This window comes from Hesperophylax consimilis, chromosome 3 (assembly GCF_061612785.1).
Source record: "Hesperophylax consimilis isolate HC1 chromosome 3, BYU_Hcon_1.0, whole genome shotgun sequence".
Taxonomy (NCBI): Eukaryota; Metazoa; Arthropoda; class Insecta; order Trichoptera; family Limnephilidae; genus Hesperophylax; species Hesperophylax consimilis.
In genome coordinates this window covers 21,143,955-21,288,133 of record NC_142838.1, presented here as the reverse complement: position 1 = coordinate 21,288,133, position 144,179 = coordinate 21,143,955, and the positions used below count along the sequence as shown (strand labels likewise).

General features: G+C 33.7%; 5 protein-coding genes across 5 annotated transcripts; 4 read left to right on the top strand and 1 right to left on the bottom strand.

Moving 5' to 3' along the window:
• The first annotated feature begins 26,842 nt into the window (after window positions 1-26,842).
• Window positions 26,843-44,297, top strand: LOC149425120 (facilitated trehalose transporter Tret1-like). The gene is made up of 3 exons (XM_089649302.1): window positions 26,843-26,981; window positions 42,332-42,729; window positions 42,820-44,297. The coding sequence occupies exons 1-3, from the start codon at window positions 26,930-26,932 to the stop codon at window positions 43,771-43,773; spliced, it is 1,404 nt and encodes a 467-aa protein (XP_089505428.1). The 5' UTR covers window positions 26,843-26,929; the 3' UTR covers window positions 43,774-44,297.
• Window positions 44,298-50,217: 5,920 nt separating this feature from the next.
• On the top strand, window positions 50,218-68,594 carry LOC149425119 (uncharacterized). Its single transcript, XM_089649625.1, has 5 exons — window positions 50,218-50,292; window positions 52,395-52,494; window positions 56,806-56,967; window positions 59,306-59,477; window positions 68,501-68,594. The coding sequence occupies exons 1-5, from the start codon at window positions 50,218-50,220 to the stop codon at window positions 68,592-68,594; spliced, it is 603 nt and encodes a 200-aa protein (XP_089505751.1).
• Window positions 68,595-77,381: 8,787 nt separating this feature from the next.
• On the top strand, window positions 77,382-80,484 carry LOC149425118 (facilitated trehalose transporter Tret1-like). The gene is made up of 2 exons (XM_089649478.1): window positions 77,382-77,765; window positions 79,087-80,484. Exons 1-2 carry the CDS (start codon window positions 77,382-77,384, stop codon window positions 80,023-80,025), a joined length of 1,323 nt encoding a protein of 440 aa, XP_089505604.1. The 3' UTR covers window positions 80,026-80,484.
• A 1,097-nt stretch (window positions 80,485-81,581) lies between these two features.
• LOC149425117 (facilitated trehalose transporter Tret1-like) lies at window positions 81,582-105,021 on the top strand. Its single transcript, XM_089649289.1, has 3 exons — window positions 81,582-82,118; window positions 103,500-103,897; window positions 104,015-105,021. Exons 1-3 carry the CDS (start codon window positions 82,067-82,069, stop codon window positions 105,017-105,019), a joined length of 1,455 nt encoding a protein of 484 aa, XP_089505415.1. The 5' UTR covers window positions 81,582-82,066; the 3' UTR covers window positions 105,020-105,021.
• A 156-nt stretch (window positions 105,022-105,177) lies between these two features.
• On the bottom strand, window positions 105,178-143,240 carry LOC149425116 (myrosinase 1-like). The gene is made up of 8 exons (XM_089649318.1): window positions 143,006-143,240; window positions 136,642-136,760; window positions 122,129-122,244; window positions 117,004-117,579; window positions 116,501-116,595; window positions 114,476-114,775; window positions 111,247-111,488; window positions 105,178-105,422 (listed from the first exon to the last, which is right to left on the bottom strand). The coding sequence occupies exons 2-8, from the start codon at window positions 136,728-136,730 to the stop codon at window positions 105,179-105,181; spliced, it is 1,662 nt and encodes a 553-aa protein (XP_089505444.1). The 5' UTR covers window positions 136,731-136,760; window positions 143,006-143,240; the 3' UTR covers window position 105,178.
• Between the last annotated feature and the right edge of the window lie 939 nt (window positions 143,241-144,179).

The window sequence follows — 144,179 nt, the reverse complement described above, 5'->3', positions numbered from 1 at the left end:
TTCTGGCATCTGAAGAAATAGACTTTTCCGTATTAGGTATGTGTGTTTGATATAATTATTTGGTGAGTATTTTACGGTCAGTTCTATATTTATGAAACATTTTGTAGTCTGAGATTGCTGTCCTTGAAACTTCTGCGCGAAATTTTTTATGTTTTTTTGTTTTAAGTCATTATTAAAGCATTTGGGAAACTTTGACGGTTTGATTTGAGTTGAGTATTTATCGATAGCCATGTTGATGATGGAGTAAAAGACACTTTGCACTTTCTATAGTATTTTATTATCAGTGGATATTCCGCTTTGGCAAAATTTTATGAGTAGTTAGGAACAGCGTTAGAGTTTGTGTTAATGTAATTTTTCATAATGGTGATGTTTAAGGGAGGATGGTAGGAATCTACGGGGAAAAAGGGTATATTGATTTACATAATTTTACTGAAGGATCGCTACTAAATGCGAGATCCAAAATGTGGCGATTAGAATTAACTACATTGTTAATTTTACTTAGTCCTAGGAAATATAACAAATATATACAATTATTTGACGAGCATTAGCAGAGTTAATAAAATAGATGGTTTAATTATTAATTTGGATAATCCAGTCTATATTTGGAATATTGTAGTCACCGATTGTCAGTATTCTAGCTTCTGGATATTTCTGCTTGAGGGCTTCAACATCTTCAATGTGGTTTTCGTATATTTGTGTAACTGATTCAAGTGGAATATAAACACATCAAAGAATATTTTTTGATAAGTTAAGTAGGACGAAAAGTTGTTCAATGTTTTTTTTATATTTAATTTTAAAGTAAACGAATTTATGGATTTGGTAACAGATATTATTATACCCCTCCTCTTGATTTGGTGCTGGTATTGGTACGTCTATCGTAGCGGTATGTGTTATGAGAAGTGAAACCTAATTCCTCTGTATTGAAAGACGAATCCAACCAAATTTTGATATATATATGAAAGGGATAGATTTGAAGCGATGATCTTAGTTTGGTGCGGCAGCCTCTAATATTCTGATAGTAATCCATAATGGGTTTTATTTTTTTGGATTAGTATTAACAATTACAGGTTTATTGTTTTTGTATTTAATTGTGACTCCGGATTCACCATCTCGAGTTATTTGATCCAGGGTTAATCGTAGATTGTTGAGGAAATTTTTTTGGGCTGGAGTTTGGTCAGAATAAATTGAAAACCCGGCTACTTGGTTGTATTGTTCTTTTTTTCAATATGTGTGTAGCTTGGGTGGAATTGTCAAGCATAACTTTTAGAGGTCTGAGTTTATCCGTTTTTTAATCCCCAGAAGAAAGGTTGTAATGTTGGCTTGTGTAACGGGTGGGTTTAGAGCAGCTAGCGTTGTCAAGAATATCCTTGTGGTGAGTTTGATTGACATGAGCTCAGACTTAACCTGTCCCTCGAGGATCCCAACTTTGACACCGATATCCAACATGCTGCCAGAGAGGTTGGAAATTTTATTGAGTAATTTAGCCATCTGATCTAAAGTTAGCTTTAGTGCTAGATTCGTAACAGTACTATGTAATGCACTGATTTCTTCCTTGGCCTTGTTTCTTTATTATATTGCATTAGTGGCACACATCTTGCAAGTTGAAAATGTTGTAATTATTATTTTATATTAGAAGGCGAGGTGAAATAACTCTTATTGAGTTGTGTATGCGGAGAGATAGATGGGTACTTCACTAACACCAAAGATGATAGAAACATCTAATTTAGTAGTATGATTGGTATATCTATGGTAGTAGTAGACACCTTCTGTTTGACATGTGTATGTAAAAATATCACTGCTAACTATCACGTTATATTTTGAACGACACAAAAATTACGTGATCACTGTGACAATTGTTATTATTGTAAATTCAATGTATTTATTAGGATAATAAGTGTATATGGACATAAAAAAGCGCACCGCTCCTCTCAGGTTGAATTGTTTTCACAAACAGTCATATAATTTTACGTGGGTACTTAAAATTTACGTCTTTAAATGTCAGTATCCACGGTGACCAATGAAACTCAACCCCATGGCAATTTTCCCACTAAATGGTGCCCCATATTGAATAGCAAAGCGATCCCCTTCTTTTTACAGCCACCTGAAAATTTGATATTTTAACTAATGGCGGCCATTTTCGCCATGACAAAAGGACATTACCTTAATTTGGACCAAGTGCTTGGAAGCTTTAATGTTGCTTTTCACAGCGATCATATTTCGATAATATCCATACTTTTGGTTTCCGAATAATTATTCTCCGCAGTAACGCCGTGCGTAGGCAACTATTTCCAGATATTCAACTAGGCAGTTAGAGAGATAACGAAAAGCCATGAAAATCAAATAGCCCATTGAATATTTCGAATTAAATCGTAAGCGTTTGTGATTATCCCTTCAGTTCCTTCTATAAATCTGTAAAAGCGATATTTAGCTAAATTGAATGGCTCGTTTGACTCGCACAGTAAAATAAACCATTTATTTATTTTCTGGATACTGCTGATAAAAACTTAATGAAAAGTGACGGCTAGTGGTATCATCCAATTTCCAGAACAATAAGCATCCAAATAAATGTCAATGCATTCCGTAGTTAATAAAATAAATTAGCGAACTTGGTGAATATAAGAAGACCACTTTTATTAATGTTCAGAAATATATTTATCTATTTTCTGGGCAAATGTAAGCAATTGACTACTGAAGTAGAACATGTACGCAATTGACTACTGAAGTAGAACATGTAAACAATTGACTACTAAAGTAGAAATTGCCAACAATTCACTACCGAAGTAGAAAATGTAAGCTATTGACTACTCAATTAAAAAATATTAGCAATTGACTACTAAAGTACAAAATGTAAGAAATTGACTATTAAGGTAGAAAATGTAAGCAATTAACTTTTCTCAAAAAATCAATATTCTAACAAGTGAATTATGTATGTACTGGCAAACGTGTTTTTAATAACGTGTTTCCAGAAATGTTACATTTTAAATCAATGGTTTTCGGAAATCCTTGCAAAACCCACGAGAGGGCAGTATTAGTGATAACATATTACACCTACACACTGCATAATATGATTTTTTAAATTCTTAAATAATTGAACTTATATTATTTTGAGATGTTAGCAACAAATTTCTGCTCTTAAATCAAAATAGCAAAGTGAAGGATTCATAATATAAATACCCGTTCGCCTCTGAAGTTAGATCTGTTATTTGTGGCGAAATGAAGATACATCCTAATACTATTATTGCAATTAGTATGTTTGGCTGAAGCCGACTGATTCTGGAGTCGTATTCTGGTGGGAAACCTCGGAGTTGGCGTATTAATAACAGTAACTTCAAGGTATTATGTTTACAATGTAGTACAGTTTCTCCTATCTCCTTATTTGTGTACTACTTGCAGAATTACTAGCACCACTAACTAAACCTCTAAGAAATGTTAGTAGGCAGAGCCGGCTTGTGAACATAATATGGACTGTAAATAATTTAAATGAAATTAAATGGTGTTTGTTGGAATCAGGTGATAGTACAAGGGCAGCAAAATAGTTCAGTTTTGAAGGGCCGGTACAGCCCGTGTGGTAGTGGTAATCAAATCGCGAGTTGGGTGAGTACATTAGAACAAGGAGTTTAGGAAGACCCAAAACGGTAAGAACAAACGAAAATTTAACGCTCACTAAGGAAGATTTAGCATCAAGACTTATCATTCCACCCCTACAACATTATGATCGTCCAACCAGAGTAGAAGCCTCCTGACTAAGAAAACCGCATTAATCGCTCCTAAAAAATGTTGAACCGCATCCATGCGAGATCAACTTTTTCAGTATCTCTGTGGAGCATTGAATTAAAAAAAAATTGTGTACTGGGCTGAAAATAACACAAAGCAATTTCATAAGATACCTCTTCACTCCCCAAAAGTGACCGTATGGTATGCGGTTTCCAAATTTGGGGTGATTTTTTAGGAGAATAGACGAACCGTGACTACAACGCTCAACGTCATATTTTCATGTTGAAATTTTTTTGAAGTGAAACTTCTTTACGCGCGTCATGCAATTTCGAGGACCGGAGTAAAACCGACTCATGACCGTCACGAAAAACCGTGATCATTTCGCTATAGGAGTCTAGCTAATATTATATACCTAGTTTAGGTCACCCTCCAAACTCAGCTTCGCGGTCTAGAGGCAGAGCGCCCGACTCTCGTCGTGAAGAACCGAGGTTCGATCCCCGCTTAAACAATTTTTGTGATTTTTTTAATACGAGGAAAAGTGATAAAATGCTCTCGTGCTGCGACTTTTAGATATTTTGACTATATGATATTTTGGTCGAATACGTAATAACCGCGGTCTAGAGGCAGAGCGTTTGACACTCGTTATGCAGGACCCGGGTTCGAATCCCATATTTTTATAACTTTTAATTTTTTTTTATCAACGATTTGTAATAATGTAGTAAAAAATTAAATATATTTTTTTTAATTTACCTTTACTTTACTTTACGGTACCTATATAATATAATGGTCGAAATATAGCTTACAAATCAAGCCGGTAGAGTCGCTCGGTATTTTGATTAATTATTTTTATTTATCAACGATTTGTAATAATGTAGTAAAAAATTACATAAATTTGTTAATTTACCTTTACTTTAATTTACGGTACCTATATGATATATGATAGCTTACAAATCGAGCCGGTAGAGTCGCTCGGTATTTTGATTAATTATTTTTATTTTAAATCATTAAAATTACTAATCAAGGCCGATAACGCCGCGTCGCGCGAGATACCTCTCCTTGCGGTCTAGAGGCAGAGCGTTCGACACTCGTTATGCAGGACCCGGGTTCGAATCCCATATTTTTATAACTTTTAATTTTTTTTTATCACATGCTACTTATAAATATGTCAATAGACAGAAAAAAAGAGAGAATGAAATGAAAAGAGAGAGAGAAGAATACTAAAAGTTTCACTTCCGTCGTGCGTAGGCTTGCCACACACTGTATTTTTTTTTAACCTAGATTACAAGAAATAACGTAGGAAACAGATCTAGGGGACATTTGGTTTCAACAGGACGGTGCTACGGCCCATACTGCTCGAGTTTTAATGACGAATCAGCGACAGATGTTCCCTTCGCGCATCGTCTCTGAGGGGTGACGTGGGGTGGCCCGCGCGCTGAACCTAATTTAAGCATTTGCGACTTCTTCTTGTGGGTCTACCTGAAGTAAAATGTTTTTAAACATTGACCTCACACCTTGGAAGAACTCAAGGATCGAATTCGAGAGGAAATCGCCGCTATGTTTGTCGAGATGTGCCATAATCGCCTTCATAAATATATCGCTGCTGGGTCATATATTCTTTTTTTACAATAACCTCAAACAGGAGGCCCTAAGGAAAATAATTTCCCTCAGGGTGTCTGAGGGTTGGGTAGAAACATACGGATCAGTGTGTTCAGGAGTGACGGACGTATTAATATATCTCTCTGACTACGGCGCAAGGCGATGGGTCGAGATACTAGTTGGAGTAGGTGCATCCTGAACACACCTCACTTGATGAACCCGGGCACTCCTGCTAAATGACAAAACGTAACGAACCACTTGGAGTGACCTATGGTAGAGGTATTGGTTATCCAATCAATGGTTCCCGGGGCGGCGGTACCCAAACCCGCCTCCAAAATTGAAAATTTACATTTCTGATGTCTTCCCCAAGACACGATATACTGAATAAAATAGAATAACACATATCTGTAAGACGCTTCGCCTAGTAGCCTTCCAAAATTGCACTGTCTGGTTTATCTAAATATCTATTCAACAAGCCGTGAAGGCTGGAAATAAACACAACACTTTCTTCAGGGGTACCCCAGGGATCCGTTTTGGGTCCACTTCTCTTCATCCTTTTTACAAATTATGTCGCCAAAGTAATCGAGTCATTTGGTCTTGTCTCACTGCTACGCTGACGATCAGCAAGTTTATTTCTACTGCTGTCCAAACGCAGTCAATAGTCTCAAGATCCGTATAACTGAATATCTAGAAGCAATAACTCGTTGGATGTCTTCAAACAAGCTGAAGCTGAATCCATCTAAGACTGAGTTTCTGTAGGCTGACACAAATAAACGTCAACATTTTATAGAAGATTCGCCTATTTCTATTTCCGGCAGCGATATCATCCCAAAAACAACAGTCAAACTTCTCAGTGTCAATTTAGATTCAAACTATTCGTTTAAAAGTCAAAAAATATTACTGTAAGCACCGGTTTTTTTCATCTAAGACAACTAAAGTCTGTCCGAAAAAATCTTCTTACAGAAGCAACAAAACTACTTATCAACTCTTACGTAGTCTCACGTCTCGATTACTGCAACGGCATTTATGCCAGCCTTCTAAAATATCAAATTGACAAACTTCAATCAGTGTTTAATGTAGCAGCACGGCTCATAATCGGGGTTTCAAAATTTTTTCAAAATACCTTCGTAACCTTCGTAACTTTCACTGGCTCAAGTGCCCTGAAAGAATCCAGTACAAATTGTGCTGGATGGTGTTTAAATCCATCAATGAAATCGCCCTTCTCTACATCTCTAAACTATGCATCCCGGAAAACACTGGTCTGAGGCAGTCAACTCTTAGATCAGCAACATCAGCAGCTGTAGGCAGACTGATGGAACCTAAGCGCAAGCCAAATACTATGTTTGGTGATCGCGCATTTGGAGTATCTGGGCCGAAGGCTTGGAATAAACTCCCTCCGGAACTAAGATCCATTATTATCCATAACAAGTCTAACAGAATTCAGGTCTAAACTAACAACTTACCTTTTTAAGCTGTCATACCCTTAAATTAAATATACCATTCCTGAGAGAATGTCCAGTTACGTCCAATTTTCCAATTATGTCCTAAATCCTGTATCTAAATTTCGCTAATAAACAATTAGTTAATGTAATCACTGTAGAAATGTATTATACATTTGTACAGCGCTTTTGAGGTGATTTTGCACAAAAATGGCGCTATACAAATTATCCAAATATTATTATTATTACTGCACCCTGTAAGTGTAGGAATGAACAAGGTATGGAAAAGGGTAAAACGGGATGACCAATCGCTTACCAATATATCTCTGCGACGGAGCACACAATATAGTGAGTTCCACCGCGATACCACGAAGTAATTATCGTCACAACAAAACGAATGAGTACTTTAAACGATATTATTAAGCACTTCCAAGACAGTCAATTTACTTTTAAACGTGATTATGCACACGAAAAACATAGACAACTTGCTTAAACGGTAGTCCCATTATTTTTCTTTTTTTCAAATCAAATGCCTTCAAATTTGAACTATGTTCTTGCCATTGTTTCAAATAATTTTTTCCAGGTGATGGTTAGGAATAGGTAGAAACTGGATAAATGACATCCCAGTAGCAACAAAGCATAATAGACAAATAGAATATATGTAAAATACAAGAAACCAAAATAAATAAAAATATTAGGTAGGTTTACAGGAAAACAGCAGAAGGTACGGGAATAAGGTTGGAACACGTATTTTTTTTATGTGTCACTGAATTCGCCAATTTATCGTTTAATATACAGGTGTCAAATAAGCCAATGTTATCTTTTAGAGGTCTAGAGGTTTTAGAGGACCAGAATGTCATAATATGACAGTAATAAAAAGTAGTTAGTTAGATAATTGTACTTTTATGAAATTCGTCAAATTCTTAGATCCGGTTTTCGAGTAAAACATGTTCTAAATTCCATATTTTGAGATTCTAATTTTTACTACGCAAAACTGAATAGCCCTGCCATTGTTCACTGTCCAAATAAAAATATTTTTGACCGATTCATGTACATATTATTTTTTATTTATAGCTTTCTCTCTCTTTCTCTCATATTTTAAAAAATGTACCATACTAATCTTTCAACTTTTTTTAAATTTCTCATTTAGTTTAGTTTTTAAAATGTTATAATTTTAACAATGTTTAACTTATTTAAGATATTGCTATTTTTACTGCAAAAAGATTGTGAAATTATTTTAATAATTAGGTATTCGAATGAAAACACAATGTTCAATTAATGTTAATATGTAACAATTATTTTATAATAATCTCCTGATAAAAGATACATGACGCCAACGGGACTTGAAACTGTGGCCTTTCGGTCGAATATTTATTAAAAAACTAAACAAAACAAAAATAAAAATAAAAGTGTTTTTTAAATTGCCTCCCACCAAGTCGAATTTTAGAGCGCTTCTATTATCTTTGTAAGTGCGGTATATTAAAAAAGTTCTTTATTAGTAAATTTTAAATACAAAACGTAAGATTATTATTTATTTTAAGTGTACATTCTTAAATGAAAGAATAATATATCCACATTTTTCTTTAAACTTTATAAATCGATCTGCAATAAATCTTCGAAATAATTTTCCACTTACATTATTACACTCCTGTTATCGTTATTGTGATTATAAGATATATTTAAGACAATATTTATAATAACAGAAGTCGTGTAATTGCAAACTATTCCCACACATACCTTGATGGTGATCAATGGCAGGCAATCTATCTGTCACTGATATCAAAATGAATCAAATGGAAATGAATATTCGCAGAGCCCAGCAGTATGAACACTGGACGTCGTCCATACAGTAAAATGATTCAACATGTTTGGTTTGGGTCTGATTGTGTCGGCTCCCTGGTGAAATACTGTATTTGATTCATTAAAGGTACAAACGTACGAGGTTCAAACGAGGTACGGCTGTACATATAATTTGATTTATTTGACAATATTTGTTGTATAACCCTGTGTTTGATTTCCTAGTAACCTTTTTTTTAATATATATGTTACCAGGACCGAGAAAAAGCAATTAATAAATGACGAGAGGATTTAGGATGGGTAAGAAAATAAAACCTACGTTTATTTTTCATAGTTTTACTATTTCCGAAATAGTGATAATAGTTGATTCTATGAATTGTTATTTTGCACGTTTGCTTTTCTCATTTTTAAAAGTTTTTTGTTTTTTATACGTTTTCTTATTAGTCATAAGCTATTCCACAATATATTGCTCATTAGTACGAAGTAAATTAGAATATAATTCAACGGTATGGTCACCGTTCTACAAAGTCCATTCTCAAGCCTTAGAAAAGGTACAAAATAAATTTCTTCGGTACATCAATTAATGAATATTTCCATCGAATTTTTAAATTATAATAACTTACCAGACTTCTCAAACTATCGGATAGAAGAATTCTAACTGATATATTATTTTTATTCAAAATTATCAAATCTCTCATTGACAGTCCTGAATTATTTGAATTAATTTATATGAATGTACCTGCTAGACAAACTCGAAGCAAAGACACTTTTAAATGTAACAATAACTTCAATACTAACTACTCTATGTATTCACCAATTCCAAGAATTCATCACCTTGCAAACAAATACTGTAAACTTATTGATATATTTGGTGTTAATAACTTTGTGAGTTTCAAAAGGCAACTAATTTTAGACCTATCTGCTAGTTATTAACGTGTATTATTTATTAGCTTTAAAAATAGTTCTTGCTTTCATACTTTGATTTACTTCACCATATTATTTTCTAATTACCTTATGAGTAAATTATATTTAGCCATTTTATCTATGTACATGTTACACTTACATACATGTACTGTCAACTTATTATGTAAAAGCCCGATAGAGCGTTAATAAATAATAAATAAATAATATTATTTACAAGCATCTTTTACTCTATAGTTTCATATCAAGATCATTACATTTTCTTTGTTTTGGCCGTGCTCAACATGTGATTGCACCTTTTTGGTAAAATTTACTCAGTGTACCAAAAATTACCTTAAATACTGCAAAGCCATCACAACACCTTGAGATTATTGAGATCACAAAAACGGCACTTCACAAAAATACAAATCATCCATATTATTGATTACACGAATCACCTATCTAGGGCCTAGGCGTCTACTGGTATTAACAAGGGGCGTCAAAATTTTAGTTGCGCCAGGCTCCGCCGTTTGGCTCATGGCCGGCCCTGTTCCCTAGAAGGTTTAATGTAACAAAAATATGTCAAATGTTAACAAAAGTGTAAATTATTTGCGTCAATCATCTCGATTTGCGCAAATCATCCACATAGGGCTAGGATTTACAACCCTGGGCAAAATCGAGGACGTTAGCGCAGAATATCACTTATCTCAATAATGCGCAATTTCAGAATGGAGAAAATAATTTGATATCATAAATAAAAAAGACACCTTTGTTTGAGTATTTTTCTGCCTCGCAGGTTCTGGGATACTCTAGCCACATGATATTCACAAAACGTTTTGCTGTGAAATTCAATTTTTTGTTTACTATAGATATTCAGTTACCTAATTAATTATTTCTATTCAATTAATTATCCTTTGAAATTTCGTTGATAGGCGGTGGGTTCGTTAATTTGTAAAATATTACAGTTTTTTTCTGTTTTCAGAAATGTGAGCAAATTTTAAATTAGAAACAAAAAACCAAGTTTGATCATTTAGATATGAATGATATTTTTCTTATATTAAAAATGACGGACAGGAAAAGAATCTGTAGATTTTTTTAAACATTTACAATTCCGCCACACTCTTACGCATACAATGCATACTTACCAATAAACAATGTTTCTTTTCTTAACTAAGATCCTAAAGACCTATTTAACAAAATTACAGTTTTACATAGTATCTAATATGATTGCCCGCAGATTTTGCAAATGCAGCAATACTGTTAAAAAAATACTGTTCAACGCATTCTGTACTGGCCTGTATACGTGTGAGACATGGTGTCACTACGGAACTTGCACGATTGAACGACTCCGAATTCAATATTATGACGCCTGTAGAATAATATTTGGATACCGAAGATACAGCAGCGCATCGACAATGTTCACTGAATTAGGACTTAATGGATTTGCCGGCCTGATGAGACACCGGGTAACTGGAGCCAGGATGCGGCTAATGGCCTCCGCCAACACGTTGGTGACCGCAGCCTTCAAGCTCACTCAAGACCACGCCCTGCATAGTTGTACTCTGTTGTTAATTTATTCTTCTTCATATTTTTTTCATTTTCCACATACCTATTGTACAAAAAATATGTATATATATATATATATATATATATATATATATATAGGTCCCACAACATTTATTGCGTCCGTGCGTAAATCCGTCTTTGGGCGTCCAGCACTTCTAGTTCTTTTTTTTAGATTGTTTTTGTGAATATTGCACTATGTTTTACTCACGATAATCGCTAATATCATATTTTTTTAATATTCATAATAATGCAGGTTTTGATGTTTATTACACTCTCATACATTTCTAGCGTCACGTACATACTCACGTCCGGGTGTATATTTTTTGTATATTGAAGGTTCCTTTTAATATAGGTTTCACGTCCGTTCACTCTAATTTAATTGTTACGTCTGCCGTATATTGCTGACTATTCTAATAAAGGTTTCACGTCCATACTGAATAATATATTCTTGCGTCCGAGTGTATATTATGTGTTTGTTACATGGCGTTTTGAAGGTCGATTTAATTTTTACGTCTTCCGTATATACGGCCCTTAAGACTCTTGGATTTGTTTTGAGAGTTTCAAAAGGTAAATTTAGGCCGTTGTTATGCCCCTTATATTATTAAACCCCTTAGGATTACATGACTTATTCTGATATGGGAGATATATTTCACCTTAAAAATAATCAATATAAATATTGATTATTTTAATTCTTTTATATATCGAGACAAATAGACATCTATAATTTTTGCAATCTTTTCTTTATTTTGAATATCTACTTATGTGAGACTTCTTATCATTTTTACCAATGTATCTTATTTTATTATACGCTTTTGTTGCAACATTTTTTTTTCATTCTATTTTGTTTTCTCTATTGTTTTAATTTTGAAGAATTTATAATAACTGCGATACTCAACTATTAAACTAGAATGTAAACGTCTATTTGGTGTAATTAATAAATTAACAAATAAATAAACAACACAAAATATTTCTTACTTTTCTAGTGAAGTTTTCACGTTCATAGTGAATTAATTAATTAATTACAGCATCTGTGGTTGAGAGATAAGACTCTCGACTCGCAATCCGAAGCGCGTAATCTGACGGTCAAACCCGGCGTGCGCAAATAAATTTTTATTTGTTTGTGTTATTTCACAATTAATACATTAAACATAATATAAAGTGTATTTGCAGCACGTTCCAGAGTGAAATATACTCTCAGTATCGCCCTGGTGTGTGACCATCATTCCGAATGGAAACGTTATTTCCAAGCTTTTGCCGTGTTTGGTGACCAGATATAAATAGCCAGGTACTTTTCTACATTTCTCTTCCTCATCTTCTTCCCCTCCCCAATACCTTCACCCTAGTACTCAGATTGGGGATGCCACACTCTCGCTGTTCCAGACGGGAGCGGTTGAGACTCTTGTGCGGTATATAAAAAAATATATGTATATATATTTATGTTTTATTTTTTTGACATCCAGAAACACACCAGACCTGACAACAAACTGTCTATTGATAGTGAGAAGTTTTAATGAATATCTTGTTGCACCTTGTATACAAACGTACCTACTGGGCGCAGGCGTGCGACAATTTTTTTTACAACGATATCCTTAGTAAAAATGTATTATTTCATAACGATTTCATAACGATTCAGGCGATCTTTTTAGATGGCTTAAGTCTTACTTAGAAAATAGAACACAATTAGTACTTATTAATGGGTACGAATCACCTCCCATAATTGTAACATCAGGCGTACCCCAGGGATCCAATCTTGGCCCACTGCTTTTCTTAATCTTTATTAACGACCTTGGCCCCATGTTACGCTGTGATTTTGTTCTATTTGCCGATGATCTCAAGATTTACCGCAAAATTTCCACTGATTCTGATCATGTTAAGCTTCAAGATGACCTTTACACACTAAATAGCTGGTGCATTCAAAACGATATGTTTATAAATATTGAAAAATGTTACATTATTACTTTTACTCGTAACAGAAAACGAAAGGATTTTGCATATTCCATTAATAATGTACGATTAAATGCAGTCACCACTATAAGAGATCTAGGAATCACTCTTGATTCAAAGTTTATGTTTGATGTACACATAAATGATATTATAAGTAAATCAATGAAAATGATTGGATTCATTCATAGAATATCGAAACCATTTAAATACCCCCAATCCATTATAACATTATACAACTCGTTGGTCAGAAGCAAATTGGAATATGGGAGTGTTATCTGGAACCCACATTATATAAAATATTCTAAAAGTATTGAATCTGTGCAAAAAAAATTCCTAAGACTGTTATCATATAAACTTGGATTAAATGCCTCACTCAAATCTTATGAAGAACGTCTACTAAACTTCAAATTTACGACATTGGAAAAAAGAAGACAATTTGCAGACTTAATATGTTTATATAAAATTATTCATGATAAACTTCTTACCACTAATTGTCTGAGCAATATTCATATTAAAGTCCCTAATAGACATAATTTAAGGAGCCAAAATATATTCCATATTGATATATTTAATAATAATATTGCATATTTCAATCCACTATCTAGAATGTGTCGTCTGTACAATACAGTTGAATGCGACCTTATAGATATATTCGCAAACAGTCTCGCATATTTTAAAAAACAAATCAACCATCTTCTACCATGATATGTTATGGAGAACAGTTAAGAGATATAATTGCTTTATTATTTTCTTTACTTTTCTTCCTTATCCTTTCTCTGTACATTTACTATATTTTATATTTCATACTTAATATTCATGTTTTATATTTCTTTTTAATTATTATTATATTTGTATTTTTTTTCTTTCACCACTAGCATCTCTGCCTAATATCAACTAAACCTTGTTTACGCATGCTGTGAACATTTTTAATTGGGGTGTTAATATCTGTGCACATTCCCACCGAAATAATATAAATGTAATAATTGTTAACACTCTGTAAATGTTTCAAACAATAAAAAAAAAAAAAAAAAAAAAAAAAAAATAAAAAAAAAAAATAACGCGCCAGTTAGCTCCATTGCAGAGGGCGGTCGGACATTTTTAGGTCGGGATATCAATTTACCGTCCACTGTAAACCATCTTACAAAAATGTCCACCCGCGCAAGGCGCTTTTTAGTTCTGAGTGCTAAGTGGCAACGTTGTAAATGAACTGAATGTTGCCAAATCTAGGGTTTTGCTTCACCAAGGACTCAAACAATACATAAAAATGTACAAATTCGCCAACGGCCATGGGGACGCAATACTATCGACGAAATGCGTGGACGCAGCACGGCCGTCGTTATGTATACAAAATAATATCTACTCGTGATTGGTCACGAGGATACAATACCATCGACGCAGAACTTCTGTCGTTACGTATTCAATATAATAATATCTGTTTTTATATTTAACTTAATTAGTTCAACCTCAAATTGTAATATTTTAATTAATGAGTTAAACTTATTAATACCATTAAGTTCAATATAAAAATATTTTTTTTATTTTTATTTCTTAACATCTTTAGTGTTACAATATTTACAACATAATATTAAATAATATTTAAATCACTTTTCTGATAAGTAAGATGCTTGTGCTTAGGAGAGGACAACAATATATTTTTACATATTTATATTGCAAATATTATTACAAAAACTATTAATAGCCTTACAAGAAAATACAATAAAAGTAATAAAAACAGGTTAGTTATAAATAATACCAAGGAATGATAAGCAGAAACATAATATGTGGAGTTTATTAAGCAGAATTGATTTGAAAGTACCTACACGGCACACACGCTCATGTAATCTAGTAAAATAAAAATGCTTGTCTTAGAAGAATATGTTCAACATATGTATAATAACATTCTCTCTGATTCTATCTTCAATGTAACCAAAATAAATATAAAAACTATATTAAAAATGTATTAAACGTGTACCAAACTGCATAAAATGTTATTATATTATGTAATGACATATATTATGTAGTATTACGTTATAATAATCTTCTGTTTTAATAATCTCCTGTTATAATAATCTCCAGTTAAAATAATCTCATGTTATAATAATCTCCCTCTTGAATAACGTTATATTTTTTACAAAATGAAACAATACTATGTTTTAAACCACTTTATATTTATTTTATACAATATTTGGGTTCAATCCAAACAGGTCGACGAAATATAAATAAAAATAAAGTGTTTAAAACAAAGTATTTGTTTCATTTTGTATAATGTCAAGCCACTAAGTGTTTGCTTTCTTCGATAAATTTAATATTTTTTAGTTCTTGTAAGTATAGTTTTTAAATTTTTACATACATAATAGAATAGAATATTGCGGAAATCTGCAATTAGTTTCTCAGTTAGGTAAATTACACGTGTATAAATGAACCAGATTGTAAACTGTTGATTTCCCTGAAATAAAATAAATAAATAAATAATTTAAAACAATAAGAAAATTTATTAGGTGGTATTAGAGAATTTTAAATTGTTTTTTTTTTTTTGTAACTGTCATAATTTTCCTCAGATATATCCAGGAGTAATTTATTGAATAATTTTATACCGTTAAATAAATAATGATGTTTTGCTGTTGTAGTTCGAACTAGTGGTACGGTTAGTCCTCCAATATAAATAATTATTTAGCTTAAAATTAATTATGGAATTTTATTTTTATCAAATAAATCTTTATGTAATTGAAGTACTTAATGTACGAGTATTTTTGTCATAAATTTTTGTGAGAAGGGGAACCGGGAAACCTTGGAAAACATTTATTGTTGGATAGTTATATGGCTTTTTTAAATATGATTTTTATTAATATTTTTTGAATTTTCACAAGTGGACGTAGGTATGATTTATACGCACCCCCCCCCCGCAAACCGCGATTTCATATTTTAGTAGTGTAGAATGTGCAAGTGCAAAATAAATACCTTTAAGTATTTTTAATGATACAGTATTTCTAAGTCTAAAAAACATAAAGATGAGTTTTCTCATCCTGTCTACTGTGGAGTTTATTTGACTTTTCCATTTGATGTTATTATCGATAATTATTCCAAGATGTTCACAGCCTAAGCAACCTGATCAAGTTTCTGAAGGAATCGCTTGGGTACCTACTGGATTATAAGGGTATAACGAGCTATGTATTCGATACATGCGATTATATTAATTGGCTAATTATTTAGATTCATTAATTGACAAACAGTTATTTAACGCCCAGAGGGCTTTTACATGGTTGGTAGTATAATTTTAATTTGACAAATACTTTCAAACATAAAAAATAAGAATAAAATTACATTTGATAAAAGCTATGCAACAAGTCATACAAACACAAGAAACAAAAACAGAAAATTACAGCTATTTGTAGGTTTACATGATGTGTTTAGGAGTATTGTTGAAATAAATGTTTTAAATGATCCACAAAACTTGCCAAGTTGGTATTGAATATGTCAACATCACCCAAGTAATGATTTCCCATGGTGTGAAGTCGTTGTATCGGAGAGTGGGTTTATATTGTTTGTAGTTTGGAATACTTGGTATATTTTTATGTATTGCATGCGAGTGTGCCTCGGATAGTATTAAAAAATCTGGTTGTGGACATAATGTTAAATACATAGGTATACCAGAAGTTCGTCCATGTTTCAAATTATACTCCTTATGTTTAAGTGCAAGATTGTTAGTAGATTTATTATATTGTTCTAGATTTTAGTGCATTCGCTGTATGTTTCACATACGTATTCTTCTATATTTTGATTTTTTGTTGATTTCATTTAAGTTAAAGTTTTCATTGCATTTATGAAGGTGTGATAAAATATACAGTTATAATTCTATGAATATATTAATAATAATCCTCACAATTTGTGTTACGATATTCTTGCTAGATTTCAATTCATATCTTGAGGTTTTTATTTTATTCTATAAGATTTATTTTATATTCAGATAATATTCGGGAACTTATAAATTGTTTGTTTAATTGACAACAATATTTAATTTAAAATAAAACAATAACTTTGTAAACGACACTTTTATTTTTTATACTTTGTGCCGACCGGGTTTCGCTCCCAAAAAAAACGCTTTTTCTTTAAAAAAAAACAACAACGGACGCAATACTACCAACGTAATGCGTAAACGCATCACGATCGTCGTTATGCATTAAAAACTACGCAGGATGCTTCTTAGTTCTTAGTGTCAAGCGGCATCGTTGTAAATTAACCCAAAGTTGCCAAATCTGATGATTTACTCAACCAAACGCTCAAATAATTTATAAAAATGTACTCGTGAATGGCCACGGGGACGCAGTACTATCGAAGTAATGCGTGGACGCAGCAAAATCGTCGTTATGCATTAAAAACCACGCAAGACGATTCTTAGTTCTGAGTATCAAGCGGCATCGTTGTAAATTAACCAAATGTTGCCAAATCTGATGATTTACTCAACCAAACGCTCAAATAATATTTACCAATGTACTCCGAATGGCCACGAGGACGCAGTACTATCGACGTAATGCGTAGACGCAGCAAGACCGTCGTTATGTACTCATAATAATATTTCAACGTGATCGGCCAGGGGGACGCAATACTATCAAAGTAATGCGTGGATGCAGCATGACCGTCGTTGTTTATTCAAAATAATATCTACTCGTGATCGTTCACTGGGACGCAATACTATCGACGTGATGCATGGAAGCATCATGATTGTCATTATGAGTTAAAAATAGTATATTCTCATGAGCGGCTACGGGGACGCAGTACTATCGACGTAATGCGTGGACGCAGCACGACCGTCGTTATGTATATAAAATAATATCTACTCGTAATCGGTCTTGAGGACGCAATACTAACGATGTAATGCGTAGACGCAGCATGATCGTCGTTATGTATCGAAAATTATATTACTTCGTGGACGCGGCAAGATCGTAGAAATGAATAAAAACATACACTGCTCGATATATACATCGTGTAGCGAACCTGTCGGCAAAATGTCAAACGTTCAATATTCGTTTCCAGACATTCTGAGACATTTTTTGCTTCCACAAAAATTTTTGCCATACGATTCTACATGGGGTAAGCATCGTTCTGGCCAATTTTGAGGTCAAAACATTGCAGCGTCCGTATATCGGACGCTGTAAGTCGGTGGACGCTGCAATGCTATGGAGTTTTTAGGGGTCGGACGCAACAAATGTAGCGGGATATATATATATATATATATATATATGTGTGGGATTGCACTAACCTTATTATTATTATTATTCTTAGGTTATTAGTTTGGGTTATAAGTAAAGATTGGGTTATAAGTAGAGACCGGATTATATGCAACAAAAATAGCCCAAAATATGCATGCAAATATGCAATAAAAATAGCTAAAATATGCACGAAAATCCATAAAAAGGGTCAAAATATGCAGCATGAAATAATACAGGAAGTCGTATTTTTACATATTTTTTTTTATTTTAGTAATCTATTAGTTCTCAAGGATAACAATTATATTTTCGAAAATATCAATTATAAAATGTATTTAACAATAAAATTTAGAATTTACCTTTAAACACGTATATGACTAAGAACTGTTCTAAATGTTCTGTAGACAAATTGTGTCTACGATCGCTTAATATATTTTTGTAAGCGGAAAAGGAACGTTCTACGTCTACTGATGTGGCTGGATAGAATTTAAATTTGGGTGCGATTTTTGAACTTATTGTTCCGGGCAAAATTTCACCTTCCCCATTGATGAAGTTATCAATTTGGCACAAAGGTTCAAACCCTGGGTTATTATTCAGTATGTTTTCAAATTTTTCTTTGAGTTTACTCGGGAATAGCTTTGGCAACGAGGAATTCATAAGGCGAATTTCCTTCATAACCTGAATAGATGCATTCAACGCCAATCCATGAGTTTCAAGCGTTTTTATACTTGCAGGTATATAGGCGAAATGAGTGGTAATCATAGCTAGGTTTTTTTTAATACTGGCGTCGTCAAACGATTCTTTGCACTGTAAAACTGCCAAAGCCTCTGCACTATCGAAGTCATTGATAAAACCCTTGATGGCTTCAAAATGTTCATGGTAAAACATCGCAGCTTCGATCCATGTACCCCAACGTGTTGTTACTGGCTCAGGAGGTAAAGGGATATTTGGCAGTTTTTCTTTGTAGGCCTTAATACGAGCAGGCGCCTTAAGAAACACTTTCTTTGCTGATGAAATCAGGTTATTTACATTCGCAAACGTGGATCTCACTTCTTCGGCGAGTCTGTGAATTCCGTGAGCAAAACACGTCACATGAATCAAATTGGGATAAAATACTTGGAGGGTTTTGCCTGCTTTGATCATATAGGGGGCAGCATCTGAGAGCAACACATACACATTTTCATCCGCAGAAGATTCAGGAAATATTTTTTTATACCCTCATTCACAAATCTGGCGATCGTAGAATGATTTGCCTTTTTAAGTTCTCTGCAGGCCACCAAATAGGAAGGTGAAGGTTCAAGTTTTAATGCACCAACAATCAAATTTGCAATGTAACGGCCGCAAGTGTCGGTGGTTTCGTCAGCTGAAATCCATATGATGTTATCCTTGAGTTCATTGCGTATTTCTTCCAGCACATGTAGATAAATTGATGGTTTGTAGTTTTTACGTAAAGTAGATTCATCCGGTATATTTTGATTTATGCAATATTTTCTGAGAAAATCTTTCAAGGCAGGATTTGTCAGTTTGTATAGAGGGATATTGCTTGCAAAAAATGCTTCAAATAGATCCATGCTAAAGTGATTTTGTTGTTTACCTTTGGAGGTTACTTTACTGTTACTGCTACTTGCCACTGTAAAAACTTGTTGTCGTGGGCCCTTCTTCTGCACTCCTGCGATATGAACACTGGTTTTGACATGCTGGTCTATTTGGAACTTTTTTGTGTTAGAAATGTTTTTCTCGCAAACTCGGTATTATAAAACTTTTCCGTCGAATGTAAATATTCCAGGATATTCAGCTATCCACGTATGGGCACTTTTTTATCAGGGGGCATGGTTCACTTTCACAATGTAGAACTTCGTGCAAACAAAAAAAACACTAGACGAAACTCTAAAGAACAGCGCGTGCGACCAGTCAAAAACAAAATTCGCAATTCACTGAATTAAAAATATACAAATAAACATAAAAATAAACCAAATCACCCCTCATACGAATGAATGAATTGTTTTAGGCAATTAGCCGAATTAAGCCGAGTAGGCGTGAGCGCAGGCGAAGATGAGAGAGGTTCCCCCCCGCTCCGGCCGCCGGCCGTAGCGATCAGTAAGATCAGTTATCAGTTCTTCGCTCAGCTTCGCTGGCCGTGCGCCTTGCTATCTGACGTCTATAGTGTCGCTATGTGAGGCATCTGAACGATATCAAGCGTAAATATGCAAATATGCAAGATCTCAAATTATTTGCTAAAATATGCCACTACCGCTGAAAAGGGTCTAAATATGCATTTGCATATGCAAATATGCAAATGCATATAATCCGGTCTCTAGTTATAAGTAAACAAGGTTGGTTTGGGTTATAAGTAAAGCCTAAAAATCCATTTTTTTAGATAAAATGTTAATTGGAATATGAACGGAATGGTTATTTGAATGCATTATTTTCCAATTCCGGTACTTAAAATATTTTTTCTTAGAGTAATTAAGTTGAAACGAAGTATTGTTTCCGATAAATATGCTTTTTAAGAGTCTAGCGGTTGTAAAAATTTACCTTTTTTGTCACCACAAACGTTAGTACACAAAACGACTAAAGAATTTTCATTTCTTTTGTAAACTATTTGGCATTATATATTATGTTATTTTATATTATATATTAATATGTATAATATGTATAAAGAAATGAAAATAAAAAAAGTTTAAAAAAAATAAAAAATAAAAATTGAACGAGAAGATGAAAATCAAAACTTGTATTATAGGTAAAAATGATCGATCAATCATCCCCAGCTCACGAATAATTTCAATATATTTATACGATTTGAAAAATATGTGTTTATGTATTTTGTAGGTACAGTTAATGGTATTCCCTCCCAGGAATATTAGCAGACATCTCAGATCTGTATTCCAGAATAGATCTGTCTCTCGGTGATATGCCGTGATAAGCCACGACACGCCGTGATACGCTGCGATACAATGCGGTACGCCGCGATAGTTTTCGATACAGAACATTATTATAATTTTCCATTCCAAAGCAGATAGATTGTATCAGAAAATGTGATATGTTGTTTTATGTATGTTGAAAGTAATCTTGTGGTACGCCCACAGCCATGCGTATAAACAGGCGAACAGAAGTAAGAACTTTAGAGAAACTGTGAATAAGGCTTTAATATCAAACCATAGTTATTATTCTAATTCCAATTGTATATTGATTAGTTCTTCGATCGAGTACTTTCTCATTCCCGCATCGCTTGGTCCATTACTTATTAGGGCGAGGGATGCTATTGGTTAGTTTTTCCCTAATTGTTAGATGTAATCCCCGGAAGGGATGTCGCAGCCGTGATGACCGATAAAAGGTCATGTTTTTTTCTAAAAAACTAAGTTACCTAACTTCGGTTACCTCTGGCAGAACTGACTCCAGCGACGCTTTGTAAATCATTGGCTTCGGATATCAGCTAACCCAGTGAATGAAACGGAACTGTATTACGTTCATTTGGGAGGAATTATATAGGTGTAATCAGCTCCCAGTGAACCCACAGAGTGAATGTTAAAGTTTATTACACTGACTTACTATTGTTGAACTGCTGGATTGTACTGTGGTTTAAATTAAAGCATTATTAAGTGAGTTTAAAACTCCGCAAGTTGTCATCGAAAACTACAGTCAGATGTAGTAATAATTACCTTCCGTAGTATTTATCTTCTGGACATTTTTTTACAGCGTACGTCATATACTGATTAGGTTACTGATGGAATTAACTTTGATAGTATTTCGCTGTTTTATTTTAAATTTATTTATTGACGAGCCTATTTCCGGCTCGCAACAATTTTCCCATCACCAGCTACGGATATTTGAAAGATACGTTATAGGAAATGACAAAAATAAGGCAAGAAAATTTCTCAAACTTGAGCAAAGTTAAATAGCATTAAATAAATATTACCTGTAATTTATCATTAATGATAACTATTGATTACAATCTCAATTCTTATCTTTCAAAAAAATCTGGTCATGCCAAGAAGAATTTAATTATTTTTAATTGTAGAATAACACAAAAAAGACCCTTTGCAAAAGTCGTAAAATTTTAACTACAAATGCTTGCGTCGTATATAATTATATCGCAATAAATATTGACCAATAGTATCCAAAAAGAATGTAATCTTCCAAAGGTATCTACAAATATTAAGATACATTCGAGAACTAGATTGCTTCCTTTAAATAATTTTTATTTCATGCTTTTAATAGCGCCCAGTATACTCGAAAGCTTTAGTATCGAAGACAGATACTGGGGAGGTTTTACAACGAAAATTCACATTGTACGTTTCCATTCCGTTACTTGACAATATGACATTCATATAATAATTACGCTGTCGTTCATACGTTCTCGGAGCGCAAAATAATCATTTTTAGTATTGAAAATATTGGTTTACTTTAGGTCAAAATAAGTAACTTATTCATTAATTTACTAGTAGGCATGTAATATATTTAGGTATCCAATGGGTTGCTCCGTAGCTTAGCCTGCATGATGAAGAAAAATTATATTTTTATCTCAATACCTACTTACAAGAAAGAAAAAAGATTAGCTACAGCCAACAATATAGCCTACGAATTTTAGAAGCTACAATCTTGAATGTATTGTAACGAACCCCTGAACATATACAGCTTTACTAGAAATCACTTCACAAAAAATCGCTTCACAACCGTTAAACGGTGTTTTTGTTACACATTGTACAAAACGGTCAATTTCTATTTCCGTTTAGTACTATAAAAAATGTTTTGAAACATTGCATTTGACAGTTCTGATTTGTGGTTTGAGATGTATGATTCAAAGCATGTTTTTGTTCATAATTTGGTTTTTAATGGCCAATTAACTATTATATTGTTATCAGTATATCTATTAAACATTATTTGTGTCAAAATTTGTGAGTTTTATTGCATCAATTTTACATTTTATATGCAAGGTCACAACTCGAGTTTGCCTCAGTCATTTGGAATCGTCAATATCAAACATACATTGATCGTATTGAAAATATCCAATCCAAATTTATTAAACACCTATCGTATCGGTTTGACCCTACCGCTTTATATAAACGCAGAAAAAGTTCTGATGCCCTATTTTTATACAAAATCGTGAAGAGTCTTGTTGATTCATTATACTCGTATCTTCTAGAAAAGATTGCATTTTGTTGCCCTGAACACAACACCAGATCGAAGGACTTATTTAGAACACCACACTGTAAAGCCAAATATGCGCAAAACTCTTTAATAGGACGTATCTGTAAAACTCACAATGCCTTACGAGATGTAGACATTTTCAAGTGTAACTTGAGAACATATAAAACGCAACTTACTAAACTGATAACTTAATTTATTATTTTGTGGAATAATTCTATCATCTTAGTTTATTTTATTGTTTTTACTATAATCATGCGAAAACTGTATTACTACTAACGGTCTTTAATTGTTTTTATAACATTATGTAATTCCTTATAATGTTTATTTTTTATACCTATTGCTTTGTCATTTATAAATATATTGTAAAGTGCAAATATTGAATCAACGACTAGAATTAATGGAACATTATTGGTCTCATATTGTAAAATATTTCTGTTTACGCAAAATATATAAATGACTGTTTGTTTCCTAAATAAAATTTTAAAAAAAATTAAAATAAAATTGTTATTTGTTCTTTCGTTTTCGAACAGATCGAGTCCGACGTTGGAATTTTTTCGGTCTAATTTGAATAAAATCAGTCGCTAGGGGGTTGCTTTGTAATGTATTTTTTTTTAAATTACCGCGGTTAAATTGAAAAAAAAATATATTTAAAATCGATGTGATCAGATCGAAAAAAATATGTTTTCATAATGTAGATTCACGAGTTTCCGAACACCGCGTATACAATGAATGGAATCTTGTTGGCGACTGTATCAAAATTTAAACTGTCGTTACAGCTGTCACCGTCGTAATGCGGTAAATACAATTCTTTGGGCGACAAGGTTTCGCATTATAAATGGTAATCGTGTTTCATTTGCAGCATTATTATTGAAATATCCAATACGAATTGAATGTCCATCATTCAATGCGAAAGTTTCGTCAAAGGTTCTCAAGCTCTCCGAAAGGCAACAGTCATTTTTTTAATTGTTTAATATGTGCTCTCCATATTGTCACCAATTGTTTTTATATAATGATAATTATATAATTTAATATGCTTGTAACATATCTGATAACATTAGTACTTCAATTACAAGTATTAGATAATCGATAAAATTATATAGATAAGAATGTAATATTACGCATTCGTTTTAGTTTCTGATCAGATTTTCAGTCGATGTTTAGATTTCTATTAAATACTTCAATCAGACATGTCACGATCAAGCAAACCAAGTATTTGAGTCAGAATAACAGAAGGGTATGTTTGACCAAATTATGAAAGTGACTAAAGCTAGGAGTGTGTGCCGAGACCTTAATGTTTATAGTGGAAAATGGTTTAGTTATACTAACGTAAGACCAGTCTAAGAAAAAATGTATAAAATATCCAAGGATAGAGCCCCTCAATGGAACGTCTGAGCAAACGTATGGAATTTATGGGCTATTACGGTAAAGCACACTTGCGGAATACCACTAAATCGGGTTATATAAATGTAATGTATTTATTGCAGTGAAAATATTCCATCAAACTTTCAAACCCGATTTTATATTGAAGCTGACTCTACATGTTCTTTTATTGTATTTACTAACTCTATATATAGTACACAAACCAAATGTAAACCAATGTTAACACTGACATAGTACAGATCGAGACAATCAATCAACATCGCGTACTGAATGCTTTATCTCTCTTCCACTGCCTGACATCATACCTATCCACCATTCCATTTGATCTTAAATTTGTACTGAGAGAATTTGAAATTTTAGCAATGAATAATCAGACTTTTTGGTCACGAAACTCTTCCACATATTGTTTTCTTACTTATTCTATGTATTTACTCAGTTTTAAGCGGTTTCCTATTTAATATATGTACAAATTTATATTTTTTGTTTCATGTTTTTCATGTATCCCAGTTTCACAATTCTTTTTAATAAAGCGTTAACTGTTTTACATTAATTTCTGTCTTGTCATTCTGATTGTTTGTTTTTACTTAACATTGTTTGTTTAGTTGTGTAAATTGGTCTAGAAAAACCCACATAGAAACTCTTTTATTAAAAAAAAGTTTTTTTACGATTTTAGTATGCTTTCTTCATGTACATTAGATGCGTAGTCTTCAATCAAAATTACATTAATTGTAAGTTTATGAAAAAATATATTTTAAACTGACTAAGGGTTTACCAATAAAATGTTGAAATTATTCAAAATCATAGTTCATTCTGTAGTAATTTAAAAAAAAAAAACAAATAATAAATGTGTAATAAATTATTATAAGCAATAATTAGTCGCTTCTAATATCAATACAAATTGAAAATATTTCCCAATTAAATATAAATGCCGCCGACGTGAATTGAACCAGCGCCTCCTGATGTCCGGTCAGACGCTCTGGACCACTGAGCCACGTCGGCTTATTTCCGACACGCCAAATAATTCAATATGTACTAGTACTTCAATCAACAATTACTACTGCTTATTATATTTTTTCACTTGTAAACAACCAACTTTATTTTTGTAGGAAAAGCTTTGTTAGTGCTAAATTTCTCACTAGATGGCGTCGAGACATATTATATCTACATTTGATGGTGAAATATTTTGACTTGTCAAATATTATTATTTTTTTAATGACAAACTAATCTTCATAAGAAAAGGTTTTTATGCATAGCACAAAGGAAAATAAATTATTATAAGCAATAATAATGCCTAGGCGACTAATTATTGCTTATAATAATTTATTATCCTTTGTGCTATGCATAATACCTTGTCTTAAAACTTTTAGTTTATAATTTAAAAAAAAAAATTAAATATGTGTTTAGAAATGTGTTAGAGTAAAAATACTTGTGCAATCGATAGCAAATAATGCGACAAAAATCAATAAAGACAACATTTTTTCAAATCGATCTAATTTTATGACAATCTCTTCAAGAGTATGCAAGATTGTACGTAGGGGTTCCGAAAAACATTAATAATGAAATTTATTATCAACAAAAAAATGTCTATTATTATCTAGCTAGTGTTTAGCTTTGTTAAATTTTGGAATGTACAATGATTGGTTTAAGTCTTATCGAAATATCGAGATATCGAAAACACTGATTAATCTAACATTTTTCTTAAGAAGATTAGAAAAAATATTTGCAAAGTAAAGTACTTACCTATTTTAAAAACAGGTAAGTATAAGTACTTAATTCTTATAAAGCTGTTTATACAACGTTCTCAAATCAAATATATCTTTTTTATGTGCGCAATAGGCTCGTACATCCAATGACATAATGCTAGATTCGTAGTTTAGGATTATTACTTTTTTTTAAATAAATATTGTTTTCATAATGTGGTTTGATAAACAGTGTGTCAACTTTCCACGTGACCGATATAACGTCAATTATATCGCATGCAAAATAGAATATTTATTTTACCGTGATAATTCAATTTTTCTGTTACTGAGCATTGCCTGTGATGTTCCCGGTGGTACATATTCCGAAATGCCAATTTGGTATACCGAAAGATAAAAGGATTTCTTTTCAAGTAAATCTAACTAACATAGATAAACACGTTGGTTATAATAATGCAAAATAAGGTGAGCTGGTTCTCCAGTGTCAGTATGGCGAAGTGTCTGTGACTAGGATGTCGGTGTTCGGATTGTGTCACTCGAACAAATGTCTGCATTAAAAACATCCACATGGAGGGAGTACGGGACGGCTTTGAGTGGTACGTATCAAAATATCATCTTTCCCTTTGGTCGAAAGAGTGCGCGTTATTTTTCTTTTTGACCAACTTTTATCTTTGCGCAGAGTCTGCTGCGATTTACGAGTCATCTCATTAATGCTTTTACGTGTGTCGTCGGTACTAATTGCGCGTGTTATAATTAGACTCAATGTTATCTCGTGATAATGATAGCAATCGAATGGCAAGTGTTTCGCGAAAAATAGTTGTTAAATTTTGAATAATATTCCCAGTTTTGTATTCGTTAAAAGTATGTGATACACTTGGCACAGTTTTCCTGTCTATTTCGGGAACAACGCCGAGACGGCGCGCTTTTCGGCGGGATTTTCAATAAACACACTATCATTCAGTGCTGACATTCAATAATCTTAATCGCGGGTCATTGCACAAACCATCTCCGCAAACATTTTTTTTTCAAACGACCATTTTTTTATACTTTTGAATGCAATGCCATTAATAAAACGAAGTAGTGTTATTCTAATCCACAGTATCTAGCGTAACACTCGTGTACGAATATCGGCCCCCTGCTACTTAAACTATCGTAACCCACAAAATAGCATTTTTCATGTATCTAGTTTGGATGCTGTACAAATTTTGTGTGTATATAACAAAAAGTATGTTAACAGGTTTTTTACACTCTAATTTATTGTAACTCTTTTGTGCTGTATGTCCAAAAACTATTTTAAACTGCTCTCCTCAATAATCAGGATTTTGGGGGTACGATAGTTTACGTATCAGGGGCCGATATCTGAAATTATGAATGATTCTAAATTTCACAACCTTTTCAGCTGAAATTATAAGTTTTTAGAAACCGTCAAAACTAAAACATGTCTTACCACATATATACAGGGTTTCCGAGGGTGAAGTGCACTTACTTCGGGGGGTTTTTCTACATGATTTTGGAAGTAGAAAAGATAAATAACTTTCTTGCAAATTCCTTGATTAACGTTTTAAGGTAGATTTGGGTAAAAAAAAGGTTTAATTGTTTGTATGGTAAAATAAATATTATTCTTTAGAAAAATATTCTAGTGTGGGAAAAAAAGTTTTTTGACTTTTTTACGTCTACCATCATGTAGAATCACCTTTCGAAGTTAGTGCACTTTACCCCCGGACACCATGTATATCCTAATTTAAAAAAATGATATCTTAGCCACGTTTAAATTCCATATACATGTGATTTTGAAAAATTGAATGTCACGGAAAGGCCTGGGATATTGATAAATCATATCTTATCAAAGAGAAATCAAAACATTAAATGGACGCGATTGTTCTATAGATATCTGATATGAAAGTCTGTATCTGCACGTCATTGGTTTTCCACTGATTAAAATCTTTTTTTTATTCTTTAACATTTATGTGAACATTATTTCTATGATAGCTTTCAAATATTAGAATGCAGAAGGATCACAATTTGAAAATATCGCTTTCAGGGTGCATTTTAAAAGTTTCACGTGATTTATGCAGGCTAGCTCCCACCTATATGCAAATGTTTTATCGTTTAACACATACATTTATTCCTCTATCGCAAGGAAGAGGGATAAATGTGACATATCTCAAGTGTCTGTCACATTTTCAGATACGAAAATGGGTGTTTTCCTTGATTTCATGTGGTTTTATTTATAAATACATAAATATGTTCATATATCTCAGCTAAATTTGTAAGTAATTAAACAAAAAAGAATTTTGAATAAAGTGACTTCGATAATTGATAAAAAAGTCGTAAATTATATTTTTCTGCGTACTTATTATAATATGTATTATTTATTATGCGTGAGATTTTCTTAATTTCGGTTAAAAATTATAACCACTGTAAGTAAGATGTTTCTCGTTTCAGGATTTTTTTACATTAACATTTTTACTTCAACTTCCAAATTAAAAAGCTACGTAATGTAAATTCCTAACAATATACCTTAAAACTTTTATAATTTTATGATGTTGTACTTTTGCCCTTTTCCCATTTTTGGTGAAATCCTATTGACTTTCATACGGACTTCAAAAATAGATGCTTGCAAAATAAAACTTCATAAATAGCTTCGTCCTATATATATAAACTATGAAAGCCTTCTGAAAGATAAGACCCATACAGCGATCCGCATTAATGCGGTAATAATTTCTAAATGTAGCACCCCTAATATTTTACCATTTTGAAAATTGAAGGGGCCAAATTAAACCGGTATTCTGAATGCAAACTAATCAAAAAAGGTTTTTAAAGGTGCTTACGAGATAAATAATTTATATAGTGCTAAGTATTATATCCAAGTATTTCAAAAGAAGTGCTGGTATAAATATTTTAATTATCGACTATTCCTATGTGCCTAGATTCGCAAAGTCGAGACATACGACTAATTTCTCCAACTTAGACGAGATTGTATATTCCCTCTGACATTTCTCTTATCAAGGCATACCCGCGCGACATACCTGGCCGCTCTAAGCGCCCTTATCCCCGGAGAACCTTTTATCTTGGCTATTGTTTGTGATGTTTTGGACATCCACAAAAATAAACGATAAATAATAAAATAACGTGCTCTAAAAATTTTTTGTTTAAACAACGACGGAAGATTTATTGACAGACAGGCCTTGAGTAAACAGATTCCCACGGGAAAGGAGAGACCGGAGGACAGTCAGGTTTGGAACTTGAGTGCGTTGACAGCTCCATGAAATCTATACAAATGAGAAGTGTTGTGTGAAATTGCAGTGAATTAGTGGATTCAGTTGGTGTTAATAGTATTGTGGAATTTTGAACTAAAGTGAAATATTATTGAACCGGTTTTGTGCGAAGTGAAAGTGGTTGGACTCAGTGAGAAAACAATTAATAATAATGACAATAATAATAATTGGATAATTTGTAGAGCGCCGTTTTGTAAAAACCCACCTCAGGGGCGCCAGGTGTTGTGCAATCGCGATTGTGTTATAAAGTTGTGTTGATTTAAACGTGATTTCGTATACAGTTCGAACTAGATTGCTTGTCTTAAAAACATGAAAATAATAAAAATATTGATTGCGTTTTAAAATAGAGTGAATGTACTTAAAGGCAGGAAGTGTTTAATCGGGCTAAGTTATTGATTTGGCGAGATGGCATTCTATCCACGGAGACCGAAAACCAGAGAATCAAATAGATTATTAACTGTGGGTTCGAATCCTAACAGATTAGGGAGGTACAATTTTATTTACAGGAATATTTAATTACCCTTTTATAAGCGTAGGGAGGAGGTCGAAAATTAAAGTGATTTAGCTATATAGTGTAACCAGGTAAGTTTCACACGAGGATTTGGAGGTGACTAACAGGGTGAGTTTTTTTATATTATTTATTAAATTTCAGAGGACCTTTTTAATAATAGGATACAACCGAGGTACAGGAACCGAGTTTGCAACGCCTGCAACCCAAATAATATTCCCATAAGAAGGGATACGCTAGACGCATTGTCAATCAGCTGTGAGCGAGAGACGAGTCAACGACCTTTTCATATATAGGCCGAGAGGCGCGGAGTACAGTCAGTCCAAGGGGAAGTTTTGCTAGCGTATGCCGTCCCAAATTGAAAGCGATCGGATGCAACCAGACGGAACAAAATGAAAACTTTTCTTCTGTTATTTGACTTTCTAATTTAATACTTTTCATCTATTATTTGACTTTCTAAGTTACGAATTGGGATGCACAAAAACAAATCTAAAGTCGAAAGAGGGAGATGGTAATCTCCGAAATAAAACTACCAACCGAACAACTTTTCTCAACAGGTATCTTTCGAGAGGTAGGCAGCCTCTTTAAATTAAATGCAAAAAATCAAACTAATTATCCGTTTATACCTTACCTGAGAGGATAGGTATTCAGTAGAAGTTACCCATACCTAATACACGAGGATGCTAGTGACCTCATAAAATAAATACTGGAACCAAATATTAAAATACAGACAGTCCTCATCCCAAATTTGGCATTTCGAGTAGACCTTACATATATCTCACATGATAATTGGCTGAATGGGTAGGCACACAACCTATCGTTAATAAGCAGGCAAAATGTCGACAAGATTGTCGTGTGTTATCTATGTATTGACCTAGAAAGGGATGTAAATCCCCGACGGCGTGGGAGTTACAACGTTTTCTGGAGGTGGCACGTAACTTAGGACCTTGCGTGTCACATTTTCGCGACTAGATTCGTGATAAAGGGATGTTATGGTTTTCCCCTTCTACACTCAGTAAAGTAGTTTATCCTGGAGGTGTTTGAGATTGGGGCAATTCTGAAATTGGTGAAGAGACCTGGTTTTCTTTATTCTGGCGTGAAGGTTGCCGATTTGGAACAAGGGGAGACCCGGCCGGTTGTGATATCCAGACACGCAGATATCGATCGCCTTGCTCAAATTATCATCCATCAGTTTTGTTTGGTAAGCGGAGGAGCCAATCTTAACTTGAAAAAAATTCATTTCCTTTCCTCTCCTTCCCCTCCCAAAATATATACATGGATGGCGCCGACAACTAACACCATAAATTTATCGTATGTATATCACATATATAAAATCTAACACTTTATTATATTCACATTACCCTACGATAGGTAGAATCGAGTAGCTAGGGGGGGGTGAGCAGGCGACTTAGAAGATAAGGTTTATGAAATGGTTTTGAAAAACAGCGGTAATGGATTCAACTCACTCTATCTCAAAAGAACCAAGGGATACCACACAAAACATAAATAACTAGGTTTCTAAACCGAGAAACAAAAACCCAACACAACGTTCGGTGAAGCCTTTTTATACTGAACCGTCACGTAAAATGAGTACGTTCAAGGTCGTATGTCACGTAGACAAACTAGGATGTACACACTTGAAGGGGTGTGTAATAAAGAAAAGACGGCAGGGAGGACCTTCCTACCCCGGATATATATATAACCAAAGCCTTATGGAAAAGTTACCTACGGGACTTAAGGAAAATGTATCGTAGAAAGAAGAGAAGGAAAAGTTTGAAGTAGAAAGGTCAGAACATTACATCTGATGCCGCAAACCAGGAGAGATAGATATACAAGCTGGTTTGAATTCATTACTGTTGTTGAAAAAAAAAATGGATTTCATAAACCTTATTAATTCACATTAACAGCAAAAGAAATGGTACCTATCGTCAAAAATGATAACAGAGACATCGTACTTCAAAGGCAAAATAGAATAAACAGACAGACCCGGAAAACATTGAATTCATTGTGACGACAAAAAACATCTAAAATGTTCATAAACAACGAAGCCAAAGGATAAACAAACATCGAAATCGGATTAATTATAACACAAGAATAAGATAGCTGGGACAAATCTAAAATAAACATTGCATTCAGATATCGTGAAGTATATGGCATATTTTATACCGTTGATATTTGAATAAATGTAAACAATTATTGTTTATTCCAGATCTAAAAGGCAGAGAATGTTCAAGACATAAATAATAAAAGACAGACAAAACCATCGGATCACCGCCGAGGACACAAAATAAAAACAAATCAACATGAAAATAAATAACACTCGAACATAATACAAATAACGTATTGAGGTGAAACAACACTGTTTAAACAAATAACTCAGAGTTTAAAAATAAACAAGTGTGACATGACATATTGAATTTCTACCCATAGAGACACAAAAACACTTGAAAAAGCTGAGGGCGGAAAAAAACTCACCAGTAGAACAAGCCGATAATCACGGAACCAAAAAAATAAACAGATGCTAGGTTAGAAACGAAGAACAGGGGCGCTCAATATTTTGGAAGAATTAAAATAAAATTTAAAATAAAAATAAAAAATAAATACAGAGGTATTCGAGAAACGTAAATTACCTATAGTTATTTCTAATCCCATCGACTAACACGAGGAAGCGAGATTACCCGTTGGGCTTAGAACTAAAGGGAGGCTGTGATGTTTTGGACATCCACAAAAATAAACGATAAATAATAAAATAACGTGCTCTAAAAATTTTTTGTTTAAACAACGACGGAAGATTTATTGACAGACAGGCCTTGAGTAAACAGATTCCCACGGGAAAGGAGAGACCGGAGGACAGTCAGGTTTGGAACTTGAGTGCGTTGACAGCTCCATGAAATCTATACAAATGAGAAGTGTTGTGTGAAATTGCAGTGAATTAGTGGATTCAGTTGGTGTTAATAGTATTGTGGAATTTTGAACTAAAGTGAAATATTATTGAACCGGTTTTGTGCGAAGTGAAAGTGGTTGGACTCAGTGAGAAAACAATTAATAATAATGACAATAATAATAATTGGATAATTTGTAGAGCGCCGTTTTGTAAAAACCCACCTCAGGGGCGCCAGGTGTTGTGCAATCGCGATTGTGTTATAAAGTTGTGTTGATTTAAACGTGATTTCGTATACAGTTCGAACTAGATTGCTTGTCTTAAAAACATGAAAATAATAAAAATATTGATTGCGTTTTAAAATAGAGTGAATGTACTTAAAGGCAGGAAGTGTTTAATCGGGCTAAGTTATTGATTTGGCGAGATGGCATTCTATCCACGGAGACCGAAAACCAGAGAATCAAATAGATTATTAACTGTGGGTTCGAATCCTAACAGATTAGGGAGGTACAATTTTATTTACAGGAATATTTAATTACCCTTTTATAAGCGTAGGGAGGAGGTCGAAAATTAAAGTGATTTAGCTATATAGTGTAACCAGGTAAGTTTCACACGAGGATTTGGAGGTGACTAACAGGGTGAGTTTTTTTATATTATTTATTAAATTTCAGAGGACCTTTTTAATAATAGGATACAACCGAGGTACAGGAACCGAGTTTGCAACGCCTGCAACCCAAATAATCTTCCCATAAGAAGGGATACGCTAGACGCATTGTCAATCAGCTGTGAGCGAGAGACGAGTCAACGACCTTTTCATATATAGGCCGAGAGGCGCGGAGTACAGTCAGTCCAAGGGGAAGTTTTGCTAGCGTATGCCGTCCCAAATTGAAAGCGATCGGATGCAACCAGACGGAACAAAATGAAAACTTTTCTTCTGTTATTTGACTTTCTAATTTAATACTTTTCATCTATTATTTGACTTTCTAAGTTACGAATTGGGATGCACAAAAACAAATCTAAAGTCGAAAGAGGGAGATGGTAATCTCCGAAATAAAACTACCAACCGAACAACTTTTCTCAACAGGTATCTTTCGAGAGGTAGGCAGCCTCTTTAAATTAAATGCAAAAAATCAAACCAATTATCCGTTTATACCTTACCTGAGAGGATAGGTATTCAGTAGAAGTTACCCATACCTAATACACGAGGATGCTAGTGACCTCATAAAATAAATACTGGAACCAAATATTAAAATACAGACAGTCCTCATCCCAAATTTGGCATTTCGAGTAGACCTTACATATATCTCACATGATAATTGGCTGAATGGGTAGGCACACAACCTATCGTTAATAAGCAGGCAAAATGTCGACAAGATTGTCGTGTGTTATCTATGTATTGACCTAGAAAGGGATGTAAATCCCCGACGGCGTGGGAGTTACAACGTTTTCTGGAGGTGGCACGTAACTTAGGACCTTGCGTGTCACATTTTCGCGACTAGATTCGTGATAAAGGGATGTTATGGTTTTCCCCTTCTACACTCAGTAAAGTAGTTTATCCTGGAGGTGTTTGAGATTGGGGCAATTCTGAAATTGGTGAAGAGACCTGGTTTTCTTTATTCTGGCGTGAAGGTTGCCGATTTGGAACAAGGGGAGACCCGGCCGGTTGTGATATCCAGACACGCAGATATCGATCGCCTTGCTCAAATTATCATCCATCAGTTTTGTTTGGTAAGCGAAGGAGCCAATCTTAACTTGAAAAAAATTCATTTCCTTTCCTCTCCTTCCCCTCCCAAAATATATACATGGATGGCGCCGACAACTAACACCATAAATTTATCGTATGTATATCACATATATAAAATCTAACACTTTATTATATTCACATTACCCTACGATAGGTAGAATCGAGTAGCTAGGGGGGGGTGAGCAGGCGACTTAGAAGATAAGGTTTATGAAATGGTTTTGAAAAACAGCGGTAATGGATTCAACTCACTCTATCTCAAAAGAACCAAGGGATACCACACAAAACATAAATAACTAGGTTTCTAAACCGAGAAACAAAAACCCAACACAACGTTCGGTGAAGCCTTTTTATACTGAACCGTCACGTGAAATGAGTACGTTCAAGGTCGTATGTCACGTAGACAAACTAGGATGTACACACTTGAAGGGGTGTGTAATAAAGAAAAGACGGCAGGGAGGACCTTCCTACCCCGGATATATATATAACCAAAGCCTTATGGAAAAGTTACCTACGGGACTTAAGGAAAATGTATCGTAGAAAGAAGAGAAGGAAAAGTTTGAAGTAGAAAGGTCAGAACATTACATGTTCTACCTCCTGCCTAGGCTGTTCGCCCCGTGCCCTATTTAACCATTGATATATAATACAACAGATGTGCCCTCGTGGTAAAAAAAAGCAACCACTTACAATTTTTGACTTTGCAAATTAGTTCGATAATTGCAACCTTAATTTTATCAGACCGATTTATGAATTATAATGTTTTTTCAGATTCTAAATACCTTTTTTAAAAAATCTTCTTATCTTCGTACTACTGTTATTGAAGCCCAAATCTCTCTTCAGAAAATAGTATCCATGAAAAATGATAAAATTGACAACTTCAATCCGCTTTGGCCCATGGCACAACGTTTTAAACAAGTGCCTACGTTTGAAGGTATCTCCACACAATATAATATTTATTTTTTATTTCAATAAGGCACAAGAGTACCAACTGCTCCCAAGAGTCTGGAGTCATTGAGACTATGGCATCCCTAATAGCCTAATAGCGATATGTTGTGAGGCTAAAGGTAGTGGGAGGGGAAGGAGATGGAAAAGATTAACGTGGAAAGTACCTGGCTATTCAGTTCTGATCACCAAACACGGCCATTTCAAGCAATATTTCGATTCCGAATTGTGTTTTTTCACCGGTGCAATACTGAGAGCTTCTTGCACACTATGCCGTAAATATATATATATATATTTTTTTGTGAAATAACACAAATTACCTAAATATATTAATGTATTGCGCGCGGTGGGATTTCAATCTGCGACCTACGGATTCGTATTCCAGAGCCTTACTCCTCGACCACGGAGGCCGTCAAATATTCAAATGTTTGCACATTTCAGTTGTGACAATCTAAACTCCCTCTCTGCCTCTGTGGAGAAAATCCATGTTAAGTAGTCCATATACATATTTTTTCTAATTATTTAGTTTCGAAGATTGAACTCGATGTATCCGAATGCTAGCCGAGTGGCTTGTCTTCTATCTATCACCACACGAGCTGAAATATTTAGCAAATATGTCTTAAGATGTGGTAAAATTATTTCTAAATGATGTTGGCGGTTTTGGTGATTGCGTAATGTCCGAGTAATGATTGCATTAATGTGATCTGAAACTTAAATACATATTATTTATTCGATTGTAGATATTTCGTGACCAAATCTTGTAATTTTCTATTCGATAAAATTATATAAAACTCTCTAAGAACACGAAATGCGTATGAAAAAAAAACGCTCATTTTCAAACGGCTTCCAAACTATTAGAGAGCTTCCTAGTGAACGTATTTAACAGCATTTTATGGCTCGTACCTACCCTTTTCAAACAAAGTAAATATTGGTTAAACTTTATTTAACAGTTTCACAGTAAAAGTTTGCAAAGAACTTTGCCTACATCCATGATGACACGCGATAAATGATAGCACAATATTAAATTTCACCGATTTTCCCTTCAAAAACATACCTCCAATACCGAGTTTTATTTTTAATACTTTTTGAAGCTTTTCATTAAGAACTTGTGAAATTTTTACGGTTATGGCATTTTGTAAACCTTTTTGTTTTACCACATTTCGTAGAACATTCTTTTCATCGTGAGATATTCTTTTATATATTTTTCTTTTTGCAATGAAACATTGAATTTCAGTCAGGGATTTCGGGTTCGTTTCCCAACAAAGTCAATCAAGTTTTCAAAATCATCGAGCATTTTATATGCGTATTTGTAAAAACCTTGTATAATGTATCAATGTACAAATTTTTTCGTTGAAAATTTCATGTATATTAATATTACAGTGGGTGGCCAAAATATTAGTCACAATTGTTTTTTTTTACTACTTATTTTCGAAGTAACTGCTTTTAATACCAAATATTCTTCAAAAACCAATGCTGCAGAAGTTTTACTATGCACTAACCCATTCAAATCTTCAATGCGGAATAATAGACTGGGAGCATATAAAACTAACTTAGCCCCACTGGAAGTAGTAAAAAAATACTCATTAAATAATTCTAAAAAACCATCAGATTATTTGAATTATTATTATTATTATCAGAATTATTCCAAGAATTTAAAGTGTTTAAATTAAATAGAATCTATCGAAAAATTCACTACTTCAAATCCACAAAGATAAGCTAATAATAGAGTCACTAAGCAGCAGACAAAGAACCACGGGACAAATAATAATCCCTAAACTCAATACAACACCATTATACATACTCATTAAATGTTTTAGCAAATATCTTAAAGAAAAATATACTTAAAATCCCCTTTACCTCAAACTAATTTGGTTGGGTGGTATATTTTTGTTTACAAATCAGTGTTAAAAATATATATAACTTTTTTTTTCAAATTAATTTTCTGTAAATAATTTTTCTTTTTGCAATATTTATCGTATAGACATCCGTTATTCTGTACACATATTTTCATAATTTTAAATTTTATATACATAAAAGTACATATTCTTAAAATTATTTAACGTTAATAATTTAATACGACACTCCCTCCCTAATCACGAGTTATTCCAAATTAGGGAGGTATTAATTAACAGTTGGAACATATATTATATACTTACTCTTAATGCAGATCATTTAAAATATCATACTGTTGTACACTGTCATTGGACGGTTGGTATATATACTTTGTCATCTTCTTAATATTAACCCTCTATGAACTGTACACTTACTGATAGTTTACTTACTTTTATCAATAGTTAGTAAAAAAAATAAAATAAAACAGAAAAACAAAAAATGCACAAAACTTGGCAGAGAACTGGGAAATAAAGGGGAAAGTGATTCACTGCGACTAAAAATGATCAATAAATTCGTGAGATTTGCCTGGAAAACATAAGAAAACGTATGAAGGAGTGGGAAGGACGAAAATTATAAATGAAGCCGGAGTTACTACTCCTGCCAGAACAACCAGGCCTCCCGCGTCGGTTGTCTTGTAGGTGGGGTAGCTGTACCTGATGCCAAGTGAGGTTCTACCAAATATTAAGTTATATTTCTCAACGTCTTGAGTTGATTTTTTTCTAAAATACGTCGTATTGAAAATAAAAATAAAATTATTTTAATTGTTTAAAAGATACCTAATGTACTTAAAAAACAAATAATTTTTACTATTTTATAAAATTATATAGCACAAACTCGACGTAATCTAATTTTTGCATCTTTAACTAATGATTTTGCCACCCACCGTACTCGGTATTTTTTATTTATTAATTTGTGTTATAAACAGTCTTTATACCTATATATTTTACAGTTTTATGATTTTTTAATATAATATATCTACTTTTATTTTACAGTTTTATGATTTTTTAGTATCATATATTTACCAATAAGATAACAACATTCAACATTTTAGACCAAATTAAAAAAGAAAAATACATAAAAAATATAATTTAAGTAGTTCTGGTAAAGTGCAACTACTTATATGTTCAAATTGGGTTGTTTACATTTGAACATGAAACGGATATCAACAATAACAATGAGAAAGTGATGTTATTCAATTCAAACCGCTGATATTCAATTATGCTGTGATTCAAACATATGGCATTCGTTGAAGAAGAAGATAATACTAATAATCTAAATGAAACATGAAACAGTACAAGACACAGAAAAGTAAAAAGATAATTGGCACAGCTAAGAATTTAATCCAGGATCTCTAGTCCATATTTTATTCAATTCAAACTGAAAGCAAAACAGAAAAAACGAAGGAATAGTGGTGAAAAAAATATCAATAAATAATAATTTTTCTGACGTATTCGGTCGAATACTTTTTTTTAAGAATGTTATGAATTTAGTGAGGTTCGTGTTAAACTGTTCGATGTCTGTGCATAATCTACACGGAGATAAATTAGTATTTCTAATTCATTCAAATTATCTTAAAATTATTGGTAATTCGATTAAAAAAGGGATTACACGCCGTTTCCTGATAAACTTTTGGTAAATTCCCAATATATCGGTACACGTGTTTATAATATATAATGACATAATTTTTTTTATATTTGCTCCACACCTTTGCCATATGCTCGGATTCCCTCAATGTTTATTTCATCTTTGGGGATGTTGTGTGGAGGGTCTTTTTAGAGAAAGGAAGTTCTGGGAAGGGAAAGCGATGAGGGGTGGGTAGGAGTATTGGGTTCAGTGTGCCCAGGAGTGACAGACTTGTGAATTCATCCCTCCCACTGCTGTGCAAGGCGATGTTTCGAAAGAGTCCTACCGGAGGGGTCAAAGGGTATCCCTCAACTATTCTCTCCCGATCTAGGCTGCCACACAGTCGGTGGTCAGATGCATCTATCGCCAAGACCCGTGGATCCGGGCACCCCTGCTATGTCACCAAACGTTGCGAAACACTTGGAGCAACGTACGGCAGAGGTGTTGGTTATCCAATAAATAGTTCCCGGATGGCGGTATGCACCCAAATTTCGGAAATATTAGAATTTTAATGAGCTCGTGTTCCTACATCGTGATATTACATTCGTATTTCACTAAACGCTTATTAGGAAACCTATCACTTCATGCGTTAAGGGCCTGCAATCCCGTTTTTAACCGGATTACTTATAATTTGATGAGATTAATAAATTATAAATATTTAATATTAATAATTTTTCTCCGCGTATTAAACGTAATTCAGGTTCTCCTTATAAATTCATTTTCGAGATAATTAGTATTGCTCTTGGGAATATAAAATGTCTCCCGAGATCAAGTAACTCTTAATGGTCATCTGAAATTAATATTTTGAAACAGGTACGGGCCAAATTTGTGATTTATCTTATAAATCATCACTAGGTATCTAAGAGTGCTTATGCTGAGGACTAAATTACCGCGATCCGAGCCACGAATTACGGGAAAGGAACAAAGGAACAACGCAAAATTGGCGGTTGTTTCGTTCCTTTCCCATAATTCACGGCTCGGCTCGCGGAAATTTATACGCGGCATAATAACTCTGCGTTGATCAAGAGTTTTAAGGTCCATGGAGACATTTTCATCATTTTGCGTTCGATAAGAAACATATTTCAAAAACTTTTTCTGAACTCCTTCTAAGCTTGATTTATATGTAGATCAATTGGGGTTCCACGCTATGTAAGCGTACTCTATGTGGCTTCTGACGGAGGATATATAGAAAATCTTTGAGAAATTTTGAGGATTTTTGAAAACTGACTTTACTCTAAATTCTAGCATTATCAAAACTTTCGACCTGATATGCTCGATCTGAGATTAAAAGAGAAGCTTACTGTCTCATTGAACATCAAGATATCTAATTATATTTACCCTAATTAAACGATTGTTCTTAATTATGTAGGGATAGAATATCGTGTTTTTATTTTTAGTATAAGTTATGACGCTATGTTTTTCTTTATTCAAAGGAAGAAGATTTTTTAAACAATATATTGGTATATCATTGTGGAACTGGAATCCGCATCACATTTAGAGTCGATTTTGTGGTATAACTTTTAGCTGTGTATATGCTTTCGTTTTAGAATAAATCGAGTCCAAAGTTGAAATCTTTTTGTCTAAGTTGAAAGTAAAAGTCGCTGCAAGGTATCAGTTGTTTAATGTTTTCAAAATGCGTCAATGCGTAAACCAGGCTCCAATAGTTTACTAAGCCTAAAAAAATTTTCTGCGGTGTCGGTTCCCAAGTTTCCTGCTTTTTCCACTTGTTTCCAGACTCGGACCGTATATTTTATATGTTTAGACTAATGCGCCATTAAGGTTATCATTATTTTTTTAATTTTTTTTTTATTATTTATTGAGTTAGTTTATACATTTGAATATAAACAAGATCATATTTCATTTTGTAATTTTACATATTTTTACAATAAATATAACATTTCTTTTTAAATACATTCATTCTTCCTTCATTCTTCAGACTTTCAGGCATTTCATCATACATTTTTAGTCCTTTGTACATTAGGCAGTTCTGTGATTTTGTTTTTTTCATATGTGGCAATCTAATCCTATTTACATTTCTGGTTTCGTAATTATGAACATCTCTATTAAAAACAATTTCATCCTTAAAATATTTTGGCATTTGGTTGTTCATGATTTTATGTACAAAAATTAACACATTAAATAATAGTCTCTTTTTTATAGAAATCCAATTTAGCTGTTCTCTCATTTGATCTATGCTTGCGTATTTTCCTTTTCCTAGTATACATCTCATAGCTCTATTCTGTATAACATCTAGCTTGTTCAAGTTTCCTTCATTGGCCAAATACAACATAGTAGAGCAATAATCTAAATGTGGAGCAACTATAGTTTTATAAATCAGCTCTGTAGTGTTTCCATTTAGTTTATTTCTTAATCTTCTAAGAAAATTGACTTTTTTAGATACCTTCTTTAGCACATATTCAAAATTTGCTGCGAAAGTTAGTTTTGAATCTAGTATCACACCTAGGTACTTAATTTCATTTACTTTTTCAATTTTTTCGTCATTAATTGTCAATTTTAACATATTGTACATAAGTGATATTATTTTCGGAAAGTTTAATACAATTGTCTCAATTGTATGGTTCTAAACTATTTGTAAAGTGTAAATTTCTCGTTCGTGCTAAAATAATTTAAACTACAATTGAAAACATAATTTGCTCAGAATCGGAGATATTATTCCGTACGCTGTCTGTAGTCAGTTAAATTGATTTCCAAAACAATTTATTGTAAATGCCAACCAAATGTACCTTCCTGGCCTCATGCAAATACCATTCAATTAGGTACTCTTCTAATTGAGAAATGAGGAAACTCAACTTTACGGTAAAACCACTGCTTAGCTTTACAACTTTGAATAGAAACATTTTACTCAACATTCGTTCAACCAAAACAGCCCCAGCTATATTCTTGTATTGGTTAACAAATTAATTAGGCTACCATTCGCAGGGAAAGTAAAGTTTTCCAACTGAGCTTGGTTTACCAGCCAATCTATCAAAAGGCCCCGTGAAATTGTTTTGAAAAGTAAACTAAACGTTCATTATGTATACATTTACTAACGGTGTTAATATATTTATCTTTCTTTCTAGCAACACTGATAGCAGCTGCCGCTGGTACTACCGTAGGATGGACATCGCCGACTTTGCCCATCCTATTGGATCCTTCATCTCCTATTCCCACTACGCCAGACCAATCATCGTGGATAGCATCCCTTATGATCCTCACTTCAGCAGCCAGCCCCTTGGCAGCCGCCTTCCTGGCTGAACGTCTCGGTAGAAAACCAACTCTCCTGTTAGCGGCTGTTCCCTATATCCTCGGATGGGTGCTAATCATGGAAGCCAAATCCGTACTTCTCATATATATCTCAAGAATGGTTTCGGGGATTGGATATGGATTGGTTTATACAACTGCCCCCATGTATCTAGGAGAGATAGCTTCAGACAAAGTTCGTGGCTCGATGGCAACTCTCATAACTGTCATGTCTAAGGTAAATACTGATAAATAAAACTTTTTTTTCTAAACTTTATCCAAAGAAATATTTGTCTTATCAATAACTGTTCTTTTTTATTTTTTTCAGGCGGGAATTCTTTCACAGTACAGTATAGGACCCTACGTATCCATGAGAACCCTAGCAGGCTTAAACTTAATAGTTCCTATAGCATTTTTTTTAATCTTCATGTGGGTACCCGAATCCCCATACTATTATCTCAAGTCACAAGAACCCGAGAAGGCAGAAACTTCACTTCAAAACTTGCGTGGGAGAACTAACGTCAAATCTGAACTGGAAACCATGGAGAAACTAGTAACGGCAGAAATGAAGCATAAAGGAAAATGGAAAGATCTAATTCTTGTGGAAGGAAACAGGCGTGCTTTGATTATAATCTTGGGGATTTATACAACGCAACAGTTGTGTGGAAGCACTGCGGTTATTTCGTATGCACAGCAGATATTCAGTCAAACGGATGGGGGTATGGGAGCCAGAGAGGCCTGTATCTTATTTGGTACGGTTCAATTATTCACTTCAGCAATATCTTCACTACTTGTGGATCGTCTTGGCAGAAAGCCGCTTCTACTGATTTCCTCGGCTGGAGTTGGATTAACCACCGCAGTCGTAGGCTCTTACTTTTACGCGAAACATATGGAACTGAACACGGCATTGATTGGTTGGATTCCTTTGACCGCAATCATAATATTTATTTGTTCATACACTATAGGTTTAGCTACTGTTCCTTTTGCGATCACATCAGAAATGTTCCCTACCAACATCAAATCTCTAGCTACTTGTGTCATTCAGACTTATACGGCTCTTTCCACCTTTGCGGTTACTAAGCTGTATCAAGTTGTCGCTGATAACCTCGGGACCTATGTTGCCTTTTGGGGTTTCGCTTTTTTCTCCTTTGCTGGACTGCTATTCATATATATCTTACTCCCTGAAACCAAAGGAAAATCTTTCGCAGTCATTCAAGATCAACTCAAGATGAAACCAATTAAAATTAATAAATCCAAACACCAAATGGATAATATATCATAAAAATCAACCCGTCTATTTTGAAATGTCTTTTACACGGAGAAATTCCAACTGATATAAAATACTCTTAATTTATTAGAAATCTAGTTTAGTTATTCGTTTTCCTGTTAAAAACGGGAGAACTCTGTCTGGCCGGCCCTTTTACAAATGAATTGACAGAGTTCATAACAAAGTATCAGATAAAAGCGAATGTTTTATGAGGACGGCGAAACACGTGTTCGCACAAATATTGATATTGATACTGACATACAGATATTGTCGCATTCCTTAATGTTATTTACTGGGAAAAGAAAACGTGTTCTCGATATATTCTGAATGCCTATTATTTTATCAGGACATTTTGTCGTGCTTTTAGCGTGATCATTATTCTCCGTATAAAACTTTAAAAAAAAAATGGTTTGACTAAGGATTGAACCTTCATCTCTTGGGATTGACTAAAATAAGTGAACACCGCTAACCTAAGCCAAATCCCAATTGGATGGGGCCGAGATTTATTTCGTATGTTAACAGCAGTAATTTTTATAATATAATGCCATCCAATTTCAGAGAATTGCGTGCGTATGTGTGATTGCCACCAAAAGTTGTCATCAGCAACGATCCTATCTGCCGAGTGTCAGCTCGATCGGATGTCACATCGTGTGTTAATTTGCGAAGATTTGCATTAATTCATTCACGAAAACAAAATCTAAATTCAAATATATATATTTAAAAAACATTCTAAAATATATATTTGTATGAAAAAGTTTTTTTATTCCCTAAATTTGTTCAACTCTACCTTTAATTGTGTGTAAATGATAAAAATGGATTTATATTGGCATCGAATATTTAATGATAGTATAATAATAATAATACTTCATAGGTCAATAGTGTTCTCAAACAACCCCAAGTTTTTCTAGTTTGTTACTAATAATCGATTTACACAATCAGTATTAATGAGTTTTAAAAATAGAGACGTAATAGAGAAATAATCACGGATTGGACAAGAGGTGATACATACAATGTAAATGCTGTATTCCGGGTTCAAATCCCTGTGGCACATACACCTTTTATTTCGATGTTTTTCCATGTCTATCATTTTGGAGTGTTGTTAATATTATATAAACGATTTAGATTAATATTTACCTGAATGCATGTACCTATAAAAATAATGTTTTCAGTTATCACAGATTTTTTAATCGCTGCTAGAACATAATCATTACAAATAAATAATTTTTTGATGACATCTTGTTGACCACATGTTTTTATTTGTAGCATGCTTATGATGATGGATCGAACTATTTACATTAATCTCCTGCTTATAAGTATTTTTAACAGCATAATAAACTGGTATTAAAGAAAACATTCGACTCAAAATATAAGGATCTCTTTTATATATGAAAGATAACTATAATAACATTTTTCTGTTTACTATGTACATAATTTCAATTCGTTACCTAAATCATATCGGAAAATCTGTAAGGCGATGAAAGTGGAAGAGTGTACTTAATCGAATGTGAGTTGTAATTTTATCAATACGGCTTTAATTAGAGAATAGGAGCTAATATGTGAATAAATTTATTTTTAAATTAAATAAATGACTTTGTGTACACCAATGTATTAACACCTCAACCTGACACAAATACTTCCTCAGAATTTTCTAAATTCTTTGTATATATTAAAAAAATTTATTTGTTAATTTTATTTATATAATTTGTAGATCAACGTTTAAATTTTACCGATTCATTGTAACTTAAATACTATATTTTCTCTCGCCTAATGTGAATCGTACAATGTTGTGGGGCTGAAGGTATTGGGGAAGGGAGGGAGATAGGGAAGAGGAAGATGGGGAAAAGGATGGTGGGAATGTGCATGGCTATTCAGATCTGGTTACCAAACATGGCCAAAGCCATTTCAAGCAACGTTTCGATTCTGAATGATGGTCATACACCAGGGCGATACATCTTTCACTCTGGAACGTGCCGCAAATATACTGTATATTATTTTTAAAGTGACTTTGGGTTCTTGTTCAAGTAACCCCAGGGGGTGTGGTTTTCATTTTATATAAATATGTAATGAGAACAGGTTTGTATTTACAATATACAAACTGTGTGTTGTAAACGTTTGTATATTGTACACTCCCACAAGAAGTGCCTTGTGGGCGTGTTACGTGATATAAATATTACCCATATCAAGGCTTAAATTTCCAATATAAAACTGTGCTAATTAAATTAAAATGGGTTATAGATTTATGATGTCAGTGAGACTAAATATCAGTTAGACTCTTAGGCTAAATAGAACATTTTTGTTTCCAATCATATTTGTATGGGAGGCACTTTCTTTATTCGATTGTTGTAACTGAAAAATTCACCCATCTTATTTAATCATAATTATATAATTTATCATTTATCAGCAGTAAAAAGTTTATAGTTGGCGGAATTTAATAGGAATATTAATATTAAGAATTTGCGATTTGTATGGGTGAAGGATGTTGGAGGCTTGATACTAATAATGGTTCACGGCCATCTCCTATTTATCTATTATCTGTACTACAAAATATTTAAAAGAACTCTTCAAAACGATTCAGTTATTTTTTATTTCATAAAATTCGAAAACCCAATTTTGTGCAGTGACCGACCACTAACTTCATATTATAGTATTTTTTTAGAAAATCCAGGTGAAATGTTAAGAATTTTTTCGGGAATATGTAATCTTACCTGTATCCTTTAAGATTCTGAACGTGGGTTAACTTAATATGTTAAGACAAATAATTATTTAGTTTTTTTGTTTGTTAATTCTGTCCACACGACGCCCGCACAATGTACTGAGCCGCTCACAACTAGCGAAAGTGCAAAATGAAGTTTCCCCCCCCCCTCCACCAATTTTCATGTATTTATTAACTTACTAGTTAGTTGGAAGAGGCTCAGTGAGTTGTACGGCCGTCGTGAGAATGGCCCTATTGATTTTGGGTTTCAAAATTAAATGCGGGTGCAAATGTATTGAAAGAAAATAAGTTAAAAAATGTGTATATAATTAGAAGTATTTAAATAAACATTTACACGGTCGATCTACAAAACCCTTTCAATACGATCATGCGGTCAGTTGGCGATATTTGCAAGCACGGTCAGCATATGATTCCTACAGTCGGTAAACTGCCGCTTTTAGTGCAGCCTCCAGAGTGCAGACAAGCTTCGGTTAGATTTCAATATTTAATAATGTCGTTCGTCGTGCGAAATTGTTGGCTTATATTAATAAGTTCATTAGAACTGAGGTGAACTAACGAACCTCTTAGAAATGAAGTCGTATACGCGATCAATTTTATCCATTTGTGCTCGGAGAATCAAAAGTTATTCAAATATCACAAGTTATAGCTAAATACCTCATTAACTGCCCTTTTAGTGTCAAAAAGTACATGCCTACCGTATATATATATATTTTAATTTGGCATTGATTTTTACGTAGCCATTTAACATTTGCAGTCCTACTAAAAAACATGGTGAAAATTTTATTCAATTGATAAACGACCGTGTATCTGAAACCTTACAAATTGAAAATTAAAATAGAAACTGACTAATTTGTTAATAGAGAAATACAAAAGATGAATACATTGCTTATCTAGTCAAATAGCGTTGTTTGTCTGTTGTATTAACTTGAAACAATAATAATGTCGTAAAACCAATACCAAATTGGAAACTAGACAAAATTACATTTTAGATTTTTGGATTTGAAATATACTTGATACATACATTAGATTTAAATAAAAATTGCGTAATTTTAATTTTAATCGTGAAAACGTTTTGAATCAAAACGCCAAAAATTTACAGAAAATTAAAAATCAAAAGGTCAGTCCCTTAATTTAAAAAACTTGCAAAATAATTGTCACTTAACTTTTTGTCTCGTTCATATCATTAAAAATTATTTTAATAATTTTCAGGGAATAGGCAAAAAAATCAGACATTTTTGATTCATTTTATCCCAATATAAACGTTGATTTTCAAAAGTTTGTATTTACTTACATACGCATAAGGCATTTATATTATTAAATAACATCACATTCATGATTGCATTAAATTCACGCAGTAAAATTTTACTAAAAAATAATTAGTCCGAAATAATATCGCTTTTCCGATAACATAAAACTATATTCACAATAATACATTAATAATAGATTAAAACTGACAAAAAATAACACCTATAAAAGTAAATATATAAAATTATACTAATATAATAGTGAATTGGTCATTAGAATAGAAATTATCAACAAAAACATCAATGTAATCACTAATATTAAATCATAACTCATTCGCCGGGAAACTGACGTGCACGGCGCATGGGTGAAGTCTTCCTTCGGATCTTTGCAAGTTCTTCGCATTAAAATTACGGATATTTATTATTGGTAACGAAAAATAAATTTTGCGGTCTTTGTACAATGTGTAAAAAATACACCATTTAACGGTTGTGAAGTGATTTTTTTATTAGTAGGGCTGTTGATGTTTAGGAACGTCAATCCGTAGTCAGATCCGCCAGTATTGCCATCGTAAAACTATTCCTTATTTCTTTCGTGTCAATATAGGTTTGGCTTTCGACAGCGCAACCGTGCTCGGGATATCAATTTAAAACTATGAAATTTAAACCTGTCGAACAATCGATCCAATAATGCTGTTATCGATTCGACCTCCCGAAAGAAAGCTGATGTGAGTAATTTACATAAAACCTTCAGATTCCTCCACCTCAGACAAAACAAAGAAATTTATAATCTGTTCAAGAAAGAATTTGGATATTTCAGTCAAAAATTTAATTGCTTCCTTCACACCGCAATACTATTTCTTCAGTTGTTCCACTACAAAATTTTTTTTTTTAATAATACATTATGCTAAATTCCCTTATATCTTACGATATAAGAAATATTAATACCACACAAGAGTCCCATCTGCAAGCAACCGTCTAAAGCCAATGGGGCCAAGGGACCTTCAATTATGATATGTTTTGAAGCTGAAGCTATCAGAAAGGGGAAGAAGGTGATGAAGAGGACGTTGGGTAAGTATCTGACTATTCAGATTTGGTCACCGCGCACGGCTATAGCCATTTCCAGAAACGCATCGATGACTGAACTCTAATCCATCTAGAAACTTTCTCTGCGACTATAGACGTAAAATAAGACTTGAATCTATTTTCGTTAAAGAGTGCGTTGATTAAATTTACCTCCATAAATGAAACCTTCTGAAAATAGTCGCTATCAACAAGTGGATTTATTAAAGGTACTAGAATATTTTAAATAACTTTTAAAACATAAAATATGATAGTGTTTTTAATCTACATTAATTAATGATTTGTGTAATTTAGATATTCCGGGTAACATTGTTAGTTTCGCAGACGAAACTGCTTTAATATTTAAGGGTAAAACCTGGAGAGAAGCTTTACACAAATGTGATTTAGGATTAAGAGTAGACTGAGCTGAATAATAAAATCTTAACTTTGAATAGAACAAAAACTAAATATGTGACATTTAGTGTTAAGTTACTGTGCCACTGTTACATGGCTGTTGAGTATATTCTGTGTAGCTCCAACGATACGGACAATTATATATTCATTAGACTGAATACAAGGATTGCGGATTCTTCACTAACTAATAGTTGGGATGTGAGAAAAGTCGAAATTCCTACTCTAATACAATATAAACTATGTAAATAAACCACTCAGTTTTGCCAGAGTCAACCTTTTTTTTATCCTACATTTAGTACATCACCAAAAAGTCAGCCTTCCGACAATCATAATCTAATTATACACAATTGTCTCCAAGAATGTAATTGCTACCCCTTGGAAAGTGTAGACTGTATCAGTTATCTAGTTGGAAAGATTGATAAATTTTTGAGACAGAACGACCATATCGATACGTTAACAGGAGACACACTTAGTCAGGATACTTAACTATTTTTTTAAACTTGGACAAAGAGAAAATAATATTGGACAAAGTAATGGACAAAATATTTGACAAAGATCAAATAAAAACAATTTTACCTTAGTCCAATCTCGACTTTATTGGGAATAATGTCTAAAGAGACACTAAATATTGATAACAAATTGATTCTTAAAGTTATATACAAAATAGAATTCCACAACTTATTTATCTAATAATAATAACAATATTGGCCTAATCCTAGTGAGGTTAATTTTTATGTGAAAAATTATGATTTTTGTACAAAAAGTGTAAGTAAGATAAGACTTCAACTTTGAACATTAATGCAATTATAATTATGTGCAAATGCATTAATTTCAACGAGCTAGATAACGTAAAATAAATTAAATCTCTCTTAGATAATATTAACAAGTCTTGTTGGATTCAAGGTTGGGTAAGATGAATATTATTTACCCTTGGTCTAATTGATGTCACATGATTTCCATGTAGAAATCCCAAAATACATAACAATAGAAAAGACGATAAGAGATGGTTTCAGCTCACAGCTTGTTAAAATGGTAAAGATATTATCTCAACTGCAGGAGATACACGTTACGGAAATGTTCATTACCGGGCTCTTTTTTTTAGTGGTAACATTAAATATGTATTTATTCTATTAAATTTTAAAGTAATTTATTACATGTCTGATATAAAATTAATGTCATTTTTCCTGGAAATGTAAAAAATATGTATTTTCGGTGGTAAAACATCATTCGTGTGGTGATAAAAGTGGTTTTAAAAATTATAATGTATTGGTTTCATCCTTTAAAATTTAGGCTTCACAATATTGTCTTAAAATTTATGCTTCATAATATTTATTTCATAACATCGTCTTAAAATGTTGAATTCATAATATCGCCTTAAAATTTGTGCTTCATAATATTGAATTTATAACATCGTCTTAAAATTTGTGCTTCATAGCTTCATGATATTGAATTCATATTATTGTCTTAAAATTTATGCATCAGGATATTAAATTCATATTATTGTCGTTAAATTTATGCTTCATAAAATTGAAGTGTAAACTATATAAATTCTAAATTAGGCAGGAACGACGCATTAGATCAACGTATGACAACTTTTGTTTTCAATTACTGTTCTCTAATATTGTTGTGAATATTCTATAAAATATTGATATTTATTATTGTAATTTAATTCTTTCTTATAAATCTCTAGTACCTAAAAAAAAGGTATCTATTTATTGAAACCTAGAAGAACGTTATTCGCACTGGTTTGCACTTAACCCATTCAGTACCAGAGTACTTCCTCTGGATCATGAATAAAAAAAATTAATATCATCTGATTTTGTGAAACGAATAGCTGCGTATTTTGCATATTGCTTGAGAAGGATATTGATATTCCTCATTTTGTCTATTTTTTCTGCTAGTTTGCAATGCTTATTTCATCGACAAATGCCGTAAATATAGTGACAGATCCCGCTTTACCTGGTTTTCTTGGTCTTGGATCCATTATTATTTTGATGTAATCTTTATTTGTTTCACTGTAAATTATATTTTGAAAAAATTAAACAGTTGTTTGTGTGGTAGGTTATTTATATTTTACCTTTCTGATAAAAAATAAAAATAACCCTTGTAGGCCTTGAAATAATAGTTGGGTGCTATCAATACGTGGAAACAAAAGAGCTGTACTTAACGGGTTGAAAGTTCTCTGTTTTTGTACTTATTTAGTTACATTTATTTAAATGAGACCGTTTTTATATCCGTTTGTTTTGTTTTGCGCAAAAACATTATCGAGCGTTTTGTAATTCAATGGACACAAAGCAATATAACCGAGAGAGGTGTGTTGTGTGCGTATCTAATGTGCCCGAAGTAAGCTCTATTTTCCCTTACTTTAGGGTAAAACTGATAAAATATTTTCATAATCTAAATTATTCCGGAACAGAAAACATTAAATTTCTTTGAATACTCTAGGGCTTAAGCATCCAAAGATCCTTTGTAATTTGGCGATCAGTTGTCTTTCAACAAGATCACAGGTCTATCGATTCTCTGATCAGTAGCTCAATATGATTCGCACGACACAAAATACTTATCTACGTTAAATTAGGTCAAACAGTGGTTGAAGTAGGCGACACATTTCTCTGTACGCATCATGCTTGTCCTATTTCAACAGATAGCTAGCCATGCACCACCAATGGGAATGTATGGCGGACGATATGCTGAAATAGGCTAAGCCACGAAAATATAGCGTGGTCTATCACAGGATTTAATCAGTATTTTTCATATCTGTATAACTCTTTTTCAGATTTAAACCAATAATGTTATCGAAAAGTGTCAGGCTTTAGAAAATTATTTTAATCCATTTCAAACAGACTGACAGATTATTATATTCGTTACACCGATAGTTAAATTTTACTTCGAAAAGTTTTCACTAAGACGCATCAAGTAATAGTACAATTAATAGTGGATGGTCAGGTAATATATATTATGTATACGATTGACATTTGTCACACGAGAACGGGTCGCTTCTTCATCTCGTTCTTGAGTTTAATAGCTCGGCTGTGGACCGATTTGCCGGCCTCTATGTTTCCTCCCTCCTTGTTCACTCCTTCCTCTCCTCAGAAAAACCCTTCACATGAAATGCACAAAGATGAGGGAAATTGCCCTATGGGAAATTATTTTCTTCAGGGCCTCCTTTGTGGAGTTATTAATTATTTGTTTTTTTTTTCTATTAGTTAACCGCAAGCGGAGTTTTATCACAATGTAACGTATGCTCTCCATACAATACGAAATGCATATCGTCGACACAATTCCAGTACTGTGATTCTGCTACAGGTAAGCTTTTTTATTTGTGGATTTTTTTAAATTGGTTCCAGTCATTGGAATAGCGAGCGACACTAGCAGCTCATGACTTTTGTGTGTGATAGAGTGCTAATATTGAAAAATATTACATTATTTGTGTCGTTATAGCCGAAAAAATAAATTTATTACATTAACATTACACGCATATAATAAATGTAAGTTTCGAAAGCGTAGTATTAACGAAATTTTTCAAACAAACTACCATTACTCCAATATTTAAACATCATCACCCGGAAGCAGTAAACAATTGCTGACCATATCAGAGTTATCTTAAATACAGTAAAAAAAATTGAAAAAGTGTTTTAAAAAGAATGAACCAATTTATAAAATTTAATAGTGTAATTAATTAACATCAATTCGGTAGGTAGAAGCACAAGGCGATGCACTACGTCGTGTAATATTTTGAATCGAGCCGCCATCAATAACATTCCTTACGTAGATGGCGATAAGGCTTAAATTCCCGCTTAACACCATCCAGCTGATTTGATTTAGGCAAGAAAAAAACATGGCCAAAAAGTGCCTTTTATTTTATTTTGTGGATGTTCAGACATAAATAATCAAATGTTTTCCGATCATTTTTTAAATAACTTAATATTATACAATAAAACCATAACCGAAAATGGGTTCGTAAGTAGGAAATTTTGAACTTTAAAGCAGTTTTCATGGGCCTTATAAATTATTTTTTTCTGGACTTCAAGACATATGTAAAAATTACTCGATTATTTCAATTTTTATGTATTATACTCGCGGTATTTATTTAAAGCATCTGAAACATTTCTAGGCGACCAATTTCACAGGTCTGCAACGTTTTTTTTTGAAGTGAAACTTCTTTACGCGCGTCATGCAATTTCGAGGACCGGAGTAAAACCGACTCATGACCGAAACGAAAATGCGGGTACCCCCACCACCGATTAAAGTTCATTTGATCTAGTCAAAGTTTTGAAGTAACATATAAATGCTTCTTAGCTCATCCCGACAACTGGCGTTGGTGGTGTAATGGTCAGCATAGTTGCCTTCCAAGCAGTTGATCCGAGTTCGATTCTCGGCCATCGCACATTATTTTTTTGTTTTTAACGCCTTTTTCATTCAATATCTTATTTTTTAGTAGGTCAGAACATTTTTTAAAAGAAAATAATATTGCAAAATAATAAAAACACTTATCTCACTGTGATAAAACATTACTCCGCTAGAGCGCGCTTTGCGTTATTGTGTTGGATTAAAATTATTATCTAATCCGTATATTATGATAATTGTATTACATTTATTTAATTAATTTATTTATTTTGATAATATGTAATAATTTACAGAAAAAAAAATTAAAACTATCTCCCTCTGATAAAATATCCGTTCGCTAGAGCGCACTACGCGATCTTGTGTGGGATTCTATTTCTGTACATTGTACATTATTTTTAAAAATATATTATATTTTGGGTGTGATGTAGGTAACATTATAAAACATAACAAGCTCTCATATTTTCAGAACCTACATAATATAATCAATTTATGCGGCTTTGCTTACAGTTGGTGCTCAGCGTGGTTGGCTTTCAATCAGTTAAGCGAGGTTCGATTCTCGGCTGTGGCATTTTTGAAGTGAAACCTTGTTGAGGTGGGGGAGCCGCTCACGAACGTTCTCTCTCTTCTCTTCTTTCCTCTCTCTCAGACACCAGCGAACTGCGCCACGCCAAGCATCAGCTGAAACTAGAAGTTTCACTTCTGTCTTGCGTAGGCTTGACACACCCACTTTTCTTTGAAATAAGAGGTAATTCCCATGTATTTTTGGTTGCTGAATTCGGGAAAATCATCAAAAAAATTCCATCACGTAAGGTTTTTCCGCAAAACGCTAAATACTGTGGGATTGCCTATCTTAAGTCGCAAAACGGGGTTTATTGCGGAAATATATATTTTTTATTATTTACAACTTATTATAAGATAATATTATTAAGTTTTATAGACTGAAACAAAACATTTAGTAACTCATGACGATAAAATTAGTCAGCTTTGAATCATATATATTGGGAGAGAGCCTCTAAACCACAGCGATGACTGCTACTTTTGTTCGTGCAATGTGCAATGGTATAATACCAAAAATAAAAAACAAATTCGCTACCCAAACATAGATTCAGCACTCCGCCCAGTCCCTCACGGACCTGGCATTCCTACACCACAAGAACCCCAAAGCCTGGACGATTTGCCATCATCAGAAAGTGAATCAGAAGAAAGTTCTAGTGACGAGTTTCAAGTAGGCGACTCCAGTGGACCTCAACAATTTTCTCAAGCTGAATTAAATGACCTGATCCGAGATTTAAAATCTTGGTGCAGTTAGTGAGAAGCAAGGTGAGAGGTTTCACCAAGATATCAAGGAAATGGAGAGAAGGTATCAAGGTCGATGGGATATAAATATGATGGGCGACTACTGCTGGATGCTGCATAGGGAAAATATAACGTCCCACAAACGAAAAAGCACAAAACGAAGCTTCCAAACTAAAAAAAGCATATTTTATAAAGATTTATAATTGCATATGATGTAAATAAAATATATTATGACTTAAAATTAATTAAATTTGTATAATTTTATGATTTTTTTCTTTTGAACATTCCCCACAGAAGTAGTGTAAGGCGGGTTTTGCCTATATTTTAATTTCCACTTTGCGGAAAATCCTTACGTGATGGGTCAAAATGGATGGCATTCTCGAATTCAGCATTCCAAAATACATATAATTCAACCATTACCATTTAAAAAAAATCAAAAATGTCAATTTGCAGACCTGTGTTTTCAAACCAAAAACACATGATTTTGCATTACTACGTAGTGCATTGCCTTAACGAGCCTTGTTCATAATTCTTCATATGAATTATTAACATTCCTTGGAATTGCGCATAAATGATAAACTTATAATTAAATTAAGTTACATTGGATTTTATGGTAAAGCTCTAAAATGGAAAAAAGCTTCTTTTTCAAATGACTCCAAGTTGTAAAAATCAACGATGTGTTTAGTCAGACAAAAATAAGCCAGGTTTATTGTAAAAAATACGTATTTTGGATTTTTTTTTAAATGTTAAAAAAAATTTATTGAAAACAACCCAAAAAAAATTAATTTAAAAAAATTACAGTAGTTACGAGCCGCCACTAGCAAGTTACAATATTATAGAGTTACAACTCATCTTAAAATATAAAAATCACGTGTCACTGTAATCTCGGAACACGCTAATCTCCGAAGCCGCCCAACCGATTTTAATTAAATTTTGTGAATGTGTATGGTTGGTTCTAATGAAATGTAGAATAGTTTTGGACACCAAAAAGATTTTTGTTTTCAGATTCCTCATCAAAAATTACATTCAACCACAAGGGGCAGGTGGCAGGACAACGTCATATATTATAAAATGCATTCAAAATGGTTGAGTTAAATATGAAAACTGGTTTCTAATCTTAATATTTTAAAAAATCAGCCCGCGTATGTTTGTGCTCGCAGAACTCGAAAAGTAGTCGACCGATATCGCCGAAAAATTTCAAAGTTTGTTGTTATTAGTGCCAGGAGTGTTTAGAGTTGTTTAAATGGCATAAAAAGTCAGGGACGCCAGAAGAATACTTAATACAATATCTCTGCACCGTAATGAGATACAAAGTGGAATTAAAATCGATGTAATGTAGTTTTTTAACAGTAACATTGTGGTATATAGTAGTGAATAGTGGAAGATGTCGGGGGCGCCCGATATTAGTAATATTAGCACTAGTAACATTATATATAGTCATTTAATATATTTTTTTACCATCTCCGCCGACGTAAACAATTGTTTCTCATAGATTATATTAAAACGAAGAGTTATTTCAATAATTTGTACGTATAATGCAGGAGTGGGGAAACTGCGGCCCGTGGGCCACATGTGGCCAGCGACGCTTTATGGTGCTTCACGCGAGCATTTTTGGTGCATTCCCATCTTCCGAGTGAAGTTTAAAGCTCATGTCGCACACTATATGATTCAAAATTCGGAGGAAAACCAATCCCTGTTCCGCACGTATTAACAATTATTTAAACTTGTGGAGCTCTTATACAGAATCACTCACACAAATAAATCTGGTTTAGTTCTTGTGTTCTGAAGTTAAATTCTCCGAGTTGTGGATTCATCTGTTGACGTAATTCAAGGGAAACCATTCTCGCCTTCGGAGTTCAGTTGTAAATTTCTAGTAACAGACGTTTGGTCACAATTTTTTTTTAAAATTTAAAGCATTCTTTTCAGGTTAAAAAAATCGGTCGTAGGTAAAATTAGGCATTATTTTTGTTTCAGGGACACTGGTTTCAGATACCATCTTCAAGTGCGCAACCGGTCAGTTGTGCAGCGCAACAACCCCTGTAGCTTGTGCGGCTGGCATTTCTCCAGATTGCACCTGTGGTATCTGCCGAAATAACATAGCCTGCATCAGTGATACTCAGTTTCAAGTCTGCCCAGGTGATTATATTTTAATACTTACATAAATAAATATTTTACAGTAGACCTCGCGCCTATTTTTCCTGATTTTCCTAACCAAGCATCAGTACATTCTGAATATATCTGAACACATTTTCATGTAGCTCCATATATCATAATAAAAATAAAGACGAAATGCGATTATATCAGACTTTTTAATTTTGAATAATTGTTCCGACATTCTCACAACATATTCGTGTTTTACCGCCAGTTTGTCACGAAACCTGTCAATTCATACGTTAAAGACTTTCAGTCCCGTTTCACAAGACTTTTAATAAATTAGCAATATTTTGTATCGTGAATTTTCTTCGTGCAGTGAAATGGGAATCCGTTGCTGGAAGAATAATAATTGTTACAGAATTTTAAAATAATCGCATGGAAAAACGAAAATGCGACAATCTTTGAAAGACGCGATCTTGACTATAAAAATTAAAACTTTTAATGGCACAGCTTTGATAATTCTTTGTTTGGTTTAAGCTCATAGCTTTTATCATGAATCCTTAACCTCATTAATTTCCTTGTTATTTGTGACTTTTGTAATCAGAAACATCAAAAAGAAGTAGCACAGAAAAATGAGATAAGATGTAACTTATTTGAAAATATTTGTTTGGTTGTTTGCAAAAGGTTTTTTTCTTCGGGAAGTTTATGTTTAAATTATTTTAATTACAGTTTAGATTACATTCATTACGTACTGCTCTATTTATAGTAATTTAATACAATCAAAGAAAAATTATACACAGTTGCAATTTTCCGTTTTACATGCATCGCTAGTATTGTAATCTTATTGTGTAGGTACCTACCTTATAATCAATTTCAGTAATAAATCATTTTTAAAAATAAGATATCATTTTTATCACTGAAGAGGCAGAAGTATGTTTTGGGCGTGTCTGTGTTTCGAACAAGACCAATTATTTCATGTAAGGTTAAATGAAATTGATATAATATTTTCAAATATCTAAATTCTTTCGTGAATGAATCAATCTCATTAGCCTATGGTCTGAGGTCTTGGGGTTGAGAGGTAAATTATTATTATTGGGGCTTCCGTAAATTGTAGACAACAGTTTATATGGAATGTACAGAATGCAGCAAATAGACAGTGCAGTTTTGAAGGGAAGGTATTTTTGGGAGGGTCGTGCCGTTTTCAGTCGTTAACATGGTTTGGTCCGAAAACATCGGTGCTTCGCCGTCTGCACGTATCTTGAAAATGGCCGTTCTTTCTTTGCCACCCAGCTGGCCTTCCAGCTGCACTTTAATCTTTTGCGTTGTGATACCGTCCCTTAATTAAGAAATTTAATCGCAAGTTGAGTTGCCTAGACCTAGGAGTTTAGGGAGACCCAAAGTAAGAACATCCGAAAATTTAACGACAGTGAGAGAAGCTTTCGAATCTTCATATAGGCGCCCTGCCCAGAAGTATGCAATTGCATTGGTCATTGCTGACCGCTCACTACAAAGGATTATGCATCAAGACTCAAGACTTATCATTCCACCCCGACTAGATTATGATTTTCCAGGAGTCGAAGCCGTCTGACTGTGAAAACCGTATGAATCTTTCACAACAAATGTTCCGGATCCATGCGAAATCAACTTTTTCAGTACCTAGTGAATAAGCCAAATTTTTGGTACCGGGCTGAAAATAACCAAAGGCAATTTTACGAGAGATCTCTTCACTCCCCAAAAGTGACCGTGTGATGTGCGGTTTCCAAATTTGGGGTTAAGCTTAATATTTTTAAGAAAATGCACGAACCGTGACTGTAAACGCTCAACGTTATGTTTCCATGTTAGAAAAATTTTGAACCTCGATTGGAAAAACCAACGGAGGAAACCGATCTGGGAAACATGATTTCAACGGGATGGTATTACGGCCCATATTGATCGAGTTGACGAAACTGCATCAGATGTTCTCTGCGCGCATCGTCTCTCTGAGGGATGACATAGGGAGGCCCGCGCGCCCGTCTAATTTGAGTGGGGCTACCTTTAGGAAAATATTTTTAACATCGGCTCCTTTGATCCTTGAAGAACTCAAAGATCGAATTCAGGAGGAAATCGCCGCATTACCCATCGAGATGTGCCAAAATGCCCCCCGGAAATATCAGAAATCGAATTCAAGTTATCGAAGTAGGGGGCTATTATCTTCCTTATATCTTCTTCAGGACTTGGTGTATAAATTGGCATGATGTACCAAATAAAATAAAACAATCCCCATTTCTGTAAGTTCCACCGTTTTTTATTAGCCCTTCAAAACTACACTCTATGTTTTGCTGCACCCTGTATCTAGTGGTTTTCTATTCAAATAATTAAATGAGTAAATATGTTTCTGCAGATGGACTAACACCTACCGCACCCTCCATTTCTTGTGCCACGGGAACCAAGTGCGATTCAACTATGGCTAATGGCGGCTTCTGCAGCGTAACTGGAATATCAGGCTGTGCTGCAGAAGTCGTTCAAAAATGCACTGCCGCTGGAAGGTATCCTATCCCCAAAACACTATGCAAGTAAGTAAACGCAAACAGGACCTGTGCTCATATTTTTTCATTAACTCCACACAGAAGGCCCTGAGGACAATAATTTTCCTCAGTTTTCTGTAACATATTTGGGACTGCAGTCTAGAGGGTATTTTTTATGAAAGGAACAGTGAACGAGTGAACGTAATTATTAAAAAAGGCTTACGTTGTAGGAGCAAAGTGTGTGTGACAAGGCAGATTTGTGTAGCGGTTCTTCATATTCATTTCTATGTGAGTACTACACAAAAGTCCCAACTGCGTAAACATCAGTATTCTCAATGGCCCTCCGCTTCAGCGACCAAAATTTTATAAAATTAGGTGTGCTATAACAATGCATATACTTCAATGAACTCCAAAGACCTGGTTTCTGCGGCCTTTAGCCGGCTTACCAATTGGCCCTCGACGAACTGTAGTGGGAAAGAGGGAGGAGATGCTCGAAGACCCTGAGGAAAGAGTGAGTATCGGGTCACCAGAGGCAGGGCGGAATGGCGGTCGTGCCTCAGGCCAGCTCATGGCGACGGGAGAGGCGCAGGCGGGTCGCGGGACAGCTTTCTCGGGGCATTCATTATCTGGGTTAACGCAGGAAGGGGTCTATCCCACCCACTAGATGGGATGCTGAAGCCTTGATCAATCTAGAATCAGCTACCGTACGCTGATAAAAAAGACAATCAAAGTTGGGCAATTTATTAGTTGTTTATCAACAGACTGGAGACCGCAAGACCTTTAGGAAACAAAATAAAATATAAATTTAAGAAAAATAGTCGCAAAACGATTTCATCAGAATCGCATCGACAGTGTAATATGAATATAATGATTAGCTAGAAAAAACAATAGAGAAAGAAAGAAAAATAACTGAAACACCTGGAAAATAAAATAGAATCAATTAACCTAACATCTTATCCTAGTTTCATACACGGAGAAAAATAAGCTTGCTAATTTATTGCCAATCTCTTAGATTGCATGCCATTTCGATTTAAACTTTTAGTAAATCCCTGATAATATCGGAACACGTGTTCATGCACCTGCCTTTTTTTGATAATATATAATGACGAAATGCAAAGATGTTATGATTTTTATGAACACGACTTCCGACATCGTAATGATACATTGGTATTTTGCTAAATGTTTATCAGGAAACAATCCCTTTTTTAATCGGACTACGGATAATTTGAAGAGATTCTTTATAAAAGAGAAATAATTTTTATTAGTAAGTTTTCTCCGTATATAGACTGTTAATGTTGTATAACAGCGATGCAAGTTGAAGGTGCATTGCAATGCTGAAAAGGGTAAATTAAGAAGAAAATGATTAAACAAAAAAGTGGGATCAATCAGGAATAACCAGCAAGCACAAGTAATAATTTTAACAACTCAAAGCATACATTATATAAACTAGTAAACGAGATTCCGTGGAAGACAGGAGCAATACCAATACCGGCAACACCTGAATCAAAAAGAGTCTAAATCAGCGACTCTAAGCCAGTGGCGACTCTTGACTTTTGGATGTTCTACAGTAGACGTAGACGAGGAGTAAAGATCTCGACTAGCAAACCGAAGGTCACGAGTTCAAATCCCGGCGTGCGCAAGAAAATTTTATTTGATTAATTTGTGTTATTTCACAATTTTTTCATGAAATATAATATATAGTTTACTTGCGGCACGTTCCAGAGTGGAAGATGCTCTCACTATCCCCCGATCTAGTATGTAAGACCACCATTCAGAAGTGAAACTTGCTTGAAATGGCTTTAGCCGTGTTTGGTGACCAGATCTAAATAGCCAGGTACTCCCTCACCTCCTTCTTCCCAGCTCCTTCCCCTCCCCACAACCGTCAGCCTTACAACATACCCCAATTGGGAATGCAGTTGTGACTATACGGTATTCATATATTTAAAAAAAAACACGTGCGCAATTCAGTAAGGAGAAAGGGTCAAGCTGTGAAGCCGGCTCCTGAATCCCCCATGCCCGTAAAGCACCAGCATCATGTAGTGATCCAGTTTGATGTGTGCCCATTTCATTCTGAGTTTAACTGAAGAGAAGTAGGAGAAGGTCAATGTGCCCTTCGTTTGTGTTCTCTATAGATACCTTATTTCAGCAGACAAATGTGAAAATATTCATTGAATTCGGAATTTAGCTTTTTGTAGTAATATTTACCAACTCTTTTGAAAACCTCGTATTTTTTATATCCTTTTTCAAATACAGTGGAACTTGGTTATAACGACACGGCAATAGTGAGCAATTACACACCGATATTTTTGTTCAGGCTTATCTTCTTATAATTCTTGACTGTTGTAACGAGGTCGATTCACTGATATACGGTGCAAATAATTTTGTAAACACAATTTCTGAATACGTGTATGGGTCGACGGGGTGAAAAAATAGTTTAGAATTATTCTCGAAGTAGTAACAAACGAAGGGTGGTCTAGCGCGGCGGTTAGCTGCCCGGCGCAGAACGGTGGCTTGCGGGAATTTCCTATCCCGTTAGGTATGGATTTATATTTTTATGGTACTACCTGTGTAAGATTGTCGGCTAGGTGAACCATTGCTTTCCATCGGGCACAATGTAAAATTATCATAAAATCTGCGAAAGTCATGCAAAATTTGAGCTTTCCAGATCTGTTCCCTTTTTACGTCTTCTTTTGTATTACAAATCATCGTCAATTTTGTTTTAAAACCAATAAATATGTTGATGATGGTACCTAGTTACGAAAACCTACAACCCTGCACGGGGTAAATTTATGACTGTGAACTTTTTCAGCAGAGGGGCCGCTTTGTCTATTTTTCAAATAGGTCACAATCTACAAGCGGATTTTTTTGGTTTTCTTTGAGGTAGGGGGGGTTGACAGCAAAATTCACGAGTTAAGGTTTCTGTTCATTTTTTTTAAATTGTTACGCAAACTGGTTCTTCAATTTTGGTTCCATGTAGTAAATGAAGCGTAAATTATCCAACACTCTGTACAACTTTCTCAGCTAGGGTTTTTAAGTATTACCCCAAGCATTTAGATTTCTCTCTATAGCCAAGTGGGCCGTATGAATGCACATGCGGGCCGCAAGAATGGGGCCGCGAGTTGTGCATCACTGGTTTGTGACTAGTAAAATTTTGTATAATAATTATAAGATATTTACATTTATAAGTTATTGACAATTTAGTGATATTTTTCCAGGAAGCCTCGAAACAGGTGTTATAATGCATTGATTATTTTGAAGAAGAAATTGAGAAGCATGAAAGTGAAATCGTATAAACAATCATTGATAATAAATTTGATTTATTACAGTAATTAGTGTATTTTTCAAATTCATTTTTTAATAAGTAATTTCTACTCGTATTTTGAAAATATACCGTACTTTTGCGAATATATTGATAGTAGAAAGCAGGTAGGTAGGTAGGTACAATTTAAAAAAAATCTATTTTGGATATAACAATTAATAAGGAGCAAATTTAGTCGGTCCCCTCGTGCTCATTATAAACATGTTTGACTGTGACATTTTACCATTCAATTTCAAGTCAAATTAAAGGCAAGAACAATGATAGTGTGACTAGCCACTCATATTTATGTGCAACAATTTTACATTTTAATGCGTCGAAAATCGTAAGCATAATTTGGGAAATGCCATAAATAATAAGTACATAGTTGCATTATAAACATGCTTTATTTGTTTCTTTTCGGGATGTTCAATTGGTTTATTTGTTCGAGATAATTATAATTTTCGTGACATGCTTAGTTAATAATTTATACCTTTATTACCTAAGTTATATATTTTTTTATCTCTTCTCCCTTCCTTTAATTTTTCTTTTTCGTAAAAAGTTTATTTTTATGGTTTTACGAGCTATGTCTATGAAATGTTATCTTTGAATTATTGGCTTAGCTGCGTTATTTTTTGTTGATATTAAATTGCGGACTTTCCGTAAGTGCCGTGTTATGTATTATTTTTAGTATGTTTGTTTATTATTTATGTTTTTGTTTAATCCCATATTTGTGAACTTAAATAAAGAGATAATCAATACGAAATTGATGATTAAAACTAAAAATGAAAAGTAATTTGTAAAACACTATTGAGATGAAATTGAAATTGAGATGTAGAGGGACAAATGCGTATTGGAGAAAATTTTCGAAAGCGGTTAATCGAAGGAGTCAGCTACGTCGCTGAAAGATATAGGACGACCCAGTGAAAAAATAAGTAAAATTAATAAACGATTAAGAGACGATGAATATATATTGGAGGTAGAAGAATACATAGGTAATTAGTACTATCTGCCTACCCTTAAAGTGAAACTGTGTGGGAGTTAGTGGTTACTAAGAAGAAGCTACAGTGAAAAATATTAAGGCTTTATTAAATTGGATTCATAAAGATTAATGGAAAAAATGAATTCATGAGATCTATTGTATTATTATTCGCAAAATTTATAAATCAACATTTAAGAAGAATTTAAAAAAACCACCATCAAATTAAAACATTTTGTTTGGTTGGCATAACCGAATTTGTTGATTCTGACTTTACGATTCGCACTCCGTTCTGGTTTTGTATGGATATTGAACCAATAAAACTCCGAAGTCCGTTTGTGTTTGTATTTAAATGATTTAATTTTTGAATCACGGTGTTGACGGTATCAATACATAATTTAGGCCTGCATTATTTATATTTTATATAATTAATGATAGTTCTAGGTATTATATTATAGTTAGTGATATTATTTTATAAAGGCAAATAAGGTTAGTGCCAAAATTAATTGATTGGCATTATTTCACAATGATATTTATATTGTAATCTGCTTACATGGTATATACATGATTGTTGATTACAATATTTCTAACACAATAGGTACCACGGAAGAAAAATTAAGAAAATTTGTAGCAAACATTTATTAAATCACTTAAAATAAACTATTGTACTTACATCAAAATTTACCCAACTCGCAATAAAATGCAATTGACCTAGATTATAAAGTATATTTTAATGAGTAGCATTTTTTATTGCTTAGTTTGATGGCGTCACACAGTAATGCAGTTTTTGTAAAACTGCTAAATTGATGTATTTTTAGGTCACGGATGTATTTTTGCACTTTAGTACAATACAATAACAATAGTGACGAGATGACACCATTCTGCTTAGCGTTCTTCAATATTAAAAGCGGTTAAACCTGAATAGCCGGGTACCATTATTTATTTACGCCCTTGTGGTTTTAACATAAAACAAGTCTCTTATTATATTTTATCCTTCATTTCCTTTCTCTTCTTTTCCGTCCTCACATTCCTGCTTTAGTCTCCATAGACCAACTGGCGCCTGGCAATGAGGTTCTTGCATTAAATAATTAACTGCGAACAAACTTGTATCTAAAATAATTTATAAAACATACTCCTGTTTGATTATTAACTAATAAATATCACATACTATGGAGACAGTGGTGTAAAGGGTTTAAAGAATATGTGTTTATACAGAAACAGGTGGACATAGATTAACGTGATTCAAAAAGATAAGTAACTTCGAAGCGATAAAAGTTAAAGTACAGGTTGACGGTACAAACTTCTAAACCATGTAAATATAAAATAAATCACCTTACCTTAACCGATTATCGAATCACTATCTTTGAACAAAAAATAAAGCATTTGTAGGTACTATCAGTTCAATTGAAATTCGCTTAGCAGTAATTATATTATTGCAAACGACAAACCGTATCATTGATTGATTGATACATTATAAATGTTTAATCTGTAATTATCCGCTCTGGATCTTACTTGTCGCCTTTAGTATGTAATTGTTATATTATTTAAGTTCGCTAGATCAGTAATTACGATAACTTAATTTTGTCATTACGATTATAATTATTAATACGATCAATACCGATTAATCTGTGTACTCGTCGTTTTATGTATTATATTATTATTTTTTTACAGGCAGTACTACCTGTGCAGCTATGTGAACAAAGCATGGATGATGTACTACTATAACTGTACTGGGACCTTCAACTTCGACCCTTCCTTGCAGAAATGCACTTCGACTTACTCCTGTCCGATTGTTGGATAACAAATAAAACCACAAATAATATTTGGTATATAAAAACACATTTCTATATGTAAAACTCTTTAAAGAGGACAAAATCTATTTAACATATTTATGTATTTGAACTCTTGTCCCCCCTCCCTCCCTTACCGAAGTGAGCGGGTGGTGATAATAAAAGTTTGCTATAAACACAAAAAAACAATATTTCGCATTTTGATAAACATGTATGATGTACAAAAACCCCAACAGTAGCAAACGGCAGCCTGCTCAACGGGTAGAAAAGATTATCTCCTCATTTATACACCTTTTAGTACCTTCACCCCCAGTTGTCGAAGATGTCGAAATGTTCCCTGACGCCGTACACAAATTTTAACATAGCGATATTATTTTACTCACTCTCCGAAGTGGAAGATACTCTCAGTATCACCTTGACGTAAGACCACCATTCAGAATTAAATTACTTTAGACAGGTTTAGTGACCAGACTTTCAGTCTCACAACCAGAGATGTGCAAAATGGGTACCCAAAACCATTTGAAATGCAAAATGGAAATGGGTCAAAACTTTTCCATTTGAAAATGCAAAATGCAAAAAGGTTTTTAGAAAAGCATTTCAAATGCAAAATGCAAAATACCTATTTTCAAAATGCATTGAAAATGCAAAATGGTTTCTCAGGTCAAACAATTAAAATAATTATAGAATTTTTAAACAGTTTTGTCATTTAACAATGGACATCAATGTAGAACAAACATATTACATGACGGTAAATCAAAAAATGCCACGACTACGGATTATGAACCACAAAAAATTTGCGCGGGACATATGTTGCCAACGTAAAAACATAGAAACTGCTATCTAACATTTAATATTACAGCGTCATGGCCCCATGTTTAGTATTTGAATCAGTATTTTTTGTAATGGTATCACTCAATTGCCAGGTCTCCTACCAGGGAGCAACTTGACAAATGTAAATTATCTCTCATAGCGAGGTTGAGGACCGACTGATATTTGGGGCTTATGAAAAAAAGATGAGTGGAGATAGTAGGAAGAATGTTGCAAAAAAGCATTTAAAATGGAAAATGCATTGAGAAAAGCATTTAAAATGCAAAATGCAAAATGGTTTTTAGAAAATCATTTAAAATGCAAAATGGAAAATACCCATTTTGCATTTTGCATTTCCATTTGAAATGGATTTATTTGAAATAAAGTACATCTCTGCTCACAACATACCCTAAATGGGGGAATAGATAGTTTCACTGGCTCCAAACAGTTGGGAGCAGTTGGGACTCTGCGATATTCACATAAAAAATAGTATTTCAAGAAGAATCCATTTCATTTGTTAAAAAAATTATTGTTATCAACAAAAACAGAACCTGTTTCATATATTTTAAATTATTATTGTTGTCAACAAACACATAACCTGTTTCATATAATAAAAATTATTATTGAATTTATCGAAGACAGATTTCATATTATATTAAGTTTTTCATATTATTTACAGAATCTGTTTTCACATCCACATGTATTTTTTTTAATCTGACAATGTTATTAAAATATTCTCCATGAAATATATGAATACAAAAATTATTTCAAAATAGTTATTTAAATAAATCCATGTAAGTCAAAATTGGTAAAGAACATTGTGCCGAAATGTTAATTAGATGAGAAATTGGGTATCTGTAACTTATGATGATTTACAGAAAATTACGAAAAGAGATAGAAGAGTCGGTGGAAAACTAAAAGAGCAGGTGATTTTTTTATTCCGTATATTGAGTAACAAGTTTCGGGGAGCTATCAACTAATAGATGTTTTTAAAATTATTTATTATAGTTAAAGAAATATTAATATTTCACTTTCTAACCATTTCATATATATTTACTTTCAACCAATTCATATATATAAGTTATATAATATTAATACCCGTAAAAATACAATTTTTACAATACATAAACATTTTACGGTTGAGGTGATTTATAATACATAATTTGAAATATGTACATAATTTTTAATGTGTGGTTAATTACATACAGAGGTTTAGGAAAATCACGGACTTATAAATTAACCCACATATCTGTGCCAGTTTCTCAATAATCTCGGAGCCTGCGGACTCAGCCTGGCATTCTCAACTCGTGACGACTAGTAAATTATTTGTACAATTTGTTTTTTGTTATTTTCCACAAAGAATTGAAAAGTGCCGCAATCTAAATTTTTATATGGTATCCCCAGGAGAAGGGAGTTGTGTATGAATTATAACATTCACAACGATACATAAAAAGTGCAGCAGGTGAATTTTTTTCTAGGTGGTATGGCAAACGATTTTCGTTTTTCGAAAAGTCAGTATCCCAACAATATTTGGACGGGAGACTTTCAACATTTTCTTTAATGGAAATATTTTAGTACTAATTAAAATGGTAGCTTTTAAATCATATCAGCTTAATCGGCTAGTAACCGAGTGGACAAATGGGTAGGAATCCTACCCTTTTCCCAACGCTAGCTAGGTTACCAACGCTAGCGAAGTCCTCCATCATTACACAAGCAACATTTTCCACTTAAATAAAAAGGTGATTTGTTTCCTGCGTTCTCAGTGTGTGTCGTTTTGGAACCCAGCCAGGGCGCCCTCCTAGTTTGGGGATGTAAAAATAAACAGTCGGTTCCTGCTTCTCTCCCGATGCATGGGCCCTAGGCCTGGGCTCTCGGGTCTAGACTGAAGTTTGGCCTTGATAGATACGATGCGTTACGGCGGTATCTGGCACTAAACTCGTCAAATGTATGTAATACATGAAAGTATAGTACAGTCGTGCCTGACAACGAGATTATTGTGATGACGTGTTATGTTTCACGTAACCTTTGATTTTTTGTAAGTATTTGCCGTAATAATAATTTGATTATTTGTACAGCGCCGTTTTTTGACAAAATCATCTCGAGGGCGGTTTAAATATGAGGTAACTAGGTACTGCGATGCTCGGGCTCCGGCGAGATAGATTATACCTCTTTAAACCTACCTCTCGGCGGCCCTGTGCAGGTTCCGGGGCACCCTAAGGCCGGGGACCCTGGGCTCGGACCCGCATGCCCATCAGGTGAAGACGGAACTGCAGGGGAGGCCTAGAAGGGCCTAACAGGGGGGGGGGCGGTCAGCATTTCAGCAATTGCTGACTGCCCCCTGCTGAAATGCTGACCGTTGGATCCGCCCCTGTTAGTTAAGGCGGTGCACTACGTCATGTAATATTTTAAATTGAGCCGCTATCAATAACAACTCTTACGTAGATGGCGATAAGGTTTAAATTCCCGCTTAACACCATCCGCCTGTTTTGATTTATGCAAGAAAAAAACATGGCCAAAAAGTGCCTTTTATTTTATTTTGTGGATGTTCAGATTGTTTAGGCATAAATATTCAATTTTTTTTCGATGATTTTATAAATAACTTCATTTTCCACACTATACAATAAAATAATAACCCAAAATGGGTTCGTAAGTAGGAGATTTTGAACTTTAAAGCAGTTTTCATAGGTCTTTGCATTATTTTTTTCTGGGCTTATAAAAAGACTAATCTAAAAAATACTCGATTATTTCAAAGGCCAAGATGTATTCTACTCGCAGTATTTAATTAAAGCATCTGAAACATTTTTAGGCGACCAAATTTTCAAACCAAAAACACATGATTTTGCATTACTACGAATGGTATCGCCTTAAGCGTATTATAAAGGTTTTCTCTTCAGTGTCTCTTAGCTTTTTTTGTTTTTTTCTTTCTAAATAAAGTACTAAAAGATTTGACAAACCTTGACCGGGTGAACTGTGTTCTGTTAAAATATACGGGAGCTTTTACGGTAAACTTTTAAATTAAAGAAGGAAGTTTAAATATAGAGTTAAATAAATACGAACTCTATCTTTGAATTATTATCTAAGAAAATGGAAAAAAAGGTTATTTTTTAAGAAGAATAAGGAATAAATAAGATGTAAATTAGTTTTTAATAGTATAGTAACATCTCAATTAAATGACTGCTCTGGTGTCCTTTTTTGTCCAATCAATCACATAAAGAAATTGAAAATAATTCAAAATAGAGGCATGCGAGCAGTATTGAATTGTATTAGGTATTCTAAGATAATTATTACGCATAAAAAACTAGGAACTTTAAGTGTGAGACAGCGAATAATTTACAATTTCTTAATATTTATATTTAAGCTAAAACATATGATTCTCCCGAAATACATGTTTAAGAGTGTAAATTTTAATTTCGCAATACATGGCAACCCCACGTAGTTTTATTTTTCGGACGCTTAACTATTTATCAACAGTGTATTCATGTTCTGTTTGAACGTTTACCAAATTTTCAATAGATGGCAGTAGTATAATAGTACAGAATTGGAAACTATCGTTTGTATTTTTAAATTATATTTTTTACCTAATATTTATCAAAAGCCTACATAAAGATTAAATACTACATACTTTGTATAATGTATCGTGAGCATGTAAGGAAAAGTGGCTAAGACAAAATTCTTTTTTATTGGCAAATTAATTTCTTACATAAATACAAACTTGTGGTTTCGCCAGGTACGATATATATATATTTATTTTTTATTTTTTTTATAGTGTCTTTACTTCACATAACAATGTGAAGTGTTAGGTAATAGAGAAGCTTTAAAACAAATTTTTGATATAAAATTTGCTATTTGAATAAACATTGCAGAGTTTTCGTTATTTTGAAAGTTCAGCTCCTTGAATTTTTTTTTATAATCTTTTCATTCGGCTTTATGTCCGGGTTAAATCTTCCCTACAAGAAAAACTAAACCCATCCACACACTTTTCCACCAATGATCATCTAGTCAATCCACATAATGCAAGTACTTTATATAAGCATAGTAAATACAAAACAATACAAGAACAACACGTCAAATCACAAGAGATCAAATGGGAAAATAACTCACCGACTCCAGATATTTTCGTATCAGAGGGTTCGACTCGGTAGAAAATCTAATTGGACCTATAAATCCTACTTCTTCTTCCTAGCACTATCCCAACTCATTGCCTAGGTAGGCTGTTGGGGTCGGCTCTTCTCGTTCTCAGGTTATAGCTTCTTCGGTTCTGAGTGTCGCTTTCATCTAGGCCGTTTCTTTGTAGGATTTTGGAGCATTGGGTCATCCAGGAGTTCTTTGGTCTACCTCTGGATGACTGTCTTTGAAGCTCTATAGACATTGCCTGCTTCACTGTGTGGTCTGGTGGTCTCCGTCTTATGTGCCCATACCATCTTAACTGTCGTTCCTCTAGCTTACTGTTTATGTCAGTGACACCCAGGCTACGACGAATGCGTGAGCTTTTAATTTTATCTTTTAATGATACTCCTGCCGTCCATCTAAGCATTCGCATTTCTGCTGATTCGAGTTGCCTAGAGTAGGAGTTGTACATAGTCCAGCATTCGGAGCCATACATTATCGCGGGTCTAACAATAGTTTGGTATGTCCTCCCTTTAAGCTTTATTGGCATTTTCGTGTCGCACAAAATTCCTGTTACGGATCTAAATTTCATCCATCCCACTCCTATCCTATGGTTGACATCCGCTGCACATCCTCCGTCTCTGTGGATGAGTGAGCCCAGATACTTAAATGAGTCACAGTTGGCTAATGTTACTCCATCCAATTGCATCGAAGGAGTTACAGCATTTGGGTCTTCAAATGGTAAATACAAATATTCCGTCTTTTTCCTGCTAATTTTTACCTATAAATCCTACTGATCCCTCAATATAAATATTTAATAAATCTTTCGTAATCCTACATGTATTTAAAATGACTGATTTTTGCATTTTTACATATAAATTCTTTGACAGATCTAATACGCCTAAATTTTGAATGAGAGAGCTAGGTATAATGCCAGTAGCCGAAATAACAAATGGTAATATTTTTATAGTCTGATAATGCCAAATTCTTCTCATCTCATTTCCTAAATCTGTGTATTTTCTCATTTTTTCACTAACACATTATTTAATATTACAGGAATTTTGAATAGCGTAAATTTAATTAAATAATAATAAATTATCACTATTATTAATAATAAATAATTATTGAAGACAATATTGTCGATTGCTCATCAAAAATCTGAAACAGAAAAATCAGAAAAGGATACGGTCACATCTAGGACTCGAACCCAGGACCCTTGCCTTGCCGGGGCACCGCTTTACCACTGAGCTAATGGGACCCTATCCCCTTCGGTAACATTTAACTGTTATCATACTTCGAATAAGAATAAATACTAAAAGTAAGTATTTATTATTTTTCACTTAGTTAAGCATAGAGCAAATATAAATAACGCGGCAAATAATTTTTAACGTTAGTTTCTATTTTTTTAATTTATCGTCAATTTCGGAACCTGTGATCTATCTGGCTGAGTAGGCTCTGGATTTCTATCCTTACTATTAACTCTGCATGTTAGAATAGATTCATACCATGAATGAAAGATATTCTTGAGGAATCGCACCCGATTTACATAAATTCAACAAAAAAAATTTGCCTCAGTAATAAATAATTTTTTTATTATTTTGATAAAAACTCCTTTTTTTTCAAAATTATTATTATTTTTACATTTACATACTTTAACATGAACGAACTTCAACGAAATAAAATTCACAGGCAACAATAAAAATCCTTTAATTGTACTAAAATAACACCTGATTATTGCACATTTCCGAATCAAAAAGTATTGAAATAGTAATCAAAACTCAAATGAGTCACCAGCATCTGACCAGTGACCAGGTCACTAATTCTTTTACAAAATCTAGAGGGAAAAGCGTCCAAGTAGACTTGGTCACTTAACATTGTATATTGTCGAGCAAAATCGAGCAATAATAATAATTACATGGCATTTCAGTTTTAGTGGTCATGTTCTTAAAATTATTCCTACAGTGTGCCTTACTCAATACATAATATTATAACACTTGACAAAACTTGGAATAACAATAACAGCAGGACAGGACAAAACAAGAATATTAAAACCAAAACATAATATAAAACAGGAGGCAGTTTGTACTCAGAAATAAGAATCTTCTGAGCAGACATTTTAAAAAGGTACAATAAGGAGGAAACCGACACCAAACAATTACCGGAATTTAGAATATGGCTTATTATAAAATAGTGAAAAGAAGTTAAGATTTATGAATGGTACGATTTTTTAAATAATTTTGTTTTTAAAGACCGTTTAAATTCAGCCAAATTCTGGAGATTAGTAAGAGCGTGTAAAAAATATCTACAGGGAAAAGTGGCCATGTGATTTGGCCAGTTTTTCAAGTAGCTAACTTCATAGACTCGACTTGGCCAAAATGCAATCCCAAAATATTCCACAATTTTGTGGAATATTTTTTCATTTGTTCAAAAAGAATATACGAACCAGCACTATAACTTGGTCAAAACATCACAAAATCGTAGAATTTTACTTGGTCAGTTTTGTTTGCATGCGCACGATATATTTATGTTTGTGCAATAAATTGCTTCAGTGAGCCAAAAACAAACGCCTGTTTTACGCAATTCGATTATCACTAACTTAACATTTCCCAAAAAGACATCAACGCTTAGTTATATTTTGAACGGTTTTATTTCGATGCCGTTTTATTAACATAATTATTTCATTGAATGACATTGTACTTTTTATTTTTAGGTATGATGGAAACATTGTTATTACATGGAGTAATGAGGAAGCACTGTATCAATTACTTTATCTGGATTTTCCTGATGATAATTATTCCTACTTAAGTATTACACGTTTCTCTATTCGCCAATATCAAATAATACGTATACAGTACAGATAAATATAATATATAGAGAATTAAACAATAATAAATATTTATGAAAGAATATTGTTACTTTGCTGATTGAATTAGAATTTAATATCAATATTTGGCTGAACCACCGTTGAAAGTACCCAGAGTTCTTCGCCAAACTACTCGAATTATCATGAAATAAACAATCATTAAACATAATGTCTGGCGGATTGTGAAAACGTACAGATTTGTGGAATAATCTACCACAAATAAAAATACAAAGAAGCATAGAATTTTCTATTTTGCAAAGCAGTGAATTCATTTCTAATATGATGTAAAACGCATATTTGTTATTAGCATTGAAACTGATTCCCGAAATACTCTTCTTTTTAGTTCATCGCTACAAAGGAGAATGCAGGTTGTGAAGGAACATGATTTACAGAAAATATTTTTTGTAATACTTATTTAAATGTCATTTTCTATAATCTGAACCTTTCAGAGAGTTGAAAACGGACTAAATATTTTTTTTTGTTTATAATATTTCGAGAATGATCTTTATAAGTGGGAAATGAGAAGGTGTTTGAAGAGGGTTTGCAGTGCGCCGATGATCTGATTTCAGTAATTTCTTATCAACGAACTGTCTGATTGGGTCATTAACTATGACATTACATTAATCTGGTTGTCATTCTGTCGCCGATACGGATCTCTTTGTTGAATTTACTTCGGAATGACACGCGTGAATGACTTCAACGAATTGATACGGAATCTGCAGCGATTCGAAACAAATCTTGTGTTTCTTATCTGGATCCATAAAGCTTTTTATTGGTATTCAATAATCGCATTGGTCAGTGCCTTCGTTTAATTCTCTCCACCAACACACGCGGTTAACAACATCATAATATTTCTGATTTCACGTTAAAATAGTGGTGTTTTCTGTTACCTTTTCAAAACATGGATTCCGATCAAATTTCTTACAGGAGACAGTACATAGCTACCTTCTGTTGTAAGTATTTTAGGGAAAATTCATTATTTTGATTTTGAAACCACTCACAGAAGAACTATCGATTTTTTTCTGAAAACTGATTACAACTATTCCGATACTATACGATGATCACCGGAGACCCATATTGTTATGGAGATGGAAAATCCGTATTTTTGGACTGTATTTTTTTTGTACTGTCGATTTTTTACATACAGACAAAAGTATTTCTAAAAATTCACTATGGTTCTTATTATTATATACACACTTAGCACACATATATATAAAATCAAAATGTATATAATTTATTGCCTTTTAAATTTGAATTAATTTCTCATATTATGTCTTATTACGGTATTTAGTATCATAATTGTAAAGCAGACAATATTTTGTGTGGTAATAATTATTTTCTTAAATGTCATTTCTTACAACAAACCTCCTTTTTTCCAAAGTTCAGTTTATAAAGTATACCTAACAATTTTTATTTTTCACTAGTTTTTTATTTATTTTTTCATCTTTTCAATTAAAACGTACGCATCTTTTACAATTCCATTTCTTAGAATTGTGATTGTAATCATTATAATAATGTAATATACCAGAAGATTAACCGTAAACAACAGTGAAAATGTTTGTTATATTCTGTTATGACAGACAGGAATGCAGTTAGTTGCTTGGTTTTTATTTGTTCAACTTACTTTCAATAAACATAATAAGGAAGTGAAAACATAATGGCTTTAAGAAAATATAATCATGTAGACCAACAAACGTTGAATCTGAATATATAAGTTTTTTTTTATATATGTAGAATTTATAAACCTTGTTATTTAAATAAATAAAACGCCATCACATTAAAAGGCCCTGTTTGGTTGGCTTGACTGAATCCGTTGATTATGACGTCACGAGTCACGAATCACATTTAATTTTGGTTTTGTATTTTGAATGTGTGCGCATTTAAAAGATTTCATTGTTGTTGCTTCACAGTGTTGATGGAATGGAAGCGTCACTTACGCGCCAAAAAAATGTATTTCGGAAAATTAATGATCGTTAGTTATAGTTATAGATGTATTATTTTATAAAGGCAATTTTTGCGTTTATATCAAAATTAGGTGAGCGGCATTATAACACATTTATATGTTAATCTGCTTACATAGTATGTATAGAGGAAAAATTGCAGAACCTACATAAAATTCTGAAATATGCAGTTGAAACACTAAGGTACAAACTTACAAGAACATTATAAGTTAAATTCGTAGTAAATATTTATTAGATCACCTAACTTAAACTATTTATTATGCTTGCATCATAATGATTCCATCAAAAAATGCAGTTGACCCAAGTGAACAGGGAATAACAAAAGGCTATTGACCTATGTGATAAAGGAGCAACAAAATGCAGTTGACCTAAGTGACAAAGGAACAACAAAATGCAGTTGACCTAAGTGACAAAGGAACAACAAAATGCAGTTGACCTAAGTGACAAAGGAACAACAAAATGCAGTTGACCTAAGTGACAAATGAACAAGAAAATGCAGTTGACCTAAGTGACAAAGGAACAACAAAATGCAGTTGACCTAAGTGACAAAGGAACAACAAAATGCAGTTGACCTAAGTGACAAATGAACAACAAAATGCAGTTGACCTAAGTGACAAAGGAACAACAAAATGCAGTTGACCTAAGTGACAAAGGAACAACAAAATTCAATTGACCTAAGTGACAAAGGAACAACAAAATGCAGTTGACCTAAGTGACAAAGGAACAACAAAATGCAGTTGACCTAAGTGACAAAGGAACAACAAAATGCAGTTGATCTAAGTGACAAAGGAACAACAAAATGCAGTTGACCTAAGTGACAAAGGAACAACAAAATGCAGTTGATCTAAGTGACAAAGGAACAACAAAATGCTTTTGACCTAAGTGATAATGGAGCATGGTTAGTTTGATGGCGTAACACCATTTTCTTTGTAGTAATGCAGGTTTCTGAACAATGATGAATTGTTTATCAGGTGGTGTCACAGGTGTATTTGGACGTTGGTAGAATACAACAGTAGTGAAGAGATGCCAATTTACCTAGTGCTCTTCAATATTAAAAGTGGTTAAACTTAAGAATAAAAAACGTCTTGACTCACGACTCACGACTCACTCACGCCATTTAAAAGGTGCCTTATATACGTAGGCTTTTTTGTCTAGCGACGTCACATAGGCAAGCCACAGATTGGTGAGTTTTGGGGAAACCCGAAAAATTACAACTTTGAAGACTATTCAAACTATTAATACTAACTATAACAAATTTAAAATATATACTGGTATTTATGTTAGAAATTAATTGATTAAAAAAAATAACAAAGGGTACTGAAGTTCCTTATTATTAACAAATTGATATAAAAATATCTAGGAAGGTACGTTGCTAACGTATAATTATTATTCCTTTCCGAACTTCTAAAAGTACTTAGAGATCAACGGAGAGATCTTAGCATCTTAATACCTACTTTTGAATTTATAATGAATTCTTGGAATATTGGAAAAACCTAATCATGTAAACTACAACAAGTGCCTCAACAAACACACCGGTTTGATTTCAGCTTATTAATAATGTTGTTTGTTGCCCTTCCTCCTCTTCTGGAGTAACAGCCTCCCGGTTGCCTTCATCATGTATTACATAAAGGGTAAGAAAACGGTTTCATTATCAGTGAAATTTTATCAGCCGTATCACAATAGTTAATCATCCGTAATATTATATTAATCGGTTTATATTAATCCGTAAAATCAATTTTCTCCCCAAAGCTGATGATGTCTTTACCCCTTTATCCCTATTAGCGCTGGATTTTTGTAAATTTTAATTGCCTCAATAATTAGGTGAGATCTCTGAGATCTTAGTAATATTTAGCTTCGTACATATGTCCAAACGGCAGAATTTGCATTCTAGTATAGGTTGTTCAAAATGTTGGTTGAATAAGAAGAACTAAACGCGACAAGGCTTACTTTCGGCACTCTCATAAGAATTACTACCGAAACTGTCCAGGAATGGACCTCTCCAACCCTTCCAAACCAGTTTTACTTACAACATGCTTACTTTCAGACGCTCTCATAACAATGACTGCCGGTACTGTCCAGTGATGGAACTCCCCAACTCATCCAAGCCAGTTTTACTTACAACACGCTTACTTTCAGGCACTCTCATAACAATGACTGCCGGAACTGTCCAGGGATGGACCTCTCCAACCCTTCCAAAGCTGTTGGCCCCTGACTCACACATACCCATTACAGCAGACGATGGCTCTTGGATAGCCTCCATAATGATCCTCGTCTCTATCGTCAGCGTCCTCCCAGCTGCCTATGTCTCGGACAGGTTCGGCAGAAAGCGCACCCTCCTCTCGGCGTGTGTCCCCTACGCTGTCGGATGGATTATGATCATCTTCGCCTCTAGCAAAGAAGAACTCTACATATCCAGGGCCATTTCTGGACTAGGCCACGGCATAGTGTATACCGTATCGCCCATGTACCTTGGGGAAATTGCTTCGGATAAAATTAGAGGGTCCCTAGCTTGCATGATAACCCTCATGAACAAGGTAATAAACCTACAATTCTATATTTTGATCAGATTATTCATAAATAGTTTTAACCTTGCTGTGGATTATTCATTCATATGAATGCCAATTTAATTGAACAGGGTAATTAGAATGCAGTTAATAAATAATTTATTCTAAACGCATTGAAGTTACTCACATTCCTGTGATTAGTGTTGTGTGTGACCTTCCACTTTCGTGATCTATTGTAGATTCATGAGTTTTTGTATTTTTGCTAAGGCGATGCCATACGTAGTGATACAAAATCATGTGTTTTTGGTTTGAAAATTTGGTCGCATAGAAATGTTTCAGATGCTTTAATTAAATAATGCGAGTAGAATACATCTTGGCCTTTGAGATAATCGAGTATTTTTTAGATAAGTCTTTTTATAAACCCAGAAAAAAATAATGCAAAGGCCTATGAAAACTGCTTTAAAGTTCAAAATCTCCTACTTACAAACCCATTTTTGGTTATTTATAAAATAGTTATTTATAAAATGATCGAAATTAAAAATTAAATATTTATGCCTGAACATCCACAAAATAAAATAAAAGGCACTTTTTGGCCATGGTTTTTTCTTGCATAAATCAAAACAGGCGGATGGTGTTAAGCGGGAATTTAAACCTTATCGCCATCTACGTAAGGGTTGTTATTGATAGCGGCTCAATTTAAAATATTACACGTCGCCTTAAGATTCGTGCACAAGTGCTAAGACAAGTCAAAGTACAATATTTCAACTGTTAGTTGTTGTTGTTGTAAGTTGTTGTGTAATGTTGTTATCGGTATTCAAATAAAATAAACTGCATTTACATATGTACTTGTAATGACATAAACTTAAACAGTAATAGGTATCTACCTACCAAGTAGGCACTAGAAGGCACCACGGTTACCAAAGTAAGTGTATTTGAGAAATGGTGTTTTTTTAGGTCTTAATAAAATGTGATTGTCTGATTATTTATTTATCGTATTAATGGATGTATTGTAAAATTGTGATTTGCCATATTATGATAAAACATTTTAAAATTAAGTGTGAAACATGAAAGTATAGATATGTAATATGGCTTCCAAACCGATTAAAGATCATATTAGGTAGGTACTAAAAATATTAATAATAAATAATTATCTTTAGTAATTGACATAATATCTATATGCACTACTACCACCTACGTGTGCCCACTACACACGTTGGTACCAGTAAGAAAGATTACACCGCCATACGAAATAAAATATGCATATAATATTACGATAAGTACCTAGTTAACGTACATGTTTATGATACTATTTTATCTAAATAATATCTTTATTTCATTTTCCTATTTTCAGGCGGGAATATTGTCCCAATACTCCATTGGACCGTACGTGTCCTTCAAAGTCCTCGCCGGGATCAATCTCGTCATCCCCCTTCTGTTTGCCGCCACCTTCTTCTGGCAACCCGATTCCCCACACTATTTCATCAAACGCGGAGATGGGCCCAAAGCTGAGAAAAACCTACAGACCCTCCTGATGAAGAAAGACGTCAAGCAAGAAATGCACAACATAGAACAATTGATAACGAAGCAAACTATGAACTTAGGCAAATGGACGGATTTGATATATAACCGAGGGAACAGGAACGCTCTGTTTGTCATCCTAGTGGTGTTCGGCACTCAACAGTTCTGCGGAAGTGCAGCCGTGACAGCATACTCCCAGCAGATCTTTATGGAGGCCGGGGGCAGCATTGACTCTAGCGAGTCCTCCATCATTCTGGGGGTGATGCAGCTTACCGTTTCCTTCGCCGTCTTCTTCCTGGTGGACAAAGTCGGTAGGAAGCCATTGCTATTGATGTCCTCGCTGGGCGTCGCAGTGACCAACGTGATAATCGGCACCTATTTTTACTTCAAAACGACCGATCCTGATAGTGTGGCGAATATTGGTTGGCTGCCAACGGTGGCCATCTTAGTTTTCGTCGTCTGCTACAACGTGGGTCTCGCCTCAGTGCCGTTCGCGATCGTGTCGGAAATGTTCCCCGCGAACGTCAAGTTCCACGCGTCAAGCACGATACAGATGTCCCTAGCGCTCCTGACGTTCACGGTGACCAAGCTGTACCAAGTGATAGCGGATGCATACGGCACGTACGTCATCTTTTGGTCCTTCGCCTGCTTCTCCGTGGCCGGCTTCGCGTACATTCTCTGGAAACTACCCGAGACTAAAGGGAAATCTTTCTCGGAAATTCAAGATTGCATCAATGGTGTCAAAAGAGACTTCTCCAGTGATAGCGAATAGGCTTTTATATCAATGCATGAATACATGCCATTGATAAACCTCGTGATACCTCATAGAAATAAGATTAAAAATATGAACTTTATTCAAAATATATTTAACTCGTGATCAATCCGTTTATAAATGATTCAGTTAAATAACATGTATACGTTATCAGTAGGTAATAATATTATAGTCTTATCATAATAAGTTAAAATGTGCGTTTGGTAAAATGTGGTGGGGAACGAGATGTTAATGGGAGTGCCATAACAGCTGACATTATTTAAAATATATTTTGTTGCTGTGTAAAACAGTGTGATATTAGGAACTAATTTGCATAGATATAACTAAATTGTAAAATAATTATAAATTATGAACATTTTTAGGAATCACTTTGTAATAATTATCTGTAAAACTCTAAACTCTCCTAAACGACGAACAGTAAATTTTCCAAGAGATTTCGTTCACCTTAAAGTGTGACTAGAGAGAGAGGTTAGAATTAATAATTAAAGTATTTTTCTATTGTGTCATTTTATGTCTAAATATATTTGTATGTATCTTTTAACGGCATTAAAAAATTACAATTTTGATTTAGAAAACAAATACCTATTTAGCTATCTTATAATATTACAAGAAAAAACACCGTAGAAATACAATATTTATGTGAATTTTAAACTGTCCTACGTACCTTGACGTACTTGCAATTGTACTCGTTTTCTCAATTAGGGCTAATTTACATATTAGTTTATTAAATATTTCGAGAGTGTACAGGAAAAGATCGATACGATCGATCCTACCTTTAGGATAGTTTTACACTAGATAGACGTTATGTAGTCACCATGTTATAATATAACATGCCTTTAAACATTTTTTCATGTCATTACCACCTTTTATGAATTTTATCTCTTTTTAATAATTTGCATTAAAAAAAATCGCAACGGTTCACAGTAAAACGATGAATAACATTACTTTTTACGACGGTTCATAGTACTTATCTTACGAAAAATTTAAAACATTGAATCTATATTATTTAAGAATATAATTATAGGGTAAACCATGGAAGGGAGATTTGTGATATTTAAGTTTGTCTTTTACCCTACTTTATCTCAAAAATAATATGATTTCTCAAGATGAACATAATACACCATATTATGTTTGTGAAAAAATATAATTTTTTTAAAGTCCAATTTTTTTTTAAATTTATTAAATCCCTTTATATCCGTTGTTGATATCTTTCAACAATAATATGATAATTAATGTACCACTTTATGAAGAACGAGACAAAAAATCGTGAAATCGCATTGTTATAATGTAGGTTACATTGAAATTTGCATTTAAATCAGCGACAATTAATAGATAAAAAACCTTGCAAAAAATGTTACAGAAATATTTGAGATAGGCAATAATTAACGCATGTTCTTTATAATTTAAATGGATATTGCCTAACTATAATTACGCCACGGCTCAGTATAAGGTACCACATATGGTAAATGAGTTATAAATAATGAACGGAGCCAAAATGTATTCGGGTCAAACAGTTAAAAAAGATCATGCGATTAGCCATGCAAGACTAGAAAGACACCACACGCCGCTGAATGACAGAACAGAGCAGAGTGACACTGACTAGCAAATAGCATACATCAACAGTAGAATCACAGACAGTGCACGCTATAGCCTGTAAACAGTGAGACAGTGTACAGTTTGAAGTTGTAGCAGTCGCCTGCAATCAGCAGTGAGTAAGTAGGCAGTCACCAGTGACTAGTCACTTACTGGTCAGTCGCTGTAGTGAGCTGAAAGCTTAAAGCCGTGAGCACTAGCCGCTGCCGGAACGCTTGGCGTGTCGGTATGTCGGGAAAAAATGTGAGCCAAATGCAAGGATCACTAAAACCCCAAGGATGAAGAACAAAAGATAACATTCTACCTAAGTGCATTCCACAGCGGATGTTAAAACCTCTGCGCTCAGTGCAACAGGCAACTCAGCGGTGCGGGCCACATCTCGCGCGCGAGACTATTTTACTCGAAAATAGTTTCAGTATAAATAGTTAGTTCAATAATAGTTCTCAAAATGCCTGCAAAGGAAGTTTCACATTGGAAGGAGTACCGGGCTGCCCTATCTGGTGAGTACTTACACATATCTACAACTTCAAACTTTTAGGTTAGAAAATGTGGACTTTAGCGCGGTAAATATTGTAAACATTTTATCCGGTTGTCAGTGTGGTTATAGTTAGTACACTTTGCCGCCGTTTTATGGCCTTTACCGAAATTCCTCGTAAACCTTTTTTACCGTTGGCTGCACCTTATATTATCCTTATCACGTCCAAAGATAATATTTTAGCGATAAAGCAATATCATATTACGTGTATTGAAATGAATTATTTCTGAACAAATCGTGGCTTAGAATCTTTTATTGACTCGAAAACATCTGCTCGTAATGCCTACTGAAAATTGATACAATATGTATTATAAATATTTCAAGGTGACATCATTTCATCGGTTGTACGAAGCGTAAAATTATTGAAATCACTTATTAAAAACCATATTTAATGAGAAATTAAAAATCACTCTTTAAAAACCATATTTATAGAAAAAAAAATTCAAAAATCATTTATATTTCATTTCACGTGTTCGTCGAATTCATTAGTGATGTCATTCGCTGTAACGTGTGTAGTGTGTAGATACCGAAACATTTCTAAGAACAGAAGAAAATGTTACATAAATAATTCATTTTATCTTGCGGACAAGTTGTTCGAATTCTGTATTCATTATAACACACATACACACACACACACACATTTCCTACATTTTATTACTTTAAATATTTTATATTACGCCAAATGGTTTTATTACTACGTTTTAGCAATCAAAACATTTTCTCGGAGTTATAAAGGTGTCACTTCGTATAGATTACTGGATTATTGTATTACTCAACCTGCAATAAATTAATTATCAGTACTTTCAATAACACAAGTTTAATCAGCAATAATTTATCTTCTGGTTTAATTTTATAATGAATCGACTTTTTCTGTATCTTATTATCTGCAGGATAAATAGGAGTGTTCTATAATACGTGCGTCTTTATCAGGCTTGGCGATCAGTCGCGTTATTCGATTTAATTATTAAATTTTCTCAATGTCCGCAACATACTATGTAATTACTTTGCTCGGTACTCTTAAGGATTATTTAATTGACATTTCCCAAGTGCGCTTGATTACTTAAAAGTCTAAACTATAAAAAAATGTGGCTTATTGGCAACACTACACGTGACGTAGTGGTGAAGCACGTGGGACGATTCTATTTAAAAATCCTGTAAATTTTTAATTTTTTCCCTCATATGTTTACTATCAATTTATTGCACAGCGTTTTAATACTATTTTGCGATTATATTTACAGCTTACAAAGCGTGCTCTTTTTGCATTAGAACGGTGCAGAAAATAGAATAAAAGTACAGTCTACAATGGAATAGTGACAGTCAAAGACAAAGTAGGGGGCAAACTTCAACAATGTTTCCAAATTGTTCAGCATTACATTTAATATTCCTTTTTACAAAATGCCTCCCCAACAGGAATTCCCCGCCTTCGTGTGGGTCTCGGTATTCACCTCTATTCTCATCTTAACAGAATTATTAATTTTTTACCACATGGTCTTCTATCTCTTTCCATATGTCCTCTCTCACTTGCACCCAGCATCCTCATTCTTCATCCTGCAGGTGCGATTTATAAACATGGGTGGTCTGGATATTAATGATCACTAAGCATACACATTTTGTTATACTTACCTTTATAATAATCAGTCATTACTCATTCATTACATTACCACACAAATTTTATCAGCTAGTGATAAAATATCTTAAAATTTGCAAACTGCAATAATAAAAAAAATAGTCACACCAAACATTTATAAACAAAGAAACAATCTTAAAATACTGTACGGTGCAGAGAGCCTACTTCCAATAAAAGGTCTCCTCTGGTATATTACTATTATGGACAATGCGGGAGAAAGCTTGTACAAAAAACCACTGGTACACGGGCATAACACAAGATTTACAGAAGGAAACTGGCTAAAAACTCCTCGAATTTTGAATAAGTATGGAGGACGTACTCTTAAATACTTGGTACCTGTGATCTTCAACAAACTAAATAAAAATTACAAATTGTGAATAATGAGAGACCCTGCCCTAAAATCATAAACTGTGGTTAATAAATGATCAATCCATGTACCTTTGAACACCTTAATGTATATTCCCAAACTCTTTGTTTTTAGTGAGGTGCATTAGATAAATTATGTATTTACAATTACTCGTTAGAAATATATTTTGCGAATGTCTGCAATAAAATAAAATCTGTGAAATGTACCTACTTAGAAATAAGACTTACTCATGTACACATAATCATAGAATGTTATAGACATAGACTTAAGATATTTTGATTCGTTGGATCCTGCAGACAAGCTGGCATGTGACAGCTTTGTTGGTCTACCTATTTTTTTAAATAAAAAAAGTGTTATACATATTTTTTTAAATAAAAAAAAAATAAAAATAAAAATAATAAATAGTCCTATTATACGGAGGGAAAGTTACGAATCATGTTTTTTTATCTCTGCAACGGATCACTGAAAATTTATTGTATCTTTTTACCTGCTTGTTAATTGAACATAATTTTTCTGTAAACTTTTAATGTCAATGGGGTAATTTATTTAAGGAAAATTATGTTCGGAATGATATTATAATGCGGCTATATTTAGCTTGTAAGACTGGTTAGCACAACGAAGGTATGTGGGTTGAGGTACTTTGTGCGCTTGTCGCCATTACAAACGTAAAGAACCTTCTGAGAATTTTTCAATACCAGATTTGACTTTCTTTGCGAATAAAGTGATTCTGCGAATCAAGATACTTTGATCTTTAAAAAAATCAAAAGGAATAAATTATGATGCTTAGGAGCCTACATAAATAAAGAGGATTAAGGATAAATAATAATGTAATAAATAAAATGACAATATTTTATTGACCCAAAAGAAATACCCAATTTGATCTTGGAAACTAAATTGATAAATCATTTTGAACAACAGATAATAATATATTATGGAGTTGTTTTTAATAATTTTGTACGCGAGTCAAATTTGGGATGGAGTTCTTTTGGGAGGTTTAGCATCGTCTTTGAAAACAACCCACCGCCCGGTGCGGTGAGTCTGAAAAGAAAAGATTTCGATCAGTGCATATATTACAATACTCACACAACGAGGATGCAATACATCGGCACTGCGAACCGAAGAGGTTCAACAAGTGAAAGTAACACAACGTGGGACGAATGGTGCATTCCGGGCTCCTCCCAAAAGATCGGAAAAGAATCGAATGCATAATGAAATTAATGAAGCATTATAGAATGACGATACTAACTAAATATGCAAAAAAGGCAAATAGTTTTGTTTCGTCGAAAACAATCAGCTTGTGGTTTTATGTTATGTTTTACATTAAATAAAATAATTAGTATAAAACCACTAGTTTCTTTGTCGTCTACCGGTTTTGCTTATTCCTAAGCGTTACCATGTCAGTAACTTTATGTTGAATTATTTGTGTTATTAACTTTATGTTGAACAAATATGCGACCTTTTATATATAAATGCCGCACAAGAGTCATAGGAAAGAGGAAGTTTTGAAAGTTCGAGTCTTTAAACTCGGCAAATGCCATTTCAAGCAACGTTTCGAGACTGATTGATAATCTTTCACCGGGAGCGAAAATACCAAGTTTCATACAATTATTGATAGGGTTGACACTGTTCTAAGGATACGCATCCGTGGAACAACTTTAGTAAACATGGTTTCCGAAAATACCAAGTTTCATACAATTAGTTACGGGGTTTGACAGTGTTCTGAAGATACTCATCCGTGGAACAACTTTAGTATACTTACCATGGTTCCCGAATATATCAAATTTCATGCAATTAGTTATGGGTTTGACACTGTTCTGAGGATATGCATCCGTGGAATAACTTTAGTATACTTACCATGGTTCCCGAAAATACCAAGTTTCATACAATTAGTTACGGGGTTTGACACTGTTCTGAAGATACTCATTTGTGAAACCACTTTATTATACTTACCATGGTTCCCGAATATATCAAGTTGCATACAATTAGTTACGGGGTTTGACACTGTTCTGAAGATACTCATCCGTGAAACCACTTTAGTATACTTACCATGGTTCCCGAATATATCAAATTTCATGCAATTAGTTATGGGTTTGACACTTTTCTGAGGATATGCATCCGTGGAATAACTTTAGTATACTTACCATGGTTCCCGAAAATACCAAGTTTCATACAATTAGTTACGGGGTTTGACACTGTTCTGAAGATACTCATTCGTGAAACCACTTTATTATACTTACCATGGTTCCCGAATATATCAAGTTTCATAAAATTAGTTAGGGGTTTGGCACTGTTTTGAAGATACTCATCCGTGGAACAACTTTAGTATACTTACCATGGTTCCCGAATATAACAAATTTCATACAATTAGTTATGGTTTGACACTGTTCTGAGGATATGCATCCGTGGAATAACTTTAGTATACTCACCATGGTTCCCGAAAATACCAAGTTGCATACAATTAGTTACGGGGTTTGACACTGTTCTGAAGATACACATCCGTGGAACAACTTTGGTATACTTACCATGGTTCCCGAAAATACCAAGTTGCATACAATTAGTTACGGGGTTTGACACTGTTCTGAAGATACTCATCCGTGAAACCACTTTAGTATACTTACCATGGTTCCCGAATATATCAAGTTTCATACAATTAGTTAGGGGTTTGGTACTGTTCTGAAGATACACATCCGTGGAACAACTTTAGTATACTTACCATGATTCCCGAAATAAACCAAGAGGGCTTAAAGTAGGCCCCAGAAGTTCTCTAAAACAAACAAAACAACATCGCTGAGCAATATTAAGTCAGAGTGAAAACCTCCTTGTGGCAAACAGATTGTGGCTAATTTTGATAACCTTAAAGAAATTCTCCATAAACCTATTTTAATTTTAACCATTCATGAGCTAATTCATCCAACGTGGTATTCAGTAACATATTTGCGTTATTTGATCATGTTTCGTAGAATCATAAAAATGTCCACTGATTGTGGTCACATTAAAATATTAGCTCCTTGCCTTGGAATGCTAATTCTACCGAAACTTAAAATAAGCAGCCTTATTCATAATGATGATTGCGCAAAAATGATAGAAGAACGCTCTTTTTGTGTTTTCCTTAACTAGAAATATTGTACATCATATTCTATTTTAATTATGAGAACCTATTGAATCACGTGATACTGATCTTGAGCTTTTTAATACTCGTCAGTTTTTCTGAACGAAAAATCTTAAAAAATTATAAATAACAGGAAAGCGTTTGTTACCAACTGCTGAGCACGTAGTCGTCGCTGTAAAACACGTGGTTGTTAATATTATTTGACCGCGCAAAAAGTATAATTGTGACAAAAACGTTAATTCTGAAACGTACAAAGATGTCGGCTGCCAAAAATATTTGTGTTGATATTTATGTAATATTTACTGAAAACAAGTCACAGTCGTTGCGTACAAATTAGTGAATTGTTCTATTATGTTTTCCTGCATACTTAACTAACTATTTGGGGCCGTTCAAGTATTATGTAAGCACTACAGGGGGGCAGGGGGGTCTTTGCTTTGCTTATTTTTGATGACATGGGGGGGTGGGGGGTCGAGATAGTGATTACGTCAGCACTGCTCAGCAGTAGTTATTTTTTTTTACACATTGGCAACCCACACATTGTCTATGTTTGAAAACCGAGTACATATTCGGGGATTCCCACAAATAATTAATACGTTTAGGTACTCGCTTAAAAAACAGAATACATTAACAGAAAAATGCATACAGGTACCAATTTTTATGTAAGCATGGGAGGGGGGGGGGGTAAGAGCTTTGCTTACTTTTGGTGACAAGGGGGAAGAGGGGGTAAATAATTGTAATAAATCTGCTTACGTAATACTCGAACGGCCCCTTTAACAATCACGTCGGGGTGGGCAGAGAAGACGGACCGCCAACTTCACATTCAAGTTATACATTCTCCTATACTCCTTTCTTCGTTCATTCGCTCTACATCCCCATACCATCAAGTGTCCCTTACTTAATCTCACTCATTACGCTTACATCATTTGCATTTTTTTATCTTACATCTCCACATTTCTTACACGATCATTCATGGTAACCACATATTTTACCACACACGCGCCTAAGGGATCTTACAATAATGTTCGACTACTGCTTGATACTTGTTCCCACATCTCTACCTCACTCGTTGCATGCCTCTTTACGTTTGGACGAAGCTAATGAAAGCCGAATAAATACACGTTTTCACTAATATCCTGACAATATCTTATTCTTGATACCGAACTTGTTGCTTCTGTAATAGTAGAGGACTTATTTAACTTGCAGAGGTTTGAACCTAACGCTTTGGACTACTCGGCTACGAAGTGGTCTTACACACCTCACCTTACCTTTTTAAATTATTTTCAAATCTTTAGCAACACCAGGAACATGATTTAGGATGGGTTGTTTCATATAATTTTAAAATTCATCAAATTTCAGCGCCCATTTTCGGGTTATGTGAATGTCTAGTCGAGTTCTGTTATTATATCACAAAACATAACAGAACTTGAATTGAAACGTCACAGAGCCTTAAATCAACTATGAAATTTGATGAATTGTTCAAATTCTAGAGAAGAAGTGGCCCAAGTTAATTCCGATAAATTATAAAAAATATGCCGTTTGTTGTGTTCTCACTTTTGTAATTTTAAACATAAAAACCTTTTTACTGATTAAAAACTTTAAAAAGTATGTATTAAGGATTAAAGAACAAAAAAGACAATATTACCAAAATGTCATAGCATAAAATAAAAATAAAACCTACACTTAACACACAAAACCAATATAAACACACATCACTCACAAACACACAAGATTATACATATATTAAATGTATTATTTTATCTTATATGTAGATTGTATTTAGATTATATTTTCATATTATAAAATGAAGGCCTCAGCACGGGCAAGCCACCCAGTGAGGCCAACACTACTGGAAAACTTTGAAATGTAAAAAAATATTGTACCAAATAATCAAATTTATTATATATTTATTAAAATTATATGTATTTTTACGGTACAAATTTTTATTTTATACGTTCATTCTTCAGACTTTTAGGAATCTCGCCATACTTGTTTATTCGTTGGCGCCACCAGCGCCGGTATCGGGAAGATTAAGTGCAGTCCTTAATATTATATAGCCTGCAAAGCTGCCGGAGTAAAGAAAAATTAAAATGACCTCCAATAAATTTATGAAAAAATTCCAATATAAATTATAAGATCCTTCGTACTCTTAAATATTATTGGCCCTAAATCTTCATCGAGTATGTATAATACTGGGTAAGTATGCGACGAAAAACTTATGAAAAAGCTTACTGAAGCCCACGATTGTTATTTCACATGCCTACGCAATTATAACTGTTCAAATATGTTACGCAACTCCGTAACTGTTTTGTTTACTTGTTCATATTAATTTCGAAGGCATTTTTTCCAGTTCTACTAGGTATTTATTTTATCAATACAAATCCTTGACTCAGATGGAGTTCAATAAACCACGCGCAAAAACAATAAATAACTTGTTTTGTTTACTGTGATTGTCGTTGAATTATTTATAGTAATTCAAGTAGTGTACTCTTAAATCATACAAGAAGCTTGGCCTGAGTTTTACCAAGAAATACGGTGTCATGTCTTTTGGCACCGTATTGCTTGGTAAAATTCAGGCCAAGCTTCTTAAATCATACAAGAAGCTTGGCCTGGGTTTTACCAAATAATACGGTGTCATGTCTTTTGGCACCGTATTGCTTGGTAAAATTCAGGCCAAGCTTCTTAAATCATACAAGAAGCTTGGCCTGAGTTTTGCCAAATAATACGGTGCATGTCTTTTGGCACCGTATTGCTTGGTAAAACTCAGGCTAAGTTTCTTAAATCACACAAGAAGCTTTGCCTGAGTTTTACCAAGTAATACTCTGCCATCTCTTTTGGCGTCATATTGCTTGGTAAAATTCAGGCTAAGCATCTTAAATCGTACAAGAAGCTTAGCTTGAGTTTCACCATGTCTTTGATTCGACAGTTAAAAAATAGCAGTTTCAGAACTCCATTGCTCTTGATAGAAATTATATTACTAGCTCAAAATCTACGCATTAATCAATAAATTTGTCACAGAAAAAGGTACACAAGTTTAATGAACTCAACCTTCGTCACATTTTGTAAAAGGTGATTTTAGACACAAACAAATGTTCTGTACGCTTGTGATTTTGTATCAACCTCCACTCTTTTCACTGCCATCATATGGTTTCACAGACGGAGAAACTACAATTCAATTTTTTTCTATGTATTTATTTGTTTACTACCAATCATTAATAATTATCTCCCCAGACTGTCCAGACGAACAATATTTGCTTTTACTCTTCCATTTGACTCTTGACTCTTATTCATTGTTGTTTAAGACTTTAATATAGCCAATAATAAGTGTTATAAATGTTCGACATTTCTAAAAATAAGTCTTATAACGGTTCAATAATTTAACGAGGACTTGAATACTTTCATATATATGCATTATTATGCAAGTGTATTTTGATCGTTTTAATAATAATACCGAAAACTGACCCAAATATAAGCGTGTGACAGTGATATTAACAGAATAATTTGTAGTTGCAATAAAAAATGTCATACATTTTTGCATTTTATGCTATAACTTTCAACGGGATATGCTCGTAAGTGCATTTTTTACGCGGCAAATATTGATAATATTATACAGACTATAAATAAGGCTAGGAATTCTTGTGAGGTAGGTACTATAATTTTATTATGTCGCCACCCTATCGGATGACTTTGTGAGGCGGGTCGAGGAAAGGTCGAATCTTGTAGACGCTCGTCGACAGACATTTTACAGAAGAAAATGTTGGAGAAACGACTTATTCTCATGCTGCCAACATCTACTGTGAACGGATATTCATCCCTTGTCCAATGAGTTAATTCATTCGAGCAGTCTACTTTGTAATACGTGCAGAACAGTCACACAACACGCTGAGATGGCAATCGTTATGTCAGATTAAGATGAACCACCCTTCTCTACACAGGTTCAAACAGATTAATCAGAGGTTGACAAAAAATATATTTTTTTATTTGCATTACTATTTTATACAATTGTTCTCGCAGATGCCCTGATGATGACACAGTATCGCTGTCCGAAACGTAGACTAATGAAGGGAGGATAATAATCGAGATGGTAATAGTAAAAATGTAGCTCATAATTCATTTTTGGACTTATTCTCTAGTCCACCAGCCATAAATTAATTGGCTTCGTTTAAGAAGTTGTCTTCCACTTGATCAGATTTCTTCTAACATGTTCATGTACTGTATTATCATCGCGTACACAGTGTATACACTATACTCGGAATCCGATAAACAACCAGAAATAGCCGAATGTAAATCATTAGTTTCACGAACTCCGAACGCTTTTCCCAGCGGATTAACCCGAATATTAATTACTGATGGACCAGTTTTGTTTTTGTAAGTATGCGTTTAATTAACAAAAAATAATTAAAATAATCGGATTTACCAAAAAATATATTTAAAATAGGTTCAATGTACAATAATTTGAATAATAATTCGAATATTTTCCTTAATCTGGATTTCCGGTGAAAAATGCTATTATTTTAAAAATATGTAAAACAAGCTTGATTCTGAATAAATTTAAATTTTATTTAATTTTTTATTCGTAGAATTAATAAATCGATTTTGAAAAATTTTAACCGTCCAATTTGGCTTGCTCTGACGTCATCACATTATAATCGTGACTCCTTCCCAAAGGGATTAACAACTATGGTGACGTCATCTGACGCAAAGTCGTTTGCAATTCAACATCGAGAGAAAAAATAATTGACTGGATTTTCTCACTGACAAATTTGAAACCACATATTTTTGTGTTTAGCAAAGATAAACAATGTAATTGTAATTGTAATTGTAATCGAAGTTCCAAAATGAAATATGAAAATAACGTCGGGAAAGGAAAATAGTGTTAGTCTATAAATTCCGGATTAAAAAAACTGTTGCAATCACCTTCGTGGTCACAGTATCATTTAATAGATTTTCCGCTTCTTTTTCTTATCTTAAGATTGGTGAGTGAAATTTATGAAGTTTCACAACCTAACTTAAGACCCTAGTAAGCGTTCAAAGATGGTTTGCAAGGGAGATATGTAAATACGAATGTTAGAGGGAGCGCGGTAATATTAAAAAAAACGACAAAAATGAAGCGAAAATGGTAAAATATTTAATAAAATACCACTCGTTTGTAATAGAGCAAAAATCTCTCGACAAATGCTTTAGTTGCATTTAAAGATAACATATTAAATAACAGAAAAAAAACGTGTTTTTAATAATTTTCCGAGCTTACTTTGCAATTTTTTTTTGTCGAGGGAATTTCAAATAATTAACGTTTCGAAATAACAAATGTATAGATATTATCTTCAAAAATTACATTATTTTTTTTTTAATTTTTAAAACTTACAGAATTAAGGAGGAACTTTTTATAAATCGGTAGAAATTGGGAATGCGGGGCTTAAGGTTAATATTTTAGTTGCCCAATTAATGGGAAGAAAATTTCAAATGTTTTATTGCAGTTTCTTACAGAGTAACCCTACTCAAATATAATGCACGAATATAATCGAACACAACCTTCATTTATCAACTCTCTTATGACAGCTATATAGGTATACTGCACAGCTGTAAATGTTTTATAACACCCGTACAGCCTCTCTGTAAGGTTCAACGGCCAGATTAGCATCACCTAAATTATGCATTCTACATTAAAAAATGTAAATCCATAAATTATTTGAACGGACGACGGAATGCGACGGAAGGTACTTGATTACATTTTATTTTCCAACGATACGATGCCAGCAGTTCAAAATTAATGCAGTTCTGATTCCAAAGCTGATACCTACATGGCAGTAAGGCGTACACCTGACATAAGGTTCTTATTATATTATATGTGTAATAATACATTCTAAGAATGAAAAATGATTCCAAAAATATAGTACACATGTAATACAATGTATTTAGTTATTAGACGCTAACTGAAGAACCCTTTAAAAATAAAATTTAAAAATTAAAACGATATTATGAATACTCAGTTGCTTAAGCATATGCATAGATTATGATAATTCGTTGTTAACATTTATGTGCTGAATTAATTTGGCTCTAAATGTGTTAATTTAAAACGAATATTTCAACGACGTCTGTTAATTCATTGCCAAGTATATGTGTCGTCTCCATACTTTTTAATACATTAACTTAATAGAACACAAAGTTATTCTCGTGAAATGATATATTTCAACTTATGTGTTTTGGAGGTACATGTAGTGACAACAAACTTATAGCGTCAGTGCAGTCAAACCTTGAATTAGCAATTTTATTCAATACAAGAAGATCAAATATTTTTCGCCTTACAGATAATTTCGAGAAATTGAGTTTACTTCGTAAATTCACATAATTGATTGACAGAAGAAACAATATTAGAACAGAATTAAGAATAGAATGAAAACCTTATCAGAGCGGATGTAAGAGGGGAGAGTCAGAAAAAATATATACGTCTACCTCTAAAATAGTGGAAGAAATCGAGGACGCCAACAGACATAGGAATTAAAGGACGCCACAAGAAAAAAATGACATGATCAATCTATTATTAGAGTTGGGTCACGAAAATAATCAGAATACATAATAATAGTTCTGAGAACAGTAGACGTAAATTTATTTTATTTAATAAATCAAAATTTTCCCCTGAATTCGTACGATTTGTAAGTAGGTACTTAAATACATACCTACTTCGTTATAAACCATATAATTCAATTTGATCAAAGAAACGTCACCATCTCAACGACAATTCTTTTTTCAAAATTTCTTATAATAAGTGCCATAATTTTTAAAAATGCGAATAAGACAATTCAAATAAACATGAAGATTTCACATTTGAAAAAACAATCTTTACTGAATCACACTAAAACCGTCACCATCTTGAAACGGAACATACTCGTACAAACAAATTTAGACACACGAAACGTAAAACGGTCGAATTAACTGCATGACATCGCTACGCTCAGTCGATTTTGTAATTCATATAGTGAATATGGGATCACTATTCATAATATAACATGAATATGGTTGAGTAAAGAAGTATGAGTATTTTTTATTATATGTATATATATTTATTTTATTAATGACTATTTCAATATAAAGAATAATAGTTTATTCACATTCCTTCTCTCTAGGGATAATTGTTCCGAAGCGGACTGTAGGTGGTTGTGTTGATGTTTCTTCATGATTTCATCATTTAGTGTGGCGCGTTAGTCGTCAATATATTTATTTATTCGCTGGGGTGTGAACCAGCAATCAATGAATTACTATTTATCTTATATTAATTGTGACATGATGAAACAAACCATTCATGGAAAAGTTGGTTAAAAGCGTTTGCAGACTCCGGTGTCCTGTGGGTTTTCCACTGGACCATCGGGGTTTTCTCTGCTTACCTCTACCATGTCATAAAAATTGGCTCTGATCACTAATTAGTGTTATTACTTGATTACAATTAATTGTTTCTTAACTTCATCTATGACCGTTTAAACTCAATCATCGGTTGAGTCACGGACAACACTTTTAATTGATACCTTATGATCAAAATTGATGAGAACCTTGGAAGTAAAAACAAACAATTTTCAAGTTATCAATGATTTGACAGTTTTATTGTTAGTTAATTTTATGATGATGTGTGAAACAACACATTAAAAGATCAACGGCCTTACTAATAAACGTGTTTTAAATATTATTCAACTGACAAACAAACACACAGAGAAAAATGAGTACTGCTAATTTATATCGAATCCCTTAAAATTATTGGTAATCCGGTAAAAACGGGATTGCAGGCCGTTTTGTGATGAACTTTTAGTAAATTCCTAATATATCAGAACACATGTTCATGCACAGTGGCAGCAGCTCGTGACTTTTGCGTGTACTAGAGTGATGATAGTATAAAAAATAGCATTTCTGATGTTGTTGTAACTGAAAAAGATTTTAATTTTTTTTTTAAATCGATTTTTCGAAAGAAAAACATTTTCAGCTACAACAACATCAATAATGCAAGTTTTTGTAATATTAGCACATCAGCGCCCTTGAGGTGATTTTTCACAAAAACGGCGCTCTACAAATTATCCAATTATTATTATTATTATTATTATTATTACTAGTAGCCCAAAAGTCACGAGCCGACACTGTTCATGCACCTGCATTTGCCTTGATAATATATGATGACAAAATGCGGAAATATTAGGATTTTTATGAAAACTTATTCTGACATCGCGATAATATATTCGTATTTTACCAAAACTTTATCAGAAAACCTATTAATTCATTGTTTAAGAGCCTTCAATCCCTTTTTAACCGGATTACTAATAAATTGAAGAGATCGTAATAAATTAGCAATAATCATTTTTCTCTATTCATTAATGCATGGAAAATGGTTGTTTATCAGGTGTGCAATATTTAAAACGTTCTTTTTAATAATGGGTCAAGTGTCTAGTGGGTACTTATACCGCCGTATATAAATCATTCCAGAAGATGGAATGTGTACATGTATTTGTGTTTAGGTAATCTGTTTAGGCCACACACATGTTTTTAAAGACGAAAAAAAATTCTATTTGACTTATTTACACAACGCCATTTATGTTCAGTATTGCCGTATCAATATTGGTGACCCTGGATACACATGCAGTGACTTCTGAGGTGAGTAAAAACGCAATGCAGCTCTCGGAGCTCGCTCCATTTGTGCACGTCTTTTAAGATAAAAGTTATATTTATAACGTACTCGTGCATTTCAAGATTTATTCGTCTCCATTAATATGTTGGCAGTCACCTCTCGAGATCTATCAGCAGCATCTGTAAACATGACAAAGATTATATAAGATACCTTGGCCGAAAGGTGAATGCCCTTTACGTCAAGGCATTATAAATTACGCCCTTTTCTTTTTGAGAGGGTTGAATGACCTTGCGCCGAAATTCTTTGGATTCTGAAACTTGATTCATCTTCAAAGTGAGCCTTTCCATGGGTGGAGATAAAATATTGATATCATCTCGACTTACAACCGAAATATAATAAATGAAATTGTCCGTATACATTTATAACATGAACACGAATAATTCATTTCAAAACATTAATGGCAAATTATTTTGGTAATAGTGGTTTGATCTTTTAAAATCAAATCATTTGCTTCGTTTCATTCAATATAACGAACAAAGAAAAATCGCTCACAATTAATCGAATAATTTGAATTTACTAAAATATGTTTGAATTGGTCCACTTTGGGTTTTATAGAGATACGTCAAAAATCAATCAATTCACTGTTTTTTTTTCTGAATGCAAACAACTGATGAAGCCGGTCGGATTATGGCAACCCCGATTTGGGTATTTTTTTGTTATTGTGCATATTATTCACAGATTTAAAAAACCTATTACAGTAAACATGAAATGTTAATACGGCGATGTTGGGAGGCTGTAAGGAATGGATAGGGAAAAGAGGTGTTGAACGGAAGACGTAAAATTGGGCACCTGGCCATGGATATTCAGATCTGGCCGCTAAATACAGCTAAAGCCATTTTAGGAAGTATACGATTCTGAAAGGTGGTATTTAACTAGAACTGTACCTAGTGTATCTACCACTCGGGAATATTCTGAACAGCATTTTTAATTATTAACCACGTATTTTTAGATGTAAAAAATGTTTATTTTATTATTGAAGAAGAAGATAATGTTAACAAATCTAAAGGAAACATGAAACAGAACAAAACGCAGAAAATAAAAAGATAACGGTCACAACTAGGAATCGAACCATGGATCTCTTGTTTTACCGGGACAGCTTCTACACCATTGGGACCTAGTTATTAAACGTCATATTTGTCCATCTCATTTCAAATTCAGAAATAATAATATTATCTTGCAACTATTTTTTTCCCATATAAAAATGGTAGCTATCTTTTTGATTGATCACTAATTTCTAATAAATTGGTTTGTTACCTAGATAGTGTCTCGGATATCAATTTTATTTATATGGGATACCTATTGACTTTTATATGTTTCGTTTAGCTTTAATGATGTTACATTGGTTACATTTAATGATATTACATCGGTGTTTTAACCTTTAATAGTTAAAAAATAACGCTGTTCCAATAAAAAATTGTCTCTTTTATTATTTATCTTTGTGATTAGATCACTTATTTTTCTTTTTTGTTAATCATGTTTTTCAAGAAAATATAATCGTGAAATAAATCAATGATAATCTATACCAAAAATTGTAAGAGATATGAAATTAATGATTCACTTTGTTGTTGGTTTTTAAAAAAATTGAAATATTTTAACATTCGCTGGCTCACAAAAAACAACTTAGGGGCCGTTTAAGTATTATGTAAGCACTATAGGGGGGCAGGGGGGTCTTTGCTTTGCTTATTTTTGATGACATGGGTGGGGTGGGGGGGTCGAGATAGTGATTACGTCTGCACTGCTCAGCAGTAGTTATTTTTTTTACACATTGGCACCCACACATTGTCTATGTTTGAAAACCGAATACATATTCGGGGATTCCCACAAATAATTAATATGTTTAGGTACTCGCTTAAAAAACAGAATACGTTAACAGAAAAATGCATATAGGTACCAATTTTTACGTAAGCATGGGAGGGGGGGGGTAAGAGCTTTGCTTACTTTTGGTGACAAGGGGGAAGAGGGGGTAAATAATTGTAATAAATCTGCTTACGTAATACTTGAACGGCCCCTTAAGAGTTTTAACTTGAACGTCATTGTTTTTCTTTAAAACTACCTATATTTTATCAATACAGATTTCCTTCAAAAATCAAGAAAATCAGTTAACAACTGCTCTTGAACCCGGTATCAGTCAGTACCCGGTCAGTCCGTATCGTCGCTAAGTACGACATTTGTCGCTCAAATTTAAGCGTCCTAAATCTGCCGCTCAAGCCTAGATAAGCGGCAGAATAATCGTTGTTACCAGCGTACGTCGTAATCTGACATTTGGGTCTCAGCAAAATTTACGTAAATTGCCTATATTATCATTTTTTATCAATATTCATCTAGCAATTAGGAATTTTATTAATTAATAATCATTAATCAATCATAAATAGTCTTATAAGGTATTATCATCGTAACAAATACTATTTAAAATTAATATCCTCGCATGTACCTCCATGCTAATTGAAATGGAAAAGTTTATCAAATATCAATTCGTAAATTACACCCGCCAAAAAGCAGCTTTCGTTGGCATTTTGAAAGTTCGCGATATCACGACAACTTTAGAGAGCATAGATATACCACTCACGTAGACAGTAGTATGGATTACCAAAAAAACACGTTCCTCTATTAAAATCAAAGACAACACGTGAAATATTACCGATATCAAGGATTATGTCCCAAGCCGTGCTAAGCTCGTCACTCCAACTAAGCCGAACTTAAAATCTACTGATATACCGGCCATAGTGTACTTTCATAATTTGATATTTTACAAACCGTTGATTACGTGGTATCACATATGAAACACTCACGCATTTATAATGCGTGCATAAGTACACAATACATTGATAACATGCAGTAAAACATTGACATGTACACTTGGCCTTTACCACTGAATCGATAAACCAATAGAAGTGTGATTTTTTTCAGATCCGAAAGAAAACCTTTTGAGTCCAATAAATGTAATTGTCTCCTTAAGAAAATATATCGATATTTGAAAATGTTCGATCAATATCACCAGAAATAAGATAAAATCAAACCGTAAAATTTTTTACTTTAATACTCGTACATCTATTTTCAATTTTCGACCTACCTATTGCACTATCTCTCGGGCCGGATAGTAGCCAAATACAAAAAAAAATGGTTTGTTTGAAGAGCGAACCTTCCCCCCCCAGGGACTGGCTTTTGAACTGCTGTGAACTGTTTCATTTTTTTTTTAATTAATAACTGAGGATTGCCCCTTCCTCCCCAGAGACTAAAGTCAACCAGGCTAACAACTGCTCCAAATCCTGATTGGGTAGGACCGACATTTATTTCTTATGTTAACTGCTGTAATTTCATCCTAGTGTGTATGCGTGATTGTCACCAAAATTAGATATAATCCATTGTCATCGACAACGAATCTATCTACCTATCGCACCATGTCTTCCTCGGGCGTCCTCAACCAACACTCCGTTCTTCGTGCATCCGCTCTAAATCCCCAAATAATCTAAGCGTCTCTTTCTTAATCCATATTACACATACATATTTAACACAGATAGGTACTAATAATTTAACTGATACAGTGGGGTCGGGTCAAACCCCGCCTCTTCGCTTGAACAAGATACCAGCTACATGTGCTCACTTAACAATCAACTTACATATCACTTAGTACTACACTGGCAACACTCTCTGAGCACTCACTCTTCACTCTTTACTGACTTTAGTCTCCCAGTGGCGCTATCTGCCTCGGCAACCTCTGCCTGACCTTGCGTGGCAATTAGCTCGTCGTCATCATGACAGCAGGATTTCAGGTCCAGCAGCCAGCGGAGATAAACAATATACGCCACCACGAGCTGTAGAACCTATTTATAGGCGTAGGTACTCATTGATTTAAAAAAAGGAATATGGGCCACGAACCATTATTAGTTTGAAACAGCACGTACAAGTATCGCCAAAATCGTTCACTTACGAGTATATCTATACTTTAATTAGAACTACGCACAGCGGCGCCCACGCCCCTGCCCCCGCCTTGGTTTCTACTTAAATACCTATAATCGATCAAAGCCGTAGTCCGTGCATTGATCGAGACAGAGGTAAAAAGGAACTCCTGCCGCTGAGAGGTACGATGCCCCTTCTTCTTTCTCGTAAGCCTTGCATGTAACAGAAAGAAAGGTTATAACAGACCTCTAAGAGCGCCTTTGTCGTAAACGCAGAGACATTTCTGATCCGAAAGATTCATTGTCTCTGAACCCAGAAATGTCGCAGATTCAAAACCCGGTGAAGGCAAATAAACTTGGGGTTTGGTGAATTCCACGTGAATTTTAGTGGGTTTTCACGCGTAGTATTTAAAAAGAATTCAAGTTGTGCACCTCTAATGTGAAATAGTCGTGATTTAATTCACTTGTGGCTGGCGGAGCCGACAGGCACACTCAAGGCTCAATACGCTGTGGTTTCAACATTGATAAATAAATGAATTAAAAATAGATCGGCAGAATTGTGTTTTACGAAAACCGTATCTATCAACACCGTTGACGATGGTTATGAATGGAATTACTACTGTACGTGACACGGCTATCTTGGATGCTTCCCCAACATTTATTTGAATATATGCCCTCTGTTCTGAAGTACGTAAATAATCCGAGTTTATACAAGAAGGTAAATAAATATCTTTGTGAAGTCATACGGAAATTTATTTTATCACGATTATTTCATTTTAGTTGTTATTATAAACAATTATGTTTACAATAAATCGGGTATCTTATGTAGGTACCTAGTCATATATATCTACTATTTTCTTGACGGGCGATAATACTTGTTTTTCCATTACGGAAATTATAATTTTATGCTAGAAAATACACTGTGATCAACTGAAGCAGTTATCACCCCTGCTTATATACATATTTAATGTTGAAACCGTAAAATGCAATGACTTACAGTAGTAGGAAACAACGTTTTCTTTGCCTTTACGAAGAAGATAAAAAGTTTTTAAAAATACGAAATACGCCCAAACCAGAATAGACAGTGGAATATTCCACGGCTGGTGTGGGGAAGCACGTGTGGACACGTGTCGGTTTAGTCATCTCTTTTCTTTCCTCTATATGCCCTCTTCATATAGTTACAGCTAAAAATGGTCGCCATTGTTGTCACTGTTTTTTTTTAATACTTCACAAAACTCTAATAGAGGAATGCAGTGTTATGACAGGTATCACCCTCGGTTGGGTGGTGTTGGGAGGCGGATTGAGGAAGGGACTGCGAGAAGAGGATTTTGAAGAGTCTGGTTCTTTTTTATGTAAATCGTAGAAAGGTCCGCAATATCTAGCGATCCAGTGCCACCAAAACATCTCTAATCTGGGGTATCTTGTAAAGCTGAAGGAAGTAGGGAGGGAATGAAGATACCTGGTTATTCAGATCTGGTTACTAAACACGGCTACAGCTATTTCAAGCAACGTCTTAATTCAGAATAGTGGTTTTCCACCGGGCGATGCTAAGAATATCTACCACACTGGATTATGGATTCATTTCATAGATCTGAGCATTTTCATTTATACACAGCTTGTTAAGGGACGTACTTGACTTACTTTAACCAGTGATTCCTGACATTATTTGGAGTAAAAAATGTGAATTAAATTTGCGTCTCTTCTGAAGTCAAGTACGCCCCTTAATACTTTGTATGTTATTACTTTTTTCGGCAGGGGTTATACATATATTGGAGCTAGGTCTATGCTTCAGCTCATTTTAAAAGACAATAAACAAATGTGATTCTTCCTCCGGGAAGAATTAAAGGCTATTCAGCTTCCTTTTTAGGCTGCGCCAACTGTGGTGAAGCTTCCCCAAATTTCTGCAACAATAATCCTTTCCGCGGTGCTCGGTGGGATTATAACCCAACTATGGTTCTTTCAGTCTGCTTTCAAATTTGCAGAATCTTGTTAACAACGTAACCTAGCTATATAATCATTTATGGATTCCCCAACTTTTTGTTTCGCCGCAAAAAAAATTCCACGTTCCTTAAAAACATTTTTTAAAATACCAATGTGGTTTTCTAATAACAAAAAAAAATATTTTCTACCGATAAATCTGTTATTTTCTTTGGAAAACATAAATCAATCAGTAGATTAATCGTTTCTGTGTGTAGGTGGGATATTAGAACCGCTCTCTTTTCATTAGCATACTATTATATTGTCCATTGTATCAATACTTGTAGCTACCCTGAATAAAACCACATATTACGGAGTACCCACATTATTTTATTACAAAGAAATCTGGATGATCGGCACGGAAGATCACCACAGTTGGCATTTTTTTTTTAAATTTTCTTCGAAAAATTCGGATTTACTGTTTACACTCGATTTACTCAAAAACGAAAGCCTAATTCAAAAATAGTTTGTACCGCAAATCGACTCCAGTTTCCCGCTTGGGTGACTAGTTTACGGATAACATGTATAACTATGATTGTGATCCTTAAAATTATCTGTATATTACTATAAAGTCGATCTGACCTTAAAATGGTACTACATCAAAACGTTAATTAAGCTGTATGCATTACGTTATTAACAATTTACATATCCTGTGCATTTCCCATGAACGACCCATGAATTGGACATACTTACTTGTTCGCACGGAAAATGAACCCGGATGTGGAAATTTTTTTCTATTTTCAATAGATATTGTCATCTACCGGAAACTGGGTTTAGAAATTTGAATGATTTCTGTTGTGCTGTATCTGGAATTAATGTTTGCATAGAATGTTTCACAAACAATAGTAACGCAAATTAAAATGTTAATCTTTGTTCATTGCGGAAAATGAAACGCAATTTAATTTTACCTACACAGTAGTAATAATTTTATTGAACCGTAGAAAATATATTTTCCTTATAGAAGTAGATATACTAAACATTTTACTTGGTATATATCACATAATTTATTTACACATGGACTTAATTAATTTAATATTAATATTGTAACCGTTTTAATGCAGGTATTTACATTGAAAAATCACGCAATTAATGATTTTTGTATACAAACATAACAATTTGTGGACTAAACAGATAAGAATATATATTTACTGGATTGGATAAAATAATATCTACATTATAGTGTAATGCTTATTTACACGTGATTAATTTAGAGTTTGTTTGAAAGTATTTCACTTCGGCGTGTGGCCTTTATGACACAACTATTGTACGCTATATTTATAAATCCATTACACAATGTGACATCTAAATGAGCGTGTACCTCGCTGGGCAAATGAGTCACAAACAACAACAAAAACTTTTCTTTTAATATCAATTTATTTTTATATTTCCATTGAGTTGTTCTAATTTAGTCCGGCAACTGGGTGGTAAAGATTTCTAAAAGTTCTGAATAATAAAAAGACCGTACCACTGATAATATGATGTGGCATCTGTTTTTGCATAACATGTCTATGTCTAAGGCGCACCGTACCACTGATAATATCTCCATTGCAACCTCTTTCTCATTCACATAAACAAATTATTTGCTTTTTTAACAATAAATAATAAGCAGTGCTTACAACGGGTCATAAATATAAATTGAGTTTTTAATTCAGCTAAAATTATACGTTTTTTCTTCGAAATACTGATGGTTTTTTTTTCTATCTTACAGCTACTCTTATAATGGCGTCTGCGGGCACGGCCATAGGCTGGACCTCTCCTACCCTTCCGGTGCTGTCGGGGCCCGACTCACCTATACCCATCACGCCGGACCAGGGGTCCTGGCTCGCCTCCCTCATGATTCTTTTCTCCACGCTGAGCGCGCTGCCCGCCGCATACTTCACGGAGATCTGGGGCCGCAAGATTACCATGCTGCTGGCCGCCATCCCCTATATCCTCAGCTGGGTGCTTGTCATCACCGCCGACTCCGTCCTCCAGCTATACTTCTCAAGGCTACTGGCTGGCATTGGATACGGGATCATCTACACCGTGGGGCCCATGTATCTCGGGGAGATATCTTCGGATGCAGTCCGAGGTTCCTTGGCTATTCTCATCACAGTTATGAACAAGGTTAGCAAATCTTCAATTTAAGTTATGAACTCTGTAAAATCAATGTTTTATCAATCCGGTTAAAGCCTGTAATAAGTATTTCTGATTGAAAATATTATTTTTTTTTTGTTTTTACAGCTCGGTATTCTCCTGGAGTACTGCATTGGGCCGTACGTGAGCATGAAGAACCTCGCCTGGTTCAACTTGGTGATACCGACGGTGTTTTTCTTGACGTTCATATGGCTGCCGGAGTCGCCGTACTATTATGTCAAGAAAAATAAACACGCAGAAGCTGAAGACGCTTTGCGGCGGTTGCGGAGTTCGGATGAAATTCACATAAAGCACGAGATGAAGAAAATCGAAATGACTGTCAGCGAAGATATGAAAGAACGAGGAAAGTGGATAGATCTATTCCGCGATGTCGGCAATAGGAAAGCCTTGAAGATAACGTTGGTTCTGTTCGCCACTCAGCAGGTGTGCGGGAGCGCCGCGGTGATCTCCTACGCGCAGACCATCTTCAAGCAAGCTGAGGGTAAGGTGGACGCCAGTGACGCATCCATCATCTTGGGCTGCGTGCAACTCTTTGTGGCAGGCTCTTCTTTCTTCCTCGTCGACAGGCTGGGCAGGAGGCCCCTGCTGCTCATGTCTTCCTTGGGTGTTTGTATCATGAACACCATCATCGGGGCCTACTTCTTTTTCAAAGACTATAAACAAGTTAACATGGAAAGTGTTGGCTTGTTGCCAATTTTTGCCATCGTTATTTATATTATAGCTTATACAATAGGCCTGTCTACCGTTCCCATGGCGGTTACCTCCGAAATGTTCCCTACGAACGTCAAATCGTACGCTACGAGTGTTCTTCAACTCTTCGTTGGATTTTCAACGTTCACAGTGACGAAGCTATACCAAGTAATAGCGGATGAACTAGGGACGTACACGGCCTTCTGGAGTTTTAGTGTATGTTCGACAATAGGGTTAATATACATATTCATAAACCTTCCCGAGACGAAAGGCCGATCGTTTGTGGACATTCAGCATAAACTCCGGTACAACACGAGTCTCGACGCGACCCGCAGGACAAGCGACGCTTCACAGAATCCAGAAGAAATTCACTTGAACGCTACCGAGACAGCGAAAGTCTAAATTTACCTCGGGGATGGCGACCTCGTTCGATCGCTTGACAACGTGATAAGCGCTTCTGCCGCGTTAAATATTCTTCCTAATAATAATAATAATTTAAATTCAAAATAAATACTGAATTGTCTAATACGACGCAACAATGTAATATGTCCGCTAAAGCTACTAGAAGTCTCTTTCGAGGTGGTTGATGAATGTAGTGGCGAGGAACAGGAGGGAGCTCGCGAGCAGCAGCACCTGACTGGAGGCCAAGTCTTCGGCGGCGCTGAACACGGCGAAGTCAGTAGGGTCGAAGTCCACCGGTAGCTTCCTGTCCCTCACGATGTTGCGATAGACCCGGGCGGAGCGCTTGGCCGTGCGGGTCCTGTTGGGGCTCTTGTAGTCAACGTGAAACAGCCCGAAACGTTCGCTGGAATCAAACATACGTAACTATAGAATAAACAACGTGTGCTAACAGACAATTAAACGTTTTACTAAGTACAGCGTAACATTAAAATATATGTTGTGAGTGATGACATCTTCGAATTGATAATTTTCTGATCTCGAATAATAAGCTCAAATATATAACGATGGGTAAAATAAAGCTCATTTAAAAGGCGTTTCTTTTCTTATGTTTTGTGTGAATTTCAATGTTTTATCGACAGATCCACAAATGGAGATGTTTAGTCTGAAACTGTCAAATTGTATGTAGTTACAACAAAGAAATTACTTGTTATTGTGCTCACGCCGAAATACATTCCAGAGAAACAGATAAAATAATATGTCACCAAAGATACGTCTAATACTGCGTATACATCCACGAACCGAACTGCCGAACTGAACCTCAACTTATAACTAAAACCAAGCAACCGCATCAAATGGCGCGAAACGCCGCTTAAAGTTGATTTGTTCCTTTCCCGTAATTCGTGGTACGCTTCGCGTTTCGGTTCACAAATGTATACGTACCTTAATATAGCGAGTCGAGCAGACGAGCTGACGAGATGCCTCGGTCTTCGGTGAATGTGGTTGTAAAAACAATAACGATTATAAATTGAAGTGTCTTAAATAAAGTGTGATAAAAATGGTAGGCAATATGAAAACTAACTAATTGTACTTATATAATATTTATTTGGAATATCTCGAATGAAGTGGTTGATATTTGATATTAAAAAAGTGGAAGAAATTTGAAAATACTTTCATGAGAAGCAGGATGTGATTTTTTTTTTCAATAAAGTTCTATATTTGAAGTGAATTTATTTTGTTTTGTATACACGATCCTTCCCTTCCAGTGGAAATGTGGGAACAAACAATACGTTTTGTTTGCAATAGATAGTAATTCTGTTCAATAATAATCAGCAATGATATCGCGTAACACACCGGAAAATGGGAAAATTTTATCTTTTTGGGAATGTTGACCTACTCGCCCTGCCTAAGTATGAACAAAAAATCAATACACATCACATAATTACTCCCACCATTCGCCTCGGCTCGCGGCTACAGCATCGGTCATACATGTGTACACAAATCAGTAGACTGGGTAAGAACTGTAGCACAAAAATAATAACCACGTAAAATTTTTGAAATTGATTTAAAGCATTTTAATATTGTGAGAAATATATTTTTTTTTAATACGCCACCTTGACAATGTGTTGTATTGTTATTAGTAAACAAACATTTGCGCGACTGGATACATGTCTATAAAATGTTTGATTTCCACAAGAGTAACAAAACATCTGAATCAATATTAAAAAAAGTAAAAAATAGAATGTTATATATCGATTTGAAATTCGTGAGATCTGAGGCAGGTAACTGCGATAATAAAGGGATATTATTCGTTTGCATATGGAAAATTTTATAAGTGATAAATTTTAAATTAAATGTTCTCAAATATACTCGTATTTATGATGTTTCACTGTGTCAAGATATTTTTACATTGATGCCCACACCTACAGCTACTTGTTTATTGTTTCAAATCATATCAACACTTTTGGCAGGGTTTACTGCCGTCATGGTTACCACAACAGGTGGCAGTGATCGAGTTCTCACTTAAGGCGATGCCATACGTATTAATGCAAAATCATGTGTTTTTGGTTTGAAAATTCGGTCGCCTAGAAACGTTTCAGATGCTTTAATTAAATACTGCGAGTAGAATACATCTTGGCCTTTGAAATAATCGAGTATTTTTTAAATAAGTCTTTTTATAAGCTCAGAAAAAAATAATGTATAAGGCCTATGAAAACTGCTTTAAAGGTCAAAATCTCCTACTTACGAACCCATTTTCGGTTATGATTTTATTGTATAATTTTATTTTTTTATTGTGGAAAATTAAGTTATTTATAAAATGATCGAAAAAAAATAATAATATTTATGCCTGAACATCCACAAAATAAAAGAAAAGGCACTTTTTGGCCATGTTTTTTTCTTGCATAAATCAAAACAGGCGGATGGTGTTAAGCGGGAATTTAAACCGTATCGCCATCTACGTAAGGGTTGTTATTGATAGCGGCTCAATTTAAAATATTACACGACGTAGTGCATCGCATTTTGAAATGTTGTTTAATAGTAATTCCTACTCGGTTTCGCCCGAATTCAACCACATTTATACATAATCTTTTAATATAAAACATCAAGAAACAATATAACGGTTTGTCTACCTGAGACAATGACTTGAAATACTAGGTAATACCGAACTGCTGAGAAATCTGATCTCCTCAAGTTTTCTGCTTTCTAGTTAAGATTTGATGTTTGCAGACTACCTGCTGTTTAAATAATCCAAGTACAAAGAAAGTAACACCTCACGATAAGCCGGCTAGATAGCGTTACATAAGTGAACAGTTAAGTAGGACAGAGGTGGTGGGTTGTGGGTACAGAGCCGGCCCTGATCCAACGGCGTGTGGCGCTATAAAAACCCTCAAGGGCGCTTCGTTAGGTGTAAGGCATTATCAGCGTTGGCATTATCAGCATTGGGATTCCTACTAAGAGAACAACTAGTAAAAGCTTAATTACTAGAGAATTAATCATCAATCAAATACTAATGACATGAAATGTTTTGTTTTTACACTAAAATTACGAATAATATGAAAAGCAAAATAAAATCCTAAGATGCCAATTTTAGTACTCCCTCTTAACAAATAAATCAGATTCATATATTCCATAATTTGAAGAACGTATTGACGATTACTTGGATTGCAGATGTACTAATAAATAATTAGAATAGAATTATATAATATCATAAAATTCGATACAATGACACTATGACACCTTCAATACCCTTGAGGATAATGATCATAACACATCACCTGTCCACTCCGTTACTATTAAAATAGTATTAATCATTGATTTATCTCAGTGAATTGTGACATTATGGCACTTAACGATCATGAGAGCTTCTTTAATACAACTGATTTTTAATTTAAATCTTAGTATATTATTTAATGATTTTATCGCCACTGTTATTTTAATTACACGAGAAACTGCAACTGTCATCCAGAGCCAGACTAATAATACCTTTAAGGCGATGCTCTACGTCGTGTAATATTTTTAATTGAGCTGCTACCAATAACAACCCTTACGTAGATGGCGATAAGGTTTAAATTCCCGCTTAACACCATCCGCCTGTTTTGATTTATGCAAGAAAAAAACATGGCCAAAAAGTGCCTTTTATTTTATTTTGTGGCTGTTCAGGCATAAATATTATTTTTTTCGATCATTTTATAAATAACTTATTTTGCCACATTATACAATAAAATCATAACCGAAAATGGGTTCGTAAGTAGGAGGTTTTGAACTTTAAAGCAGTTTTCATAGTCCTGTACATTATTTTTTTTCTGGGCTTATAAAAATACTTATCTAAAAAATACTCGAATATTTCAAAGACCAAGATGTATTCTACTCGCAGTATTTAATTAAAGCATCTGAAACGTTTCTAGGCGACCGAATTTTCAAACCAAAAACACATGATTTTGCATTACTACGTATGGCATCGCCTTAAAAGAAAAATCTCAATCGAAATTCACAAATTTGCTAACCAAAACCTCTGCCATAGGTCACCCCAAGTGGTTCGCTACGTTTGGTGACTTAGCAGGGGTGGCCGGATTCATGGGGTGAGGTTTGTGAAGGTCTTGCTGCGTGGCAGGATCGGATGAGGCCGGTAGAGGGAGACACTTTTAGACGTCTTCATTCGGACTCTCTATCTCTCCATCGCCTTGCATTGCAGTGAGAGGGATGGATTCATACATCACTCCTGGACGTTCTGACCCCCCGATTCCTACCCACCCTCATAACTGTTTTCGTCCCAGAATTTCAATTCGTTCCTTTCCTTAAAAAAGCCCTTCACACGGCATCCTCATAGATGAGCCGATGGTCTCGACAATTGAATCCAATATTGTATTTGTATGCCTTTCTTCAAAGAATTGAGCTTTTATACCGACAAAACTATTTATTCATATTCATATTGCGTATGTACGGGCACAAACAAATAATGATTCTTAACTTGCAAAAAGCGATTTTTAATAAAATAATTAAATATGAACACGTACATTATAACAAACTGATAGTTGGGAAGTGAAAGATACAGAAATTGGTGAAAGAAAACTTCTTCGATCTTAGCTGGTGGCAGTGAATAGTTTCAATAGTTGTACACCTTACAAAGGTATTAAATACTTGAATAATTTGACAAATTTAAATCTTTTTGTGCTTCATCAGGTATGTTCATACAAAATATTTCAAACGTCATCTATTTACAGCAACACTGTTTGACATTATTATGTATTCATTGAGCTAACGATTAGCTTGATCACTTAGTAATACTTAAGACGTCAAAGATCACACATAAATAAATAAACAATTTGTTATCTTATCCTTTGACGTACGAGCACATAATTATGTTTCATTAATTAATAAACAATTCACTCTCTTAACACTGTAAGTTTGGTAAACATATAATTTGTTTTCATAAAAACGACATCCGAGTTTTATTGATTACAATGATTGCCTATCTAGGAGTCCAATGTGATGTACCAATTCTTATTCAATTTGGAGTATAAGAATTAGATTCATTTTGGTTTCCGATGACATATTTTTTCCACTTCAAAAGAAAAACAAAGCAATGGACGGTGAAGGTCTGGGCGGGCGCCACCGAAGATCAAGAACTTATAAAATTGATATCAAAATACTGGTATAAAATTTTACTTAACTGCTACCCATGTATTTTTAGTTTCCGCGTCCTACAATGAGTTACATAACTCATCGGGATTGCTCTAGCAAGACATAAAAAAAATGAAAATTAATTAAATCTAAAATCTGAGATGCAAAATTACTGTAACGTAAAAAAACTATTTTTTATGTAAAAGTTTTATTAGTAAAAATATTATATTTTTGTACTGTTTTGTATGTGGAACTTATAATTTTGATATCAAAATACCAATGTAAAATTGTACCTATTAACTCCCACCTATGTATTGTAAGTTCCTTCCGTTCCTTCAGTTTTTTAACTCATCGTTCTAGAAAAAAATAATAATAAAAACCAAAAACGGATGTGTGATTTATGATTATTTTGGATCCCTTACATGCTGCAGATGATGATATACTGTTCGTAGATACCACGAATTTCAAAATACTATGTAAATTATGCAATTTATTAACTGATGCTAACAATAATGATAATTATTATTGTCATTTGAAATTTACATTTATAAAACTTGTCCGTGTGAAATCAAACCATGTCACACTGTGCGATATTACGGCCGGTGCGGTAAATGAAATGGTTCGGTCTCTAGCTCCGCCCACTCGAAGCTAGTGAACTCTTTGGAAACGCCCATCACTGATATTTTTTTGAAGTCTCATTTCGCCTTAGTAAAATCACCAAAATGTATTATCTCTAATTTAATAAAAGCAACAAAATATAGGCACCGATGTATAATCTATTTTCTTTATTTAAACAAAATATGTGCCTGCTTTACTAAGTTAATCAGTTTATATTAGACCCACGAACAATAGAAAACTTACTTACTGTAATGTCAACAATCCCGATCTGATTTTAATCAAGTGGTACATTTCGGTGACGTTGCGATGAACTTGCGCTCAGAAATTAATAAGACCATTAAATTAATTTTAAATCCTCACGACCTGGTACTCACTTATTTAAGTGATATGCGTATAAAAATTTTGTTTTCCAATTACTTTTTTTTTAAAGTTAGAATTCAGTACAAAAACTTTGGTGCTCATTTATTTAAAAAAATATTAGTTTTACTCACGAGTATCCTCTTTCCCACTCAAAGTTGTCCATGAGACTCCAAGGTGAGTAGGCCATGACGTTGCAGCCGTCGAGGTTGATGGCCTGCAGCATGGCGTGGATGTAGTGCTGGTGGTAGGACGTCCTCCTCAGATCCTCCAGGTCTCCGAAGTCCGAGTAGCCGTTCTCGGTCACCATCACTTTAGGGTTGTTGAAGCGGTCCTTGATCCAATTCAAGAGCTTGCGGAAACCCCATGGGGCTACCTGGAAAAAGAATAGTCAATGCATTACTGGCTTCTAAAGAATTCAAACAAAACCATCGATTTATGCACTACTACGCAACATATTCGAATAATGGTCAACAGATGAGAGGTAAAGCAGAGAGGCCCAGATTAACAACAGGGCTAAAAGAGCACGAGGCTCCCACTTTAGTAGCGGTATCACGGTTTAAAAATATTTTGAGGAAGCTGTACATAATAATACACGAAGATAACTAACTGAAATGAAATATTATTCATTTATTAAAAATCCGGTTAAATGTTCGTTTTCCTGTTAAAAACGAGACTGGAGGCCTAAACATATGATTTGTAAATTTCGTAGCAAACTATCAGTAAAGCACGAAAATTTCATGAGGAAGTCAAAACACGTGTTTTCAAAATAATAAAAATTTTGCATTTCGTCTATTATATTTATTCGGATATATTCTGAATGACTTATATTTTATTATAAAATGGTCGTCCAGTCACATTTCTTGATCAAAAGAGTCGTCTCCGTGTATTAGGTACAGCGTCAGAAGGTAATTGCTTTCAATGCATGCAGGTCGAAATAACAGGAGGGAAGGAAGCAATGTGAAAATATGACCTGTGTCTATACAAAAATATATTTGCCAAGAAATAGAAGAGAAGGAAAATCATTACCATGTAAAATTACAACATTTTTTTAAGTAAATGAGAATAAAATTAAGAGCCCTTCAACGGCCCTCTGTGGTAAATGCGGCCCTGTAAGTAGACAAATGACGTTGATGGAGTGATATTCAAGCGCAACATCACGGATTGGGTTTGCCAAATAAAAGGACCTTCATGGTTCGTGAACACTGCAAGTCATACATGATGACATCCAAGGTGTGTAATTATTTGATTAGTTGACCTAAAAATCCGCTGACCGGTAAAAAATATTTTAATTTCATTGTTATAATTAATCAATAACATTTATTTAAGAATCCTGGTTCGTTCGTCTTCACATCTTATCATGGTAGGATCGTAACCTTTGTAAATGTGTTTTCTAATATCGTGATACATAATCCGTATCCGTCTGTATATTACTTGCAGGACGCACGAGACGCCTGGCGAAATGAAATGGGTTTACCAGGGGGTCTTTCTACGGGGATAACACACACACCCTTTCTCTCCCTACGGCCACCTTATCCCAACGTGTATTATCGCCATTCTCTACAAACATTAAACCCTTTGACGGATCTAAACCAAAGTATGATCGTTACTCTAGTCCTATGCTCGTGTCTCTTTAGGACCCTACCAAAAACATATACATTTACCCTACCCCTGCACATGGGATTACCACTTCCCATCCCGTCCCTCGACATAAACGCATATTATTATATTATATCGATTGCTTTTCGTTTTCAGTTTTCAAGTACTCTGGGACTGAGAGGAAAATAAAGCTACCCCACTTATTAGATTTTCATTTCTGGACCAAATTGATGTTATTCAAGATACATAATATATGATTGACGTGATGTATAAAAATGTTCGAATTCAATGTTTTACATTCGCTATCACCAAATGTAGTTATATTGCATTCAATAAACAAGTTATGAAATCGTAAAAGGCTGTTATTTAAAAGTCATAATTTGATAAATCAGCAGCAGAACGCTAAAATATCGTATATAAAACTGCTAAGTTTACGTCTTATTTACCAACGGCGCCAATGACACGTGAGAAAGGTGATTATTTTAAACCAAACAACAAAGCGGTAGTATCTCTCGTCTTGCATACGAAAACCCGTTACGGGCGATAATTTATGATTTTTTCTTTATTATATTTTTGTAACTGAATACTTGACTTAAATAGGATGCAAAATATAGTGATTAGCTCAAATAATCAATCTCTGATTCTTATAATGATGGGAAAACATTATTTTACTGGGCAACAATTTTTTCTCATTTTTATTTTTTTGTTAACTGTTACTAGATAATTTTATACCAACGCGACAACACGCGTCACTTGAGATCTGCAATACGCATAAAACATAATATTATTATATTCTGTATGAAAGAGTGTTGCAGACAATCATTTTAATTACATTCACAGACAATTGATTGTTTTCTTATGCCAATATACATAATTCGTAGGTATTGTCGTTAAGAACTGCATACAGCAAACATATCCGTTCAAATGTTTGATGTTTAGTTACCGGCTAGAAAATAGTACTATTGTTTGTTCGGAACCGTATAATTAACTGCTATCGCAACGCATTGCGCGTAGATTGTAAAGTCTCTGCCCTATAACTATAAATGATATCATTAAGATTGCACAAAGGATTAGAACTCGTGGCAAATTAAAACTTTATTCCATTATCGCGCTTCGCCTGACGGAAAAAAATCTTATTGACCCTTACATAATTGTCTGTTTATGAAACTCTTCAAAAACTCGACGATCTACTTAAAAGTTTGCGTGATTCCATTACCTAAGCCTTAAAGAAATTTTCGCCTAATCTTTTAATTATATTTTTAAAACTTCGAGGAATTTAAAATATTTGTCATTTGGCGCTCTGGAGAAAAGTTCAGAGCTATTTTATAAGGTTTGCTTCCAAGTTCAGATGCTTCCGTACTACATAAATGAAAAAAATATATATGTATAATAAAATATGAAAATCCCAGAGATACGGTCATATTCTTTAATTATAATTAGATAGGTATACTAAAAAAATTGGATTCTGGACTCGTAGATATCAATGCATAATATCATTATAATTACTGATAACCTTCTTATCCCTTAATTATTTATATTTCACATAGATTACTTCCTAATGGGCTAAAAATAATATCGTGTTGCCGTGCAATCGTCCCTGAATCAACTAAGATAATAAAGGTACCTATGTATTTGAAGTGCTTCTTCTACCTGCATACGTGCAGCGTGCACACGTCAACGCTAGTAGGTACTCATATTATCTCAGATACTGACGCCATCATTCTTACATATACTGTATATCATGTTTGAAACATAGCTTTATACCCTGAGCCAATTAGACGATGCTCCAGAAGGCCAAGTGGGATCTTGATGCCGGGTGATCCCCAGATCATTCTCGTGCGAGGGGATGGAGCCCACTGGTCCATCGGCCCACTGCAACAGATAGGAGGTGTAGTGGTTCAGCCCGAAGTAGTCTGATGATCCCTTGATGTAGGCGATCTCTTCCTCGGTGAACTTGGGAAGACGGGAGCGGGGATAGCCCTGCTTCTTGCTCATCTCCTCAACCTTCTTGATGAGCAAAGGCGAATAGTCTCCGTTGAAGATGGGATGGGCGTACCAACCAGCCTGTATATATAAAAATTAACAATTAATATCATACAGCGAAGAGACGAATATTTTTTTTCACTTTGGAAGCCATTTCATTTATACATTGCATGAATGCAGATTTGGCAAGTTGCGAAACTTATTTTCGGCGACGAGAATTATTTCGCAAGTGTTCATTTTATTTTTGGTATACAACTGGGTAATATGTCAGCTTCCTTCATCCAGCCAAATATTTGGCCATGCTTAAAAACAATAATTATGAAGATGCTGAAATTATTTTACGACACAGATTTGAGAGTTAGCGAAAATCAAGATTTCATTGGAAGAACATTCGAATTTATAGTATTGCTTTACAAGCACGAGTTAAAAAAATTATTATAAATCTCTAATCTCTAAATAGCATAAAACAAAGTTTAAAATCTATCCGCGTCTGTCTGTTTATGCGCTTAGTTCTTCTAAACTAATCAAGGGGATTTTGATAGGGTTTTCACTATAATTTAGATCATTTCTTCTTGAAGGTCTATCTATATAAAATACACTGCAAACAATAATTAATCATCTTTGACTTTATGTCCGGGTATATAAAGGCAATAGAAATACGATAGTATCAAAAATGTATTTCTGCCATCACTCAAAAGTTAATCTTACCTCAAATCCGGTTTATTGAATAAGGTGCTTTTACAATATAACAATAATACTGTAACAAGGCTTTTAGATAAATCAAGAACAATAGCAATCATCCAATATTTATCATTGCTTTATGCACTTATTTTTAATCTGATAGATGACAAACTTAAGCGTGCGGTTCTTTAATCGTTTGACTCCTCGAGATGATTTTTATTTGAATTGGATAATAAATATTAATCTTTCTTAGTTTTTCCGTACAGGTACATTTTGTATGGAAGGTCTAATTGGGGTGCTATGTGGAGTGTCTAACGTTTTACTAATTGGCTAAAACTATTAAATTCAGAAAATTATGCGAGTAAGTTATTACATTTAAGTAAACACAGTTGGCATTGAAAATTAACATTTCTGCCAACTTTGTTATGGTATTGAAAAGATAAATTATTATGTTAATAGGGAACTCAAAGCAATTAAATGCAAAATTGAAAACCATTTGTTTAAGCCCGGACCATGCTTTACATAATATGGGAAACGAGATGAATATGAATCTAATATAGTTAATACTTGTACCTAAACATACATATCTGAATGTTTTTTTTAACTCCTTTACACAGGAGAATCTTGTCGTTATTATTGTGGAGAAGAAGAAAATAAAATACGTTACTAAGAAAACGAAACTTGAAACAATTTTCCATTACACAAATGGTTCAAGATGGCACACAAATTGCCTGTCCCATACGAAATAAGCATCACTTGTTTTAAGCCCAACGCGACGCAAGACAGACTAGAAATAGACATTGGAATCTCCAATTATTGCGTTCTTAAAAATATTTTACATCTGGAGGTGGATACTCTTATTAAACATTCCTTGCGTTTAACTCTATTATTTGACATTTTTCAAATAAAAATCTGAAAACGCACAAGCCTGCAAAATGATGGTATACGAACGTTTTTATTATGACGTTTAATGGGAATTCTCCGCAATAATACATGATCAGTTGTTACCAACGAATAATTAGTTGATTGCAAAAATTGGTCAACTTCCCTGAACGAGCGTGAAATGGGAAAATTGTGGGTTTATTGAAGCTATTAGCATTATCATTATGATAAGGTCTTACTAACGTGTGATTGTAAATAAAGTTCTGCTGCTTCCTTATCGGCCATACTATCAGTGTTCGGCTCAGCCCAGTTGGAGTCCAGAGTTATCCCGATTTGTCCTGCAAAAAAAATATCTCTCAGTATTAAAGGAAAAATATCAATTAGTTGCACTCCAGCGAGAGACATTTCAATCTATCTACTGATCTACATTTGTACTTTGTATTGCAAGAACCATAAAGAAAAAGTTGACATCAATTAAATTGAATTTATAAGATTCTCGTTGAACATTTTGTAATATTGTTTGAATGATGAAGAGCGAAGGCATGTTCTCATTCTGAATCTGTCACTTTATATCTCGCCGCCGGCAAATACGTTATGATTAATATTGATCACAATGTGAATGTCGGACACGCGATGAATATTTTTTTAAATCATGACACATCAGCCAGTATAAATCATGCTCATTATAATTTGATAAGACGGTGCCTTATATAAAGCAATTGTTTATAATTATAAATTATGCTTACCATTGTATTTTGGTCGGAACTCTTTGTCGTAAATGTGGTAGGCCCTTGCGTGAGACTTCAGCAGGTAATGCGTACAAAGGTACTCTCCCACCCCATGGTGGTTGAGAGCTGGAGCTCTGTTGGGCAGTCCATACCCTTCTAAACAGGTCTGCATGGGCTCATTGAACGTGGTCCAAATGGGTACTCTATCACCAAACTGTTTGTAGACAACCCTGGCATAATCAGCGAAGTATTCAACAATATGTGGATTGGACCAGCCGCCCAAGTCTTGAAGTCTCTGCGGTAAGTCCCAATGGTAAAGCGTGGCCATCGGTGTGACGTTGTACTTTATGAGTTCGTTTATCAGGTTGTTGTAGTAAGCTATGCCATCCTTGTTGATGTGGTTAGCGAATCCGGTGGGCAGGATGCGAGGCCAGGAAATAGAGAAGCGATAGAAGTCGACTCCCAGAGCCTTGAGCATCTGCACGTCCTGACGATAGTTGTAGTAGGAAGCAGCGGCGACGTCTCCGTTAGATCTATCCCTGATGACCTCAGGGTGTTCGTGGGTCCATCTATCCCAAACACTTTCACCTTTTCCTGAAAACAAATAAATTTATTCGAAGGATGCCGACATTATATTTATCAACTCCAATCTCAAGAAGAACTATTTTTGGCACTCCTGAAAAATGGCTGATGGATTTAAAATGTATTTTAATCGGATTGAGTTCTTGTTTGAAGAACTGAGGAGATCTACCAGTTTCGGATGGGTGAGAGCTACATAGAGCCAGAGAGATCATAATTTAGGTTTTATTCTCTTGTTAAATATTTTACAAACAAAAACAAATCTCGTTGATAATGCTTAAGTGACTTTGCGAATACACGATGAAAGCATTATTTAGACATTGTCATAAGAGATCTAAATCTCACTAAGCTTGCTATATGATGCAATCGGTGACCGACTGTCCCGATTGATATCTTATTACTTATTACTTTACTGATAACATTTTTCAAAAATCTTGATTTTTCTGGATGATAAATTTGGGAAAATTCTTTCAAATCACTTAATCAGTGACTATACAAAATATTTTCTGTGCGATGCATCATAAAAAAAAATTAAAAAGCCTTCTTTCTAAGTTTTAAATTAATGGATATTCATCTGCAATAAAAATAATCTACACGGTACAACAAGAAAATTCCTTTTTTGTTATTTGTTTTTGGGGTGTTATGCCGTGTTGCGCTAACTCCTTCTTTAGCCAACGTTTCGGACAGCATTGCAGTGTCCATCATCAGGGCAGCTGTGTTATTTTAGGACACTGCAATGCTGTCCGAAACGTTGGTTAAAGAAGGAGTTAGCGCAACACGGCATAACACACCAAAAACAAATAACAAAAATACTTTTGGCCGTGAAAATCTTAAATCATATTTAAGAAAACTCCTTCTTTCGGCTTATGGGTGGGGGCATTTTGAACAAAGTAGGTACGTGTAAGCAGACTGTTACACACATATTTTTTCAGTTTATGGGTGTGAGCAGACTGTTATTTATTTATATTATGCGCCCATATGGGCTTTCATAAACATCTACATATTAATTCAGTGGAACAGTAATCAAAAGAAAAAAATTCTTCTGAACTATATAGAACCCAAACAGAAGAAAAGTATTATTACCTTAATTATAAATATTACTGAGAAATGTTATTATAGCCTTCTTGTAACTATATTCTGTGTAGTTGAACACATCTACAATTTCTGCGAAAGTGTTGCCAACTGCATGCAATCTATGTTCAAGCGAGTATCTAAATGACTCGTCCTGATATTATTCTTGCAATTAAAAATAAATTTCGATCGAATAACTCTAGTTGATATATTAAAGGTGATTAGAATCAATAAATCAGGGCTGTCTATTATTCCATTACTGGTTCCATGGCAAATTATTGGTTCATGATTGATATCATTATTGATTCCATAGCAACTAAGGACAGTGGCAAAACACATTTTTTTTTGAAAAATGATGTAAAGTCATTAAAAGTCTTGAAATAAGCCTTAAAAACCTAACCTAACCTAACCTTACCGACTTAAGCTAGTTCAAATCAAACAAACTAACAAACTCTATTACAAATGTTGGTAAAGATCTTATATATATGTACCTACATAACTACCTAATTTATACATATTTTTGAACACGAAGATTACCGAGAAATTAAGTTTTTAAAAAAGAAAGAAAACATTTTCCCCTGTTTCATTTTACAGTTACACTCTCAGTTCTCAATAAAGTGTAGTACAAACATAAATCGTTCTTTTGGTTAGATAATTATCATGGACATAATTAATTTCAATAACAACAGCACATGCTCGACGCAATACACTTGTATTACGCCACCTTGCATAAATATGCAGTAGGTACTTATGCACATTAGTCAAAAAAAGTTTTAAATTTAAATAATCAAACAGGCTACGCGGTAATATAATAAATACATTCAACTTCTCTTACAAAGTAAAATTTAATCAGTAAACGTTTTTCTCGCAGTACATTAAGTACCCACCTACTAGACATATTTATTTGCACCGCAGATATGACTTTGCAATTATTTATTTCTATAACATTTTACAATTGCGTTATGAACATATTGTTTTTTTTATGTACTTACTATTAAATAAGATATGGCAAGATATATGCTTAAATTTAAATTAATTAAAATGCAATAGAAAAACTCCACGAGAATAATTTTAAGAAAATTAAAATAAATTTCAGTTTCGATCAGTCGGGTGATTTGTCCGAGAATCAAACCATAATAGTACAGAGTGTTTTGTGGAACGAGTGACATCTGTGGTTGTCTTGAACACACTCTTTCCTACAGGCTTGATGTGGTATTCAGCGGAAAACTGTACCAGTATTTAATTTAATCATTTTCACATAGAGGCTATAGTTTCATGGGAGATGAATTTTATTTGGATATTCTGAATATATATAAAAATCACATTTCACTGTGTTCGTACACGCTAATCTCCGAAACCGCAAAACGATTTCAATGAAATTTTGTGAATGTGTATTGTTGGTTCCAGCTTGAAACATAGGATAGTTTTGGACCCAATATGTGGCGCTGTTGTCGAGATCTAAATTAATTTATTTTTATTTTTTCTAACAACTTCTTTTTTTCAGCTTTATCATCCAAAAATACATACAACCACAAGTTTTTACTTATAGACATCCCCCTACCCCCAATATTTTTTAATGATATTGTAAGGATTTTTTTATATGAAAAAAGGGTCGTAATTCATTTTTAAGTTGTGTAAGCTTTATGTATTCATATTTGCAAAAGACGGATTGACAAAATATATTGTTCACCAAATATAACTAACTAAATTAAATTAAAATTCATTACTCTAATTTAAAACAACAATATTGTTTAGACTTTATCAATTAAGAATTTTCATTTTATTTTTCACACATGAATATGAGATGAATAATAAATGAGAAAAAGATGTAAATCGAAAGTGTTTTCTATATATCGTATTCGTTCGGCAATCTGTCAAACTGTGAGACATACTTTAAGGCAGTTTTAAATTGTACCGGTCGCATTTTCACTTATTTTCTATCGTACTGAACAATAATCACAATCTGCTGAAATGATCGATATCAAATGAAATGTCAAAACAATGTCTACGAAGGATGTGACTTGCGCCTGTATTATATATATGTCAAATGTACAGACATAGGAATTAATAGACGAGAAGATAATGGCGAGGGGTAAAATCAACTGTTGAAGAACGAAGGGGGTAAGGCTGACTGTGATTCGTCAATAAATCAATCTGACAGTAAATAGGCATCTCGCATTATAATATCACCATTTAGTTCTTAAAAGTAAAATCTGCTTTTGAATGAATAGACATTTTTACATGGGAGCGCAAATTACTCGCCACGTTATGAACTAATTTGCGAAGTCCAAATACGGCAAAGTAAGGCAGCTTCTATTTTCAGAGTCGTAGTTAGTTTCAGAGTATTTAGTTAAGACACTTTTACAAATATTTCATAATTTACTACCCCAGTAAACAACGATGAGCACACTTGAGAATCGCTACATTGTGATGTGATAGTATTTGTTTCTAAAACTGATCCATATAATACGGTGTGAATAAGCTTAAAATAAAGTAAAATAATGCTTACTTATGGAATGTAATACGACAATTGGGTTTATTCTCTTTTTCACATCTATTTTTACAAGTTTTCATATCACAAGTCAACATTTTGCAGTGTTATTTCGTAAAATGAACCGATGATGCCTCGACCATAGTTCGCACAAGAATGATGACGTCACGTTTTCAAATTTCACTTGAGGCCATACGCGAGCACAGCCGGCTCCAATGGAACCGGTATGGGGAGTGGGGATAATACGCTTTTAATCACTTAGGGCAGGTCTACTAATATTCATATGTCTATGGTCAAATGCATAAAATATCCGACAACAGATAAAAGGCAGTCTACATAAAATGGGGTCTATATAAAATGCGGTCTACATAGAAGGCGGTCTGTAGCAGGACAATGTCTGCCCGACCCCATTAGTAATATTATAATTACCGGTCAGTTGCCGAGTTGACATCGCGTTTGGGTCCCACCCAGGCGTAGTGTGTTCAACTCCTCCTCCATCACAACACAAGTAACATTTACCGCTTACTGTGGTGGTAGGAGGAGATTTTCAAATATTGTCAGGTTATTCGTAACCCGAGAATGTTTGTCTTTCTTTTGTTAAAAAAACTAAATTATTTAATTTCATGACTTCGCATAATTTTACGAATTATTTATGCGTACGTTTGGGAAACATAATTTACATATTTTATTATATGTATGCAGAATTGTGTGATTTATACGTTTAGTACTAAAAGTTTTCCATTTTCTTGAAGAAAATGACTAATAAATAAACGTATAATTAAATAAATCATCTTTATTTTAAGTTGTATTATTTCAAAATATTATTAGCAGTTCAGTAGTATCTTTTGCTTTTCCCGGTAGGGGAAAATGTTTTCTTTAAAAGTTCGTAGAATTTAACTGAGTTTCGACTATAATCGTTTTTATATGATTTTTAAGCAAATTATTGATGAACGTTAGTTAATATAATAATTAGTTGAAGGCATTAGGAAGTTAAGTAGTTACCTGAAACGTTCCAAGCGCCCTCTATCTGGTAAGCCGCCGTGGCCGCTCCGAACATAAATCCTCGAGGAAAATCAAAATCCGAGTGGTTCATGATTAGCCCGTCGCCTGATTGGATACTGTAACAAATAAAAACAGTGTTGAATTACCTTGTTATAAAATATAGCTAATTTATATACTTTGCCTGTTTAACGTACAAAAAAACATGTCGCATACTTAGTTAAGAAAATAACATCTGAAAAAATTGTCGTTTTAGTAAGTAACACCGTCCCTTTGAGAAATACAATTTTAAATTGTCAATTAATATGATTATTTCAAAATAAAATTTACCATAATCGTAACATTTTGGTATACCTAGTTTGTTCAAATCAGTGAATATTCCACTAAAAGATAGAATACATTAACTCTTTTAAAACAATAAGGGGGTATTTCACCGTCCTCATGATTAGCTGTCAAAGTAACTATCCACTATAAAATAAATATTTTCAATAGGAAGAAAACTCTTATCCGATGTATAGCCTCTTTCGATTGGTTCGAGTTCCGATTAGAAAACTCTTATCCGATGTTTAGCTAATGTTCATAGGTTCGTGTACCGCCCGGTTAGAAAACTCTTTTCCGGTGTATAGCCACTGTCCATAGGTTCGAGTGCCGATTAAAAAACTCGAAATTTATAAAGAAATAAATTGTAAATTAGAAATATACGTTATCCCTTGGATAAGCTACCAAGAGGATGGTGAAAACCCCTTTGAGAGGTATTCTTAGTAAAAGCATAGCGGAATTATTTTTACTGGATGTGATGTCTTGCGGTTAGGCGGTCCCTAGTGGTTTGATATGGCACTTGTTATAGACCAGAGGTTCTCAAAGTGGTCCATATGGAATAGTGGTCTATATGGTCTATAGGGATCGATATCGGCTTGCTGGGGGTCTATGTCAGCGAGAAAAAAATTTGGGGGTTAACGAGATTAAAATGGGGGTACATACGAGCGGACCCCCATTTACCTCAACTCAATATTTAGGAGTTCCGTAAATGACACAATATACCTAACACAAATAACACAGTTTACGTGATACTAATAATAGACTGAGAAATTACTTATTTGATATTTGTATGTTTATATATCGTAAAGTTATTTATTGAGGTATATAAATAGAGTCTACGTTCCTTTTCTCGTCAGAATTAATATTTTAAACCAAAACATTGCACATTGGAAGGCGCGAATTTTCCTAGTTCCCCAACTTGTTTTTGAAAAACTTCCAGGGTAATAATGACGTTCAACATTTAGATGTACTTCACACAGACTTCAAAACTAAGTTTGAGGACATTTTGATTGTGGAAATGGAATGTAGAAGAATCGTAAATCGATCAGGGGCAGTTCTGTAGGACCAGCTACAGAAAGAAATTCCCGTTGCTTATCCTGCTTCATTTTCATTTGGTGTAATACCTCACAAGGGCGCCTCTGTCTGCACAATGCAAAAACAGAGGAACTATATCGTCACCCGGTTGTAGGGCAAGAAAGGGAAGGGAATCTTTTTACGAAAAAAATAAATGATTATCACATAGGACGTTAATAGTTTTAGGAAAATTCGATATTCGGCAGGCAGGGGGACTACGGAAAAAAAATATTTGGCAAGTGATCTACGGGGCAAAAAAAGTTTGGGAACCTCTGTTATAGACGAATTTAAAATCTGTACCTACCCTTTAAATCTATCAACTATCGAGTATTTGCCATTATTTTTGTTTCAAAGGAAGAAATTAAAATTGGTTTAATGTTGTTCTCTTTTCGGGTTGACACTCGATTCGGTAATTTTGCCGATTACCAATCCATTAATTTTAATTGTGTGCTCGAGTAGTCTTATCCTTTCTCTATTTCTTCCCTAGTTCCTTTGATATTACCTTTGAGAAGATTAGACAACATTTTTCTATTTATTTTCCCGAATGAATAATTTTATTATTTGACAGCAAAAATATATAAGTTAATTTATTTTGCTTCTTTTACATCACTTACATGTTTCATCACCGCACGCTAAGAAATCCCCGAATATACCGAGATACTGTCGACATAGTAAAAAAAATGCAAACCACAAAGATTACTTCGGATAAATAACCAGATTTAAAAATTATATAAGTTGGTGTGTACTTCACCGCCTAATTCAGAGAATACACGACAAAAAAGGCCGATAGAAGTCGAACCTCGTGGCTGATCTACGAAAGAAGTTTGAGAATATTCCGGGTTTCATTAAGTGAAACTTAAAGGAAAATGTGAAAAAGGTTTTATTTTGATATGAAGCAGTCACTTTGTGATGTTAGATACTGAGATAGAGTTTTATTTGGTAAAAATTGTACATAATTTTGAGAAGGTCGGTTATACTTATATATCTCTTATTATTTATGCACTTTTATAATTTTATATAAATAATGTTGTATTATTTCAAATATATTATTATTAGAAGTCATTTAGCGCTATGTTAAAGACACGGCGAAAAATACAGATATGAAATACTGTTAATTTATTAACAATCTGGTAAAATTATTCGTTTTCCTGTTAATAATGGGATTGCAGGCCTATAACGCATAAATTGAATGACTTCCCAACAAAGTATCAGTCAAAATCAAACGTTTTATGAAGACGCCTGAACACGTGTTCATACAAATACTGATATTGATATTGACATACTGAAATTGTCGCGTTCCGTCATGGTATCTATTACGAAAAGAACACGCGTTCTCGATATATTAAGAATGATTAAAATTTTATCAGGAAGTTGGCATGCTGTCACTTTTTTAACAGGATTATTTTTCTCCGTGAAGGGACTGCAGGGAGGACTCTACATTTAGAGGTCATTTCACCATCCTACCAGCTGTCAAAATAACTACGATTATAATAAATAAATACTCGCAATAACTAGAAACTGCGATTAACTTATAGACTCTATTCACACGTACCGAATAAAAAACTTTATAAATAAATAAATCATAAATCTAAAATGTGTATGATATCCCACGAATAGTGCACTAGTACAGGTATCAAAGGGTGTTGAAGTTGAAATATCCTCCCAGAAATATTGCATCAAGCTGGTTTCATTGACTCCATTCGGAAATACGAGTACACCTATATATATTATTAAGTCTTCAAACATTTGTGTACGAAAATCTTTCATCACAACCTCATCTAATCACTGATATAGTCAGCATGTAATAATAAGTCAATAAAACCTGTGCAATGAGCTGACATGGGTTTTTTTATTTCTCGGGATCATACACACTTCACTAATTAAAAAAACTTAGTTGATTGTACAAGCAAGTAGCATAAGTACAATCAAATCGTTTTAAAGGCGACACGTTGGATGTATTGTTAGGATCAAAAGTTTTGTAATTAGTTAACACCCGCCCACAGTCCCCTCTTACCCGCAAACGCTCCAAGATACTGGGCGCGTAGTACCATTCCTTTTAAATTAATGCATTAAATTCGACAATATTATTTTATAAATTTTTTGCTGCAATCTTCGGCTTCCTAACAAAAACAAAATTATTATTAATTTAATTTGTTGATCCATCCAGTATCCCACTACACAAGTAAGGGTATCTTTACGAAGACTTACCTGGACGTGCCTGCCTCGCTTATTTATTAATAATTAATAACCAATTAAACACACTGAACAGATTCCTAGAAGTTTTATATAAACCGGTTTGGAAGAAAACTGATGTCGCCAATTTGCATTGTTCCGGATATATTTTGCTTTTTCAATTCACTGTTCACCATACATGTATGCAGATTTATTCGTACTGTATTTATTCTTCTTTCCTATGGTGGGGTGGTTAGAGGGGGATATCTAGGTCAGCGAATCTGCCTAGGGCCTCAGGTGTCGCCCTGTGGACTTCTTCAAGCCCGTCGGTAAATGAATGCTGCAGGCATTCGTTGACCACATTGAACCATGATCGCCAAAACATCGTAACCGTATTTTATCGTAAGCAGCCTAAGCGGCCAACGACGAACGCACCCCCTTAATATTTAAAAATACCAAATTATCACCCCAAAAAGGATTCTGTACGCCTATACAATTTATCGTATATTATAGTGGTCTAAAAATTTGGTTTTGACAAAACATCGTAAGAATTTGACGGCCTCCTTAGTCGAGGGGTAAGGCTCACGACTAGCAAGCTGGAGGTCGCTGGTTCAAATCCCGGCGTGCGCAAGTAAATTATTTGAATAATTTGTATTTTTCAAATTACTGACATAAACTAATATGTAGTATATTTGCGAGTGAATGATACTCTCAGTATCTCCCTGGTGTAAGACAACCATTCAGAATTCAGAGATTGCTTGAAATGACTTTGGCCCTATTTGGCGACCAGTTTTGAATAGCCATGTACATCCCCATGTTCATCTTCCTCATCTCCTTCTTCTCCCCACTACCTTCAGCCTCACAACATACCCCAACTGGGAATACCATAGTCTCACTGGTTCCAGACTTTTTGGAGCAATTGGGACTCTTGTGCGGTATTCACGTCCACGAAAAAAAAATGTAATCTGTAGAATTATCGTAAATGACTATTGTCCCGCTTGTAATACACAGTAAAATGGCTGCCTTGAGTTTTTTTACTCACTTCTTCCATAGCGATAGTGTAGCCGCCTTGGATGCCGGCTACAATTATAACTACAATTATGCACAGTACAAGACGGTAAACACAACTTTTTTTATGTACGCGGTTATACATCGTACTAATTCGTGTGATGCCACAATTTTTGGATTTACACGGAAGTATTGATATGTACATGAGTACCAAACTTTCTAACGAATGTTTATTTTATTAATGTCATCCACATTTATTACGAAATACCTTACATTGCGATGGTTACGTTGTTTTGTTCAGCTATTTAGCGATCCATTAATTTGTTAATCATTGTCGCTTACTATGTTTTGAACATCACGCAAAATCTACTTTTATTTATGATGTTATTATGCTAAACATCGTAAACGACACCGTGAGCGATAAATATTCACAGTTATTATATAGCTTAACAGTCAGGTAAAACAATTTAACCGCTTTTATCCCGAAAGCAGCGCAAATTTAACGATTTTCGTACTGTAAGGTGTGTGGTATTCAATATATTCACTATACGAATAAACACGTGTGCGTATACGATTAATAAATTTGAAATGAGGGCCAATTATTGAGTCGATGGTGAGGTCAAACATAATAGGAGATCAACAGATTATTTGTCCGGTGTGATCTATGCATCATATCCGGTGAATTTTTATTAATTGCATTGATTTCACGGTTCTAAAATAGCTTACTATAACATAAGGAATTTGAAATAGGATTACGAAAATTCACTTACTTAGTTTAATTCAGGCCTTTCGAACGTCGAACCACCTTTTGTATCTAAAATGAAACGTTAAATCGAAACTAGAAGCCTACTATGAGATGCTTAGTGAGTTTTAATCACTAAGCATCAAGCTTTTCGGTTGCAGGAGTATGCTGATAGTAAGCCCACATTAAGAGGAAGCTACAAGCCAAATATGTGTATATTCTTGGTATACCTTATATCGTAGGTAATAGGCATTAAAGTCGCTTGACAAACGGAGTCTAGAAACGTTCAAAACGTTAACGTTAAAAACTCGTTTTTACTTATTTTGTAAATAATTTTTATAAGAAAGAAAAAAAGTTAATCAAATGAAACTGTCACAGATAATCTTAGCTATAAAACTGTATTTTTTAAAAGTTGTTTCTTTTATGCATCATACATTTCAATTGAAAAAAAAATTGTAGTAGTTTGCATTTATATTTTTTATTGAGTAATTTATTTTTTTATTTGTATTCTAATCAAGCGAAGCGATAGGAAAACCTTCAATTTAACTAAAGTATATTTTTTGGTTTACATAATGTACACCAATTCGTTATAAAAATTAATCAAAATAGTGATTTGACATTAATCTTCGCCTTAATCGTCTCAGACGTACTATTCTTGACATGGCCCGATAAAGTGTTTCGAGATATGTCTTCCGGGAACATCCCTGATCTATCCCTTTTTCATGTGATTCAATACGATTATATCGGTATTGCGTTATCTTATCTACCGTTATTGGATTATACTTAGTATCAACGCACATAAGCCTAAAGGAACTACTTCCGTCCTTAAGGCGGCACAATCCCCTAAAATAAAGTCGGAATCGTAACGATGCAAGTAAAGTAACTACTTACAAAAATATTCGACGCGCTGCCCTGGTGTTTTGGCCGGACCTACGGTCGAAATTGCCCTAGTAGGCCTGGAAAATAAATCTTTCCGCGAGGTTTATTTTAATTCATTCTGATAATTTTATTATTCAAATTTCAGATGTTTCTAAACGAATTCCTCGGAAAGTTACTAATTCAGTAACGTAGAAAAATAAAATCTAGTGCTTTCGGCTAATTTTATACTTGAAAAGCGTTTTATTAATTTTTTAAACCGTTTTACGTAAAATATTTTAATGGTTAGGTACTGTTTTCATTTATCTTAACGTGGGTTTATATCTGAAAAAAGGAAATATTATATTTACGAATTTGTTGAAATTAATTAAAATTGAAATTAATTAATTAAAAAATTAAAATTAAAAAATCGCGCAAATCCCCATCATTTATTTATTAATTAACGCCCGTTTTCGGAGCTTTTACATATGAATATTAAGAAATATACATTATTTATTGTACATAACTGAACTGCTTCATTAACAACATTTTATATTTGTTTAAAGATAAATTGAAGATGTCCACTGACTTGGTAAATTTTTTTCTCTCCATTAGTATTCTGGGCAAAGAGAAATACATATGGTAGTTAGTTTGAGAATTTCTGCACTTAAATAAATACTGACTTTTGTATTACGTTTCGGAATCCGGAAGTCATTTAGAATTTTACATAGAAATACGTCCGTGAAAATTCTTCTGTCTGACAATTTGAGCATATTCATATAATTTAAACGATTGTTGTAGTTCAACATAATTGCTGGAATACCCATTTTAAAATTTATAAAACGTAATAATTTGTTTTGTATTCTTTCAACAGCTTGTACATGTACGAGTATATTAGAGTATATTATTAGTTATTCTTGTGTCTCCAATTTCACAATAATTATCACTCAAAATAATTTAATTAAACCTCGTTATGTAGATACATAATAGCGCATTCTTAAAGAAAATGTGAAATGATTTTCCAGCCCGTTAATACATTTAAAAATCATATTGATTTATTAATATAAATAATAGGCTTATTAGGGGCATTAACCTCCCTGGCTATTCTGCAGGTAGAAATATTTTCAGTTGAGATGCTTGAATCGTGCAAAAACTAGAGAGACTCCATTTGCAAATATGCAAATCTAAAACATGTTTAAGTAAATTATGTAATGAGCACATGAATAATTAATTGAGAAATTTATAATTTTAGATTTAGTCAGACATGCGGCTGATCTGTTTTTGGATTCGTCAATGGTAGTTATTTGTCATCTGTGAAATCATAACTAGAAATATAGAACACTAACTTGTTTGTATATCTCACAAAAAATTAGCAAACGGTCAGTTGTCATCGTGAGATTTGGACAGCTATTTCCAACAGTTTTCAGCATTAAATTAAATATATTATAATAACAAGACAATTCGATGTACATTATTGAATATTTTTCAATTGTTCAATCTCGTAAACTCAAGCCAAGTCGTGTGGTAAGTTTACTTTTAAGCACATAAGTACATTTTAAGAATATTATAAATAAAAGAATATGAAACAGACAAAGGCCTAGAAAAAATGGTTAGGTTATTAATTATTGTTAAGTAGTAATATTTTTCATTTATCTTAATTTAAGATGTTTTTTTTTCGTATGATTCATTAAAATACCACATTTTATACTCGAATTTTAATATCACGAAAATTTATCAACGGTCTGATTCTACTCACTGCAGATAAAACTAATGATATTTCAGAGTAATAATATACTTGTTGGTGGCAATAAATAATTATTAAGTCAGTAAATAGCCTGGAGTTATAAAGGTATTATGTGATTTTAATGGAGTCTTCAAATAATCTCAGCATGTCGCCACCTAGCCTTAGATTATAATCACTGAAGATAAACTAATTATAGTATGAATAGCTTTCAAAATTAATTCTTCTATTTTCGTAATAAAATTCAAATGTTCACAACAGTAATTTTTACACATATGTGTTGTATAAAATATTTATCCCCTGGCAACTAACATTCTTAAAACTATACCTTTATTGAAATAAGACAGATGAATAACCTGGCTTTTTATTTTTAAAGCCTCAGACAAATAGACATGTTCTATAAAAGTTTTTTGAGATAACGCAAGTGTCTGGCCTTTAAAATAACTTTTTCTAAAGTAAAACATTGCAAAACGGATTTTTATCAACAACACTTTTCTTCACGTACTGTGTACTACGTGAACAATAATGAACCTGCATTATGTATGGGTGTCTCATTAAATTCGCGAACATTGCTGTCCATATATACGTGTATGTTTCTACGTGTAATTGCATAAAAGACAATCGTGTTCAGTATTGCATGACACACGAAGATGCTGAAGAGGACAAACATAATCACACATGTAAACTTAAACTGAAGCCTAACATAAGTGGTTATAATATATTAGTTTTATTTATGTTGTACTTCATAAATATTCTTAGTTATGTATACTGATTTTTCGATGGCTTTCGACAAGGTGAATCGTGACACTCTTAATAAATACACTCTAAAAAGTTGTTATAAGTGAAAATTTTATCAGATGGTCCTCATCTTACATTAAAAATAGATGTCAGACTGTTTTCCTAAAAGGTTACCTATCACAGATAATAACCAATTTGTCGGGGGTACCCCAAGGTTCCCATTTAGGATCACTCCTCTTTACTTTGTATTTTAATGACATCAAACGTATCATCAGTCATCCTTAACGCTGACGTTATGAAAATATACAAATTCACAAACTTGGTAGATGGTTGTAAAAAATAATAAAATTAATGAATATTGCTTAGATAATCAATTATAGAGTAGAAAAATCAGAGACTTTCGAGTATTACTTGACTCTAAATAGCTATATAAAGATCATACTGACCATATTGATCATATATACTCAGAAAAAGTCTACAAACAAATAGACTTCATAAGTATGATCTCATCTCGAATTTCATTTAGAGTCGTCAATACCAAAATAAACACTTGTCCAATCGCTTTGAAAATCAATAGTTTAACCCTTTAACACTTTAAACTTTTTTGATGTAATGTTGTGTTCGTGAACTGCCTTATTGACTTACCAGCTCTATTAGAAAGGATCGCATTTCGTTATCCTAACGCAATACCAGATCGAATACCTAATTTTAAATTCCACCTTTCAAATCTAAATACGCACAAAACTCTTAACTCGGACTTAACTTCAAATCTGACAATACCATAAGAGATACTGATATTTTCCACTGCACCCTTAAAACGTTAAAATCAAATTTAACCTACAATGTACTTAAATCAGAGTTTTAATTTTTACTTCCTTCCTAATCTTTAACCATATGAAATATTGTAAATGGAACTTAACTGGTGTATTCTATATTCACGATATTAAAAGTAAAATTAATTCATTTTTATAAACTTTAGTTTCCTAAAAAATAAAATAAAGTCACATAAGTCATAGGTCTAGTGGTCATATAATCATCTCAGAAGCCGGCTATAGCTACAAGTATAACATAGTCAATAAAAAAATTAAAATGGCTTAGTTACTTGAAATTGTGTTTAACATACACGATTATTATTTTTGCATTAAAAAAACATTAGCAAATTGTATAGGGCTAACAGATTCTTCAATAGTGACCATCGGCTAACCCTTTACAAATCTTAAGTACATACGTCCAATATCCCTTCCTACAGATCGTACCCTTAACCCGCCTCACAACGCTGCCTAACCGCGTGGCGATATAGTTCCCCTAGTGAGGCGTCAAATAAAAAAATTATTTTAAAAAAAAAAACTTTTTTTTTTCTTCAAAAATTTTTCAGGAAACAACAAAATTTACTGATTTCTAAACATAATAAAGTTTAGAAATCACTAATATTGTCTTCAATATTTAAATATTACAATTTGAGGTTTTACTCAATAAAGTTATTCCGAAAAATAAATAAAAAACAAAATTTACGTTAACTAATCTCGAACCGTTTTACATCACTGTGTATTTCATTATATTTTAGTTAAGCCCGTCGTCTCACGGGACGGAAAGCAATCGATATAAACCGGATGCTGCTAGACCCTGCACAGAAAAGTTCCACACTGAATTACGCTGCAAACCACATTACTTGTTTATGTCGATTGCTTACTGACCCGTAGGACGACGGGCTTGCTCACGTATCTGTGTCTGGGTATATTGAACATCCATGCACTATCGTATCGTAAGCACGTGATATTTAAAAACTCCTAATTTATGTAGACAAACTGGTAAGTACAAAAACAGGTTAGCTAGTGCTCATGTAAATCAAATTTATTTAATGTAACGTAATCCGACAACAATCAGCCAGATGCAAGAATGCAGATTTGATGCCATATAATACCGGTTAAGCCGTTTCATACATTGCAAAAAAATATGACGAAACAAGCGACAGGTCAATTTTAGTAGGTACCTGCCTAACTACAGGGTGCGGCAGAGTAGACGGACGGTTTTAAAAAAATCATAAAATAGTTAATTTTTACTCAAAAACAAATTTATTGATGGTATCAGGTTTGCGAGGAAATAGCATTTGAGACAGTCAAGTGTAGAAAATCATATCAGGCATGTGGTGGCCGAAATCGTCGATGCAGTGCTGGAGGCGTTCTAGGAAGTTCGCGTAGACTCTCTCCAACGTCGCTCTCTCAACTTGGGCGACTTCCACGCGAATTGCTTCCTTCAATTCGTTCAGAGTTCGGGGCTTGTTCTCGTATACTCTAGCCTCGAGGTGTCCCCATGTCCCCATTTTCAGGAGTTCGAACTGTTCGCGGAGCTCCTCTTGGTCTTCTGTTGATCAGTTCACCACGCCTGCGAAGTGATTCAACCCAACGAAGGATGGTGTTTCGAGAGGGAACAGCTCTATTTCGATGAATGTTGAAGTGGCGACGAAACTCACGCTGTACGACGGTGACTGACTCATTATTTCGGACGAAACAATCATAGGCGAAAACACGGTGCTCCACCGTCCACGGCTCCATGACGACAACTGGTAAAACAATGCTAGGAACTAACGAGTCAAGCGGCACCCCCCCACCTCTCTCGTAGACGGAGGGCGAGAGTACTACCAATCTCAAAAACGTCCGTCCTCTCTGCCGCACCCTGTACTTCTTATGTATGGAAAAAATGTAATTATAATTTGTTTGAGTGTGTGGAAACATTTCATAAATTAATACATTTAATAAACAACCGAGGAATATTTTGAAGCAAATTCTTAAATTCCGATGTAACATTAGTTTAAGAACTGATACAAATAAATAGATTTTCTTGAAAATATGAAGCGCGTGTTAATTCTCTTTCAAGAAAATAATATTTTATACATAAAAAACCTTTCGAATGATAAATTCACAAACTAAGCATGGCTGTTTTTCCCGACCTATACCCATCTCACACTCTTCCCCATTTCTAATAATAAATAATCACAATTTAAAGTTAAACCAAACAAAAATTAACCATAACTCTTCCAGATTTAGCAACCCTGGTGGAGAAAAAAATATCCAATCAATACATTTATTTTTATATGCACACAAAAATAACAAGACAAATTAAAAAAGTGTAGAACACTGGTTCCCAACTAATGGGTCGAGAGGGGTTCGCGGCTGGTTTTCTATGGGGTCGCGGACCGATACACAAAAATATAGTAGTTATATTTATTTTTAATCAGCGTGTGTTACGTAAATCGAAAAGCATCTTAATTTTTAATATGGTATCTGGATATAAACTGCTATTTACGAAAAGTTGTTTCGCTAAGAATATTCATCCGCGCATCTCTTCGAATTTGTTCTAGCTTGGATAAGCTTATACATGTAGGTGGTAATCACGCTGAAGTCCATCAAAGAACAAGGTTCCATCTGCCATTTGCAAGAAACTGAGATGTTGGCGTTCAAAGTTTGAATGGTGAATAAAATAATAAAAATTAACATATTCAAGAAAGTGTATAAGTAAAACCGGTGTGTGTATGACCGGCCAGTAGATAGGTTGGCATCGCGTTTGGGTCCAACCCAGGCGCAGTGTGTTCAATTCCTCGGCTGGCTCCTCCATCACAACACAAGCAACATTTTAGCTATTCGTAATCCGGGAATGTTTGTCTTTCTTTAATAAAAAACGAAAAAATATGTATTGTAATTGGAAATTCTTTATGTTTAAGAATATAACAGATGAAACCTTGTTGTTCCAAGAGCATGAGCCCACCACCTCCCCCCTTCACCCGTCAGGGTCGCGGTCACTTGGCTTTTATAAAATGGGATCGCGATTCGAAAGAAATTTAGTAACCCCTGGTGTAGAACCTAGAACTGTCTGGCTAAATGGCTGAATATAATGAATACCCACCACGATGCATTTTTTTCAGTACAACTTCATGGAAATCTCCACAGCAAAAAACGTGCATTAACAAGGACAAGCCATTGAAGGTCAAACTGGGTTTGAAAGGGTTTAGAGCAGCGGCTCTTAACCTTTTCGGTCTCGTTACCCCCAGGTGAGGAACCGCTGGTTTAGAGGTTCTTCATATGCTTTACCTGTTTGGAAATTATCCATTGTTTCAAGGAACCACATCGAATGAAATTATTAACTCTGGCCAAGAATCCGCAAACAGAACACGCTGCTACCGCTGCCATACCAGTATTAGTACCAGCACTTATCCAGCCGTTAATATTTACTTATTTAGCCACTTGGTTCAAGACGCGTTCATTCACAGTTCAAGACGCGAACAAGTCAGAAAAACGAGTTTTTACTTTTGATAACAACTATTTATTGCAATACCTATACAACTGCAATTCTTAACAATTACTGTAGACGAGATATTATCAAAGTACATTTATGAAATTACAACTGTTCTAGTAGAGAAAACGTTTCAATACAAGACAGGGAAAACATACATGGAACAACTCAATTGGCAAGCTCTGCCTCAATAATTTTTTCTCTGTGACAAAAATGATTTTCCAAAGATATTCATATAACTTGCCAGTTTTATTTTTCTTGCTCATGCTTATACAATTGTCAAATACTATTTTGAATTATTCATTATTTCTATCATCGCCTACCGGAAGCAATTACTAACATGCCATGAACACGTAATGAACTACACATAGCTTCAATACAATATTTGTCGAGACGTGCAATGTGTTTTCTTCAAAGAAAATATATTGCGTATAAAATAATATGATGTAAATGAAGGTAATATTGCATACAGGGTGTTAAATGACGTACTAGATTTACTTTTATCGGTGATCCATGACACTCTTCCAAATATAAGACATTTTCCTGTTTAAGCAGATTTTTCTAAATTGAATTTTGTATTTTTTTCTTCTTTTCTAAATATCGTGGTATTTAACAATGCCTTCACTGTGTTATTATTTTTTTAAGATATTATGCATTGTACTTTTTAATAAATTAATGAAAATAGATGATTAATGAAGCTCTACCCCTGCGGGGAATCGGCGTGATGGTTGGTTAGTTAGTTTGGATTAGGTAGGTAGCTACCCTGTAGAATAGTATAAGGAGGTTGGCTTATCGGTGTGCTTTATAATATTCTCTTACACATGATATATATTTTAATTATATTTGAACTAAACTTTAGTCTCATTCGATTTATCTCTATTCCAACACCAAAATGAACGAATGAAGAATATAACCCTCCGTAGCAGATAATCTTGCGCTTTAACTTTTGGGGCATAATAATTATTGTTTATTAATACACAATATTTTTCGAAGAACATGAAATAGAAAAATTCACAGAAAATATAAATATTATACATTCGAAGACAGCATTTACTTTGTAGCTACTCATAATTTCTCACTCATAAATATCTGCACCGGAATGAGATTTAGTGTAGTTTTTTAGACGTAATGTAATTTTTTCAACAGTACCATTGTGGTACACAGTAGTAAATTGTGGAAGAAGTCGCAGACGCCCGAGAAAGACATTAGCAATATCGAAGCATTACGGGGTCCACTAGTAATAGAAAATAATACAAGCCCACACTCGCAAGTCGGCTCTTTCCACACGGCTGCCAAAACTCTGTGCGCGTATTTGCTTCTATTCTCACTAAAATTCGATCTATTCTAAATTTTTGATTTGTGCTATGTTTCTCTCTGTATATTTTAATAATAATAAAATAATTATTTTATTGACAAACACTTGTTTACTTTCATTTTCACTTCCTTCAATAAAAATCAATTTAAATGTTTCACTCTTGCCAGGCGTCACGTGACGGCTATTTTTTTTAACGTGTATAAATGTTGACATAAATATACACATATAAATCAAGCATAATCGATTTGTTTGTAAAAAATCCTTACCATAATAATTGTATTACTGAAATCCATAGCAGGGATGTTCGCAAGATGCATGAAGGGTTCACAAAATTCGGCCATAATTTTCTTGTCATCTTTGGATATTAGTTTTGCTATCACAGATTCTGTAAAGGAAAAAAAAACAAAGTTATTATATATTATACTTACACGTGTTTTTATTACCAACGTAGAAGTTTTTCAAGATTATGTCATCAGGAGTCTACCGAAAACATTTCAATTCATTTCAATAGTTCGATTGAGTGAGTCACTCTGGGGGAAATATTTTCAATACATGTATTTGTAAATACATCTGTTTAAGTTCACAGCAGTTTAAGTGCAAGTCCTTGGGGAGGAGGGTTGAATCCTCAGTCAAACCAAAACGTCTTTGAAGCCGGCCCAAGAGATGGCGCAACTAGGTCGAAAGCTTGGTTTTGTAACGAGTTGATTATTTCACGTTTGACGTGTACCTACTTTATCTAATGTTTTATTGTTTGCCTTATATTCGTGTTGCAAAATATAAAAACAGGCGAGTGCTTGCCACACGATATTTTAATATTATATAAGTAGTTCATTCCATGAATACCAACAGATTTATTTCTGTACTAGCAACATTTAATATCTCAAAGTATATCTATCCAACTCCAATGTTTATAATTTATAGATTTTACAGCGCATCGTCTTCATTTGACGTCAGTAGAATTCGTTTTATGTAAGGAGAAGGTATAACAGTAATTTGTTTCAATGTTCGTAAATAATTTGACTTCGTCTCGGCGTGCAATATCCACATTGCTGGTGTCTTTGCTAATCGTTTAAGCCCCCGCATTCCAAATTACTACAGATTTATAACAAGTTTCTCGTCAACTATTTAAAATTTTAAGTTCCAAAAAAAATATGTGTTATTTTTTAAGATAATATCTATGCATTTGTAATGCCGAAACGTTAATTATATGAAATTCCCTCGATAGAAAAAAATCGTAAAGTAAACTTTTTTTGATATTTAATATGTTATAGGTATGAAAAAATTTACAGTGTATCTTTAGATTTAGATTTTGCTCTATTTCAAACTTTTTCACCATTTTCGCTTAATTATTATCGGTTTTTAATATATGCGCGCTCTCTCTAACATTCGTATTTACATATCTCCCTTTCAAACCATCTTTGAACGAATACTACGGGGCTTTAAACAACCGAACATATATTGAAATTGCAATTACCCGATGAGTCAATTAGATAAGAACAGATGGACCAACGAAGTAAAGTTTAAAAAGCCGAGTTCGTCAATTCGATAAACTTTATCATCACGTTCGTAATTCTCAAAGACATCAGCTGACTTTAATACTATCAAGATATATGTGAAATACTTACCTGCTCTCGAGTATTGGTGTAGGAATATAAAAAAAATACGGCTTTGGTCAAAATGTGGATGTACTTGAAACATTATATATTATAACAGAAGCACGTTCTCCTTGACTCTTAGTACTACAATGACTTTGGAAGGTGTATATTTTTTGAATGTCGATGACATTTAGAGTTAAATCAATGACAATAATATAAGCGAAATAAACATTACATCCATCTAAGAAGGTCATTTTGTTTCATCGCATTTAATGTAAAAAAACTGAATATTTAACAGGGAATTTCATTTAATAAAACATAATAATAGTTCGATATTAAAAGAAAATTATTCCTCAAGTGAATGCAGTGACTAAACATCGGTTTTGTTAATACAAAGTTTTTTTCTTTAAGCAACAACTTTTAGATTAATTATTAACTATTAGATTTATATTTCCGTTCGGGATCATTTTTTTAACAAATCTATTAGAACTCATACCTTAGTACCAACAACCTTCAGAAACAGGTTCTCTTTGAAAAATATTTAAATTAAGTAGGTACCTAAACTAGTACTGGGTGACATACTAGAAGAAATGTGACTGGGTAAGTGCTCTGTGGAAGGATAGCTAATAGGAGGACTATTTTTTTACGACAACAGCTCTATAGCCATTAATTAAACATTTATTTTGTTTCGGCTATCAATGCCGGCCTACGTGGTCAAGGGGTAAGGCTCTCGACTAGCAAGCTGATGGTCGCGGGTTCAAATCCCGGCGTGCGAGAGTAAATATTATTAGATTAATCTGTGTTCACAATTTATTCATTTAAAATGATATATAGTATACTTGCGGCACGTTCCAGAGTGGGAGATACTCTCAGTATCGCCCTGGTGAAAGACAACCATTCAGAATTGAAATGTTGCTTGAAATGGCTTTAGCCGTGTCTGGTGACCAGACCTGAATAGCCAGATACTCCCCACCTTACTCACAATGTTCCCCAATTGAGGATGCCATAGTCTCACTGGCTAGCTCCAGACGGTTTGGGAGCAGTTGAGCAATTTTCATTCACATAAAAATACAAAATTCACACCTTTTTATGCAGTACCTAAGTTAGCAATTGTGATTACTTTTAGTCTGACATTTTAAATGTGAGATAACTGCCAAATAGAGTCGTCGTTATTATAGGTCAATGATATCGCGAATCACACCATTAGACCGGCATAGTAATGCCTAATAGCCTTGTCAAGTCAGATGTTACATTATTATGCCAGTATCTATATACACTTCTTCTCTATTATAATATTATACAATGGAATACTTAATGGAATCATTTTTGCAGGAAAAATAATTAATTAGTCAACGTGAGAATCTTAAATCACAAGCAATGGAATATAAATAAAGGAAAATTACGGACGTGTTTGATAAAGTTTATTGAATTGATGAACTCTTTTTTTACTTTACTTCATTCGTCCATCTGTGCTCAATCTTCTAGGGTTTTAGAGGTCACTATTAAATATTAAAGAATTCTAACATACTTGACTCATCGGGTAATTGCTATCTATAATTTTTTTTATTTAACGCCCATAAAGCTTTTACAAACATAACACATGTCGAAAATTTACAAAACATCATAAGAAATATACTATCAGTACAATAAATACTTATAATGACATAATTATTAATTAAATTGTAACGACGAGACGTTACAAACATGTCAAAAATTAACAAACATACAGAAATTACACATCTGTGCACACATATAATACATATCTGTACAATAAATACTTTCAATTTTCCAAACATACTATTTTTAGCACGCTTATATAAACCTATCATAAATAAATATAATGCGCACGCTTGCATCACAGATCCACTGCAACCGTCGCGTCTCGTTCGTTATTCCACTTAATATTATATAAAACTTGTTACGTTGCAAAAAAAACCTTGCATTTTTGGAATAAAAACATTTTATTCCAAAATTTTACTAAAAGGTTTACTTTAAATCTAATAAAATGACACAAGTTCTTAAGGCGATGCCATACGTAGTAATGCAAAATCATGTGTTTTTTGTTTGAAAATTTGGTCGCCTAGACATGTTTCAGATGCTTTAATTAAATACTGCGAGTAGAATACAACTTGGCCTAATAATCGAGTATTTTTTATATAAATCTTTTTGTAAGCCCAGAAAAATATAGTGTAAAGGCCTATGAAAACGGCTTTAAAGTTCAAAATATCCTACTTACGAACCCATTTTCGGTTATGATTTTATTGTATAGTATGGAAAATAATTGTATTGTAAGTTATTTATAAAATGATCGAAAAAATATATATTTATGCCTGAACATCCACAAAATAAAATAAAAGGCACTTTTTGGCCATGTTTTTTTCTTGCATAAATCAAAACAGGGGGATGGTGCTATGCAGGAATTTAAACCTTATCGCCATCTACGTAAGGGTTGTTATTGATAGCGGCTCAATTTAAAATATTACGCGACGTAGTGCATCGCCTTAATGAGATTTTGCACACTATGACAAGCAATGGCTCAAAACATTTTTGTAAATATGCCATAATTCGCCAACAATCGGTCGAGTGGATAACCTTGCATTTTCGGAATGAAAACTTACTTGGATTACTATTTACTTACTCCTCCACACAGCATCCCAAAAGATGACGTAGGCCATGAAGAAAATTATTTTCCATCAATGGTAAATATGTAATCTTGTAGGCTAATTAATAATTTTGTTAAATCATTAACCGTATATAAATATCCCAATAGCTTTTTTGTGTTTTCCTTCTATTGGTTAGTATGTTATATTAGCTGCGATTAGCGCAACAAAATACCAACATCGAGTTGCATTCGTGTTTACATTGCACACTTCTAATGTTTATTTTGCAACACAAGTTTTGTTCTATTGTAAAGGAATAGAAGGCGATTGAATAATTTAATTTCCTATATTTTATTTTAAAGTGTAAACCCATAATAACGCGAGTTTACACACCGTGATGACTTCAACATATATTTATAATGTAATTTTTTTTTAATCGAGGTGTTTATTGAAACAGCATAATAAATTCTACTTTAAATGCCTACGTATTTTCAAAGGAATTAAAACAATGTACGTTCATGTGTATACATAATTATAAGGATGTCCAGGTTAACAAAAAGTTAACAAGCATAAAATATGTTATTTTTACTTTGTTAGAACAAATCAAAATAAACATAGTGATTCTTTTTAACGAGCAATTATTAAATTTTTACTTAAAATAACACTAATAATTATTAATTATAATTAAACCTAAAAAATAATACATAACATTTTAATCACCTTTTTATTGCTATAATCTGCATACAAATACATGTGTACATGTTCATATATATACATATATACAATACATGTAACATGATTTTCATGGTTTCTTTATCAGTTTGTTTATTTGTAAACGGTTTCGCCAGAAAATTATAATATTTTATTATATGTAAACAATCTCGGATTTGTAATAAGAAAGTACTAGCTGTCATTATTTATCTTTAATTATTATTACTATTTGTTATAAAACATTGATAACACAAAAAAAATTACTACTAACAAATAAAGAATTGACATGACAGCTTGTCCGCAGGTTCTACCATTTTTATTTTATTTTATAAACATCACACAATCGTTTTGTTGGTAATTTTTAGTTAAATTTAATTTTAATGTCTATATATAATTATGTAATGCAATATTTAATATTTTCTTCTTCTTCTGGTGGCCCATTCCCATCGGAATTGGTCTACTATTAAGGTGCAGCTACTTCCTTTATCATGTTCCCACTATTAATTCGTCCCCTGAATTACAAGTTGGGTAAATTTTGTACATTTTATCAAAAATTCACCTGGGCGAATCCTTTTTTATATATTTTCAATTTCTCCGAGTATCGGCGAAAAGCACCCCTGAGGTGATATCTCACAAAAGCGGCGCTATACAAATCATCCAATAAATAAATAAATTTGTTTGGTAAATTTTATATCTCGAATTCAAATAAATTAAAATTAATGAAAATTGAAATCGAATTTAAATTTCAAATAATCAATGTTATTTGAAAACCTATTTTATAATTAATTTTCCCAGTTGGAGTTATTTTAAAAAGTGAGAGTGCACAGGCGATAAGTTGCATTTTATTAAAATCAAAACTGTAAAGAATTAAAATACATCAAGTTTATTCCAATATATGTTGACTATTTTAACTAACTACGGCATACCGTAATTTTTTAATGAAATAAACTTGATCTAAATAAAATCTGATCATCATTATCTTTAAATAAGTAAGTACCGAAATAAATGATTTCATTGCTACACAATGATTAATCGTCATTTTTCTTTTTAAGGTTCGCTTTTTCATTGCCAAAAAGATTATATAAGATCCTATTGTTTGAATAGTATCACTTCCGGTACTTAAATACACAACAACCAATTAATAACAATACGTATTCCAATGTTCATTATTATAATATTTGCGAGACAATAAATGTTCCTTCAAAATAAATGAGCATTTCTATTTTATATTTTAGATTTCAAAACACAGAAAAAAACATACTACACCACTTAAATTATATAAAAAAATATTTCTCTGATGGTTTGTGAATAATGTTTATGTCTCTATTGTTTATATCTCTATTATGATTTGTTTTATATCTACAACCTCTCTCCATGGCTACAAATGTATTGTTTTGTAAATTTTTCGTTTTATATAATCTTTTGTTTTTTATTAAATTTTTGAATTCATATTCCTTTCTCACAAATTTAATTTACTTATTCCATATAATGCTGTCTCAGTAGAGGTAAAGTCACAAGGAGGAAATTCTTAATTGGTTTGGTTTTAGCTATACAATACTTATGTACAAACTGATTAAATGTAAACTGTCGATTTCTCGAAAATGAATAAATAAATGACTTATTTAAATATATCCAATTTATAATAATAATACGTATCCAATGAAATTATGTTATACTTCACTATTAATATTTATATAAATAATCCACTTTATACGGTAACTTACCAATTAGTTCTACAAACTATAATCACACACTTTTATCACAACACAAGTATACCGTGAAAAGATTATAAACAAATAATTTTCAGCAAAAACCACACACAGTTTTCAGTTTCACACGAGCAATTTTTCTGAGCGCTGAATCCAATATCATAAATACGTTCGCTTGCTACGCGCCCGTCGTCCTTATGTCAGTACAACTTGCACGAGTCGGACACCGTTGAAGCCTTTTTAACCGCTCTGTCTGATAAACCGTCGTAAACTAAGGCGTGAAATAAATTTGACAGCTTAAATACAAACTGCGAGACCCGCTTTTGCCGCTGTATCGCATCTACGTAGAACGACTTAATAATTTAACTATATATTGTTTTCCGAACATGTAAATAAATAAATATTTTTGAAATGAGTAACTTTGAAATTACTAACAGAGATTAGTAATAGAGATAAAACAGTTTGTGAACACCAACGTTTAATTACCACCCCGTACTTCAGATATTCCCACTAAACCCTGAAATATCCAAAGTTTTTTCAAAAAAAAAAAAAAAAATTTCTCGACATATTTGTTATGGAACACAATTTAATTTTATGAAACACACAAATATTTCGTTCAACACTTTTAATTTAAGCCCTGTGGCTATATATCACATGTTCCTGCTAAAAAAAATTGTAAAATCCCGTGCAAAGACATCTCCTACATTTTACTTTTCTGTTCCTCTTAAGCCTTCCTTCTTCACTTTGTAATTATATTGGTATCTTACACAAGTAATATGCTTTCATTTGTTCCCTGATCTGACTTATTTGGAATTAAAAGAAGAATGTAACCGTATCTCTATTATAATATAATAATAGAGATACGGTTTCACTCTTACGATATTAGAGATACGGTATCTCTATTATCATATAATAATAGAGACACCGTTTCGGTAACAGATACAATAATAATATAATATCGGTACGGTTAAACGAAGAGTGTAACCGTATATCTATTTTAATATTATTAATATCCATATTCTTCAAAAACTACTTGTATATTTTTTTAAAATTCTTCACTTTTATAACTCTTAGTATAAATTCTAACTCGATAACTTATGTAAAACTTATTTATAATCTATGTAAAAGCCCCTATGGGCGTATAACAACAACAATAAACAATAAACAATAAACAATATAATAATAGAGA

Excerpts from the sequence above, each read along its gene's own strand:
- LOC149425120 (XM_089649302.1), top strand. The coding sequence starts at position 26,930 with ATGTCTGCATTAAAAACATCCACATGGAGGGAGTACGGGACGGCTTTG. Across the intron at positions 26,982-42,331 it reads GTACGGGACGGCTTTGAGTG|CAACACTGATAGCAGCTGCC; the intron begins GTACGTATCAAA and ends CTTTCTTTCTAG. Across the intron at positions 42,730-42,819 it reads TCATAACTGTCATGTCTAAG|GCGGGAATTCTTTCACAGTA; the intron begins GTAAATACTGAT and ends TATTTTTTTCAG.
- LOC149425119 (XM_089649625.1), top strand. The coding sequence starts at position 50,218 with ATGGTAAAGATATTATCTCAACTGCAGGAGATACACGTTACGGAAATG. Across the intron at positions 50,293-52,394 it reads CCGGGCTCTTTTTTTTAGTG|TTAACCGCAAGCGGAGTTTT; the intron begins GTAACATTAAAT and ends TTTTTCTATTAG. Across the intron at positions 56,968-59,305 it reads TCAGTTTCAAGTCTGCCCAG|ATGGACTAACACCTACCGCA; the intron begins GTGATTATATTT and ends ATGTTTCTGCAG.
- LOC149425118 (XM_089649478.1), top strand. The coding sequence starts at position 77,382 with ATGACTGCCGGAACTGTCCAGGGATGGACCTCTCCAACCCTTCCAAAG. Across the intron at positions 77,766-79,086 it reads TGATAACCCTCATGAACAAG|GCGGGAATATTGTCCCAATA; the intron begins GTAATAAACCTA and ends TCCTATTTTCAG.
- LOC149425117 (XM_089649289.1), top strand. The coding sequence starts at position 82,067 with ATGCCTGCAAAGGAAGTTTCACATTGGAAGGAGTACCGGGCTGCCCTA. Across the intron at positions 82,119-103,499 it reads GTACCGGGCTGCCCTATCTG|CTACTCTTATAATGGCGTCT; the intron begins GTGAGTACTTAC and ends TCTATCTTACAG. Across the intron at positions 103,898-104,014 it reads TCATCACAGTTATGAACAAG|CTCGGTATTCTCCTGGAGTA; the intron begins GTTAGCAAATCT and ends TTGTTTTTACAG.
- LOC149425116 (XM_089649318.1), bottom strand. The coding sequence starts at position 136,730 with ATGACAAGAAAATTATGGCCGAATTTTGTGAACCCTTCATGCATCTTG. Across the intron at positions 122,245-136,641 it reads TCAGTAATACAATTATTATG|TATCCAATCAGGCGACGGGC; the intron begins GTAAGGATTTTT and ends TATTTGTTACAG. Across the intron at positions 114,776-116,500 it reads AACTTTATTTACAATCACAC|GCTGGTTGGTACGCCCATCC; the intron begins GTTAGTAAGACC and ends TTATATATACAG.